This window comes from Vidua macroura, chromosome 21, assembly GCF_024509145.1.
Source record: "Vidua macroura isolate BioBank_ID:100142 chromosome 21, ASM2450914v1, whole genome shotgun sequence".
Lineage (NCBI taxonomy): Eukaryota > Metazoa > Chordata > Aves > Passeriformes > Viduidae > Vidua > Vidua macroura.
In genome coordinates this window covers 2,871,853-3,009,272 of record NC_071591.1, presented here as the reverse complement: position 1 = coordinate 3,009,272, position 137,420 = coordinate 2,871,853, and the positions used below count along the sequence as shown (strand labels likewise).

Below are 137,420 nucleotides of genomic sequence, written 5' to 3'. Positions count from 1 at the left end.
GCATTGACCTGAGGCCGTGGAGAAGGCTTCCAAAATTGAGTGATAGAACTGGGACTGTGGGTGTGGAGTTTGAATAGAAGTGTGTAATATCCACAGGGTGGAAAACTCAGAGTTGAAGATTTTAGAATATAGTAATATATATAAAACAAGATGGAGCTTTTAGGGCAGAGGGTAGTCTTTGTTTTTCACCTTCTTCTTCATGGCTTAGGGGGGTATTGTGTAATTACATACCAGACCAGTGTGAACTCTGGTTCCACACACTTTAAAGAGCATTTCCTGCTCCAGCACAGCCCAACACGAGGCTGAGCCATCCCTCTTCCCATCCCAGGAGAAGATGGGTTTAGCAGGAATGCTGTGGGGAAGGACAAGGGATGGGTGTGCTCTGGGTCAGGCACCTGCTCTTCCCCACCTTTGGCAATGGTCTCACTTTTAACTGGAGAAATTTATGCTGGATGCTCTTTTCCTCAGCTTCATTTGCATTTCAGGGCAGAGCTGCAGATATTTGTGGTGGTTCCAAGGCAGCACATTTGGAGCAGGGTCTGGAGAAGCTCCACGGTGGAGAGAGGCACGTGTGAACCTCTGGCACAGCACTTCATCCTGGCAAAGCACTGGGGACAGGCAGAGCTTTTCCAGGACACACATGAGGTGCCTGGAGGTGCAGGAAAGTCCTGCCAGGGGCTCAGGGAAGCTGAATCCCAAATCCTGGCAGCCCTGCTGTGGGTCTGTTCCACACTGGGCACAGCGGTGGGACACAGAAGGGCAGTAATTTACTCAAGGATATAAAATACAACTGGATCAGGGGATTGATCTGTGCTGGATGAACATTCCTGGGGGGCTGCTCCTCCTCCACACCCAAAGGCAGATCCAGAACCCTGTGCCATGAGCTGCCAGGGCTTGTTCCCAAGGCCAGGCAGGCAAGATCATCCCAAAGACCCCACACACCACAAGGACTATTCCTGTCATTTTCAGGAGCAAACACACACACACAATTTACCATCTGGCCTGGAATTCTTTATGCTCTGAGCTCAATGCAAATCAGCCCAGCTCCACTAATTGCTGGGATGTTAATGATGCTCACACCAAGGCAGGGCTGGCTGAGCAGGGCAGTGCCAGCTCTGCACCACGCTGTCCTGCAGCCTGCCAGATGCCACGGCCCCACAGACCTGCTCCCTGCCTTTGCCAGGCAGGATTCACATGCCTTGGGATGCTCACAGAGCCTGAAGTGCAAAGGTGAAAACGAAAAGAGCTGGGAAAGGAAAAAAGAATGGAGATGTAAAGCAGGAATTGAGCCCTGCAGATAAGCTGACCTATAAATGCCTCGGAGTGGAGAGGGTAGGTACTGAGAGACCAGTGCTGGGGGAGTGCTCTCTGCAGCAGATGGGCTGAAATCCTCATCAGCAGATGCAGACAGGGAAAATATGGGAGTCAGTGCAGAGAAAAAGCTGCTGCCTGTGCAGGGAGGCTGCACAATCAGCATCAGGATCAGGCAGGATGCACCCTGACCCTCGTGCCCAGCACCTGCAGGGCTGGTGCTGCCTCTAATAGTCACAGACAGCACCCCACAGCCCCCAGGACCAGCCAGTCCTTCCTCCTGCTGCTCCAGGAGTCTCTGGTTTTCCTTCAAGCAGCTCCAAATGACCTCTCCACTGCCAATCTGTGGAGCTGTGGCCAAGCAGCAGAAGGGAGCCCAGTCCGGGAACCCAAACCCAAAGGATCCCCGTGGCTGGTGAGCAGGAAGAGGCTCAGAGCAGATGGAAGGTGCCTCGTGTGCCTATGCTGGCTCAGGGCTCTCTAGAACCTGTGGATCCTCCAGGTTCCTCTCTAGAAACCTCCCCCTCTTCTTCATTTTGCTCTTTCACAACCAGAGATTTCTCTTCCCATCACTGGGAACAGGAGAGGAGGAATTGCAGGGCACTCTGCCAGACCCGTTTATTCCGTGTCCCCATGGAAAAGGCAGTGGTTGTTTCCATACCCTGGGAGGATCACACAGGCAGGGTGAGGATTGCCAAAAAGGGCCCTGTGGGGAGCCCAGGTTGTCCTGAGACCTCTCCTTGCTCCAGATTTGAGCTTGGAGCGGAGGGAATCCCACAGGGCAGGGCTGGGGGCTGCCGGGGGTGGATCAGGGGCAGTGCAGAGGGAGCTGTGACCTTGCCGTGGGCTCCAGGCAAATTGTCCCTAAAGGATTTCTTGGTTCCTTTAATTAGGCTGCTCAGGTTCATTATTTCAAGAGCGCTGTTACCAGGTTGAAAAAAAGCAAACTGAGTGGTCAAGGAGGTGGTTCTGGGCAGTGTGGGCAGGGCTGGAAGGGGCACAGAGGCTGGGGTGGCAGCAGGGATGAGGAAAACCTGATCCAGATCCCAGGATCTGCTCAGCTTCACAGGAGCTGGCCTCTCACTGGTCTCCTGGTCCCCCAGGGCTCATCCCTGCAGCCCAGGAGGGTGGCACCAGCCAGGCTCCACCAAACCCCAGCCAGGTCCGTGCAGGAATGATCCCAGGAAGAGCTCTGGGCTGGCACCAAGCTGGTGCCCAGCTCTGGTGAGCCCTGCCCAGCCCGGGGCTGTACAAGTGGCTCTAAATTTCCCATTCTGCTCTTCCCTTCCTTTTATTATTCCTAATTCATCAGCAGTGGCAGGAAATCCTTGAGGAGTTTACCACAGATCCCCTTCGAGGACAAGGCAAGGCCAGCGAGCTCTGGCACTGCCCTGGTGTTTGCCCAGCCCTGATTTACACCTTCCCTGAGAGCACAGAGCACAGAGCAGGGCCAGGCTCGTGCTGCTGACCACTGCAGCATTTCCCCCCTTGCCCTGAACCCTGTCCTATTTTGGAGCTAACAAATCCTCCCAGCAGCCTGCCAGCTCCTTCTGCTCAACCCCAAAGAGTGGCAAGGGAGGAGGGAAAAAAAAATAAACAGAACAGGGGGGGAAAAAACCCAAAACAACCCTGGCATCACCATGGCAACCTGCTCTATCCTGGAGCTGCAAACCCTGAAATTCCCACTCCCCATTTTTCCCTTGCAGTGGATCAGGCAGGGATGACAGTTGGCACCACTCTGTGTTGTGTCAGATGGAGTTGTGCTTCAAAGCAGGTTGGTTTGGTACATCCTCCCTCAGGGAGGCTGGATCAGGTCTCTGCAGGAGCCTCCAGGGGTGTCTGTGTGCTTTGGGGCAGCAGGACCATTCCTGGGGCAGGGAGTGCCCTGCCAAGCCTTGTGCCAGCTGGGCTGTGCCCCTTTGGCCCCAGTTCTCCTCCCCAGCGGGTGCTGCTGCAAAAAGGTTTTGCTTTCTGCCCCATCCCCCCTTGCCATGCTCCTCATTACCCCCGCTCTTGTCCAAGGACAGACCCCTCCAGCTCCATGGGCTGCTTGTCCTTCCCACACCCACTCAGCCCGGGGCTGGAGGTGCAGGGATGATCCCAAAACCCTGCAAAACCTCCCAGCCAGCACAGCAGGGACTTGTGAGCCTCGTGAAATCCTGTGTGGGGCTGGAGCTGCCCCACTGCTGTCCCAGTGCCCTTGAGCTCCAGCAGAGGGGACAGGGCAGGCAGGGATTGCTGCAGGAATGGGCTCTCCAAAGGGCATTCAGCCCTCATTTTGTCTCATTTATTGCTTATTACTGGCCCTGCTGTGCTGGGAAAAGCAGCCAGAGGTGTAAAGGAGTTGGCTGTGCCCTCTGGCAGAGCGCTGGGATGCTGCATTGCTCCACAACATCCCAGGCTGGGAGCAGGAGTGGGGCTGGCTCATCCCAAAGGAATCTCAAAGGATGAGTGATCCCAGAGGATCCTCACCCTCAGAAGCTTCCCCCTCATGCAGACCCTCACTCAGGGCCACTCATTCGGGCACTGCCAGCACCCTGACCCATCTTTCATCCCCACAGGAGGAGATGTTGCTCTGGGAGCCCAGCAGATGGGCCCGAGCAGAGAGAAAATTGCTTTTGCTTTATAGCTCAGGCAGCAGCGCTTTATTTCTCCATTTATATCCCACCCCCATCATCTGCAAAGCCATTCCCCTATCTGGCAGCACAAAGGCAGGCAAGTGTCACCAGCTGGCCCCTGGTGTGCCCACGGCCAGCTGCCCACCCCGGCTGCCCCGCCGAGCCCGGGATTTGGGGTCAATGGAGCCGGATCCCGATCTGCATTTAGGGAAAGGAGATGCCAGGCGTGCCCTGCTCCTCCAGCAGCCTGGCACGGGCTGCTTGTGCTGCAGGTTTGATGAGCCCTCCTGGGCAGGGGCACAGATGCTGCAGTTGGCTCTTGGTGCCCCTCCAAGGCAGGTGGGTGTGGAAAACGTGTCTGGAGCCATGCAGGGGATTTAATTGCTGGTTTAAGTGAGGGCAGAGCCTCTGTGCCCCCTGGTCTGCAACCAAGGTGTTGGAAAAAGCCCCAAAATGAGCTGGGTTTGCAGCATTGCAGGGGGCTGGGACACGCTGTGGAAAACCTGGCAAAGGGCAGCACTGAGGAGAGAAATATTTCATTATTTTCTCCTGGGAGTTGTCTGGTCCGACATCTCATGAGTTAAAACTCTTCAGTAATGCCCAGGTGGGGCAACACCCTCTCCCTGAAGCTGCTGCTTCCATCGGGCCTCAGCACCTCTGGATAAATCAGGCCACAGCTGGAAACTCCCAGTTTGGCTTCCAGGTTTGTAAACTGCCAGTTTGACTTCTTCCACAGAAGAAGTCTTCCCTGCTAATCCTGCAGGTCAGAATTAGCTCCCAGTCCCCTTCTGCATGGAATAGTTGAGCTGTCCTTTGCCAGCAGGGAAACTGAGGCACGGGCTGGACCTTCCCCTCTTGTGAACGACACCACAGAGCAGCCCCTTCCCATCTGTTCCCCCTCCTGTGGAAAGCAGAGGCTCCAACCCATCCCACCCTGCCCCAGCAGCCACCACATCTCCCTCAGGATTTGCTTAATGAAGATTAAAGAAGTGCTGCTGCCAATATGTCAGTCATAAAATCACTGAAAATAATACAAGGAACAAAGCACCGTGGCTATCAGCCCGAGTGGAAGTCTCAATTAGCAAATATATCAATCACTGATGACATCTTAAGTAGCATTTGCGGGGAGAGCATTACAGAAATGATCTGCAGTTACAGCGCTGCTGGGAGCAGAACTTCCTGGGAAGTGGGGCTGCATTCAGGGTGATGCCTTGGGAAGGCTGAGCTAGAAGAGAGGCTGGGCAGAGCTAAAGAATAAAGCAGGGATTTATTCAAAGGCCTCACTGGATCCACCTTGGGCAGCACAAGAGCCCAGCCAGGGCTGCACCCAAAATGGTCACAAAATGCTCGACCGCTCACGGGGGCTCTCACTGTGATCAGTTCTGCTCCATTTGCATATTGGAGTTAATTGGAGTTAATTGTCCAGTTACAGCTTTAGGTTATGAAGTCCCGTCTTTCTTGTTTTTCTCTCTCCAGCCCATGTTGTTTGTGCTCTTGGGCCTGAGATTTGGATCATTTGTCCTTGGTGCCCAGCTGGAGCAGGAATTGTTTTGTCTCCCTGCTCTGTGCACAGAGCTCACCATCCCCTCATGTGAAGCCCAGACCCACACACTAAAGCAGCACAGAATGTGAAAAATAGAAAAGCTCAACCCTGAAGCATCAAGGGAAGCACCATCCAGGCTCCCAGGGGATATTTGTGGGTGTCTGTGACCCCAAGAATCATTGAGACCTTTTCACTCTGTACAGCTCCCTGAAGGGTGCTTGCAGTCAGGTGGGGTTGGGCTCTTTCTCCAGGCAGCACTGACAGAACCAGAGGTCACAGGCTCAAGCTGTACCAAGGGAAATAGAGGTTGGATATTAGGAAGAAGATTTTTATGAAAAGAGTGATAAAGCTCTGGAATGGCTGCCCCGGGAGGTGGTGGAGCCACCATCCCTGGGTGTGTTTAAAACAGAATGGATGTGGCACTGGGTGCCAGGGTTTAGTTGAGGTGTTGGGGCTGGGCTGGACTCGATCTTGAAGGTCTCTTCCAACCCGGTGATTCTGTGTGAATTGCTGTGTTCAGATTTGCCAGGACAGAGCCGTGGAGGATGCCCAGACTGCCGTGGCACAGCTCCACGGAAAAGGAACATCTGCTCCTGCCTGGGGCTGGGCTGGTGCTGCAGCCTGGGCTGGGGACAGCACAGCTGGGTCACCCACCAGGGTCTGGCTGTGCAAAGCCTCCAAAAAGCCACGTGGACAGGTCCCATCTGGGAGTCAGAGCCCTGTGGCACTGACAGCAAGGAGGGGATAATGGTGCAGCAATCCTGGCCAGCATCACCCCACTGGTGACCACCAGCTGGCCGTGCCCAGGCCACTGGGGACGGAGCCAGAGCTGATTTACAAGGCCCAGGATAAAGAGGGATTGGGAAAGGTGCTGGAACATGCACGGGGATGAATATTACTGGATTATTATTATGAATATTACTGGATTACAGCAGCTTACAGGCTCCAGCAAACCCCGCTGGGCAGCACAGAGGTGAAGGCACAGGAGGAGCAAAGTCACTGCCAGAGCTCCTCCAGCCCTGGGATGTGCTTCTGTACACACACACCCACCCCCAAAACAGCAGCCACAAGAAAAAAAACAGCAAAAACCCCACTGCTTGTTTGTTTTATAGGTGTAGGATTGATGTCACCCCATTAAGGTGGCATTACTGAGCTGACAGCACCTCTGCAGCCTGCCCAGGCTCCCAAAAAGTCCCTCAACACTTATAAAAGGGATTTCTTGCTCCCACCTGCATCCCTGCATCCCACAAACTCCCCAAAAACACAGGGCTCCCATCCCACGTCGCTGCTGGGGCTGATTTGATTTCCAGGCCTGAGGAGCACTTGTCTTGTTCGGGCTGGTGAATAATTTATAATTTGCTTATGAGCAAAGGCAATGGGGAGTGTGGGGAAGGGGAGGGAGAATAAATATATATTTATAAAATATGGAAAAAGCTAAAAAAAAAAATCATAATAATGCCCAAACCAGCCCTGTAAACTGTTCCTTTGATCTAATCCAGAATAAATTATACATAATGGAGCTGGATGGGTTTGCTTGCCGCCAGCATGAATAAAAAACCAGAAAGCAAGAGAGCAAGCCAAATCATCTGAGCTAATAACAATGTGCTCGCTGTAGATGCTTCATCTGGGATTATTTTGCAGCAGCCAGGAAAGACTTCCATGGAAAAGAAAGTAATTTTTTAACTGGGAGGTGCTGTGCAGGCAATGAGCTGTGGTAATGCTCCAGGATGCCTGGAGCAGCCAAGGAGATTTTTCTTTCTCATTCCCTGGTTTCTTCCACTAAGGGATCTGGAGTCACCAGATCTTTCAAATTTTGCTACAGGCCATGGGGCAGATGATTGTTCCAAACTTCCAAACCCATATTTTTATTTACAAAGCAGATACACAGGAAAGTGCTGAGAACTCCAGATTATTTTCCCAATGCCATCACCTGTCCTCCTCTTCCCCCTCTCTCATGGAAGTGGAGTGAGGCAGCTCCTCAGGGCTGCTCTGTCCCGTAGAGCTCAGCTGCTGGCTCCAGGATGCAGATCCAGCAGGAAACACAATCTATAAAGAATCCCCAGCCAGCTCGGGAGCCAATTCCCCTCCAGAGGCTCATGGAAAATCACTCCTGTCCTAGTTTAGGGCAAAATTTGGGAGAAGACTTCCAGAAGGAGCCCCCAGAGAGGGGGGCTCCTCAGAGAGAAATGGAAAAAAAACTGTTTATTTAACAAGCAAAACACTCCCCAATACAAAAAAACAACACCAGATGACAAAACCCTTTCACCGTTCTGAAGAGATGACAAATTCAGAAAGTCTCTCCTGGGAGTGGTTGCCCAGCTATCAGTCTCTGGCACTGGGGATGGCTGCTGCAGGTCACAGAATGCAGACTCAGGTCACAAAATGCAGACTCTCGGTGTTTCTTGATGTTTCCCACGTCCAGGTCCAGAGCAGGTTCAGATGATATTCAGGAAAGGAAAAGGGAAGGGAAAAAGAAACAGTCCAGGGTAAAAATTGGACTGCCTAGCTAAACTAGCTAATAAGCAAAAGCAAAAGCAAAAGCAAAAGCAAGCCAAGCCAGCCAAGCCTCTCCTAGACACAGCGCATGGGGGGAGGTGAGCAGCCTGATAACAAGACAAAACAATCCTTCACTTTCAGAGTCAGTCCTGAAGGCACAGAACATAATATCAGGCATAAACAGAACACACGATTTGGGATACAAGTCAAACAGAGATTTTTGGAGTTAAGTTAACAAAATGAATTAAGCATTTATAATTTAGCTTGTAGAGGTATGTGTTGAATTTTAAACTTTTACTTAAGAAACCTCTGCCTGGTACAAAGGGCATAAGAAAATGCAAATTTCTGAAGCTTCCTGCATAAAGAACAATACCAGAAGAGGCAAAGAGCCTGGATAAAGAAGCTCCTCTGTCTCCAAGCCTATCAAGACTGACAGACGAACTCAGATAAGCACCAAAGGACCAAAAGCGCAGAGAGGAAAAGTTCAGAAGTTCAGCCATGAGGAAGACCAAAATCTTCAGCCTCAGGAGACCCCCGAGAGACCCCCGTGTGACCACCACAGCAAACCATGAGTGCCCAGAAGGGCGTGGACTTACTTAGCATGAGAGGCGAGGACAGGCGGGGCCAGGGATTGAATACACATGGAAAAGTTGTGTAATGTATTGCAGATGGAACATCTTTGGGAATAAAGGTGAGGGTCAGACTGAGGCTCGGGGCACAAGTTTTGGAGAGTTATCTCACCTGTGTTGGGCACTGACAATACAGATCCACTTCATAACTACCCCAGGGTGTGGAGTTTATTTATTTATTCCGCGTATCGCTTCACAAGCACCATACCGTCACCCTAGGACAACTCCCATTCACAAGTCCTGCTGCACGCCTGCACTGACTTCCTCAGGATGAGGAAGGTATTGACCCAATAGCCAATACTCCAAAAACAAAACGATTCCCTCAGGCCTTGGCTTCAGCATCCAATTAAAATTCCTGCCAGATCTCCCAGGCCTTTGGAAGGTGCAATTCCAGAGGCAGGGAATGAGCCGGGTGCTGCTGTGGCACAGCCAGGTCAGCCACTGAGCACAAATGACTCCTCAAATTTACAGTTTTGTCATGAAATAAGAGACAGATGGCCAAGGGAATGAGTTTGGGAAGAAGAAAAGGTCCCTGAAGGTCTGAACTTGGGCCTCTTCCAGCAGGGCCAAGGCCGAGGCCTTTAAGGCCCAGCAGAGCCTCTAGAAGAAATCATCCTGCTCTGCTTTATTTGGGAGGAAAAAGCTTTTTGTTTTTTTTTTTTTTCCTTTCTGTTTCTCGAACAGTTTTCCTTTTGGCTGGTTATTTTGGGAGCAGGGAGAATTGCATCATCTCCTGGACGGCCCCATTGCTGTGGGGACAAGCTCAGGTTCACTCCCTGCTCTGGAGCTCCCCGCGAGCTCCTCTCCCCTGATCACCTTTCAGAAAATTCACACCCATGCCAAAACGCGACAAAAGCGGGGGTGAGCAGGATGTTTGGAATGTTTGGCTGTGAAGTGGTGCTGCACATCAACACTCCCTCACATCTGCACGAGGGGAATGTGCTGCTTCACAGCTCCTTTGGCTGTGACCCCCTTTTTCACCGTTCCAAACAGTCTGTTTGTTTGTTTGTTCACAGTTCTGTGGGAAATCCACCTGGAGGGAATTGTCTTCCCTCCTCCTATCCCAGATCCAGCGAGGCTGAGTCAGATCTGTCAGAGGAGAAATGGGAGTCACTGCCTCCATCTCTGGCTCTCCGCAGCATCCAGAGGGCAGGAATGCTCAGCTTCTCCCTAAAAGTGCTCCACCACTCAGGAGGGGAAAAAAACATTTGGAATGATGCTTAATTCCTCTCTGTACCTTGTTCAGAGGTGCAGCTGAAGGGGTCTGAGCTATTCTCATCATTTTATAGTGGGCAGCCAGGGTGTGAGGGGGGTTTGGAGCTCATGGCTTATGGAAGAGGAGCGATGTAGGAAAAATGAGTAGCAACAATGCAGGGATAATAGCTTTAAACTGCCAGAGGGCAGGGTTAGGTGGGATGCTGGGAAAAAATCCTTCCCTGTGAGGGTGGGGAGGGTGTCCAGAGAAGCTGTAGCTGCCCCTGGATGTATCCAAGGTTGAACAAAGCTTGGAACACCCTGGGATGGTGGAAGGTGACCCTGCCCGTGACAGGAGGTGGCACTGGATTGATTTAAATCCCTCCCAACACAGCCCAACCCATGGTCTGTAACAAGCTTTGTCCCATCACCACACCACAGTCTCAGAGAAGGTTCCAGATCAAAGGAAGGAAGGAGCAGATCAAAGCAGTGCCCCAAACCTTCGTGGGTATGACCCATGAAGGGCTGGCTGTGCTCTAGGACCTGTTTGCCCAGCTAAAACACCCACATGTGCCTTGGGCCCACCCAGGGAATTTCCACTCCCTTCAGGTTGAGGGGTCCTGCTCTCCAGCCAGAGATGTGTCACTAATTGGTAGCCAAGAGTGCTCAAAGGAAACCTCAGCTCTGAAGTCAGGGCTGGAGGAAAAAAAAAACTCCCCTGGACGGAGCGGAGCAGAGCTGCAGCGGCTCGGAGATCAATCACAATTATAAAAGCAGTTAGAAGGAGAGGGCTGCTCAGAGAGGTCACTTCAGGGTGCTCTTATTAGGGAAGTCTATTAGGGAAAAGGCTGATAATGGATGGGAGGCTGCCACACGGGCTAATTATAAACATCACACATGGCCCAGGCTCGGCACTCCCTGCTGGGGCCTCGCTTTGCTCCAGACTCCAGCTCCTTGCTGGAGGGGCCACATTTTCCTGGAGAAGCTGCAGATATTCCTGCAGCATCCGTGGGTCGAGTTGTGCCCATCCTTTGCCATGTACCAGCTAATCAGCAGGAGATTGGCTTCCAAAATAGTGAGGGGTGAGAGCTTCTCACTGCTCGTGGTGTGGCCTCAAGCACAACCAGCCCCTCCTGGATTCATTTAGCCACATTTGGGCTTTTGCTTTCTTTAAAGCTCTGCCTTTGCTTTTTGACTTTGTAACAGCCTTGGTTTGGATTAAAATGCAGTTTTCAGCAAATTCCTTGATCTATTGGAAAAATGTGCCCCCAGCACCAGCTCTGCTCCTTTGTGCCCTCACAGCCCTCCATGCCCATGCAGCACTGAGTTGGCTCCAGCCTGGAGAAGCAGGATGGATCAAGAGCTTTGGCTGAGTTCTTCACACGAGGAAGCCCCAGGGTGAAGCTGAGCTGGTTGCAGAGATCAGTTTAACTCACACACTCTCCTCAGAGTGGAGAGCACGGGGCAGAAATGATTTCTAGGCTGAATTTTTGCCTTATCATGAGCTGCACTTGCTCTGTGTGCCTGGCACGGGCTCAGCACGGGAACGGCACGGGAGCCACAGCCCGGGTTCCTGAGGACAAGGAATTGCATAACTCCCACCCCAGCCGGGGCTGGATCAGCTCCCCAGCTGGAATAAATCAAGAGAGATCCATCGAGGTCAATCCTGGCCAATTGTATCCACTTAATCTTCTCTCAGGAAGCACCACTCAATCGATGTGCAGAGCTCCTGCCTCCTCCAGGGCCACTCAGAACCTCTTCCCAAAAGTACTGGAATGGAAACCCCTCCTGCAGTGGCTCCTCTCTGAGTGCCTGAGCCACAGCCCAGCTGGGGCAGAGCCAAGCTGCCCCAAAAAACACATCTGGGATGGGCACGCAGTGGGAAACTGAGCTAGCTGCCCTGAAAAGCATCAGTGTGCTCCAGAGGGACACAGGATTTATTTTCCATTTTATTTGCCTGAAATGGCTGGGGGCTGGGGTGGAAAGAGTGGACATCTGGGAAGGAGGGTTCTTGATAATTCATATTCCAGGATGGTCCTGCTCCCAGCCCCAGCAGGGTTCTCATATTTAATTAAAAATTGTAAAATATTTATCTCTGTTAAGTGCTCTCCCTCCTCAGCCCCTCTCCCCATTTGAGAGCGAGGGGGATGGAGCAGGGCAGGGATATTTGTGTGGATCCTTCACAAAAAGTGAAATAATCAACAAATTGGAAGTTTAAGGCTGGGTTATTTTTTCCTGGGGATGTTTCCACACCCATACCTGCTACAGCAACTCCCAGATTTACAGCAAAGCACAAAACAAAGTGGTGGGGAGTGTCGGGGTGTCCCTGGGGAAGAGGGGTGACCACAGGCACTGCTCCCCACCCCTGTTCCCTGCCATCAGCCCCCATCCTGCTTCCACCAGAGGCTGGCCCCGCTGCTTTGATGGAGACATCTTTCAAAGAATCCTAACCAGCTTTGTTAGATGTTTTATTCAGTTTTTATAAATGTTCCTTGCTCTAAAAGAGTAAATGAGGAGTTTGGGGCCGTGCCAAGGGGTCTCTTTTCTGTTTCTCTTGGCAGTAAATCAGCTTTCAAATTATGATTGCCACAATATTCAAATGCGGGCCTCTCTCCCTTTTATCTCCCCTTCCCCTCTCCTCTTCCTTCTGCTGATTGTCCCTCTTTTAAATGCAGATCAGCCCCGGCCTTCCCCATCACTGCCTCCCAGTTTTGGGGAGGTGACACTTGGATTTTCACATCCTGTGGAGGATAGAGGGGTCATTCTTCCTGTCCTTGCTTTCCCCATTCCAGGGCAGGATCTGGTGCAGAGAAAAGGCAAAGAAGGAGCAGATAAAGGGCCTGGAACATCAGCTCGTGTGCTTGGCTCCACACACCTGCCCGAGCTGCTGCAGAACAGAGTTCACAGCAACAGGAGAGGAAAAAGCCAGGTGGCACGGCCGGGAAAGAAGTGTTAAATCCCAGGGGCTGGAATTGCAGTAGGCGAGGATCTGACAGCAATCCTGGGGCTAAATCACAGCAAAAAGAGCCAAGGTTGCTGTGAGGAGCATTTTTAGATGATTCACCAGGGGCTGGGGGTCACATTCCCAGGGGACATCAATTGACGTGGTGGCATTAAATCCCAGGCAGCTCGTCACGCCCCGGAGCGCTGACCCGCTCACCCCCCAGCTCCCAGCCTTTATTAAACCCAGCTCCCAGCCTTTATTAAACCCAGCCTCGGGAGATGTGGCTGGCATGAAAAAGCACTGGAGATTTGCATGTATAAAATTCCCTGAAACAAATGGCTTTGGTGGGGCAAAAGTTCATGTCAGAACGGCCCAGGGGCGGCTCGGGGAAGGTTTCAGCACTGTCAGCACTGTGCTCTGGTGTTCCCTGGAACGAGGCAGGAGCAGAGCTGGGCTGGTGGCAATGGGAACAGCCTCTTCTGGGAGCCCAGGCTGCTGGGTGCCAGCTGGGCTAGCAGGATTTGCAGTGGGGCTCACACCAAAGGGAGCAAAGGGGGGTTTCCACCTGCCTTGGCCCTTTGGGGCTGCAAAAGGCTTTGGTGACCACTCCAAGTGGCCATTCCTGGCCTGTCAGCCTTGGGGGGCATCCAGAGAACCCTTCCTCAGGCTGATTCCAGCCCAGCTCCTTCTGGAGCTGGTGGGATTTAGAGTTTGTGCAGCAGGATCAGAGCGAGCTCCCAGCTCCTGGAAATAACTCCTCCAGCAGCACTCCATCAATCGCAGCCCCTGCACAGCCAATTGCTCTTTGTGTTTCTTCCCAGTGCACTGCAGCACATGTACATACACAGAAAAACACAAACAGGGATAAATTACCTTCCAGGCAAAGCCTGAGGACTTCGAAATTGCTGAAAAATCAAAGCACATTCCAGGGGGGAAATGCAGTAAATTGGAGAGGGGAAAATGCACAGAGAGGCTTTTAATAAAAGCAGAGCCAGAGAGGGAGCTCAGAGCCCTTTCAAGATGTTCATGAAGTGAGTGCCAGCACAGCCCTGGGGGGCACAGGGGAGTTAAAGCCCCCAACCATTTTCCAGATGGATGTGGATGTCAAAGCCAGCTGAAATCACCCATCCCATGGAGGGACAGCATTTGGGGTGCCCTCCTGGGGTGCTGGAGAAGCAGAGATTTCCCAGCTCCACTGTTCTCTGAGCAAGGCAGGAGTCAGCACTGAATGTAGCTGAGCAAGCCAAGGATGGCTCTTCCAGGTGAAGGAACAGCAAAAAAGGTGTTTTCTAAATGAAAAATATAAATCTGAAGTGCAACCTCAGCCTTCTCCACTTCAGAGTGATGAGGTTTTAGTGTTGGGAGCTGGAAGACAACCAGCAAGTGATGGAGAGGAGGAGGCTCGGGCTGAATTCCCTGTTGGGAACACGGAGCCCTTCCTGCTGCCCTGACGTCAGGACTGGGATCAATACCCCCAACCCTGCAGCCAGGGTGGCTGGAAAACACTTGCTTTAGTTATTCACAGCCAGCAGCACGACAGCCAGCCCAGATTAAAGACCTGCAGTCTCCCAGGGCTGTTGTGGGAGCCTCGGGAAGGGCCCTGGTGGCTTTGTCCCTGCCCACCCTGACAGGGTCACCAGCACAGGGACCTGCCCGGGGCCACCACGGCTGTCACAGGAGTGTGACTGTTTTCACTCCAGACCCAGCCTCATGCTGCATTCCCCAGCCAGCCACAATATTTTCCTGTGATTTTAGCCAAGTTGGAGCTGGGATGGAGATCGATGCGTGGAATGGAATATGCTGAGATATATTCTGAATATGTTGCCGGGAGCGTTTCATGGCGGGAAGGCAGCGATGACTCCAGCAGTGCTTTTCCCCAGCCTCAATCTTGGCACACTTTGGCTTTTCCTCCCAAGGACCCATTAGTCACTGCCCTGAATATAAACCAGCCCAGGCAGCCAGATCCTTCAGTCTTGCAAAGATCCCCCACATTGTAATTCCAAAATAACACCACACTCCTTTAATGATCAATAGCAATTACTAAGTCATTTATATCCAATAAAGGCTCCAGCAGGAGGTCTGGGTGATATATTACTGTATAAATTCACACTATGAAGCAGATTAACAAAGCATTATGAAAAGCAAGCTTATTATTTGCATGAACATGAGGCTCAAGAGCTAATTGAAGCAATCCAGCAAAATGTCAATGACTCCTTTTGTATATGAAATATTCATTAAAGGCGAGCACTTATTCGTGAGCGATTGTTTATTTATACCTTTTCATTTGCATTCTGCTATAAAACTGGCTGCCTTTCCATTAGGCCACAGCCAGCATCACTTGCCTTGGGAATGGCTGGGACTTGGAAATTGCCTCCTGTCTGCAGAGAGCAGTGGGGGATTTCTCTTAGGCAGTGGATGCATCCCATGGATCAGGGCTGATGGGGAGGGAAGGGGAGCAGCTGCAGAAGTGAGGAACGTCCTCGTGCTTCCTCATCCTCCCTCTGCTCTCCTCCCTGGTGCTCTGGAATGGAGGTGCCTTTGGAGGAGCCTCATTTGGATACTCCAAGTCTTTACAGCGAGACCTGGGGGAATTGCCAGTCTTGTGATGCATTTTTCCTGGGCATTAATTTGATATGCTCATATTTATTTTATTATGCTTTTATTTCTGTGTTTTACATTTATTAATGCTAACAAGCAGCATTTTCCCTGCTGTGGGGTGAGGGACCCCTGTGCTCCCTCCAGACCCTCTCTGAGCACAGCCCACAGGGATGGATCCACAGGTTTCCCTGAATTTATGTCCATGGAAGACGCTGTGGGTGACACCAAGAGGTGTCACCCCTCTCCTGGCACCTCCCCATGGGGTGAGCCCGAGGCTGGCAGGGCACAGCCCTGAAAAGGAGCCATTCCCATTCCCTCTCCCCAAACCCACTGGAAATTACTGGAAATTACTGGAAATGGGTTTGGTTTCCATTGCTCTTGGCATCGTGTCCAAACACCGGGGCAGCAAGCAGTGATGGGGGTGCACAGGGACAGCAAAGATCCCACAGATCCATAGGGAAAAGCATCCCAAAAAAAGGGGAGAACTTGAGCCCCTCATGCCCCTGCCCCAAGGAGGAAGCACAGTGGGATCCCGAGGCTCTGGGCACCCTTTGCCTGCTGCCTTCTCCAATTTAAGCCCCAAATGAAGTTTTTCCCAGCCCATCCATTTGCCAGGACAGCTCCTGGGCTACAAATCAATGCAACACTGCATCTTATTTGCTCTGCAGCCAGCTGAGCAAAACAATGTAGCACCAACAGAGACATGAACCTCCCTCATTTGTCTTCCACTAGAAAAATTTCAAGGCTGGAGCTTTTTTTCTGTCTCTCTGGAAGCACTGTCAGGAGGGTGACGTGTTAGGAATGGCTGGATGGGGGCTCAGGATTTGTTTTCTCGGTGATTTCCTCAGTCTAAATTGCAGCTTTACTCACACACGTCCCCAGGTGCCAGAGACAAATGTTTGACCAACAGCTTAGGGCGGGATGTGAGGATCAATCTTGGATCCTGCTCCGAGGGAGGCTGCAGGGGAGATGGGATTGTAATTACCCTGAGGGGAAACGCCTCTGAAAGACCCCATGGGTGAGGATTGGCTCTTGGGACTCGGGATTTGCTCCTCCACAGCACTGGAAGGTGCAGGGATGAATTTCCCTGGGGAATAAGGCTCATTCCCTGCCCCTGAGCAGAGTTCTCCCTCTCCCTGCTGTACCTCTGCCCAAAATCCCACGGGACAATCCCTTCCCGACAGCACCTTTTGGGGATTGCAGCCACAGGCATTTCTTGGAGTATTTTGCTGTTCCCCTGAGCTCTGTTCCCATGGAGGGGTTGCCCAGACCCCATCCCACCACTCAGCCAGCCGCAGAATCAATCAGCCTCTTAGCTGAGCCTTCCCAAAGCTCTCAGCACTCAACCAGAGCAGTGAAACCCCCAAAGAAGCCCATCGGGGACCCCAGAGTCCTCACAGGTGGGAGCAGAGCCTCCATTTGCAGGAAACACCAAACACAGCAACCCCCACTCCTCCATCCTGCCCCTCACAGCCGCTGCTGTTGATGCTGCCACTTTCCCAGCAGAGATTTCCAGCAGCAGTGGCTTCACTGCACTTCTGGGAGCCCCCAGCGAGCTCTCTGCAGAAGTGGAGCTCATCAGGGTGATGGAAAAATCCCTGTTCCTGCTGTGGGAGCCAAGCCCTGAGCAGCAGCCAGCAGCAGGATGCTCGGGATGAGCCTGAGAGGATGCAGGGGATGAGCAGCAGCCAGGGAAAGCGTGGGCTGAGCCAGCCCAAGGATGGCCAGGATGCACAAACAGGAGGATCTGGGGCACCACGCTGTCCCCTGCACCACCAACTCATCTCAGCCCCGAGCCCTGGAAGCTCCCGATGCTGTGGGAAGGGAAGGATGTGAGAGCTGTCGGAGCACCGGGAAAGCGCTGACAAAGCGCGCTGGCTGCGCCCTTAATGGCTTTTAAATCACGGAGGTTCAACAGGGAAAAAAAAACAACCCCTAGTGTTTACTCACACTTGCGCAGCTTCTTATTTGCGTATAATTGCTTCCTGTCACAACATTCCATCCAGAGCCTCTTAATCCCGGCGATCAGAGGAGCCCTGCGCAGGGAATGCCAGGAATAAATCCTGGGATGCCTCAGGAGCGTCCCGGGATGTTCCTGTGGCACAGCAGGGAGCGACAGGGACATCCCAGCACCTTCATTAGGGAGAGGAACAGGGGCAAAAAAAAAAAAAAAAAAAAAAAAAAAAAAAAAAAAAAAAAAAAGAGGCAGGTGAAAACATGGGTTTCCCTTGGGATTTGGATGGGTATTTATCAATCCCGGGAATGCTGGGACACTCAGTGCCAGCACTGAGCACAGCTCCCTCCTGCCACAGCCCTTTTTTATCCCTTTAACACACAAACCCCTGTCGCCTGTCTTCCAGAGCAAATGAAAAGACCCCAGTAATGGCAGAATGGTCTGGGAGAAAGAATCCCTCGCCAGAGCTGGCTTTGGGGTGGGACATGGATGGCACGGGGTGGCTCAGGGGATCCAGGGTGTCCCCACAGCCCCAGGTGCCCGGGGACAGCAGGAAGGAAGCGCTGGCACTCCCTGTGCCTGCCCTACTTTCCTGCTCATCCGATGATGCACTCACGATGCATTTTTTAAAAACCTCCGTCTGTCTGGAGGATTTAACTCCAGAGACACTTTCTGAGGACGATGCTAAGGATGTTGGAAAACATGATTTCCAGGGAGGGCTGAGAACCAGCTGAAACCAGCCCTCCATGGATCTCTGGAGCTCTTAATTAGACAAGAATTAACACCCTGGGAAACATTTGATTCCTAACAAGGGCACAGCTCCCTTTCACTGGGATTAGCATCCCTTGGACTCCTCAAGCTTTACATCATCCTCCAGTACACAGATTTGCTTCCCCACTTGTCCTGGCATCACCTGCCCGTGCAAAAAGTCCCTCCCCATCTTTTTTAATCAGCTTTTTGTAAGTTCTGAAAGGCCCCAATGCGGTTTTTAGAGCATTTCTTGAGTCAAGCTTTGAAGGCGTGAGGTTCTCTGCGTGTCGTCTCTTCCAGCATTCCTCCAGTGCAGGGGAGGCTCCTCATTCCCCAGGCTCCAGCATTTCTCCTGACAGGCCACCGGATATGCAAGAGACCATGAAATTTTAACGGAGTTCTGCGTTTTCCACGGCACGCTCCGCTTCGGCAGAGCAGGAGCAGGGCACGCTGGATGGGCTGAGGAGACACAAAAACGGGAGCAGATTTCAGCTGCCATGCTAGAGGAGGTTGAGACAAGCTAATTAAGCTCTAAGGGGGGGGGAAAAAGCCCTATATTTTTGTTTTATTCTACTTTATTTTCCCCCTCCCCAGTCCCACGCTCTCCCCTCACAGACGTCATTGCGGGTGAGCACATGTGTCGGCTCCGATGATTTATTCAGGAGCCACAGCAGCTCTGCCTTCCACTCCAGCGAGCAAAAATTTCAATATTTCATATGGAAATCTCCAGCTCTCTGTCCCTATTTCTGCCTAAAGCTGCTGCTCCTCTCTGGGGTGCAGAGATGGGGTGGGCGCAGAGCTCTGCTGCTGCTCCAAAGTTTTTCCTGAGTTTTCTGGATGCTCTTGAGTCTCTTCCTCTATTCAGCAGTGTGGCAGAGCATGTGACAAACCTGGGGTGGCATCGTGTCCCCTGCCAGTGCCACCAGCCCTCGTTCATCCACGAGCCTGGAATTCACCAGGATTTACCTGTTAATGACCATTTTGTTCAGTCCCTGGGTAAAGGAATTCCTTCCTGGAGAATGAGGAGTTCCTGCCTGGAATTTCCAAGATTTACCTGTTAATGACCATTTTGTTCAGTCCCTGGGTAAAGGAATTCCTTCCTGGAGAATGAGGAGTTCCCACCTGGAATTCACCAGGATTTACCTATTAATGAGCCTTTTGTTCAGTGCTTGGGTAGAGAAATTCCTTCCTGAAGAATGAGGAGGTCCTGCCTGGAATTTCCAAGATTTACCTGTTAATGACCCTTTTATTCAGTCCTTGGGAAGAGAAATTCCTTCCTGGAGCTCTAAGGGCCCTTTCCAGAGCAGGTGCAAGGGACAAGGTTTTGTCTTTTCCTGCAAGGATTTGCTTTGCGCCTGGAAAACCACGCCTGGGATTTGGGGGATGCCAAAAGTTCTGCACTCCCAGAGCTTCCAGAGTGAGTGCCCCAGCCTGGCTGGCACCTGGGACACCGAGGTGTCACCACCAGTGACATTTTTCTGGGCTGGTTTTGGGATTGAAAACTGCTCCGAGGAACAAGGCAGAGCAGCACGTCCAGCCTGATTCCTCCTAGGGAGAGGGTAAGAGTGTTAATTAATATTATTCTCCATTCAATTAATATCATTCTCCATCAATGGCTTTAATCAGCCTAGCAGAAACACTTGGCAGCAGTGCTGCATTTCCAGGGATGAGCTAAATCCACCCAAACTTTGGGAGGAGAAATGGGATGGAGAGGTCAAGGCGTGCTGGGATGAGCTGGTTTCTGCCCTAAAAACCAGCACAGAACCCAGCCCTGCTGCTGCTGCTGGTGCAGATGGAGCAGAGGGGCTGAGGCATCTCCCTTCTTAGGCTGAAATTTGAGGACTTTCTAATTTTGAGCTCTGCAATGCTTAGAAAATAAATAAATCTCCTTTCCAAGCCCACCCCAAATCCTACCTTGCTCCAGCTTTTGAGCTGCTTGGCACTTTTTAAACTTTTTGAAGCCAAATTTGGGGTTTTGCTGGAATGAGGGATGTCAATCAGCTGGATCAGAGCAGGAGGTTCATCCTACTGCTGTTATCTCATGGAATATCTCAGGGATAAGGGGGAGCAGCACGTGCAGGGGGTGAGGATGCTCTGGCAGCTGATTCCTGCTCTGCACTCCCATCCCACTGCATCCCACAGCATCCATATGGAACAGGGCCCACGGAGAGGGAGATGAGAGCCACCAGAAAGTGATGGTTCAATTGGAGAGAATAAAGGAAACAACCGAGATGATAAATTCATTCCAAGAGCGGGGGGAAATTCATGTCTTTTATTGCTCTCCCAACAAAAACATGAAACACAAACAAATCAAAGGGCTGGAAGTGCTTCCAGTCTGCGACATGACCTGACTGAACAAGAGGCTTTAATGTGGAGGGAGCTCCCAGGAGGATTAAACTGCTGATAATAAATTATTGAGAAATATTAGGTGGCGAATGGGCCCGACGCCAGATTGATTCACAGCGACATCCACAAGGAACAAATGGAAAAATGCAAAAAAAAAAAACCCTCAGAGCAAAGCAAAGCTGAGAGTTTGAGCTGAGAAAAACAGAGTAAAAGCATCTCCCAAAGGCTGTTTTGGGCTGCAGAAGGGATCTGGGAGAGGTTTGTGTCCACATGGAGGATCTGCAAATCCACCAATTTTCCTCTGGATTCTCAATTTGGCTGGAAAACTTCTTGGGTGCCAGTGGTGCCTTGCACATCCTGGAGGCAGGAATATCCTGGGATTGACCCTGCCTGCTGGAATGAAGGGAACAAAGGAGCCAGACACAGCCATTAAAGGCAGCTCAATGGCTTTAATTTCTTTTTTTTTTTCTGTTAATGCTATTAATCACCATAGGCACACATCAGGAGCCTGCTGCATATTTAAACTGGGCCAGGAGCCAGTGATTTCTCCTATGCAATTTCCTAATGTTAATAATGTTTCCATTAACCATATTCAGGGAATCTGCCATTTTTTGTCCTCTTCTGGCCCCTACTTTTTACTTTTAATTATGACCCAGTGTCAGCTATTGAATAGGTCGTCGCATTTGAAGCATCTGCAAAGATTTCTTTTTAATAATGCAATTTCTTGGCTGTAATAGCCCTATAACAGGAGTAATTAATGAACCACAGCGTGCTCTCAGAGGCTGCCCGTCCATCCGCAGCAAAATTTGCTGGTGGAAAAGGTGCCTCAAACCAGGAGAGAGCCAGGAAAAATCCAGCAGGGACTGCTGCTACCCCCTTCTGCAGAAGAGCAGAGCTGGGGGCCACTGGAGCTTCCTGCAGCTGCAAAGGAGGCGTCTGAGGCCACTTCCACAGCCCCCAAATACTCCAAAAAATCAAATGTCAAGGAAAAGTGGTGGCAGGAAAAGTTCAGGAAGTGACTCCTCAGAGCAGGATTTATCCCTTCTGCTGTGAGCTCCTGGCAGCTCATTGCACTGATGGGACACAAGGAGTTCCACCTGCCTCTGTGCTGCTGAGAAAAATATCCAGGAAAACAAGAAAGGTGCAAAGGTCTGCGGAGTTGGAGGGTGTGGGGGTTTGGGAGATGGGGCTGGGATGTGCCAGCATCGAATTCCCTGTGGGATCAGCCCTCCTTCCTCCCTTTCTCTCCCACCATGTGAGCCAGCTCCTCAGAGCAGCTGAGGTCTGAGCAGAGGAGACGATCAGCTTGTGTGGGAGAAGAAATAAAATGTCCCAAGAGGCTGGTTTGGGTTCACAGCTCTCCCTGGCGTTGATAACACAATCCCAGCCTGAGTTCCCGCTGGAGATTTTGCCCACGGAGCTGCAGGAGCAGCTTTGGGGGGTGACAACCCCTGGGGAGTCAGCCAAGGCTCCTGTTGTCATTGCCACCAAAGCCACCAGCCAGGGGGACACCAGCACACCTGAGCTGCTGCTTCCCCCAGCTCTGAGCCCACAGTGGTGCCTGGAAATGCTGCCAGCCCCCATCCCACTGATGGGTGGGAAAATTCTGATAAAACATGGTGAAAAACCTGATAAAACACATCAGCTGTGGGGGACAGGCCAGGGGAGAGGCAGAGCATCCCACTGGGTGCCACATCCCACCGGTCCCTGCATCCCACCATCCCCAGCACCCAGCCCCCTCCCGTGGGGCTGATGGAACATGACAGCAAACACAAAATTAGGCTTTGGGGAGCTAAACGGGGCTTTTGCAGCAAAGAGCCATGAATCAGCCTCCTTGTTGGGAGCTATTAGTGTCTGCCTTGCCCTACTTTCCCCTGCTCCGTGCAGAATTCCATGGCTGGATGTGTGTTACTAAACCAAAAAGGACATTTATAAACGAGGAACCATGCAGTCCTCCTGCCTGGCCTAAAAAGGAGCTGGGTTTGCAGGGCTGAGGTGTTTAATAAAATCCATCCCAGCCTCCTTGTCCTTCCCCCTCTGTCCCCTGAGCCACAGCCCCGTCCCCAGCAGGGCCAGGGCTCCTCTTGGTGAGGAATTGGGATGAGCCAAGCAATTAGCTCCAGCAGTGCCTCGGAGATGCCAGCGCTCTGCTGCTGCCCCAATGCACTTATCTAATAAATGTTTGCAGGAATTTGATGTCACCAGCAGCAGTGACAGCGTGGGGACAGCTGGAGAGGTGCTGCAGGAAGCTGCTGCCTCTCCCAGTGCCACACTGGGGACAGGGGGAAAAGTCTGCCCTGCCAGGGAGGATGGAGAGGCTGATTCGGGGTGGCACAGGGGACATGCCATTTATCCCATTCCATCCCATGGTATCCCATTTAGCCAAAACACAGGAAAAGGCTCAGGCGCTCGCTTCCTTCTAGAAAGCAAAATTCCAAGGGGAAATGTTGGACAATAAGATAAAAAATGCCCACATGGCACGGTGCCCACAGAGCTGCCCACACCCCCCAGGGCCCTCCTTCACCCTGGCAGCACCCAAAGCACAGAATGAGGAGAGGAGGGGGAAAAAATCCCACCCTCACCCAGCATCTGCCTCTGCTCGTGGCTAAAAAGGGAGTGGGAAGGGAAATGAAGAGAGCCCTGAGAAGCTTGAAAGGTAATTAAGGTAAAACTCGTTAATATTTCAAGGCAGAGCTGTGCCTATTACAGCAAAAGGCCTGGCTGGAGCTGGGGAAGTGACGGGAAGAGCTTGTCTCATTGCATAACGGCACTTTATGGGATCAAAGCAATAAAACTTAAGCAACCTGCTGAAAACCCTGGCAGGGTGAGGGGGGAAAAGGCTCTGGAAAAGCCTGGGAGAGCAGAAAAATAAAAATGCTTCCAGTTCTTGTTAGAAGTGAATGATCATGGAGAAAAATTCCCTGCAATCCTCTCAGGACTTCACGAAGTCTCCTGGCCTGGGATGGTTTTGGGGGCCACGGGGAAGGAGCTCAGCCCTGGAGGGTGCAGGGGGTGGGCAGAGCCATGGGAACAGCCCAGTGGCTCCTTGAGACCCTCTGAGCATCCCCCCTGGGTGAGGATGGGGCAGCACAGCCCTGAGCAGGGTTGGAGGACCTGGGCTGAGCACCAGCCTTGGAGGGGCTCAGGTATTGATCAGGGTTGGAGGGGCTGGGCTGATTATTTGGGTTGGAGGAACTCGGTTAATTAGCGAGGTTGGAGGGGCTCAAGTTAATAATCGGGGTTGGAGGGGTTCAATTAATTGTCAGGATTGGAGAAGCTCAGCTAATTATCTCTCGCAGCCATTGTTATTCCGGCGGAGCTCTCCGGAGAGGCTCCATCTCCGGTTCCATCGCCAGGAGGGCAGGGAAAATGGGCCTTTTTCTACTGCTTGAAAGTTTTCCAGGCACGAGGCGATTGCTGCTCTAAAACCCTCAGGAGGGGAGGTGGCAGCAGGTCCTGGGGGTCCCCAGTCCCTGTCTGAGCCCACCCTGTCCCTCCCCAGGGGTGGCCCACCCTTTGAGGGAAGCAGGAAATCCCAGCACAGCTCAGTGCCTTGGGCTTCCCGGGATCACTGCTGGACCTGGGGGCAGCAGAAGGTCCCACAGAAGAGTTGGGGCTGGAAACAGAGCCTGGAACCTCCAGGGATGTGGAAGTTCCCAAAGATCCATCAGCTCCTTGGGTGTGGGCTGTGCTCCAGTATCGGATATGGGGATGTGAGAGCAGGGACCTGGCAAGGTGAGGAGCGGATTCCAGCACTCCAGTGCTCTACTCCCAGTAATTCACATCCCACATTTGCCAGGAGCACGGCAGCAAATGTTTGCCTCTTTTGCAAACAAACCAAATAATCAGGAACGCCCCAAATTTCCCAGCTCTGTGCCAGGTCCTGCTGCAGATGGGCAGGGGCTGAGGGATGCCCACACCCGCCCTGGCACAGCCACGCCATGTGCAGAGCTGCCAATTCCCAGCACACCGAGATTTATTGATGCCACAGATCCCCACTCCCGTCCTCTGCGGTTTCTCGGAGTGGAATGATTCCCAAATTAAATTGCAGCATTTTTCCCACTCCCTTGAATACACAAGGCAAGGGAAAGAACAGAGTTGCAGTGGAGGAATTACAGGATGGGGAGTTTATTTGTGTTTATTTGTGCTTTAAAACATGGAGCTGGGCTCTTCCTGCTCAGGAAAGCAGCACAGAGCTGTGAGGAAAGAAATCTGGGAGGAAACCAACAACCAAATCCCCTTGGAAGGGGCTGTGGACAAGAGAACTTCTCAAGGAGCTTTGAGGAATGGAAAGAAATTTAAAATACATTGAAAAGCTACAACACAGCCTTAAGGGCTGGCAAAAGGGAGCATGAAGGAATTGAAGGAACAAGCAGCAATCCAGGAGGGGAAGCCCTTTCAGGATCTCCTTTCTAAGAGGGTGAAGGATCCAACTTTTTTGGCCTTGCCAAAAGCAGGAAGCTCATTTTCCTGCTGCGCTGGAGATGACACCCGGAATATTCTACTTGGATCCCTCCAGCCTCTGCAAAAACCAATTTCCCTCACGCCAGCAAAACTGTGTTTTATTAACAGCAATTTGAGCTCTCTGATAAATCCCAGCCAGGCATAATTCCTCGGAAAATGGCATGTCTGCATGGTTACTACCTCCCTGCTCCTTGCTTGGAACCATTTAGGACAATACCCACTTGACAGAGTGTATTAGGCAGGATATTCTGGGATGTGCCACAGCTGCTGGTGTTAAACCCTCTGGGGCTGCTCCTTTCCTGGGCAATGGTCCCGAGCAGCAGGAGCAGCCAAGAGGATTCTCATCCATCCATCCATCCATCCATCCATCCATCCATCCATCCCTCCATCATCCATCCATCATCCATCATCCATCCATCATCCATCCATCATCCATCCATCATCCATCCATCCATCCATCCATCCATCCATCCATCCATCCATCCCTCCATCATCCATCATCCATCCATCATCCATCCATCCATCCATCCATCCATCCATCCATCATCCATCCATCCATCCATCCATCCATCCATCCATCCGTCCGTCCATCCATCCATCATCCATCCATCCATCCATCCATCCATCATCCATCCATCCATCCATCATCCATCCATCATCCATCCATCCATCCATCCATCCATCCATCCCTCATCCATCCATCCATCCATCCATCCATCCATCATCCATCCATCCATCCATCCATCCATCATCCATCCATCCATCCATCCATCCATCCATCCATCATCCATCCATCCATCCATCCATCCATCATCCATCCATCCATCCATCCACCCATCCATCCATCCATCCATCCCTCCATCCCTCCATCATCCATCCATCATCCATCATCCATCCAACATCCATCCATCCATCATCCATCCATCCATCCATCCATCCATCCATCCATCATCCATCCATCCATCCATCCATCCATCCATCCATCCATCATCCATCCATCCATCCATCCATCCATCCATCCATCCATCATCCATCCATCCATCATCCATCCATCCATCCATCCATCCATCCATCCATCCATCCCGGGTGGCACCGCCTTGTTTATAGGATGGACACTGCTCCTGCTGCCCCTCAGTGCCCACATCTGAGGAGAATGGAGAAAAATCTCAGCTGAGTTTAGCAGTGAGAGGTGGGAACTGCGTGGAATCACGGAATCATGGTTTGGGTTGGAAGGGACCTTAAAATTCATCTCATCCCACCCCTGCCATGGGCAGGGACAGCTTCCACTGGCCCAGCTTGTCCAGCCTGGCCAGGGACACTTCCAGGGATTCAGGGGCTGCCACAGCTGTGCCAGGCCCTTCCCACCCTCCCAGCCAGGAATTCCTTCCCAATCCAAACCCACCCCGCAGCAGCCCAAGCATCAGGCAGGCTGGGGATGTGCAAAAAGCTCCTGGCTCACCCCAAGGGTGCTCCAGGTGCAAGAAAACTGAGGCTGCTGCAGAAGTGAAGATTTCCTCTTGCTCCTTTGCAAGCTGGAAGTTCAGGGCAGGAGAACACAGCCGGGGCAGGACTCCCATTCCTACTCCAGAGAGTAGGACCGAGAGTTTCTCCTGCCCTTCCTGGGATGGATGTGAGCCCTTGGATGAATCCAGGCTCATGGGATGGGTGTGAGAATCCAGGCTCATGGGATGGGTGTGAGAATCCAGGCTCATGGGATGGGTGTGAGAATCCAGGCTCATGGGATGGGGGGCTCCTGCTGCTGCCCAGCCCCTCCCCAGGCACGGCAGCACTGCCAGCACGCAGCAGCAGCGCCCGTAGATCTTTTTTTAATTTGAAGAACGAGCAGTTTCCAGGAACTGCTCCAAAGTTAGAAACAATATGATGCTGCTGGTGAATAAGTCATGAGGGCTGGAGCCTAAATCTACATATTTATGTGCACACTCCCTCATGCAGGGGGATGATTTCTATAATTTATACAAGTGAGAACACTCCCTGGGCTGTGCCCCACAAAAGCCAAGCTGCCACCCCAAAGTCCTGCTGGAGGCTGGCACTGACCACCCCCCAGCCTCCACCCACTGCCCAGGTGGCTTTTGGGACACACAATCCTGCCCTCAAATCCATGTTTCCCACCTCCCAGTGCTGCCAAAGCCACCAACAGGATCTCTCCTATTAGAGAAACTGAAAATATTGCCAGTCAGTGATATCTCAGAGCAGGGAAGTCAGCAGAGATCTATTTTCATACACTTTCCATATCAACACTTATTAATTTTTTTTTCCTCCTTTTTTCGCTTTTTTAATTATTGAAAGTTTCTGCTTCAAGAAGCTTCCCCATTCTCGGGGGGTGGGAAAATTATATTTAAATAGGCCTTTTGCTAATCTCTGCCTTTTAATGTGCGCAGTTATCCTTGGGAAAGCTGGATCCCAGAAACATCAGAAAGTCTCGTGTGCCTCCAGGGTCTGCCTGCCACCTCCCCACTACGAGAGCAAGCGAACCTAATTAAATTGTAAAATTGCAACCGGCACTTTTCCTTTATTTCTCCCTTTTTTCACTCAGCGCTCGGCTGTGCCTTTAATTACCACCTTCAATTATGTGTCACTTCAAGGCCCAAGTCCCACTTTTGAAAACCCTTTTTTGCTTCAGTCAAGGGGGAAAAAAAGCCTGTGGAAAACACAGATGGCTCAGGTGTGGAAGCTCAGGCTGCAGCTTGACTTTAATCTGTGCTTAAACGCTTTGCAAGGCTCAGAGCAGCTCTGTGCCTCAGTTTCCCCAGCCAGCCATCTGCCCCTGGGGCTGGCTTGGTCCTTTTCTTTAGGATGGCATCATCACTGCCCTGCCAGGACATGGGCAGACCCTCTCAGTGCCCTGCAGGGACCTGCAGCAGCACAAGGTTGGGGCACACAGAGCCCCAAGCCCCTCCTGCTGGGGAAGGAGATCCTCCCAATGCCCCCAGATGCTTTTCCCCTTCCCCAGGACCCCCCTGCGAAGGAGTTTAAAGCTTTTTCCTGAGGAAAGGCTTCCCGAGAGGCAGCTCCCCGGGCAGGAGAGGTCTCACCCCGATCACAGAAACACCGAGGGCTCAGCTGGAGATCAAACGCCTTCGCTGGCCGCGTTCAAAGGCGGCCGGGGCAGCGCTAAGAGCCGGGGCTGCCTCTCCCAGCACGCAGCCTCCTCCTCTCCTTCCTTCTGAAGCGCCTCCGGCCTTTCATGTCTCCGGCTCTGCCCCCTCCCTGGCCAGGAAAATCCAGAAATGGAATTAAAACCGCTCTGAGACGCTCGTGCTGGTGAGGCAGAGCTGCCTGTCCCTGCACGGAGGAGGAGATGGGCAAAAGGGGTGGCTCTCACCGCTCCCCTCCATGGGATGCCGAGCAGCAAAGCGTTCAGGGACCATCCCAAGGGAATTCCCACACTGGGGAGGTGCAGAAGCTCCTGGGTGAGGTGTGACTGTCCCCTGTGCTGGCAGAGGGGTGAGCACAGGCACTGCCTGCAGGGAATCTGCTCCTGAAGTCTCCTGGGCTCCCTCTCAGCTCCAGCCCGAGTGGGAGATGGGCTCTCCATCCCAAACACCTCCCTGTGCTTCCTCTGGAAAGCTCAACCCTCCCTGCCTAACGCCCTGGTTTGGGCACTGCAGGTGGGCAGGTTCCACCTGCTCTGTCTCTTTCTGTGAGATCTGGGGAAAAAAAAAAGAAGGAAAAAACTTGTGCAAGGAGCAGAGAGGGAAAGGAAGGGTTTCCTGGGAATGAGTCCTTCGTGGCAAAAGAGGAACTACAAGGATTAGCACAGACACGAAAATCAGGAGTCAGAAGAAATTAAAAGAGCTTGGATCACCTCTTAGGCCCAGAGGAAGCCCTGATAATGGTCTGGGTGTTCATTAAAGAGATATAATTAGGACTCTGAAGCCACTGATGAGCCACTGCACATCCCCAGCACCACAGGGTCCACAAGGGCAGCTCCTGCTCCCCTCTCCTCTGGCAGGCACAGGGCAAATCCCTGCACATCCCAAATCCTGCAAGGGCCCGCCCAGCCCCTCAAAAACAGAGGAGGTTTAGGTGGGATATTGTGGAAAAATCCTTCTCTGTGAGGTGGGAAAGCCCCAGCACAAGTGCCCAGAGGAGCTGTGGCTGCCCCTGCATCCCTGGCAGTGCCCAAGGCCAGGCTGGATGGGGCTTGGAGCAACCTGGGCCAGTGGAAGGGGTCCCTGCCCATGGCAGGGGTGGCACTGGATGGGTTTTAAAGTCCCTTCCAACCCAAACCCTTCCACGATTCCATGATTAACCCTGAGGGCAGCCCAGCCCTGCCAGGAGCAGATAACACATGGCAGAAACAATTGCTCACCCCCAGCTCGATGTGACCCTCGGGCAGCCAAAAACAGGCCCCACAAAGATGGGATGAATTGTTTGCACACACAGTGAAGACCCTTGGGTGAGCTTGAACCCAACAGGGTGTTGTGATGCCTGATTAATTTATGTCCAGAAGCACTTTGAGGGCATCAGATGAAAGACAGTATTATAGGATTGCACAGAGATCCTTTATCCCACAAGCTGGAAGTGGGAACAGCCCCAGCCACGCTCCCACTTTAAAGGGCACGGGCAATTAGCACAGAGCCCACTGATGAATAGCAGCTATTTTATTTTTTCTTGTTCTGGAAATGGTGCTGCATCTTCTGCTGATGACACATTGTCCTGGCACAAGAGGATGGGGAGGAGGAGAAGCTCCTGGTGAAAAACAGGGAGCTAATTATTCCCTCCTAAAAGCCTGCAGCGAGTTTGGACCCAAATCCCCTTTTCCCTGCAATGCCCCTGGGAGAGTTTTCCTCTGCTCCAACCCCACTGAGCCGATTTAGGGTGCCTGGGGCTCTCCCAACACTGCAGTTGTTTGAGGAGGGATAAAAGGATTAATCAAAAGGCGAGGGGAGGTTTGAGGAGTTCTGCCTCACCAGGCTGGGCAGCCCGAGGGAGCCAGGATCTCATCCCACCCCACAGAGTGCCAGGGTGCCCTGAGCTCCCCTGTCCCTCACTGCTCCACTGAGAGCCCCATGCCCATCTCCTCCTTTGGGGTTTTGGAGCAGGGAGCTATTTTGGGTACCCTGGGACAGTGGGCGCCACCACTCAGGAGATCTCAGTGAATGGCCAGAAATCAGGATTTTCCTGCTGGGATAGGAAAATGGGTTAGAAATCAGTCCCAGCCCCAGGTGCTGAGTTCTTTCTTCTCTGTCTCCTTCCTCAAGCCAGTGAGGGCAGGATTAAGCCCTTTCACATTCCACTTCATGGCTGTAGATTTACAATTACAACCTGCAGGATGAATTCCTTCACAGTCACCCTCAGAAAAGCCCCTAGAGAACAAAACACACCCCACACCAGTCCAAAGCATGCACAGCCCCCCTTGCTGTGCTTGGAGGGGTCAGCAGCACCCTCCTGTGGGGGGGAACAAAGAGTTTGAGTCCAGGGGAGCTGCCCAGGGACACGGACAGGGACAGGAGGCACCGAGGGGTGGGAGCTGCTCAGGTTTCCCTGCTGTTCCTCTGCTGCGCTGGTGGCAGGCTTTGTTTAACTGCAGAGATAATTTGTAGGTATGAAACCCGTCCTGGTGGGCGTTCGTTTTTGTTGGCTGTTTGTGTGAACAGGCTGAGTTCCTCCTCCCAGGCTGATGCTTCCCAGCTGCCGAGACACCACAGGGAAGGCGCCCACCCAGCTGGGAACACCCCTGCCCTGCAGAGCCCACCGAGGCACAGGCAGCTCAGGGATGTTTCCTCCTGCTCCCCCTCTGCCAGCAGGAGAAGTTCCCCCGAGGGCACCGCTTGCTGGTGCCCACTTTTGTTTGTAGGATGGGGGATTTGGCTGCTTGAAGCCCCCCAGCACCCCACAGCGTGGGTTCCTGAGTGGGGAGGTGTTGTGGATGCAGTTGCCATGGAAAATTAGAACCCCCGTCAGGATGCAGAGGGAGCTAATGAAATAATTAACAAGTAGCAAAAACAAAAGAGGAGGATCGTGGTGAGGCTGCTGCTCTGCTGTCCGAGCTGTGGAGGAAAACTGACCCTGAAAGCAAAGAGATGGAAAAAGCAGGGAAATAAAGCCCACCTAAATCCCAGCTGGGGCTGGGATTGTCTGAGTTTTGTTTTGCTTTCTGTCCAAAAAGCAGAAAAGACAACTCCAGGACACAGAAAGCAAGAGCACAGCTCCCTTGTGACCCAGCTTACAGGGCAGGAGGTGAGGGACAGGCAGCACTTGCTCCTCCAGGATGGGCCCACAGGATGGAGAGTCCTTGTGGCTCCACAGGACCTTCAGCCATAGGGATAGGGCATCTGAAAACTGGGGGGGGGACACTGGGAGGGGAGCACTGCATTACTCTGACACACTGTCACAGCAGGACGAGTTTTTAGAAATTACAAACATCCCCATGGCAAAAAGGCACCCACAGGAACACCAAGTGCCTCTGTGGTGTCTCAGAGCCAGCCTTGAGCAGGGCTCTGGCTGGACACCCCATTCCCCTGCCAGCTCCTTCCCACCCTGCCACGAAGCACAGCACCAGATATATCTCTGCACCAATTTATGCAGCACGGCAAGGCGCTCCCTCCATCTCCCCGAGACACCAGTTGGCAGATCTGTGCTGTGAATGTCACGGCAGTCTTTCATAACAACTTCTCCCACCATCCCATCAAGCGCGGGGAGACGGGAGAACCATCTGCCGGGAGCTGAGCGCATCCCTCCCTCGCCAGAGAAACCCTGACACCCTTCCCCGGGCCCACTCAGCCTCTCCCGGGGTGGAACAGCCACACTTGACTCTGCCAAGTCTCTCCTTGGGGGACAAACAGGTCCTTTTTGTCCCCTGCTGTGTCTGCAGCGATGTGCTTGGGGTGGCCAGCTGTTAAAGCAGCTCCTTGATGGGTGTTTTCAGCCCTAAGATCATCTGGCAGGGAAAAGCATCAATAGGATTGTCTCTGTGCACAAGACTCCCTCCCTAAAACAAGGAGAGGCAGCACTTGGAGCCTCAGGGAGGAAAGACAATCTGATTTTCTCAGCAGGAGAGTGTCACTCCCCAGGGGACAGAGGTCTGGTCTCTGCCCAGAGCCAGCCTCTGAGCCAGGGGAGCCACAGCCGGCAGTGCCAGGCAGAGCTGGATCACCTGCAGAGCATCCCAGCCCCTGGGGCCACCTGGGGCTGCTCCTCCAGCCCGTGTCACCTCCCAGGTCATGTCCCCAGGGAGGGAGGGAAGGGTCTGAAGCAGCAGCAACCAAAGGTTTATCCCAGCTCAGGAGCAGCGAGAGGAACAGGGCATCTGAATCCGCAGCTGTTGATAGGAGGAAAACCAGTTTCCTGATGCTTTTCAAAGCTGATTCAAAAGTGTTTCTTGAAGAAAACACTTGAACAGGAGCAGGGATCTTTGCAGGAGCACTGGGCATCGCTGGGGTGGCAAAGCAGCAGCAGCAAGGCAGTTTATACCTGTGTTTGCACAGGGGGTGTGGAGAGCCAGGGCTAGAGTGGCAATTAGTGCAGGAGAGAAAAATCTCAGGGCACTCCAACACAATTTTGTTGACGCTGTTGTGCTCAGTGTGAGCTGGGAAAGGCCAGTGTGGTCCTTGCCCCTGAGGGGCGAACGGTTTCAGCACTTGGATAATGAGAAAAAGTGTTTTCTGAGGGAAAAGAAGTGAAATGCTTTTTCTCTCGTGAGGCACTTGCTTTCTTTAAGCTGTGTGCAACACTTTTCACAATTAAAATACCCCCATAACGTCACACAGATCTTTTTGATGCTTGCTCTTTGATTTGGATCAATGAAAATGTCCTGGGAGCTTATGGCAACAGCCTCACTCAGCATTTTCTCCACTTGAAAGAAACCCAAGAGGAAAAAACATTTGTGGCTCTGCAAGAAGAAGGATTTTCCAAAAGGGCTATTCCACACCGTGGAAAAAAGGAGAGTGATAACAACCTCACTCCTGAGTTTTCTTCAAGGCTGATTTGCATAACTAACACTAAAATTAGTTGTTGTTCTAACCTTTAGGGTGTATTGCAAAGGGAACCTGGTGAGAGCAGAGCTTTGTCCAAGCCAAGCTGGGTCCCCCCAGGGATGTCCCCAGGTCCCCAATATGCAGCCACAGGTCCCTGGCAGAACCAGGACTGACTTCATGCCTTGAGATGCCCAACCCTGAACACAGCCAGAGCCTGGCATGCCCAGGCACTCCCACAGTGCCCAGAGCAATGAGAAGAACCCGTTAGATTTGGATTTGCCTTGAAAACACACTCAGATCAAACCTTATGGGATTAGCACTGAAACACGAGCGCTGCCGGAACAGGGAGCTGCCACCTCCAAGCCCTCCTGGCTTTCCAGCCAGGTTCTCTTTGGAATGTGCCCATCTCCCAGCTGCAGAAATTGTGCTCAGGAGTGAATAATTACGAAAAGGGACTTTGGAGCCAAAGCAAAAAAGAAAATAACTCAACCCCAGCTCCCAAACCTGCGAAGCCGGAGCCGCGCTCACGCTCCAGCACACTCGGCTACACGAGGATTTAAATTTTTGTTCCCCCCCCCCCCAACAAAATGTCAAAAATGTACTTAATGAGAAGTTCTTCTGTTACAAATGAAGCAGTAATCTGTCAGAAGGGAAAATCTGCTGTAAAGTTAGAGCTCATCCCTTGACTCCGTGCCAGCACCAGCGCAGCCTGGCGGGCGACGGGACCGGAGTGCCACCTACAGCGGTCAGGGGGAACTGAGCCATCCCAAAGCCTGCTGCCCTCGGGTTTGGGGCTGCTTGGTGAAAAACAGCCTCATGCTGCAGCTGGAGGGGTGGTGGGAATCGTGGCAGGGGTGCAGGGCAGGTCATCAGCAAATTAATCAGCTCTCTAACGAAAATAAGAGTTGCTTTTGCAACTCGTGATCGCGATGGAGACTTCCAGAAACTCGTGTTGTGGGGTGTGGAGAGTCCCTCGTGTGGCTGCTTCATGAGGAAGAGTCAGGGCACAGGGCTCTGGTCCTGCTTCCATGGGCAGCACACGGCAAAACCCACCCTGGCACCGTGAGGAGGGGATCCAGTCAGAGCCGTGCTAAGGCAGCTCCCAGAAAGATCTGCGGGAGAACATATGGTGTGTTTTTAAATGCACCCATAACATTTATTTAAAATACAGGCTCTAAAGCTGTATTTGCCAGCAAAGCTTAATGGGAGGAAAGCTTGCTTTATGCTGGAATGGCTGCTATTGTTTCACTCAAATCATTAGGCTCGTATTTATTTGGGTTTAGGCTAAACAAGTGGGGAGTATTGCAGGCAGAGCTGCCTAGGATTCCCCTGCCTGCAGGATCCCAAATCCAAGCTGCCCGGCTCAGTGATGTCCTCCTGGCTCAGGGGGGCTGCCAAACCCAGCCGAGCTCACTCAGCCCTGACGCAATGCCTAAGCCAGAAATGTCCCTCTGCAGCGAGGAGATGGCTCCGACAGGGAGCCGGTCCTGGAGGACAGGAGCATCCCAGCGTGTGCCCTCCTGGCTGCCATGGTGGGGGCGGAGAGGCTCAGCTGCAGTGGGAGCCGAGGTTCTGTGTGTTCTCTGTGTACCCGAGCCTGCCCGCTGTCCTGCCCAGCCCCGCGGCTCTCTCAGCCGCATCCCTCCCGTCCTGGGGATGAGTCAGGGCACGGCAGGCGGGCGGGGGCTCGAACAGAAGACCACGGTGGCATTTCGGCTCCTCCGGCCGGCCCGGTGTGGTCGGAAGCAGGCGGATTGCCGCAAGGCACGGGGGCACCCCCGGGATCTGTCCCCTCTCCTCCGCCTTCCTGTGCGCTCTGCCAGCATCTCCCGCGGGCACTGCCAGGACGTGCTCTGCCAAGGACGGGGAGGCCAGGAATAGCAGGAGACGGATTTCTCATCCCCTCAGTGCCACGGTGCCCACGGCTGGCACCGCGCTGCTGCTCCACAGGTAGCTGGCGCAGAGCCTCGGGCAGGTGACACGTGGCGAGCTGTGTCCCTCAGCTTTGTCCCGTCCTGCCAAGACGCTGGGAAGGGGCCAGGGGGAGAGCCCAGGGCTGGCTGCACCCCCAGTTCTGCCGCAGGGTCGGGGTCTGGCTGCACGCGGTGCCTCGGTGGTGCCCAAAGGCAGCTGCACCATCTAGAGGAGAAACGGGCCCCGAGCAGAGCCCACAGCCAGCAGGCACAGGGGCTGCAGGAAAAGGGTAACCAGGGCAGCCTGGTCATGAGTGAGCTGCAAATCCTTCACGGAGGCGCTGTGTGAGTGATTTCAGGGTCTCATGAGTGAGCCCAGATGGCCCATCTATCCCAGAGAATGGGAACAGGGGGATAGGATTCATAGATCCTGCCTCTGCCTGCTTTGCATGCTACTGATCTCTGCTGCCTGCAAGGAACAGGGCAAAGGAGAGGGGAAAAAAGAAATTAAAAATCCCCAGCCTGCAGTCAGGCTGACACACACCCCCAAGCTGGGAATCAGCAGCCCTGAAAGCAATTTTGTCGCTCAGCTGGACCTGTATTACTGCTCTCCCTCTGAACAGAGGTGCCAGTGACACTCATGAATTACCACAACAGAGATTCGAGGGGGTGAGGAAAAGCCCCCCCCCCCTCCTTTCCCACCCTGTGTTCCAGCTCCCCCTTCCCCACGATGCTGAGGCCAAGCCACTGCCCAGCATCCAAACAAGTGGCAGATTTCTGATCCCTTGTGCTGGGGATGTCTCCAGACAGAGATTTTGGGGACCAAACCCTCAGGGCCATACCCACAGGTATCCAAAGGAAAAGGAGGCTGCACTCCATGGGGGTGGCTGTGCTGGCAGCACCCACCAGTCACGGAAGGCCCAGCTCCCTGGAGCTGGGGAGTGCCCTGTGCCACCCACCAGCTCGCCCACCTCCTGCCCTGTGGCAGCTGGATGAGCCCATGTGGATTTGCGAGGCGTGTGAGGGCCTCACCCTCCCCTGCAGCCTCCTGCAGCACAAGGGGATGTGGGAGCTTCATTCCCACTGATTCCACGTTTTCTATTTTCTATTTGCACCACTCAGGCCCCTGCCGGCTGTGCAAGTCACAAGGGAGCGTTGATCACATCCCAAACACAACCACTAACACGTCTCAGCTCTCAATCTGCCTCGTTTGCTGACACCGTTTTCTCCTCCTCCTCCTCCCACCAGCTCCTCACAGCCGGTTCCTTCCTCCCAGCACGTAGGGCTCAAGCTGCTCCGGCTCTCCCGTCCCACGCAGGCACACACAGCCCGAGGTGCTGCCCCCGCACCTTCCCTGCCCTGCCCGCGGCTTTCCTGAGCCCCAGCCAAGCAGGGAAACCTGGCTAAGGGTGAGATCCAGCCCTCACCCTGCACAGTGTGGGATGCAGTGAGGAGAGGGAAAAATAAAAAAGCACTTCAGGTAATGGGAATGGGCTTTTTCCCCCCCTCTGATTCTTCCTGTCCAGTTGGGCAGTGACAAGGATTTGTGTGCTGGTGAGCCACATTTTGGGTGAAGGTTTGTAGCCCCACACTGTCTTCTCAGCATCTCAGTGGCCTGAGGGGTGCTGGAAGGATCAGAGAGGGTTTGGATCATCCTCCAAGGAGCCCAGACCACTGCCAGAGGATTCAAGATGAGGATGAGAAAACACTTTAAAAGGACCATCAATGCCAGCAGCACAAGCCCCATCCAGGAGAAAGCACACCATGTTTTTCTTAATGCTTACTAGGACAGGATTTGATGCCCTGTTCTGTCTCCAAAGCTCTTATGGATCTGTTGTACTCCAGGCATTTGCAGTGCCCAGTCAACATTTCTCCATCACTAACAGCTCTGCAGGATGGGAGGGTGAATCTGACACTGCACTCAGTCCAAAATTCCCATCACTGGCCATATGTCACGGCCCTAAAAGGACACGTGGAGTGGGAGCAGCTGCACCTTGCATGAAGCTGGGCTGCTCCTGCCCTCCACCTCTCCGGGCTGTGGCACTGGGAGGTGCCTTTGGCCCACTGGGAGAGCAGAATGAAGACTGGGGGAAAAGAAATACCTCAAATAACTCAAATAACTATCAGCCTGCTCTCCAAGCACTGCTCCAACCAGCCTGAACTGCTCCTGGGAGTTCCCCTCACCCTGCAGAGCAGCGGGGAGGTTTTGGCTGTGCACAGCTGCTCTGCTGAGGGCGATTCACTCTGTGCTGCTTTGCTGGAGGAGAAGCCAAGTCAAAGCATTGCACAAACCCCCAGCTCAGCGTGTTTTGTCAGTCTGATGAAAATTCAAAACAGCGGTGATCTCTGGCTTGATCCAAAACTTATTTAAGGAAGCGTTTTAAGCACTGAACCAAACAGGAGCTGTTTGCAAATCCTTGATCAAAGCCACTTGTGCAAAGAGCACTTGGCAACTGCAAAGGCGTCGCTGGATGAGGCTGTGCACCCTGGCCCTGGTGGGACTGGACAGGCAGCATCCCATGGTGGCTCCGTGGGCTCAGCCTGCTCCTCAGGGACCTCGGGGACAACTCATCTCCATCGTGCTGCACTTCAGACAGAGACTTTGAACCCCTGCCAGCTGCCCTGTTGTGAATTCACCGCAGAGAGGTTTCACTTGTTTGTAGTTAGGAGAGTCCAAGGATGCTAAAAATAGAGCACTCCTTGAAGGTGATCTGAAAAGCTGAAGATGCCTCTTAAAAACACCAGTTTAGAGCTAATGGGGGCTGGGACAGTGCTCAGGATGGCCCTGCTGGGAATCAGGAGTTGCTCCACAGAAGGAATCCAGCAGCCTTTGCCTCAGAGGGGGCTGCAGGGATGCTCCTGGGCGAGCAGCAGGTCAGGAAAAGCACTCTGTAAATGCAGGACCTGGTAATTGCAGGTGGACAAGTCCATGGCTGTGCTGGGATTCCTCAGCAGAGAGTCAGAGAAGCAGTAATGAGGGCAGCTGGAGCATGTTGTGTTTTCTTTCCCTCTCCCTGCTCCATTAAAGTTCTCAGCAACTGCAGCACAAAGTCAAAGCAGTTTCCTTTTGAAATATAAAGTGATTGCAGCATCTCTGTTTCACTCTGGCTTTTCTTCATGTAGCAGGGCAGGTGTCTATCCCAAGGTACATCTTTGATCCTGCCCTTTAAATAAACCATTTTAAGGCTCACAGACCCCTTTTCATCACCAGCCACCTCGGCTCATGGCACCAAATGCCTGTGTTTATTTCCTGCCTCGTGGCTGGAATCAAAGTGTTGCTCTGGGAAACTGCACATAGTTCATTAAAAAGTAAAAAAAAAAAAAAAAAAAAAAAAAAAAAAAAAAAAAAAAAAAAAAGCCTGACTTTCTGTCCCTGAATTAATCCCCACATGTTCAGCCACGCTCCCAAGCCCTGAGGTGGAGGAGGAAATATCCGAGCACTCGTGGTGCTGGCAGGGCTTGGTGCTGAGCATCAGCACTCAGTTCCAAGTGCTCTTCCCAAAAGGATGATGGACAAGGTGGGAAGAGTTGGTCACTGCTCTGACAATGCCCCAGTGACCCCACAGAGACAAGAGCAGCACGAGGAGCTGTTGCAATAGGAAGAGCTGACCCCAGGAATGCAGTGAGAGGTGGCCTAAAACACAAACAGAACCCAGCAGGTTTGGGGCAGGAGCTGCTGCCTGTGGATGCTCGTTCTGCAGCCCAGGGAGGAGCAGTGGCTCTGGAGGAATCCCAGCTGGTAAAACCTGGGACAAAACCAGCACAGAATCCCCGTTTGGTGTCCCAGTGAGCACCACAGCACCCAGTTTGCTCTTTTTGGGTAGGACCCACAGGCGAGAGAGCATCCCAGAAAAGCTCTGGCTTCTCATATTCTCCTCGAAATCCCAGGAACTGGAGACAGAGCTGATAAGAGTCTGACACCTAATGGGCACAAGCAGAATTGTGACAAGCACAGGAGCCGGCTGGAAGTGTCCTTGAGGGAATACTGACAGCATTTCCCCCCAGCAAAGCCCGCGGAGATGGACAGAAAGGAGGGATTTGTGTAAAGAAAACTCTTAAAAGCCCACACGGCCCATGTCCAGGATTGTAAACATGAAATATTTATCATTTAACCTAGATGGGAATGAGTCATACAAAACCCATTAAAAGGTTCCAGGTACAGAATTTGAGAGAGAGGATGCCATTTCTTTTGATATTTTAGAGGTCTCTGCCACATGGTAGCAAGGAAAGGTCAGGGCTACAGTTAAAAATCTTGGCACTAAGTTGTGTTTTCCACTTTGTGTTCTTACGCCAGATAAACTTGGAATCAACAAGGAAAAGGGACATCTTCCAAAGCAATGAGCTGTGCCCCACAGAGACCTTCAGCTGCACTTTGTATAGTGGTCAGTGATGAATGGGAAGCCCACCAGGTTTGAGTCAAAAAAGTTAAATGCATTCTGTAACCTGCCTCTGTACTAGAATTACACTTTAATTTGCTTCATGGAGTCGGTTGGTTTCTTTCCTTTAAAAAATCTGTCAACCAAAGGTGATTTATAGCAACAATGTCCTCCATGGCAAGACAAAGCACAGCTTCCAGGACTGAGCTCCACCAAAAACTGCCCTTGAACCTCCTCCTGCCTCAGGTGCTGCTTCCCTGGACAGCATCCAGCCCTGCTAAAAGGAAGTTCAGACCATCTCTGTTCCATTCAGAGGGTAAACAGAAATGTTCAATACCCAGCGCTGCTTCCTGGCAGCTTTCACAGGCATCTCTCTTCCCTTTTTTTTTTTTTTTTTTCCTAAATTAGATCTTTCTATTATAACTTCAAGGCCTCATGAGTCTCCTTGGCATTTATTAAATAACAACTAAAGTCTTCAATTTGCCATGTTACTACATGATCCAGTTGTTCTCCATCTAATAAATCATCTGAGATCAGACTGAAGGAGCTGAACAGGGCAGGGAGATGTTGGAGCAGGGCCAGCACTGAGTGTCCTGAGGTTCAGTGCAGCCATGTGAAAAATGGACCCTAAACACTGAGGGTGAGGGAAAATCAGATTGGGCTCCATCCACCCCCTTTCTCCGCTGCTTTCCCCCCAAAAAACTCAGTGGTCACAGCAGGATTGTGCTGTTGTAAATCAGTTTTGCCCCAAAACCCAAGGAGGTGCTCAAGGAATGCAAAACTGCCCCCAACAGAGGAAAGGGTTTGTGGAATCCGAGGTTATCAACTTCCCTCCTGTCCTAGATGTGCCCTCAGCCAGCATCAGTTGTGACCCATATTCCCAAAAAACAGCAGACGTGGCTGGTGTTTTAACAAAGCTGCATGTAGGAATATTAATTGGCCCCGAAGCCACAGGTTACCCGATAACAAAATCTGCCCAGTGAGTCCTTTTATTCCTGCTAATTTGGTTTTAATCTTGTCCTTTCTCTTGCTGGGGAAAAAAAATAACAAAAGCCATTGCCTGAGCTCTGATTTCAGGCTCTGAGGTACCCAGAGGCACCTGTAATGAGCACCCATCCCTGCAAACAGGAGCAGCAGATCCGGAGGTCGGGGGAGATGTTTCATTTTGGAAATGTGAGCGTTCCCCTGCCATTCCAGCCATTCTAACGAGAGGTCCAATTAGTGCTCCTGACTTTGTCATCTGTCCAGCACGGATGGGGGACCACTGCTCTCATTTCTGCCAAGATCAGGGATCAGGAAGACAAATCACCCCTAATAGCACCTCTGCTCTTCTTTCAAGTAAAAGTGGCACACAGAGCCACAAATGCCACCTCGGCTGGGGACAGCAGAGCTCTCCAGCAGCAGCAGCCTCCCCCCTCCCCAGCAACTGCATGTGCACAAAAACATTTATCAGGCTTCTGGCCACAGCTTTGACTTTAATTTTATTTTAAAAGTGCATTCACATGTAAATTGACTTGGCCCGGGAGGATACATGAATACAAGAGCCCTTTCTTCCCTCTGCCGCAGCATTAGGGAGGAATATGGTGAGCGAAGCAAAGTTTCCTCACCTCCAGGCTGCAATTCTGCAGTGAAGGAAAAGCAAGTCCATTGTTTCCTCCTGCACACAGATGCTGGCTGTGCTGTTTTCAGCAGTCTCGTTCAAGCGAGCCAGATCAGAACATAAAAGCATGTTACATATCCCAGGGACAAGAACACACAGGCAAATGTCTTATCGGCTCTGTTTTATCTGTTGTAAGAGCAAGAGATAAATTAATACGAGTTTGTAACTGTGTCTGATGGTTTGAGACATGGTCCTGCCCCACATTCCCAGGGTCAGACCTGGTTTAGTAGTAGAGGATTCCTGGTGAGGAAAAAATTAAAATGTGAAGCTGGAGATAAGGAAAGGGCACAGAAATACAGGTGCTCCCAAAACAAGAATCTCTGGGATAAAAGCAGGTGGAAATCTGTTCCTCACCATATGTCAGCCCCATATCTTGTGATGTGTTGCCACAGAGTGAGCACAAAAAGAGTGCAACACCCTCAGTCACCCCGTTTCCAGCCTGGGACCCTCCTTAGCTGCTGTTCCCCACTTGCCATCACGCAGCCTGAGCTTTCCCCTGTGATTTTGACGACACCCAGCCAAAAGATGCCGATTTCCTCTGCAGCATCACACGTGTTCCAGCCCCACGGGGAAACAAAACACACTGACAAAGTGAAAACGGGCAGCACTTGGGGTTGAGGCACCGGGGTTTTGTTTGCCAGACACAAGGAATGGAAATGCTTGTGCAGATTTATAGACTGAGAGCCGTGTGACTCACTCTGTGTGTTTTAGGAAGGAGCAGGTTGAAACGGGTGTCCCGCAAGGAAGCATCCCACAGCTTGGTTCTGCTCTGGAAGCACAGGGATGATAGCACAGGGTTGGCAGTGTATCCTCGGGGAAAACCCGCTTGCCAACAAAACAGGGATGAATTAGAGCACTAAAACTTTGCTGTTTCGCTATGTGAAACCTCCATCAACGCAACAGCTCCAGGAGCCCCAGCACCGACCGCTGCAGCGGCTGAAAGCAGAGGCCCTGGCTCTCTGCACCTCAGTTCTCGTTCTGCACCCCAAACTTTGCACCTGGGACAGCCAAGTGTTGCATCCTGCCGATATTTTGAGTTTCCCCCCAGTCTGGCGCCCCGAAGGGAGCGGATGGATGATCCCCCGCTCTGCGCATAGTTCCGAGACAAGAGCCGAATACAATCGCGTTCTTTCCGCTGCCGTTTTCCCGGTCCGCGCCGGGACCGCGGTTTGGAGCCCGGCCCTGGCCGCGGGGCTGCTGCAGGAAGCCGCGGTGCCCCTTCCCCCGGCGGCCCTTCCGTTACGATCGTTACCGGGCTCCGGGCTCCCGCCGCCCTCCCTCCGCTCCGCGCCGGCTCTCGGGGCCAGCGGCCGCCGCTGCCTTTGTGCCCCGGCCCGGTGCGGTCCCTCCCCGCCTCCCCGCCGGAGCCCTGCGGCGCATGCCTCCCGCTCCCCGGGGGCAGGGAAGGAAGCGCCGCCCGCCCCTGCACCAGCGCGGCGGGCAGCGGCGGAGCGGAGCCCGGCGGAGCCGACAGCCCGGCCCGGGCGCCGCCGACCCCCGTCGCCGCTGTCGGCCTCCTCTCGGCAGGTGAGCGGCGGGCGGGGGGCGCGGCCGGGCCCCGCCGCGCCGGCGGCCGAGGGAGGCCGGGGCCCGGGTCCGGGGCGGCGGAAGGCGGGAAGGGGGAGCCATGGCGGCGCGGGCAGGGCCCGGCCGGCCGCGGGCAGTGGGCGCGGCGCCCCGCGGGGGTCCCGCGGGCGGCGGCTGCAGGCGGCCCGCGAGGGTGGGGGACCCGTCGCAGCTCCTCCGGGGTGCCCCCCGAGCTGGGGGTACCCTCGTGTCCCCTCACGCAGCCTCTGTGGGTGCCCCCCGGGTTAGTAGCGTTTCATGTCCCCTCACGCATCCTCTGTGGGTGCCCCCCGGGTTGGTGGCGCTTCACACATCCGCTGTAGGTATCCCCTGAGTTAGTGTCCCCTCATGTCCCCTTACACAGTCTCTGTGGGTACCCCCTGTGTGGGAGTCCCTTAATGTCCCCTCATGCAGCTCCTGTGGGTGTCCCCTCATTTCCCCTCACAGAGTTACACAGGGTACCCCCCCCCCCTCCTTCTGGTGTGTCCCCTCATTTCCCCTCAGATCCTGTCTGGGTGACACTGACCCCGGTGGGTGTCCCCTCATGTCCCCTCACACCCTCAGTGCGTGTCCCCTCATGTCCTCTCACACCCTCAGTGGGTGTCCCCTCATGTCTCCTCATGTCCCCTCACACCCTCAGCGGGTGTCCCCTCATGTCCCCTCATGTCCCCTCACACCCTCAGCAGGTGTCCCCTCATGTCCTCTCACACCCTCAGTGGGTGTCCCCTCATGTCCCCTCATGTCCCCTCATGTCCCCTCACACCCTCAGCAGGTGTCCCCTCATGTCCCCTCACACCCTTTGTGAATATCCCCCAGGTGAGTGTCCCCTCACGTCCTCCCTCAGGCAGCACCCAGGTGTCCCCTCACGGTCTCCATGTGTGCCCAGACACAAAAATTCACCCCAATCCCTTATAATTCACATGCAGGACCCCCAGTCCAAGTGTGGGATAGTGAAGGCGCCTGCCCCTTCCCTGAAAACCGTGGAAATAGGTTAATAGGAAAAACGTTGGGATTTTATTTCTTAATGAAGCTGGGAGCTAAAGTGTGTTAATTGCGTTGCTGCAAGGTAATGAGGTATCCTGATTTCTGTCTTTTTGATCCTTAGCTGCTTATTACGAGGAAAAATGTTTTTAATTTATATTTGCCCAAGCGAAGAGTGATGAAGAATTGTCTTCCCTGGTTGTCTGTTACCTTACTCTCAGTAAATAAATACAAGTTTTAAAGAGTTTAGAGTCACGAATCCTTTAAAATATTTAATACCACTGTTTAATTTGAAACCAGAACTAGAGAATAATTGACAAGTGCAAGGTTAGGGAGGTTTCAGAGGGAAAATTGTGTCCCTGTACGTTGGCAGAGTCCAGTGCCACTGCAGTTGGGACTCACTGTGTTTGTGTGGAACCTGGGCTTGAAGAATCCAGCTGCAGTAGTTTTTGGGAATTACTGTCACCCTTGACCCTACCAAATGATGCTGCAGGTGAAGCCTTCAACCCTCATGGGACCGTGTGGAGGTGATGAACTCTTTGGGGTGTTAACTGGAGTTTTGTGGGTGGCTTTTTCCACTCTTGCACAAACCAAAGCTTCGTTCTGTCTGCGGTTTCTACTGGAACACAAAGAATAGTTCCTAATCTTCATCCTGCTTTTATGCACTCCCCCCAATCTGTGTTTGCCAAGAGCTTTTATCCTGCAGAGAGGCCGGATGACTGATGTCTCGGGGTTATTGCTGTAGAGTGTGTTTCAGGAAGAAATGAGTTCCCTTTCCTTCTCTCTCAGCTGCCCCAAGCCCCTCAGCGCTGTGTGTTTAATGCTAAGTCAGATCTAGCAAAAGCTGGGATATTGTGTGGGTACTCTGCTCTCTGAGGAGCAGTTGGTTTATGTCCCACCATCCCAGATGATGCTCCAGATTTCTCCACATCCACGCATCCTGCACCATGTGGACACAGCCAGTGCTGCTTTCCTTGGAAAACTGGAAAGCTGAGCTGCATGATCCTTAAAAAGGGCAGTTATGCCAAGGGAAACAACAAGCGGAGTATTTTGCTGAGCTCTCCACTCCCACTATGAAAGAATTCCTTAAAATTGTTCATTCTCTCCTACCACAAAGTTTTCTGCAAAAGTATTCAGACAACCTCAGTGCAAAGGGGATTGCACACACCAGTGCACTGAATCCCATCACAGTGGGTCTTTGTGGGCAGTGCATCATTATTTAGGAGCACCTGCAAAAAGGACTGGAAAGCACAGGAAGAGTTTCAGAAGTGAATTACCTGAACTGGGTTATGATTTTGCCAGAAAATACTACAAACCACAAATGATGAGCGCTCTGGCTTATCCCCAGTGGCAGTAGTGACTGATTTACCTGTTCAAGTGATGTTGAGGAGTAATTCCTGTGATTATCTGGCACAGTAGTTCTGAGTGTTAATAATTTACAGTTTATGTTACCAGGATTATTACATGGAATTTCTAGAAGGCACACGCTTAATAAATATTTTCCTTTTTTAATTTGTTTTAGGATGGAGGAGAGACCGGTCTGAAAATCTGTTCCATCGTGGACTTTGCTGTGGTCTGCTAGAATGTTCCTTATGGATGCTCCTCCTCTGGTAGCTCTTCAGACAAAATGGGAGTCCTTTGGACCAGCAAGGAATTGTAGATACCCCGTTTGCTTCCCTGAATCCGACAGCAACGTCACCAGAACCTCCGTGAGCGCCAAAGTTCAGATGATCATAAACAACCTGCAAAGCCAAGAGCCTGCCCTGGGTATGAACAATGAGTGTGGCTGTGTTATGCAGAAAAAACAGAAGGGAGGAAAAGGCACCAGTACCAGAGTCACATCCAGCACCACGCTGCTGCAGAAGCATCCTCAGTACACCCAGTGTGGGTGCCCTGAGGATTCTGATGGCAGCAAAGTGGAAAGGAATGTAGAGTTTGGGACTCTGCTGCTCGATTCTGACAGCGACGATTCTGTGGACCGAGGTATTGAGGAAGCCATCCAAGAGTACTTGAAAACAAAAAGCAAAAGTGCCCAGTCGTTGCCAAGGAATGCAGAGCGTTCTGAGAATGTGAGCAGAGACAAAAGGTTTAAGAGAGAGTTCTCCCAGAACAAAGTGGCGAGTAACCTCCTCCCTGTGAAATTTAAAGCCGAGATGCTCTCTGAAGAGTACCTGTCTGACCACCTGGGAATTGGGAAAAGGCTTCAGCCTGCTTCCCCTCAGAGCATCAGCAGCGATGACTCCTTTGAACAGAGCATACAAGCTGAAATAGTGCAGTTCTTGAATGAGAAGAAGCAGCAAGAAATTAGCAAATGTGATACCGAGGAGGATAAAAAAGATTCCCGTGTGAGATCTGTCCTGAAATGCAACAAAGAAGCAACAAACAGAACAAGCTGTGGTGCTATAAAGCAAGGTTGTAATGCACTGCTCCTGAGACACCATCCCAAGCTGCAGAAATCCAGTGCCCAGTCCAAGTGCTTGCAGTCAAAAATCCAAGCAGAGCCCAGTGATTTCAGCCAGGTGAACCGAGCATATCTAGAAGTGGCCACTGCCAGCCAGCCTTGGCTCGTGGAGCAGAATGAGGGAAGTGGAGCTCATCACTGGGAGCCAAGGGAAGCACTCAGCAAGGAGAGCATGCACACATCTGACTCGAGCAGTGATGATGGCATTGAAGAAGCCATTCAGCTTTACCAGCTGGAGAAAATCAGGAAGGAGGCAGGTCATGCAGCAAACTGTGTCCCTTTGCAGAGGGAACCATTTGATCCAAAGGGTATGGCAGACATTTCTGCCAGCCTGACAATTAGCTCCACAAAAAGTGCCTCACCGGAAATCCATAAAAACCCTATAAGCAACAAGAGAAAAGAAGTTAATTCCAAGTCAACGGGATTAGAAAGCACCAGCAATGACTTTAATAAGCTGTTTAAACCACTGAAAAAAGCCAGACATTTTGCACTTCCAGAAAACAAGATTACTGCTTGTGAGCTCACATTGCAGGCCTCTTGCAGAGCAGACACATCTGCAGAACTCATGTGTGCAGAAGCTATCCTGGATATTTCCAAAACAATCATGCCATCCCAAATGGGAAGTGACAACAAATCCCTCACTGCAGACTCCTTCTTTTCTCCCCAGCTTCTCTCGTCCTCCCGTTGTGAAAGTGACAGCAGCCTTGTGGACAGTGATGACAGCATAGAGCAGGAAATCAGGGCTTTTTTGGCTCTGAAAGCACAGTCAGAAAACCTTGGAACAAAACCTCCCAGCCTGTCACGCTCCATCCAGATGCCTTTGCCTTCTGATCCAAACAGCCTCACCGAGACCCTTGAGCCTGCTCTGCCCAAAACACTGAAATTATCCCTGAGTCAGAAAAGGAGACTTAAAAGGGAAGGCAGAACGGCAAAACAAGGAGGGTCAAAACTACCTGAACAGCTGGAGACAGGACTTTTCCAGCCAGGTAACTATTCCAAATTCCCAGGGCTCCCAGAGGAGCATGCCCTGAGCAACCCCCCAGAACTCCGGGATGCACAGAGTAACAAAGAGCCGAGGCAGCAGCAGCTGATGTCTCCCAAATTGTCTGACTCTGATGGCAGCAGATGTGTGGCCTTGGACTCTGCAAACCCTTCTCTGCAGGTTCAGAGTAGCACAAGAAAACCTATAAAAAACCCCATCCAAACCCCAGAGAGGGAGGGGTCAGGTGATGAGAGCAGCTCTCTGGACAGCGATGAGGATCTGGATTCTGCTATCAAGGACCTGTTACGGTCTAAAAGGAAGTTAAAGAAGAAATCCAAGGACCAGAAAGCTCAGTGCAAGAAGAAAGTCAGATTCAGTGAGACAGAAACTCAGCTGCTGGATGAGTTCAGTGGCCTCCAGCAAAATGAGTGGAAATGTAAAAATCCCTCACTGCTAAAAAGCTGCCTCTCAAAACCTAGGAAAGCTGTGAGGGAGAATGCAGTCAGGAACCCTCCAGACAACATCAAACTTCCCAATGACAAGCCAGAAACCGTGAAAAACCAGGAGTTTAACTTACAGCTTAAAAAAGGCAATAAACCTAAACCAGTTTCAAACCAGCGGGGGGCTAAAAATAGAAAATGTGCTTTCCCAGCTGTGTCAGACGCCAGTGACAGCAGCTCAGTGGACAGCGATGACAGCATCGAGCAGGAAATCAGGAGATTTTTGGCAGAAAAGGCTAAAGACTCTGCAAGCAATTCAGAGATGCAAAAAGGTGATGCAAGTCTGGACCTACTTAGAGCGACCAAACAAACTGGTAATAAAGGAAAAGCAAAGCAGCAGCCGGTGGAAAACGAGATCAGCCTCGTGCTGGGTCAGAGTAAAAAGGCTGAGGTAGCTCAGCAAACTGAGGAGGTGAAGAACTCTCAGAGAACAGAAGGGAAAAGTGCAATGTTAGCTGGCAGTGGAAAATGTGCTTCCTCTGCAGAGAATGTTCCTACTACTGGTCAGTCAAAAGCTAAGCAAGGACTGGGGGGGGTCAGAGGTGGTGCTGCTGAGGAGTTACCTGGGAATGCAACAGGTAAAAGGAATGTCCATAACACAGAGCCCCCAAAACCCGGCAGAAGTGAAGGGTGTAAAGTGAGAAAAGTCATGAATGCAAAGCCCAGATCTAAAAGGAAGAATACCTTCCAACTAAAAATCTCAAGTAAATTTATTGCAGGTCTGAAATACGCCCGGGACAGGAAGAAATCGATGCTTTTGAACAAAAAGCAGAAAGCAGAGTGTTTGCTCAGGCAGAGCAGTGCCTTGGGAATGGAGGCAGCTTCCCAGGACACAGATGTACTTAACCCCTTGCCAAAAGGCAAATTTAGTGGGGAAATTACACCAGCAATAAAAGAAACCAGTTCTTCTCAGAAACTCATTGTGGGAGGGGTGAGTCCCCATGTAGCAGAAACCTGTGCAGGAGCTGAGTGTCTCCAAGAGGCAGCTGAGGGTTGCAGGAAGGCTGAGGCTCCAGGGGATCAGTCCCACTCCTGCCTTCCCTCACAGGAACAGAGTGTGGCAGCAGGAAAAGCTGATAAGGTTTGCAGAGGAACCTCCAGAGCTGAGAACACCCAGATGTGGATCAAGGAAGGAGATATCCACCGAGACAACTGGGCTGACTCCACTGCAGATCCCCCACACCCTGAGTGCAGTGTGGGAAAAGCAGATAAAGTCAGCAGAGAGCCAGCTCAGCAGAGTGCTCAGGTGGACAGTAAGGGAGGGAATAACCAGCTGGACAAGAGGCCAGATCCCAGTTTAGCTTGCCCAAGACAGGAATTCAATGTGACAGCAGCAGCAGTGCATAATAGTGGAGGAGCATGTGCAGATAACAGTGTGCAGACGTGCATTAAGGAAGAAAAAGTTGACAGGCAGGGAGAAGTTCAGGTATCCAGCTCCAAAATGGAAGGAAAAATACCTGTCCTGCAGAACAGGGAAGCTGCTAGTGAAGTACACCAAGGGCAGGAATTTTTAACCAAAACCTGTGCAAAATTTACTGACCTACCTGCAGGGGACTGCCCAGGTTCCCTCTTGGAAAAAAAGGTTTCAAATATGTAAGTATTTTTTTTTTTTTTACACTAGCAGTCTTTTTATAAAATAACTGTGATTGTAATTACTTTGATAAAGCTTGAGACAGGAAAGGAGAGGCAGTGGGAGATGCTGATACCTGTATATCACACACACACTAATGTGAAAATAATTCTATTTAACAGGATATCACAGATAGGCATTCATAGCTTTTGTAGAATTTTGTAAATTATTTAAAGTGCTCTAAGGAAATATTTTTTATAATGATTTTTAGGGCTTGCATTCCTACAGGATGCTGTAGTTATTGTAGATAAGATATTGGCTAATCACACTTTAAATTATGAGGCCTCTAATTGTCTCTCAAAGGGAAACCTGTTTGCGCACAGAATTTATTTGGGAACCTGTTAAGAGATCCTAGGAAAGCCCAGCCTTGGATAGCAATGCAGATGGTCTGACACTGGCCACATCCGAGCTGCCTCAGGACAATCCTGTGGGCTGGGTTTTGCTGGAGCTCAGTTTTCCCACCCTGAGGACTGTGGGATGAGGTCCCTGAGCTGAACTCGGCTGTGGGTGTGGAGATCCAGCCTGGAAGATACAAATGCAAATTCAGGTAAATCAAATGGACGGCTCTGTCTGCACCTCCTGTGCAGAGTGATCTCAGCACCTGCTCAGATTCCTTTTTCATACCCAGAACCTCCTGCTAGCAGATGATTCCAAGCACAATTGCAGTCCAAGACAAGTGAAGGAGTGTGTCTGTTCAGACAACATGATTTTTCTGGATTTCCCTGCATTTCCCTGGATTTCTGTACTGTTGGGCCTGTAGGGCTCAGACAATTCCACGTTATTCTCAGCTCTCTCATTTTGATGCCGTGTAGTTACCCAGACATGGCTTTTGGTTTCCTGAATGAACTTCCTGGACCTGAGTGCCCTTAACTTTCCTTTTTCAGAAGTGGTTTTTAAAATGTTACATTTCTGTGAACTTTTCACTGACAATTTTGGTGCAATAAAGCAAAGCTGAGTTTGCTGTAGGAAGTCACAACACAAACGGATTTTTTCAGCCACGGATATTTTCAGCACTGTTCTTTCTTCAGGCTCTTTCTCTGCCTCCGTTTCCAGCAGCCAGAATAAAGCAATTTTTCACTACTATCTTTTTATTTGTACTGACTTTCAACGGGATTGAAGTAGCACATTCACATCACACACACAAAGAAGTGCCCCCACACTGGTTTCGCTGCAAATTCAAAATGTGTAAATTGGAGCTGTTGGCTCTTCCATTTTCATTTTTGTGTTGTGAAGTCCTTGGAGGAGTTTGTTCTCACATCTTGTCCCTGTGAATTGATCTGATAGTCTCTTTGTCTGCTCTTCTGCAGAACTTCTCAGCCAAACCACCACTTAGCATCACTCTGTTTCTCAGTCACTTCAGGAGTCTTCCTCCAGGCTGGCCTTAAATTTGCAAAATGGAGCAAAAGCAGCCAAGACTGGATCCAGAATCCCGTGGTGTCCCTGGTGTGATGCAGAATGTGGGCAAAATACGGTGTAGCATAGAGTAGTAACTGTGGCATGTAGAGAAATAAACATCCTTGGTGTGTTCATGCTGTCGTGCAGCTACGTTTGAAACATGTTCCTAGTGCTCACTTGGCATTTCTGACTGTCCAGCCACCTTTTTGTAGCCCTGGGGTTGGTTGGCCAGGTTGTTTAAAGGTCAATGTGTTAACTCATCTCCATTTTGTGGTAGGATTCCTTGGAAAAGTGTTTTTTCCTTAGCTCAGTGCCTGCACTCCCTCTTCACAGGTTTATCTTTTGCTCTGCCTTGATTCCGTTGCAGGATTTGAGCCTTTTGTTTGGAATAGGTCAATAGGCTGGTATTTTACACTAGAAGTTTTCCAAGTACCTTGCTTTAAAAGGATTAAAGTGTATACCTAATTTTCCTAGAGATGTTGGAAGGACTCTGTACTGTTTGTATAAAAAGCTGAATGTTTCTTCTCAAAAGTTTTCAGTAAATCCGCATTAAGACTTCAAAGGTGTCTCGTGCCCCTGTTGCTGTGTCTGTGTCCTCAGTACCACTCGTGACCTGATCCACTCCCAGTTAAAATGCAATTCCAGTTACCTTGTGCTTTAAATAAAACCTGATTTCAAACAGCACTTTTTTATTTTAATTGATGAACTTGATTTGTATATAGGAACTGGTGTACATTGCTGAGTTTCTAATGTTTAATAAATGGGGTTCTGCCCATGGACCGTGCAACTGGAGTGTTCCTATGGTTTGTGTCATCATCTTGAGTGAGTAATGATTTCTGTGTTCCCTCTTCTTCCCTCCTGACTGAGGATGTCATTAATTCTTTGTAACAAAAAATGAAGGAGGAGAATTTGCAAAGGGGTGGCTTTGGGAGGTGAGAATGGTGCTTGTGGTAGCAGAACCCCAAGAGTTTTCTTTCCTGGTGTTTGTGGTCAGGAAGTGGAATCTTTGCTTGTGTGATTGAACATGTGTCAAGGAGCATCTCTGGAATTGAACAGCCAGGGCTCCAGTGGCAGTGTCCTCATCCTGGCCCAGTTCTCATCACTTGTTCAGAAAAGAGAAGTCTGGTGGTTTGCAGCAGTAAGAAATCCCTCTTACACATCACTAAAGGCTGAGCGATAAAAAAGATTATCTTGAGTGGCAATTCCCACACGTGGTACCAAGGCTGGGACTGCAGCACAAATGTCTCAAGGCTGAATCTTCATAAAAGCAGTTCCAAAAGCAGATTTTCTTTGCTGCTCATAGTGCCCATGAGAGCCCCAGGGAGGGCACAGAGTGGGCACAGAGTGCACTCCAGTGCCAGCTCTGGGGAGTGTCCAGAAAATGCCTTTTCTCATTTCTCCCACCCTCCTGAGACACCAATTAATTATAATTATTGCAGTAGATACAAGGAACCACAAACCCAGCTCTTCTAAACCTTGTGAAGTTTTTTTAATGAGTGCTGGTTCATATTTTTTAAAATGCACAATGCTAATTTTACTTTCTAGTCAGAACACAAAACCTGTTAATTTAGATATTAAGTGCTTAAACCACTTGGTGCTTTTTATTATGGCTCTGGTGAGTTACAGATCCTGGCTGCAGTACCACAGCTGTCAGGTAAATCTGAAAAGAAGTTTATTGCTTCATTTTTTTACCCCAGTGACTGTTTTTGGGTGCTTTGGGAACAATCTCCAAGGATCCTCAAGGGGCAGCAAGGATTCCCTTAATTTTTTATTCCCAGTTCTTTGCTATTTTAGGAACACGTGTTTTGACAGGTAGCTGCTCTTTATACAAGGCAGGAACACACCACCCCTGCCCCCATTTCTTTTATTAATTGAGAAGCTTTTTAATTTTTCATCCCTTCACTTGGTGATAGTTCAGCCTCACATAATTTTATCTGCAAATGCGAAAATCTTCCTTTCAAAAGACAGAGTAGAAAGAGATTGTTTCAGGTAGATCCTGTGTGGTAAAAATGAGTCATTTTTTGGATGATATTTTGAATTTGTACAGGTGTTTTCTTTTAGAAAAATTTTATTTGGTGTAACCTCTGAACATTTAGATACACTGCATGCCAAACTCTTCAAAGGAACTGGTTTCAAGAATAAAATTAAAAGGGAAGAAATTGAGGCAAGAAAGAAGAGGTGGGTGTTTTCAGATGGAGTGGGAAAGTATGTGACAGAATCCACTCTGTTAGTATCTTTAAGAGGCAGCCTTATCCCTAAATTATACCACCTGCAGAAAATCTGTGGATAAAAATTTATGTAACATTGTCACAACTATTTCTATTGATTCAGCACTTTGTTATTTTCTCATTGCAGGAGAAGAAAGGGAGGTTCTAAAGAAGCTCCAGATATTGTCTAGAGTCTGATACGAGGATCACAGCAAATGGAAGAGGGTTGCTTGTTTATTTTCAGATGTTAGATCTTTGAAACGTTAACTTTTCAGGCCCATTTCCGCTCAGTTTACTTACCTGTTCCAATTTATTATTTTTGGTGTGTTTGCAGCACAGGGGGATCTACCCAGCTCTTACCACGTGCCACAAACAGGGAATGTTTCTGACATGTGAAGAGTATCAGTTGCAGTGGTGTTTGGACGTAATGTTCCGCTCATTATTTACATTTTTAGCAAACAGTTTGAATATTATTATGCTCATTTTTAATGTTCTGTTACACCTGTAAGGTGGCACTGTTTCTTATCCATAAACAGGCAGAGCAGTTTCTCTTAAAAACTCATTTTTAAGCCAAAAATGTTCAGGTGTTCTTTCAGTGCAGTCACTGGCCAACTGATGCAGTTTCTTTCCCTGTACCTACAGTTGTTCCAATTAAACTTAAAAAAAAAATCTACTTTTTGATTACTTGTCATTATTTGAATAATTTCTTAAAACTTTGTAGTTTGGAGAGAGAAGAAATGTGAACTTTCTACAAGAAATCCAAAGAGTTAATGAATACCTCTGGAAAACTTGCAGTTTGATTATTCATTAAATAGTAGAGAGGCAGTTTAGATCTTAATTTTTAATGACGTGTAGTACATAAGGCAAGAGTGTAAAGGATCATTAGTGACAGAGAAGGGGATAAGGGGATAAAAACAGAATTTATGTTGTCCTAGTATTTATGTGCTGCTGCACATGAGCTACCTGACACTTAACCACATTAAATCTTCAGCCTATTATTACTCCTAATAACGTTCCCTCTGTAATCTAGTGGGTCCATTTAGTATCAAGAAAGAGCGGCTGGCTGCGGGCGTTTCTCCCAAGGCAGACAAAAGCCGGCTAGAGGGGCTGGTCCCTGCAGTGCGAGGGGCCGCTGGGGTTGTAGCTGGGGTGGAAGTCCAGGTGCTCGTAGGCGGTGATGAAGGTGTCGGGGCCGGTGCAGTGGCTCTTCTCCAGGGACGTGTTCAGGCCGTCGTTCCTGCACATGCCAATCCTGCCCAGATGATCCGAAAACTTGTGCGAGAGGATGTGGAAGGAGCTCTGCGGGGGCGAGAAAGGGTACGGGGCGGGGGTAGGGGTAGGGATGTTTTAAATGCCAGCACGGACAGCACCTGCAAAACTTGCGGAGATGGATACGGATCAGGGCAGCGTCTCCATCCGCCCGGGGTGCTCGTACCGGCAGCTCGTGCACCGTGGGGGCCCTGCTGCCGTAGGTCTGGTTGGCGGTCCTGAAGCGGGGGTGAGCCGGCGGCTGCCTGCGGGGGGAGAGCACAGGTAGCGCGGGGAGCGGCGAGCGGCGAGCGGGGCGCTACCGGGACAGCGCTCACCCGTAGCCGCGGTAGAAGGTGAGCTCCTCGAAGCGGCGGGGCACCCCCGAGCTGGGCTGGGCCATGGCCGGGCCGGGCCGGGCCGCGGGGACGGAGCGTTACCCGGCGACCAGAGGCGGAGGGCGGGGAGCGACCGCAACCGCCCCGAGGGAGCGCCGCGCCCCGCCCCGCCCGCAGGAAGCGGAAAGCGCCGCTGACCTTCCCTCCTCCTCCTCCTCCTCCTCCTCCTCCGTCTCCTCCGTCTCCGTCGTCTCCGTCTCCTCCGTGCCCTGCGGGCTCGGAGCATGGCGGTGCTGCGGCTCCTGCGGGCAGGTGAGCGGCGGGGCCCGGCCCGGTCCGGAGCGCCCCGGCCCGCCCGTGTGACCCGCGTGTTTCTGTCCCGCAGCAGCGCCGCGGCTCTACAGCACCGTCCCGGTCCCGGCCACGGCCCCGGCAGGCAGCCGGCCCCGCGGTGAGTGCTGCCGTGCACCCCGGCCCTTGAGCGATGCCCGTGCGGTGTCACCTTGCAGCATCGGGGGTCTCTCTGCAGTGCCGGCTTGTCCCCCCTAAATCAAGGGAGTGTTTGTTTCCTCTCTCTCAGCTGACGATGACAAGCTGCTGACCGAGCCTCTCAGCCACCCCGACTTCTTCAGCGTGAAGGAGCTCTTCACCCTGAAAGATCTCTTTGATGCTCGGGTGCACCTGGGCCACAAAAAGGGATGTCGGCACAGGTGAGTGATGCTTTTCGTGATCCAGTGCTTGTGGACATCGGGAATGCTTCCCCAGGCCACAGCTGCTGGATTGCTCTGAGCCTGGAACTGCCCACACAGGGCAGGGTACGGGGATCCCCCCAGTGTGGGCAGTGGGAGGGTGTGACACTGGGTACGAGGGCTCTCTGCAGGGAACACCTCTGCTGTCAGCCAGGAGCAGGAGCGTGGGAGGGTTCCTGTGGGGCCCCCACATCCCGAAACGCTCGATGCCTGCACACCCCATCCCCGTGTCCTCCCCCCCTGTGCCGCCCTCCCGCTGCCCCCGCAGGTTCATGGAGCCCTACATCTTCGGCTGCCGCCTGGATCAGGACATCATCGACCTGGATCAGACCATGCAGCACCTGCAGCTGGCCCTCAACTTCACGGCCCACGTGGCCTACCGCGGGGGCATCATCCTGTTCGTCACCCGCCGGCGCCAGTTCTGCCACCTGGTCGAGAGCACGGCGCGGGCGTGCGGGGAGTACGCGCACACCCGCTACTGGCAGGGCGGGCTCCTCACCAACGCCCGCATCCAGTTCGGCCCCGGCGTGCGCCTGCCCGACCTCCTCGTCTTCCTCAGCACCCTCAACAACGTCTTCGAGCCGCACGTGGCCATCCGCGACGCGGCCAAGATGAACATCCCCACGGTTGGGGTGGTGGACACGAACTGCAACCCGTGTTTGATCACCTACCCCGTTCCCGGCAATGACGACAGCCCCGCGGCCGTGGAGCTCTACTGCAAGCTCTTCAGGATGACCATCATCCGTGCCAAGGACAAGAGGCGGCAGAGCGAGGCCATCGAGGAGCTGCGGAGAAAAGCCGAGGGCAATTAGAGCCCCGGGGATGGGCTCGGTGCCTCTGCTCCAGTTCCGCGGGACTGGCTCTGCATCCAGCGCCGGCACAGCTGGGGAGGGGACCCCAGTCCTGTGCACGGTGACCCCACAGCGGTCACAGCCCCCGAGGGGCTCTAGCTCCAAAAGATTGTCCAGAGCAATGCAAGGGAAAAGGGAGCCGGGCCAGCCCCTGCTCCTGTCCTTGAGTGTGTCACTGTTGCAGTCTCACCTGAAACTGCTTCTATCTTGTGTCTGTTCTTAGCAAATAAAGGGATTTATCCCCCTGATCCTTCTGGTGGAATGGGATGGGGAGTCTGGCCAGGGCAGTCACAGCAATGGGAGGGAAAGGATGTCCCCAAGCTGGGGACATTTCAGGGTGGCTGATGCAGGGTGAGAGTGTCCCCACTTTGTCCCAGGATACACTGGGAGCCCAACCTTTGCCACCATGGCAGGTGGGGGACTCCAGGAGCAGCTGAGAAAAGGGATATGCGTTCCTTAGTAGCCTCGTGTCTCTGTGGGAGGCCCTAGAGCAGTCCTGGGCAGGGTTTTGTGTCCCATCCCCTGTCCCATCCCGTGTCCTGTCCCATGTCCCCTGTCCCATTTCCCATCCCATGTCCCCCGTCCTGTCCCCCATCCTGTGTCCCCCATCCCATGTCCCTTCCCCTCTCCCCTGTCCCATCCCGTGTCCCCTGTCCCATCCCCCATCCCATCCCCTGTCCCGTGTCCCATGTCCTATCCGTGTCCCCTCCCGTGTCCCCTTGTCCCCTCCCGTGTTCCATCCTCTGTCCTGTGTCCCCTGTCCCATCCCGTGTCCCATCCCCTGTCCCGTGTCTCCTGTCCTGTCCCGTGTCCCCTTCCGTGTCCCATCCCCTGTCCCGTGTCCCCTGTCCCCTCCCGTGTCCCATCCCCTGTCCCGTGTCCCTGTCCCCTCCCGTGTCCTCTGTCCCGTGTCCCATCCCCTGTCCCTGTCCCCTGTCCCCTCCCGTGTCCTCTGTCCCGTGTCCCATCCCCTGTCCCTGTCCCCTGTCCCCTCCCGTGTCCTCTGTCCCGTGTCCCATCCCCTGTCCCGTGTCCCTGTCCCCTCCCATGTCCCTGTCCCCTCCCGTGTCCTCTGTCCCGTGTCCCCTGTCCCCTGTCCCGTGTCCCATCCCCTGTCCCGTGTCCCATCCCCTGTCCCCTCCCGTGTCCCCCGTTCGATCCCTGCCCTCTGCCGGCTCTGGGTCCTCCCGCCTGGCAGGGGACGCTCGCGGGCGGAAGAGCGGCGCGCACGCGCGCACCCGTTCCCGCACTATATAAGCGGGAGGTGGAGGCAGCCCCCTCCTTTCGGCGGGCGCGGGGCGGCGGGAGCGGAGCTCCGGCGGGGCCTCACCGGGACCGGCAGCGCGACCGGGACCGGCCTCGGCCTCTCCCGGCGGGGCCAGCGGGAAGCCCTGCGTCCCTCAGGCGCAGGAAACCGGTGCTGGTTGTGGCGGCGCCAGAGCTGCGCCTCCCCCCGCCATGTTGTGGCGAGGCTCCCTGAGGGCCGGTGCCGCTCCCCGCCGGGCCCGGCGCGGAGCGGCTGCGGCGGGAGGACGCGAGCGAGGTGAGGCCGGGGAGCGGCCCTTCCCCCTCAGCCCCGCGGCCGGGCCCGGCCCCGAGCGGCCCCGGGAGCTGCCACGTGCGCTGCAAACCCCGCAAATCACGGGAATATCTATATATGTAACCGATACATTAATATGGTATTAATAATGTGGCCGTATATTGTGAACCGAACATATTTTAAAGTATATAATTTATGTAGCTGTAATATAAAGCATACGCAGATGTGTATTTTTTTTTAATATGCTCTACTGAAAAAGGGAAGAAAATGTAGGGCTTTCAGGTTTTCAGGAGAATGTTTTCAAAGATTTCAGTAGTTAACATGAATCTTCAGTGGGTATCTTTCTTTTAACTGTTGTAATTATCTGGTTTTCTGTTAAATGGTGTGTTTCACAAAAAGAAAAGGTTGTTAGGCGATTATTAACAGCATTTTCCCTTTGTTTTTCTTTCTTCAGCCTGGCAGTGGACCAAAAAAATGAAGTGACCAGGATGGTGTGACTTCAGAAATGAAGGGTGATCCTTCAGAAAAAGGCTGCCCAAGCAAGCTTCAGCCTCCTTTCTAACTGTAAGTGCAGTGTTACGTGTGGTATCTCCACGTGCTGCAAATTCTGTGTAGCACTGCTTTTAAATAGGTGATAAAATCTTCTTTTCAATACAACAGAATCGTGGAATGGTTTGGATTGGAAGGAGCTCCTTCCACTCTCCAGTGCTGCTCAGAGCTGCATCCAGCCTGGCCTTGAACACTTCCAGGGATGGACATGCACCCAGAATTGAGCTTTTTTTCCGTGTTTTGGGGTTATTAGTTCCCCCCAGGCTGCCACTGGCGTTGCAGAGATGGCTGCTGTGGCATCTCTGTGTCAAAGAGTGGCAAGAGAGACCCAGGCTATGTTCTACGCTCGATTGTTCTGCACCCCGTGAGCACTCAGAGTGATTGATAGCCTGACATCCCTAATGAGCCTGGAAGGAGACTGGGGAACACCTCTGAGCTGCTTGGAATGTGAGGTCTGGATGTTGCAGAGGGGGAGGTTCTGTTCTCTGCAGCACGTGGCTCTCTGGTCCTGTGGGTGCCACTTGTGTTACAGAAGAATAAGTGGAAGGGATCTGTAAAACCACGTGGCAACGCTGGGAGTTGATCCTGTCAGAAAATAAGAATATTTCTGTGTATTGTAAATGCAGGTGAACCTGGTGGGAAGAAATGATGTCTGACTTTAGTTCAGAGGCTTGAATGATTTCTTTATCATAACTATACTATAATACATTAATATACTATTTAAAGGAGATATTAAAACTACAAACCTACTTCTTCTAACTACTATAACTAAACAACTTGTGCCCCTCTCTGAGAGTGCAGCCACAGGTGGGTTGGATTGGCCACCAGGCTCAAACCATCCTCACCAGAATCCAACCAAGCAATCACCCCAGGTAAACAATTCTCCAAACACGTCCCACATGGGACAAACAAGGAGCAGAAATAGAAATTGTTTTCTCTTTCTTTCTTCTGTGCTCCTCTGTGAAAAAATCCTGAGAGAGAGAAGAACGTGCCTGCCACAGCTGTGCTGTTCATTTATTCCTTTTAAATTCCTGCTGCCAGTGAAGTTACCTGTGTAACCAACCTTTGGGGTGTGGCTAAAGGCTGTCCATGTATTTTCCCCCCTTTTCCAGAGGCAGCTCTGAGCTGAGGCAGACCTGGAGGAGCCCAGCCCGGGTGAGCTGCAGTGCTGGGAGATGCCAGCCCCAGCCCGGGTGAGCTGCAGTGCTGGGAGATGCCAGCCCCAGCCCGGGTGAGCTGCAGTGCTGGGAGATGCCAGCCCCTGCCCAGGTGAGCTGCAGTGCTGGGAGATGCCAGCCCCAGCCCAGGTGAGCTGCAGTGCTGGGAGATGCCAGCCCCAGCCCGGGTGAGCTGCAGTGCTGGGAGATGCCAGCCCCAGCCCGGGTGAGCTGCAGTGCTGGCAGCTGCCAGCCCCTGCCCCAGCTCCGTGTTGCAGGCGTGGCTGCAGTGCCACGGCTGTGTCTTTTGGTGGCAGACAGGAACAGGCGAGGTCTTCCCTGGTGCTCTGAGCCCTGTGAGCTCTCAGGATTGCTCAACAACCTGACACGTGCTGTTCTTTTCCTGCTCTCTTGCCTTTCATGGGGAATGGTGGAGGGTGGACACTGTCCTTCGGTCCTTCTCTTCATCAGGGACACCTCCTGCTATCCCAGCTTGCTCCAAGCCCTGTGCAGGTGTCCCTGTATCCAATGGGTGCTGTGTGGCACTGTCCCTTCTTGAGGGACACCAGAAACCGAGCAAGGGCAGCTCTGGGCACCAGAGATTGTGATCCTGAGCTTTGCAGTGAGTAACTGGCACTGCCAAATGGGAAACCTCATTAAATGGCCATTACAGGGCCAAAGGGGCCTCAGTGGTGCAAAGAGAACCCTTTAATTGGCAGCAGTCACTGGCTTTGCAAAAAAGAATGTTAATAAGGTTGTGGGGATGTGGTTATGCTTGAGGATGTGGCTCTTTCATTTAAATTTCTTGACTTCTTTTAACCCTGCAATCCGTGTTTGGGGTTTTTCATCAGGCTTTCCTCACACCCGGGCTCCTGCGTGGGCACTGAGTGCTAATGAGTGTCTCTTTAGAACTTCCCCGTGTGAGGCACAGCAGAACCATGAACGTTTTCCTGATGGCATTTACTGGAACTGCCCTTCCCCAAGCAGCACTCCTGGGCCGTGGATATTGCTTTACTGAAGGAAAAACTGGCTCTCAGCTGTGGAAAACGTGAATGTTTTGCATGAAAGTGGTTTAGAGAGAAATTAAAAATCTCTCTGCACATAGCTCAGCCCTTCATCATCAAGGACTGGTTTATGTCATGGCTTTAAAGCTGGAAACAGCCCAGATTTTGTTCTCTGCACTATTAATAGCTTGGCTCTGCACTGAGGTTGGCAAACTCACCTTGGAATTATAGGGAGTGATGGAATAACCCAGAGCAGCCTCCAGCTATCCTGCTCTTAAATTACCCCTTTCAGAAATTCCCCCAGCCAGATATTTTTCCAAAACCCTTCTGATGTCACGCCAGAGAGCTTCTCCTAAATTTGTGCCATGTCCTTCTGGACTGAAGGAAATCCCTGTCTAAAAGTTTCCTTGTGAGCCCTGATAACAGCCTTAAAAATGTGGTTTCATTTTCTATTTCATCTTTATTTCCTCTGGGATGTGAAAAATCTTGGGACAATCCGAAGACAATGAGGGCAGCAGAGTCTGGATGGCAGGGCTTAATTAGCTCATTAGTACTGACTTCATTGCTCCCTTTTCTTGCCTGTTTTTCAACTTTCCTGACATCCTGGGCCTTATTTTTTTATTTGCAGATAATGCCTTGAGCTGCAGAATGTCTGACAAATGTGGCAACTGAGAACTGGCTGGCAGCATCCACGTCTGATGGTTTGGAGATTCCTAAAACTTGATCATCTGTGTTTTCTCTACATAGTTAAGAAGGATTTAAATTAAAATAAAAAAAAAAAAAAACCTAAATAAAGATGCCACCTACAAGACTGAAAGGATTATGCTGTGTGTTTGTAGCACCCCAACTAATACTATTTTTTAACCATTCTAAGGATGCAAGACTTTGTGGATATGAGAAGTTAGGATTGTTTTAAAGCAATTTAAAGGTTTTACCTCCATCCCCTTGGGCACAAAGGGGATCCAGTGAGATCAGACTGTCAGTCTTGGGAGTGTCCTGGGGTTTTTTTTCCATCTCCTGTGGGGAATCTGGAGGAATCTGAGTGTAAAACAGCTTTGCCTTGACTCACTTCTCTCCTGTATCCTGGTGTGGTTTGTAAACTGTGAAAAGCACTTTGTGCTTTCTATTAGTGATGAGCAGAATCCCTGGGAGTGTGCAGGGCCACGGGGGCGTGCATTAATGGAACAGTTGTTGTCACAAGTGTCTTTATTTCAATTAAACTCAGGGCCAGGTCTCTCAGCTACAGGGGCCACCTCTTCATAAACATTTAGAGAGGTTCTCATGTTTTCCTCCACTTCTCCAGGTGCTTTAACACTGCTTTGAGGGGAGGGAGCAGCAGGGATTCAGTGGGAGTAAACAATGGAGGGAAGGATGAAAATGGCTTTTTTGCCGCCCTGAGGAGGGGGTGTTGGCAGGGGCTTGGATTCCTTTGCTAGTGGCAGGAGGAGATGGATTTGTCAGGGGAGCTGTTGCCATGGGGATGCAGGACAAGGGATGAGGAGCCTGGAGTTCCTGAATTCCAGCGAATTCCAGCCCTGCCTGTCCCTCCCCTGCAGCTGCACACGGGACCTCGGCAGTGCCCATACCCCATCCAGGCTGAGGAATCCTTCAAACACAGAATCCCTGGGGAGTGCTCACCTTTTCCATGGATAAATCACATTTCAGAGGCCACTCCTCAGCAGGGAGTGAGCTCTGCTGGCTCTGCTGGATATGGAGCACCTCTGACACCAAAATATGTGTGATGAGGATCCTAAAGAACCAACAGAAGGAAAATCCTGATCTTTCTCCCCAAAGGGCTCCTAAATTTGTAGCTCTGGTGCTGCAGTGTCAGTGCATTTTTATTTTGTGATTGCACATCAGCTGCACGCTCACTTCCCTAAGGAGTTGCTGGCAGGAGAAGCAGCACGTGCTCCAGCAGCAGGAATATGGCTGTGCTGGGAACAGAGCAACCTTGGGGGAGTTTATCCAGCTCTTCCTCCCTGCCCAGAGCTGTAAGATTGCTATAATTGAGCATTTCAAGGAAACGACCATAGTTGGAGCCCTGGGAGCGCAGACACAGCCAAAAAAAGAAATGTCTGGAGACCTGCTAAAAGCTTTGCCTGGAAATTCATTTTAATAATGAGAGAAGCACTGGATTATTCTGGTATTAACCTTCAACCTCTGCAGGGCAAGCCCAGCTTAGTTTTTTGGCGAATTAAACGGAGGGGTTGGCTTATCCCTGCTCGGAGTGTGGTGGGCAGTGACACCCGAGCACACGAAGGCGTCACAACGGTTCGTGTTTAGCCCTTTGCCTTTAAGCCATCCTTGGCCTCGGCCGCTTCCAGAGCGGACACGTGAGGGAATGGCTTGTGCTGCCAATTCCAGACTGGGGGCAGGAGCAGCTGGGGGGAGCCTCTCACAATTCACGGCATCACCGGCAGGGTCAGGCACTTAAAAACGGAACCAAAGAACTGAAACGATTCTCCACGGTGCAACAGACAGCTGATCTGCTTCCTGCGTGACAGCTGGAGCTGATGGCAGATGACTCAGACACTTAAGGAGAGACTTTGAAAGGGGAAATCTACCTTTTCCTCCTTTTTAGATCACAAACAAGCTGGTACTTAACAGGCTGCTGTTTGGCTATTGATGGACGGGTGTGATTCACGTAAAAGCTGTTTATTTACATCAGAGCCGTTCCTCAAAAGGAGATGTGACAAGTACAGCATGAATGATTCATTCCCATCGCTTCGCTCTGCTTTCCTGCTCATCAAGGAGGAGTTTGATGCATCCAGCTGGGCTCTGCTTCCTGATCCCTTTCCGTGTTATCTTCCTCCCCCAAGCCTGCTCAGCCCAGCTCCGTGTCCCAGCTCCGCTCCTGCCGACCCATCCCTGATCCTGCTGGGTGGTGCAAGTCATGATGCTTGGTTTTCCATGAAGGAGAAGGGGCTGCAGCTCTGCTGAACTCCCTGGGCAGGGTGTTTTTCCTGGGGGGGAGAGGATGGAGAAACAGGCCTTCAGCCCTTGGACCTCACTCCAAGCTCACAGATCGGAAACTCCAGGGCCGTGCTTCCCCCGTTAGGAATATTTGGTGTTGGAAATCTTCTTCCAGAGCAAGGTCTTGAGGTTGTTGAGCACGAGGGAGTGGTGCACTTCCATCTGGCTGGCCAGGCCACTGAGGGTCATGCAAGTTCGGAGCTGCTTCTGCAGCTCTTCCTTCAGCTCCAGGGGAGCTCCGTAGAGCAGATAGTCCTGCAGCAGCCCGCACACCTTGGCCAGGTTGGGCTGCACCACGTCACTCTTGCACTGCTTCAGGAGCTTGTCGCACGTGGCCGTGCAGTCCCGCCCGTAGGTGCAGTCCCCGTTCTGCTCACAGTGCCGGCCCTTGAGGAAGCCTCTGATTGTCATCTCCGTCGCCACCTTGCGCAGGTTGACCATTTTGAAGTCGTACTTGTCGTTGTAGCCCACGTTCCTGAGGCTGCTCTCGCAGATGTAGAAGTTCCCGTAGGTCCCGTGGAAGATTTCCTCCACGAACTCCAGCAGGCCGATGGCGATCTTGGCGCGCCGCGGCCAGGCCGGCGCAAACCACTGGTGGATGAGCTGGTGGGCGACGGAAGGCAGCAGGGACTGCAGGAAAGGGGGGACATCCACCCCGTAGAGGGACGTGTGGGGGATCTTCTCGGTGACATAAAGGTCCCCGCAGTGCCCCAGCAGCTTGGCCGTGTGCTCCTTCTCATGCAAGGAGAACATGAGGAGGAACTCGTTGAGCTGAAGCAGCGCCCAGATGGATTTGGCCTCTGCCAGGGACACCTTCCCGTCACGGTTCACGTCTGCCATGGTGATGATCCGGCTCACCAAGGCAGGAAGAGATGGCTGATCCCCCAGCTTGGACTGCAAACAGGACAAGAAGTGGCATCAGACCCTCACGGCTCCCCATGTTTGGGTGTCACATCACAAAACAGAACCGGGGGAGCAAAGATCTGAGCTGGGGAGAGGAGGAAATGGTGACGCTCCAGAAAATCCAGTGCTACACCATGCGTGGGCAGATCCAGCTCCAGCAGAGTTTTACCAGCCTCAGCGCTGCTCTAGAGCCTCCTGCCAGAGCTGCTACCCCACCACTGCTGCAGAAGCCCCAACAGGGGTAACTACCAGGGGTAACTACCAAATCAGCCCTGCCCAGCACAGATGCCACCCACAGCCGTGGCACAGCCACCTCCAGGGATGCTGCTACTGAAATCTCACAGATAAGAACTCATTTCCTCCACTAAACCAGTGCATGGCACCAGCACCCAGCACTGGGTGGGGGGCACGGGCAGGAGGAGCTCTCGTTCAAAGGGAAGGACAAACACACTTGGTGTTTCTGACTCACAGGAGCCATCCCAGGCCTGTGGGATCCCACAGGGCCCTGCACCGACCTTCAGGAAGTTGAGCAGCATTTCCTTGAACTCGTCCATGGAGGTTCCCCGTGTGGGTTTGTCGAAGAGCACCACGTCCCTCCTGGGCACAGAGTCCGGGCGGCTGTCGGCCCTCAGGGCTTCCCCGATGCCACATTTGATGATCACCTCCCTGTCCCTCCAGAGCCCTCTGTAAACCTGGAGCACAGGGAGGGGGAGAGAGCTGGGTTCTGGTTTGGGATGGGCAGAGGGGGAGATGTGCAGGGTTTGGTGCTGGTGCCCAGCCCTGGCATGGCTGGGGGCACAGACCTACCTGCTGGCTGGGGGAGGAGGAGAGGCAGTGCTGGAACAGGAGGCCGCGCTCCTCACACAGGTCCTTACACGTGGAGCCAGAAATGATCCCTTTCTTGTACTGGTCACACTGGGGAGAGCAAGGAGAGAGAGGAGCTCAGCAGGGACAGATTTCTACTGGCCCTTAGGGATGGCTCAGTGCCATGGGTGTGGTGGGGCTGGGCTGGCAGGGACCCCTGTGCTGCAGGAGGGATCTCAGGGATTTGTTCCTGGCTGCTGCTGCTGCTGCAAATCCAGGGGCCTGGGAGAACTTCCTGGGCTGGAGGAGAGGGTAGCATGGAGTTGGGTGAGGATGCACAGGCTGAGGCAGCTCAGGAGAGCAGCAGTCCCTGCTGTGAGCCAGGCTGGCCCCAGTCCCAGGGGTGGCAGGGATGGGGACAGACAGTAGCTCTGATCCGTGGCCAGGCTGGAGCTGGAGACATCCCTGGGCAGGAGAGGCTGCAGCTCTGCAGCTCCTCAGCGAGGGCATGGCAGCCTCAGGGCTGCAAGCTGGAGCTGCAGACATTCACTGCATCTTTTCCCTTTTTTTTAATGCTGTGGATGAGAATTAACCCTTGGACCTGCTCACAGGGGACACGGCCAGACACGGTGCCTGGAAGCCCCAGCTCCGAGCAGGAATTAGCGCCCAAGACCCCGCGGTCGGAGTCAGGCAGAAAATCAAATTAAACGATCGTCGCTGTTGTTATGGCAATTCCTGCCTCCCTTCTCTGCTGAGGGATTGATCAACGAGGCTTGTTCTGACACAGCCCAGCTCCCCCTCCCCGCCTGGGCTGGGCTGAGACCCTCTCCTATGGCAGGGGCACACACAGCACTCTTGGGGCACCCTACACGGGGAGCACGGAACGTGAACCACACTGCAAACCCCCAAACAGGCAAAACAGGCTGCCACACGGAGCTCTGCTGCTTTCTTTCCTTAGGGCTCCTCAGCAGTCACAGACAGGTGCCATGGACTGAGTGCTCCCTTTTTCCTCCTGCTCTGCAGAGCCCAGAGGGGACTGGTGTAATGCTGTCCCTGCCCACAGATCCTGCTCCCTGCCCTGACATTCCAGCTTCATCTGCACAGACGTGGATCTGCCCACGTCTGCCCTGGCTGCTTCCCTCTGACATCTCATGGAATTGTTTCACTGTCACCCTGGCAGGGTAAGGTCACCCCTCCTGCTCCGAGCTCCGTGCCGTGTCAGGGACAGCACCAGGGCAGCAGCTGCCAGGAGGGGTTTGGGAGGATGGAAATGGGGCTCCCACAGCCCCACCCAGCCCAGCACCCCGAACAGGAGCCACGGGGCTGTGCTGCCACTCACGATGATCATCCGGCAGACGTGGCCGCGGCACAGCTCCGAGTAGGACGAGTAGTGCATGTAGGCCACCCAGCTGCCCACGAAGATGCCCAGCCAGACCACCAGCAGGTACTTCACCTTGATGCCCGGGAGGCGGCCCTGCAAGGGAAAGGAAATGCTTTTGAAACCCTTTCTGAAGGGCAGGGCTTTGCCCAGGGCAGCAGCAGCTGGCCAAGGACAGCTTCTGCCACGCAGACCGACCTGAGCGCTGGGGAAACCTTCAGCCTTTTTTATATATATATATTCATCAGTCTCTTATGCAACTCCTGCTGCAAGTAGGTCAGTTAAAATTCCCTAAAAGCAGGGGGATTACCAGGCTGGGCTGCAAGGAGCTGGGTGCTGTGCATCCCTGGGAGCTGTGGTCACATCCTCCCGCTCTCCTGCCCTGTGCAAGCCTGGGGTACCCCAGTGGGGCTGCAAGAGCTCTGCTCCTGTTTGGGGGGACCCCTCTCAGCAGAACCCCCCCTTTACAAAGCTCCACGGGCAGGGGAAGCTCCCAACAGCAGTTCCCGTGTGGGAGTGGGTGAGTGACAAACCTGGGAGCTCATGGGTGATGCTCTGTGCAAACGACTCGGAGGCTCTCAGCAGGATTTTGTTTGCTGGCTTTGTTCCTTCCCCCCTGACCCTGGCACAGCAGCACTGCTGCCATCTGGCCTCCTGCAAGACAGGCTGCTCACCTGGCTCGTGTAACGGAGCAGATCCCGGCAGTTCCAAAGGGCAGGGAATGAATCCTTGCACTAAACAAACCCTTCCATCCCATTTCTATAGGTAATTCTACAGAACCCTTGGCTTTTGACCACCTCCAAACCCTCCTCACGACCTGCTGCTGGGATAGGGCTGGATCTGAGTGGGTGCAGCACCTTTAAAACCTGCCAGGGATCCTCGCTTGGGTCTTGTAGCCCAAAAGCACTCCCCACCTCCAAAATGCTCCTCCTCAGCCCCTTTCCAGGAGCTGTCAGGGCTCTGGGAGCCGCAGGAATGGGCAGTGAGGGTGAGAGCAGGCAGGTCTGCCTCCAGATCGTGACATTTCTCCTGTTAATTGGAAACCCTAAAGTGTGAAGAGGGCCAGGGTGCCCAGTTTGCCTGTGAAGCAATGGCACTGCTAATTAACGTGAAATTAAATTAAAGGGAAGCCAAGCACAGCCAGGACTTGGCAAAGACAAAGCGTGGGGTGGCTGCTCCTGTGAGCTGAGAACCAGCTCATGGCCCTGAAGTCAGACACACTGAGACCCTGAGATCCCCCAGCACAGCAGCCCCCCAAAACTGCCCAGGGGCCCCCTGCCCTCAGCAAAGGGGCTCTTCCAGGGACTTCCTGCTAGAGATACGTCTTGGAGAACCCTGGAATAGCCAAAATGTCACTTTTTGCTTATTCTGACTTAGAATCCATCATGTTCCTGTGGGAGAAGCAGGTCAGGACTGTGGCCTGAGCATGGCATGGGGAGCTCTGGCTTCATCATCCCCAAAACAGTGGAAAGAAACCTGGGAGTGGGGGATGCATTTCAATGAGAGGTTCCCCTGAGCTTTGCTTAGATTTTGGATTTTGAGGGTTCCTCCAGCACCTCAGTCTCAAGGCACAGGGGTGTCTCTCCCCACTGCCTTCCCTGCACTGAAGGGTGTTGCCCTGTGAGACTTGCTGTGTTTAGTTTTAGAGTGACTCGAGGATATGAAAGTGACTTTGGGCTGGGGCTGACTTCAAAGGCAAAATGGATGCAGCATCAACAAAATCCTGCTCCAACTCTGTGGCTCCCCTGGGAACACGGGGGTTGTTTCACAGCACTCCCAGCTGTGCACCCACCTCCTGCCAGCACCCTCTGCCCACCGGGTATCCCCTCATCCCCTCCGGGATAACCCCTCTGCTCCAGGATCTTTGCCATAGTCAGGCTCTCTCATCCCACGGCTGCAGAGAAAAACCCATTCCAGCATCCTTGACATCCCTGGCCCCAGCATCCCTGGAGATCTGAGGGAGGTGCCCGGCCCCTCGGAAGCTCAGAGATGGGAAGAGGAGGGAAAATAAAGAAAGAGAAGGAAGGAGCCATCCCTGCCCTGCTGCATCGGCGGCTTCACCCAGCGCTGCGGGCTGCCGCCTGGGCTGCCCCGGTGCTCCCAGGCTCCGGCACGGAGGAGCGCGGCGCGGGTTATGCAACCGCAGCGGCCCCGGTACCGCTCCAGACCCCCGCGGTGCCGGTGCCCGGCCCCCAGCTCCTTGCACCGGCGTCGGGGGAACCGAGGCGGAGCGTCCCTTTGTGCACGGCCGGTGCCAGGATGCGGAGACGGGCATCCCCGAGCCCGCACCCCCATCCCAGCGCATCCCCGAGCCCGCACCCCCATCCCAGCGCATCCCCCCATCCCAGCGCATCCCCGAGCCCGCACCCCCCATCCCAGCGCATTCCCCCCGGCCCGGCGCATCCCCGAGCCCGCATCCTCCATCCCGGCGCATCCTCCCTCTGCCGGTACCTGCAGGCCCTTGGAGAAGGGGCAGAAGAGCACCAGATGCACCAGCCGCCGGATCCTCCGCATGCTGCGGGCGCCCCGCGGCCGCGGGCCTCAGGCTCCGGGGGGCATGGCTGGGGCGGCCGCGGCCCCCGCACCGCCGCCGGGGCCGGGGCGGGCCGGGGTCCCGGGGAAGGGGGGCCCAGCCGCGCCGCTCGCTCCGCCGCAGCGCCCGGCCCGGCCCGCGGGGCTCGGCGGCTCCGCCCGGCGCGGGGCGGTGCGGGAGGTGGGGGCGGCGCTCGCAGCTCCGCCGCAGCCCGGGGAGCCGGGGGGCTGCTGCCCGGCACGGCCCCGCTGGGTCAAGGCCGGTCCAGCGCTCCGCACCTGGGCATCCCACCCCAGGGTCTCATGCCACAGCCTGGGGGTTCCGTCCACCCGCGCATCCCGCTTGAGGATCTCATCCCCATGCCCATCCCACCGCACAGGGGCTCTCCAAGCCCTGGTTGATGATCCTGGCAGAGCAGGGAGGGGTCTGTGGAGATGCTGATCCCACCTGGCCCCCAGCACTCACAGCAGCTCCAGGTTTATTCAAAGCCATTTTGGGTGGCAGACGGCCAGACTGCCTCCTTGTTACCCATAGCAGGTAACCTGCGAGCACAGCTCGGGGGCTGCAGCCCCTCGGGCCTCAGCCCTGCCATCACTGCCGCTCCTTCCCCTCCTTGCTGTGTCTTTTCCCCACCCCGAAGCCCAGCAGCAGCACTGGCTGGTCCTCCCTGTGTGCACTGCGGCCAGGCAGGGAAACCTCATGGCAAGACTTTGTGTCCAATAGGCCAGAGACAGCCCCATCAGGGGGATCCTGTGTGCACAGGCAAGTTAGAGCAAGGGGGACAGAGAGCAAATAATATGATGGGAAATGATGTGGGAGACCGAGTCACGAGGGCATTGTTAAGATAATTCCTTGCCTGCTATCAGCAAATCTTCAGATTATCCGTTTGCCCCCTTTTCATGGCTCAGGTTGCTCCTTCCTTTTGAATTTGGCTTAAAATGACCTTTGAAAACAAGCTGGTCACTACGAGCCCAGATCCCTGCTCAGTGAGCGCCAAGCACTGAGTAATCAGGGCCTAATGAGCAAAAGCCTTTGCCAGACTAATCCAAATAATGGTGATGAATAAGGAGCATCACACAAAACTGCCTGAAACCTCCCAAATCCTGCAGCGTGTTCGCTGCCTGCTTTTAACTCCAAGGAGGTCCCTGCTGCTCCAGTGCTGTGCCCTGACCTCTGTGTGGGCTGGGCTGACATTGCCCACAGCGGTGATGGGGACAATGAACGTCACCTCGGCCACCAACAGCCCCCATCCAGGCAGGTTTTACCATCCCACTGAAGCCAGGATGGTTCTCTGGCAGGTTCTTATTTTTAATGTTAATTAAGACAGTAAAAAAGAAGAGCCTCTGAGATTTATTTTTGATGGTGGGGTTGATAATTTGGGATGCAGCAGGGACAGGAAGGTGCATTGCTGAATGCATTCCACGCTCCCTGCTCACCCTGCTCCTGCAGCTCCTTCTGACTTGAACTCTGATTTTGGAGGCCAAGAGTGGGGGAAGAATTCTCCATGGAGATGGGAAATGACACACCTGGGCAGGGATGAGGGTGGCTTGAAATCCACAGAACTCTGCTGTGGGGCTCTGCAAAATTCAGGGGTGGATTGTCCAGCGAATCTAATTAGGAATGAGAAGACCATCCCAAGCTGTAATATGCCAAGTAATTAAGTGATTAGTATTGATTGTTAGGATGCCTAATGAGCAGTTATCACTGAATGATTAATTAATCCAATCATAAGAGTAATAAAAATTCTGCAGGTGTGATGATACCCAACGCACAAGGGAAGCGAGATCCCTCCTCGTGGTGCCAATGTCCGGTTTCTATCCCAGACACCTGGCACCAGGGATGCACTGCCTGGGCTGCTGCCCCTGTGCAAGGCATCTCTCCCCTCCCCAAAATTCCCCTGGCACTGCCAGGATGGGCTCCAGCATCAGGCAGGCACCCAGAGCTGTGTAGCTCAAAGGTGGGGAAAATGCTCCCGCAGGCGCTGTCAGCCTCCAGAAGGTGCCGGGATCAGCCAATGCTCAGCTCCTCCCTGGGAATTCTTTCACTCCCTGCCTTGATTAAGTCGCTTCGGTTTCTCCTGGTCAAAGCCCTGCTAATCCCAGCTAAGCCCGCAGTGTGCCGCACGCTGGCCTCTGATCACTTCCCTGCCAGGCGGTGGCTCTGCGGGCACGTCCCCAAGAGCATCGTGCCCTCGGGACATGGCAGCTCGCGGGGCAGCCACAGCCCTGCAGCGGTCATTTGCTGGCCCACAATATTTACCTGACTAAATGATAAGGAGTAAATGATCTCCAGCCAGAGCTAACAGCAGTGCAGAGCAGCCCTGACTCGTGAGCAGGGACCTCCAGCCACCCATCCCCTCGTCCCCTCCAGAGCACCCTGAGCTGCCCATCTTCCTCTGGGTGGGATGTCAGAGTCGGGTGACAGCTGGGGACAGCCCAATGCCATCACTGGCAGTGCCCAGAGCTGCTGGTCAGCAGGGGGGTGCAGGACCTCAAACCAAAATAGGGGCACATGCTCACCCCCCTTTCCTCTGCCATCAGCATCAGCCCCATGGCCACAAACCAGAGGGATTTCTGCCCCGGGCGGGCTGCGATGGCACCCGGCATTCCCGGGCAGCGCCGCAGCTCCGGAGATGATGGATCCAGGCTTTAATGCTCTTTTCTGTGCATCTCTGGAGGATTTGAGGCTGATCGCCCGCGCTTCCTGCGTGGCATCCACAGCTGGCTCCGCACAGCCCGTCAGCTGCCTCTGCTGCCTGCCGGGCCTGCCGGGCTCAGCGCAGCGGTTATAATTAGAAATGCTAATCAGCTCTTGTGTTTCTGGCTTGACAGCCCTGCCACCCCCAGCACAATCTTCCCTCCAATCTGTCCTGTGCTCGCCCCCTCCGCTTCCTCTCCAAATCCCTGCTACTTGTAATTAAGCACTACGAAGTTACGGGGGGTTGAATGGGGGTGCTGGGGCTCGTTGGATGCTTTGGGTCAAGATTGCAACCCCCACAGAGCTCCTGGCTTGCTGGGAACTGTTTGGGGGTCTCACCCTTCATTCACCACCATCACCTTGGGCTGGGGACACTTCAGGGATGTCCCTGGCCCTGAACTATGAGGTGGAAGAGCGGGAAGCTCAAGGGCTCTGCAGGCAGTGCTGGGGTTAAAGGCAAAGGGTGGTGGCTGTGGCTGGGAGCCCTGCGGTGCTGGCTCTGGAAGGGGAGCTTCTCTCATTGGGATTTCCATCATGTGCCAACCGTGGGCGCTTCCCAGCCAAGGAGGAAAGGGAGCTTGCAAAGGAGCTCGGAGAAGGGGGCTGAGCAAGCAGATCCCTGCACTGGCTGAGATTATGGAGTTATTCTTCATCAGGTCGTGCTCTGGGAGGCACAGCCCAGGGGATTCCTCCCTCACCAGTGCTCATGGACAGCCCCTGCCAGCCCCCAGCCACCCCACACGAGGGCCAGGGCACGGCTTGCACCCTGGGCATTTGGCTCCCAAAGTCAGGCTTGGCCAAGGAGACATTCCTTGGAGCAGGCATGGGGCTCAGCTGGCCTCAGAAGAGACAGAGATGCACAGGTGGGATGAGCAGCTCTGGACACAGTTTTTAAGTCAACATTCATCTTCCAGGAGCTCCCTGTGTATCAGTTTCAGTGAGGAGAGAGGCTGCAGTTTGGAGGGTTGATGTGCAGAAGGTTTTCAAGAAGGCAGTGGCTCTGTGAGCAAAGGAAAACCCCCCCTCACCTCCTCTGTCCCATGCTTCACCTGGGACACCCCTGCTCACTGCAGCATCACCCAGTGTGTGAATCAACAAAGGGCTCTCCCTCCTCAGCACAATTTCTCCCTGGAGAAAGGGTAATAAGAAAAACAAGGAGGAATCACAAAGAGAGCATGGGAGGGACAGGGCACGGTGGCTTCAATGACGATGCACTTGTGAAAAGGCACCAGCAGCACAAGCAACTGACTGGGAAAGCTCTGGGGGAGAAGTCAGATTGGATTTGTCATGACTAATTGACTCCCTCCAGCACTGTAGTCCAGCCTTCACGCATGGCATGAGCAGGGTCCCAAGCATCCAGGAACTAATGAGGGTCTGACCCTGTCTGCTCAGCCACTTGAGTTTTGCCAGTGCAGACAGCTGGCTTAAGAGGCCCTTTTATCCTTTACAGATCAGATCAATTTGGATAGTTATAATCTAGTCCTGGTGAAAGCTCAGAGCAGACTTTATTGCCCAACCAGCTCAAGGAGAAAAAAAGCAAGCAAGAGGGAGAGGTCATGCTGAACTATTGATTGTGCTGCTTCCAGATTGGCCTCGGCAGAGAGCTCACCTGGGACAGTTTGCCTCTATCTCCTGCTAATGCCGCTCCATTGATCTTCTGTGACAGGCGGCAACTACAAGATTTTTTGAGGTCAGAGTCATTAAGAGGCATTAATCAATAACAGAGGAAACCGAGAGAGAGCAACTGTTTGTTTCATGCAGACATATTCCCCGTGTGGATTTTAGCCCACTGAGGTGTGCATGGCTTATTTCCAGGGAGGAAAAGAATTCACTTTGTGGTGACTCTGGCACCTGGAGGAGCCAGTTGCAACACAGTGGTAGCTCCAGCAGGGCTCTGCAATGAGAGGGCAGCACCTGGGGAGTTTGTGGTATCCAATTCCAGGTACCTTACCATCCTACCCAGCAATTGCCCAGACACTCTGTTCCCACACAGGCACCCCTGGAAGAGATGGGTACTGATTTCACACGCCCAAAGACCTGGGTGCTGGTTTCACCCAGTTGTGCTTCTACTAAACAAAGCTGCTGCCTGGCCGTGGTGCAGCCAATCCCAGCAGCCTGTTTCGGGATCCAGCCCTGTGTGAGCTCAGCCCCAGCCCAGATTCATTCCTGTGGCAAGACTGGAGTTGTTCACAAGAAAAACGGTCTTTGTGCTGAAAGCACCCCGGGCTGCTCCGCTCCCTCCCACCCTGCCCAATGGTGTCAGTACATTTCCACTGCTCCATGGTGGTAACACACCTTTTTCCTTCTCCAGCAGCTCCTGTGCTCAGCCCCAGCAAGTGTCTGTGCAGGTGCTGGAGCCCATTTTCCCTTGGAGAGGCAGAGAAGGGGGCAGGAGACCTGCTCAGAGGAGCAAGGAGGATGGGATCATCTTCAAAGGTGGTGGTTCTGGCACCAGCAGAGCAACCAGTGGCCTCGGGGTGATCTGGGGCTGGGGAGGTGCTGCCGCTGCCCATGGCTGAGCTCAGCTCCAGAAACAGCCCCGTGACGCACACCAGTGGCACACCTGGACTTCACCCAAAGGCCCTTTAGTCCTGCTGGGTGCCACAGAGCTGGCACACCATGCGGCACAGTGCTGCCAGGTCTGGCAACCCAGGAACACCACACTCAGCCTGGGGAGAGAGCATGGCTCAGCAAACAGGGCCTGCACCAGAAGGTGCCGTGGGATGCTGCAGAGTAAGGGAAATGTCCTTTGGGAGGCAGGGATGGAGATCAGCATCCCTCTCTGGGCACACCTTGCCTCAACTCCCAGAGCCCCAGTGTCCCACTTTGCAGTGGTCAGTACTGCAGATCCCCAGGGAAACAGGATCTTCCTCGTTCCTGTAATTACAGCCACACAGCCGCAGCACTGGGATCAAGGGCTGCAGGAGAGGAGGGGATGAGATTGCTGGCTCCGGTTGCACAGGTGGGGCACACACAGCCCATAAACACCTGGCAGTCCAACCCTGGAGACACACCCAGAGCTCAGCACCACCAGCTGAATCCAGACCAGGTGTGCCTTGTTATGGGAATCCAGGCCAGGTGGACTCTTTATGGGAATCCAACCCACGTGGACTCCTCATAGGACTCCAGCCTAGGTGGACTCCTCATGGGAATCCAGCTCAGGTGTGCCTCGTTATGGGAATCCAGACCAGGTGGGACACATTATGCTGATGATGAGCAGGGGCTCCCTGATCTGAGAACCTCTGACATGAGAGATGCAACAAACCTCTCTCCAGTCCCAGGTTGTCCACCAAGAGAAGCCCTTGGCTCGCAGCTCTGCCTTCCCTGCTCAGTCCATCAGTCTCCAGGTCAACCACCCAGTCCCTTCCACCAGCACAAAATCCTCAGAAACAATTTAATTTCCTTTATTTACACATGACATTTGGGAGAAAGCCTAATCATATTGCAACTTAGAAAAAAAAAAAGTGATTCCAATTTTACATCCTTGTGCCTGAAAGAGCTCGAGAGCCAGACAAAATGTCCTGTACTGGGCACACCCTCATTTACGAGCATAGTGCAGAGACCATGAGGTGCAGGGGGATTTCCAGCCTGTGGTTTCAAATGTAAATGCAATAGTAAGATCTGGAAGTCGTGTGCTTTTGCTACCTCCTGTTTTTGGCAAAGTCTACCAGGAGCAAAAGAATAAAAGCCAGTGCTGGGGGGCTTGGTGGTGCTGCAATCCTTGCATGATGCGCACTGGCTCTGCAAACACCAATCTTCAGCCTCACTGATAGCCCTGGCACCCTGTGGGGTGCTGGTGTGGCATTCCTCTGTGGATCAGCATCCTGCCTTGTGTCTTGCATGGATTTAAATCTACACCTGGCTGGTGTGAACATCCCAGCAGATTATGTCTTACTTTTCCAATAGAGTTACTCATAGGTGAGTAAAGGTTACAGGAAGGAAGGAAGGTTCAGATTATTTAATAGCCTTTTAAAACACATTTCTCTCTCAATTGCATGTTCCCAGAGTCAAAGTCCTTTGGGCTCTTTGCCTTTCCAGAGGCCAGTGGAGGCTGTGCCTGCCGGGCCGTTTAACAATCTCATGCTTCTGGTTCTTGTGCGAGGCTCTGTTGTGAGCAGGGAACTGCAGCGCTCACGTTGAAACCACGCTGAGTCACCAGCCGGTTCCTCCCCAGTGTTTACTCTGTTGTCACCAGAGCGCTGACGTGTGATTACCGAGGAGCCCAGCAACCACAGGGAGTGTGGCCATGGAGCAACAGGAGCCAGCGTGGAGGCTGAGGGTCAGGCTGAAGCTCTGCCCCTGTGACTGTGGGCTCACCGTGAGCTTCCCTGGTGCCCACACAAGGAGCAGCAGGAAAATTTCACCTCCCGTGTGCCCTTTTAGGCGACAGGGAAATGAGATTCACCCACATGCTTTGCAAAAACTGCTCTTAGCACCATCCTCACCAAGCAGACTCTGGTGTTCCCAACCAGGGCAAACCTCTTCTGTGTCTTTGCCAGGGCAACACTTCCAGGAAAATTGATGCCAGCCAGTGATGTCAGCCCTTGGGGCAACCTTGCTTATGGATGCAAACAAGGTCCAGGTTCCCAGCCTGCAGCCCTGCCCGTGTGGGAGTGTTACACAGGGTAAACACATCAGTGCTGTGATGCTGGACTGTCCTGTGTACCCTGAGCTACGCAGAGGTGACACACAGTGACACCAGGCTCTGACACATCTCCCAAAGTCAGCCGCTAATTCAGACAGGTGAAGAGGGAAGAGGATAGATCAGTGCATGCATGGATGGACAGGCTGAGAGAGGTCTGGAAGGAGTTCTGGCAGATGTGCGGATCACCTCACTGTCCCCAAGCCCCTGGCAATGGAGGCTGCTGTGCAGCACCCAGCACGAGGTGCCAAGGACTTTGCACAGCCCACGGCTTCGTGCTGTCAGCCCTTCCTGTGAGGGCTCCCAGCCTCACACATGCGTGCCACGAAAAGGCCACGAATGAGGATGTTTGGCTGGTTGCTGCCTCCTCCCCCCCACTTTAATGTCACCAAACCCAGCTGCTGCTTTCAACACACAGCCCTTGGCAGGAGGCAAAGGGAAGCAGGCCGATGGGTAGAGCTGCCAGAGGCGCTGTGGGAAGCCAAGAGCAGAGGCAGGGCGAGGCAGCATGAGTGAGATTCTCCACAAATCCAGCCTTCCTTCGGCACAGCCGGCATCTCCAGAGGGTCCTGCCGAGCACCCACCCAGCCCCAAGCCTCCTGCTGCTCTACAACCTGCTCAGCCAGGAGATGGACACATCCCTCCTTCCTTCCTACTCCTCCAAGTGCTTTCCCTCTCTTCCCTTCTCCGTATGTGGGAGATGTTCTCCCTGGCTCTGTTTCTTTTCCAGTCAGAAGCTAGTCATCCACAGGGAGGTCACATGTTGTTGCCAAGGGAAGCAATAAATTTAGGCAAATAAAAGATAAAAGCACACAGCCAGATTATTGTAAGACAAGGGTAATGCTTTGAGCTTCATGGCTCTTCATGGACCCAGGCACAGAAATCCCACCAGCAGTGATGCTGTGTGGACCCTTCTGCTTGGCACGTGATGTGTTCTTGCTCCTGCCAAGGATTCTGGGCTCTGCTCAGCTACACTACCTGCAGGGTACCCTTCTACCACATTTAAATAATCCAGTCAGTAGTTTAAATACGCAAAACACACTACACAATCTAGCAAACCGAGATTTTTTGAGAATTTGGAACTGCTTCATCCTGGCTGCTGCAGCTTGGGAGGACAGGGATGGGGTCACCCTTGCCTCTACCCCAAAATGGTCATGTCTCAGGGTGATGAGGTGATCCTTGTGTTGCACAGCAGGCAGCGGCTCTCAGGCCTTTTCCATCAGGCAGTTTGTTATGAAAATGTTAACGCACAGGCTGTCGTCATCTGGCAGCACCACCGCCTGCCTTATGAAATAACTCAGTGTGACAGCTCTGCTTGCTCGCAGGCAGGCCCATGTCTGGCTTCTAATCTGGCATCAGAAAGCGCTCCCCTTCCTTGAGCTGCAGACTAATACTAAATGTTTCATTTGCATTACTCCAGATAACGCTCTGGAGAGCGTGGGGAGAAGGGGATGGCAGCCAAGCTCCTCCACGAACCCACACGTGGAGCATTGCACCAACCCCGCCACACCGGATCTGTTCACTCCGCTTGCCGCCGGCACCGCGGCCCTGCCGGAATTTAGATTTCATTCCCAACGTCAGCCAGCGTTTATGAGCTCCGCGGATCGGCCCGCACGACGCCCCAGTGACAGATCACCAGGGACTTTCTTCCCGTGGCATCAAAAGCGAAAAGTCACGAGGATAACACAGAATTGCTCCGGGCCCAGCGTCTGCTCAGCTGCAAAGGTCTCGGTGACTTCCCAGGCATATGTTGGCTGGCATGGAACTGGAGCAAGGCTCCCTGAACAGCCCACAGGACGCAGGCAGCAGGGATTAAGCTAATGCTGTGTGGAGATGCTAATACAATAAGGGTTCTTTGATGCATTAGCTGGAATCATGAGACCAGCTCTGAGATGTCATTGCCTGGCAGCCGTAGGGAGTGCCAGCCGGGAGCTCTCGGTAGAGAAGGAGCCTGTCTCCTGCTGCCAGCCCCAAAGCTGCTGTGGGGTAGGGAAAGTGCAGTGAGCCCTCCCTTTTCTGGTGAGAGCTTGTTTGGGAACAGCACGCAACCTCTGTTGGTGAATCCAAGGACAGCTGAGGGAACAACGGTTATTTTAACAGGGCTAACACTTCTCCTTGATTTTTCCAGAAGCTGCAAAGCTGTGGATGCCAAGGGGATGCTCAGAACCACAGGGTCACATCTTACCCCAGTGGAGTCTCCGTGGAGACTTGTAGGACTTGGGTTTTGCTATAAAAAGTGTTGCAAAACCAGATGAGGTCAATGACAATGGTTTGTGTCGGTTCCAGCAGACACTTTCATCTCCCGTATCAGCTTTGTAACCCACAGAGCTGCAGGGCCTGATCCTATCCTAACCCCAGCGCCAGCAGGGAAAGCTCCATCCTGCTCAGCACATTTGTGTCACTGGAAAACCAGCATCAAGCACCAGCGGAAGAGGTGGGCGAGGGTCCATGAGTGTTCCCAAACCTCACACAGTGCCCTGAGGGACACAAGCTCCCTCACAGCATGGAGGAGGACCCAAAGCCTTTCCATGGCATCTCACAGGCAGGGAAAACCCCCCACATGGCACCATGAAGGTCCCAAAGGCCCACAGGGCTCCATGGGGGGATCAAACGTCCACAGGGCTTCATGAGGGGACCAAACCCCCCACAGGGTTCCATGAAGGGATAAAATGTCCAGAGGGCTCCATGAAGGTGCCAGACCTCCACATAGCACCATGAGGGGACCAAACCCCTCACAGGGCTTCATAAGGGGACAAAATGTCCCCAGGAATCCATGGTGGTCTCAAAACTCCACATGGTTCCATGAAGGTCCCAAACTTCCACAAGCCTCGATGCAAGGACCAAACCCCCACCAGGGCTCCCTGAGGGGACCAAACCCCCCACAGGGCTTTATAAAGGGACAAAACGCCCCCAGGAATCCATGGTGGGGATGGGGCGGGGGGGGTCTCAAAACTCCACATGGTTCCACGAGGGTCCCAAACTTCCACAGCCCTCGATGCGGGGACCAAACCCCCACAGTGCTCCGTGAGGGGACCAAACCCCCACAGTACGCCGTGAGGGGACCAAAGCCCCACACTGCTCCATGAGGGGACCAAAGCCCCATAAGGGGTCCGTGAGGGGACCAAACCCCCACAGTGCTCCATGAAGGGACAAAATCCCCATAAGGGTCCGTGAGGGGACCAAACCCCCACAGTGCTCCATGAAGGGACAAAATCCCCATAAGGGTCCGTGAGAGGACCAAAGCCCCACGCTGCTCCATGAGGGGACCAAAGCCCCATAAGGGTCCCAAAGCCCCACAGGGGTCCGTGAGGAAACCAACCGCCCTTCTCCCCTCGCCATGGCCACCGCGGCCCGCCCAGCAGCCTGAGGAATGCCCGCTCCACAGCGAACATTCCCCGCTCGCCCGTCCCGCCCCGCCGAGGGAGCGGCGGGGCGGGCCGGGCCGCCCACATAAGGCGGGCTCAGCACGGCCTGCCCGGGGAGGAGGTAGCGGTGGCGGCTGATCCGGGTGGAGCCGTCATGGAGATGGGGTGGCTGCTATGGGGCACGGCCGTGCTGCTGCTGCTCCACGTCCTCATGGAGCTCAGCCCCACCGTCAACTTCGCGCTGCGCATCGGCTTCTACTGCGTGCTGTGCCTGGTGGTCTCGGCGCTGGCGGCCGTAGCCTGCCTGCTGGTCAACGGCGGCCGCACCGTCAAGAACATGAGGTGAGGGGGGAACGGGCGCTGGGGACAGCGGTGTCACCCCCCCGCCGCTGCCCGGAGCCCCTGGGGTGGTGGCGGCCTCTGTCACATCGGTGTCAGCGCAGCCCCGGGGGTCCCCTCTTGGCTCAGAGGTGGCTGTCCTGGCAGAGCCCTCGGCAAGGCACGTTTGGGGATGAAGCGCCTGGAAGGTGGCGGTGGTGGCTCTTTTAGGGAAAGCTGCATGAGAGCAGTGTTTGTTGAGAGTGGCAGAGCACTGGAGCAGGCTGTCCGGGGAGTGTGAGGAATCTACCTGTCTGGAGACATTCCAAACACACCTGTGTCACTGGGTGACCCTGCCGTGGCAGATGGAGCTGATCTCTAGAAGGTTCCTTTTGCTTCTAATAGTTGGGTGGTTGTGTTTGGGGTGTTTCCTACCCCAGGAGCAGAGGCTGGCAGGCTGTGTGCCATGTGCTGCCAGGGCACAGCTCTCCTGCAGCTGCTGTCCTGCGCTGTGTCCCCTGACAGGACACCTGTGGCAAGGGCTGCTGTCATCCAGCACCTCCTCTCCATGCCAAGGTACATTCTAAGGGCAGAGCTGGCACTTCTGCTGGCAGCACAGGACAGCTCATTTCCTGGTTTTGCTCTCCCCTAGGCAGCTTTTTACCTCTGCTGAGCATGTCATATGGATGCAGGGGAAAGCAGAGCCTTAACATCCTTTAGGGTTAAAGGTTGGCAGCATCTGAGCAGGTGGAGCTGGACTTTGCTTTGCAGTGTGGCTTTCACACGTAGCACTCAGGGCGGAGGGAGCGGGCACAGGGCACTGATGTGCTGCCTTGAGGGCTGTGCCCTGCTGGTCCCAGCTGGTGCCATGGCCCCAGGCAGTCTGCTCTGCCACTTCCAGCCTGGCTCTCTCTCCAGCTTTGGTCGCCTTTGCTCACTCAGGAGCAGCTTTCCAATGCTCAGCCAGCTCTGCAGCTGGGAGAATTTATTATGTCAGTGATGGAGACACTATCCTTTTATTTCCCCCCAAAATAAACCCTCTAAATTTTCTGTAAACTTCAAGGAATTATTTGGGAACAAGAACTTGCATTGGATAACTCCTCATGCTGAAACCCAGGGCTGAATTTTGGCCAGAACCACCCTTTTCCTGTAACTTAAGCCTGTTGTTTTCTTGTAGTGGCACTGGCTGAAGATCCTGGTGATGTATCCCAGCCCCTGGGAGGTCCATGGCTGAGGTGGTCCAGTGAATTCCTTATTTCTCCAACATCCCAGGCTGCTTATTCCAGCTTCGGAAAGGGGGCTGGAGCAGAGCATGTGCTGGTGGACAGACAGAGATAATGGTGTTGTTGCCTGGTGCAGAACACCCCGTTCTTGCAGTGCTGCTGGCTCCAGTGTCAAGCTGGTGTGATTTGGAAGAGGTTACCCGGGCTGTCTGATAGAGATAGAACTGTTTATCTGTGGTAAAACATCTTGCACGAGCTTCCAATCTGGTAAGCAGATTTCAGTAGTCCTTGAAAATCAGAGTATCCTAAACAAGCCTCTGTGACTGGCTGTGGAGCAGAGCACGTGAATCTGGGGGCTGCTGGCTTTCATACTCAGACTGTTAGGGATCCACTGAAAAGTCCCATTCCCTGTCATTTTTGTGCTCCTTGTGTCTGGCAATAAGTGCACTGGTTTTACAGCTCTCTGCAGCTGTGGCTGCACCACGTCTGGGTCGTTGATTCTGGCAGAGAAGCCGCTTGTGTGGTCGGAGGGGACTCAGATCCATCCTTTAACCCTGTGCGTGACGTGGCCAGCCCAGCAGGTCACCCCTGCTCTTTGCCTGCTCTGAGCTCTGCCCCTTTGCCTCTTTCAGTGGCTCACGCCACATCTTGTGCAAGGAAAGTCTGTCCCCGGGCTGGCAGGAGGAAGCTGGATGGTTGCTCTTGAGTAATGTGTAACCAGCCTCTCCCAGCAGCCACTGAGCTCTGTGACTTCCAGAGCGGTGACCTCTTTTTCGGTTGGCAGTCAGAAGGGAGGAGAAGTGTGATTTAGGTCACCCTGGTGGCCTGGCATCTCCCATGACCTCTCTGGTTCGTGTCACCCTGCCTCTTCTCACCTGTAACCCCATCTCTTCACCTGGACTGCACCCCTGTGACCTTGGAGTGGGCTGTGGAGCTCGGGAGCTCTGTATTCCTGTGTCCTTTCCCTGGCTGTGGCTCTTTGCAGCAAGTTGAAATGAGGACTGATAGCAGTGTCACCTCGGGGCATTGGCCTGGCCTGAACTCCAGTGTCACAGCCAGCTCGGGTGGTCTGCATGGGAGGACACCCCACAGAGATGTGAATGCTGCTGTGGGTAGGAGCAAGCTGAGGGAAGTGCTGTGGCTCAAGAGTTTATGGAGACTTTTGGAGAGCAGCAGCTGGGAGCTGCTGCCAGGCCAGGATGAGATGTTGTCCAGGTGCTCACCTCCCACCTGAGTGACAAGGATGCTTCCCAGCAGGATGATGCTGCACAGTTCCCAAGCTGGACCCTGTGGTGGGGACAAAGCTGGCTGTTCCTCAATCTCCTGCTACAGGAAGGAAAGCTCCATCCCCTGGCTGCCTGGCCCTGAGGCAGGACATCCAGGTGCTTGCTGGAGGTCAGGTCAGCTGGAATCAGCTCTAGGGGAGAGCAGAGCCACGCTGGTGGCTGTTCCTGGGAGCCTTGTTCACGTGCAGGCTCCTCTGCCACCTGTCCTGGTAAATGGCTGTTCCCTTGCCCAAAATAGCCCCTGTGTTCTGCCAACTTCTGCCCGTGTCCTTTGGCCTAGCTGGAAAGTCCCCAAGTCCCCAGGTCAGGGGGTGGCATAGATGGGCCCTGCTTCCGTGGGCTGACAAGGGCATGGAAATGTGCTCCAGTGCTGGCATGGCTGAGTGGAGCTGCTGGAGTGTCCCAGCTGGGAAAAGCTGGGAGCTCTGTCAGACCTGTAGATCCACTGGGGAAGGGCAAAAGCTTGAGCATGGGCTTGCTTGGGGGCACCCATCCTCTGCCAAGCCACGTGGGGAGCATCCTGTATGCTGCCTGCATCCTTGCCTTGTGCAGGGAAGTGTTTCTCACTTTCATTCCCCTCCTTCCTTGGGCACCCCAGGTTTGTTTATGTCACTGAGCACCATCTTCCAGCACTGCAAGGAGCAGACCTGGCAGAGCCTTCCTTGGGTGTCGGGTGTGCTGGGGAGTGGCAGCTCCTGGGAGAATTATTTGAACAACTTGTGGGGCCCTGCTGCTTGCAGGAGGAAGAGCCTGGTAGCACCAGAGCAGCCCAGAACCGTGGCACTGAACAGAGCAAAAGAACAGCACTCCTGGAGCACGTGGGACCGTGCAGGGCAGACACCTGGGTGGAGCACAGCACAAATAAGACTGGAGGTTCTCTGTCCTACAGCTCTTCTTGTCTCCTTCCACCCCCACTGGGTACAGCAGCCCCTGCCCTCTCTGCTCTACTGCTGACTGCATTTTTTCTTCTGCAGAATCATCAAAGCTTTTGTCAGGACCTTCAAGTATTTCTTCGGCCTGAGGTTTGAGGTGAAAGGACTGGAGAACTTCAAGGTGGAGGGCCCTGCTCTCATTGTGTCCAACCATCAGAGCGTCCTCGACATGATGGGTGAGGAGCTGGTGGGAGGGAGCAGAACATTTCTCCTGCTCTCCATTGGGAGAAGTCCTGCTTCTACCTCCTGGACAAGCAGCCCCGGTGCTGGTTGTGGGAAGGGTCTCCTGTCACTCTGAGCAATCCCACACCTGTGCAGCACCCCAGGTTCTGCTGTCCTTGAGGTGCTGGCCCAGCACATGTGCCAGTGGCCCTGCTGGACTCCCTGGGGCTGGGGAATCAGCTGCCTCTGGGGGTGTCCTGCTGTCACCTGCAGCCACCCTGCCCTACTAATTCTGCCGTGTGCCAAGCCTCCTGCTCTCAGAAGCCAGGAGAGAAGCCAGCCTGTCCCTGGTGCCCCTGTCCTTGTCCTGTCCTTGTCCCAGGGGTGACTGCTGGGTCTTGCCCTCTGCCATCCCATTAGGGCTGATGGAGGTCCTGCCCGACAACTGTGTCCAGGTGGGCAAGAAGGAGCTGATGTACATGGGCAGCGTGGGGCTCATCATGTACCTTGGTGGCGTCATCTTCATCAACAGGAAGAGCACCAGCAGTGCCAAGATGGTGATGTCAGAGGTGGCCAAGACTATGGTGGCTGAGAATGTGAGTGTCACTGTGGAGCTGGGTGGGGTGGCATGGGGGCATTGTGGCACTCCTGGTGCTGGCTCAGCTTGGCAGAGCTGGCTGGTGTCTCCCACCACTGCAAGTGGATTTCTGGAGCAGAGCCTTGTCTCTCCATGTGCAGATGAAGGTGTGGATATATCCAGAGGGCACAAGGAACTGCACTGGGGATTTGCTGCCATTCAAGAAAGGAGCATTTCACCTCGCTGTCCAGGCACAGGTAACAGTGCTTGGCCCTTGCATGGGAACCCTGAGTGCTTTTGCAGTGGCACTGCACACTGATCATGCAGTATGTGGTTCGTTTGCTCTCAGATGAGCTGTGTTCCCAGGTAACACCTACTCAGGTAAACCACTGGTGTCAGAAGTGCTGCCCTGCAGCAGCCAAGAGCCTTTTCCATCCCCTCTGGGAATGAGCTGACCCTGGGCATGAGTGGCTGTAGACAGTGGAGAATTGCCCTGTCCTCTCTCCTGCCTGCCTCAGTCCTGCTGTCCCCTCTGGAGGGAGGAGTGTGAGGGACAGGCACCCTTGATCCCTATCTCCAGGCTTTCCTGGCAGCATGGCAGGGCAATGCCTGTGCCCAAGGGTTTCTGGGGTCATGGCTGCAGCCCAGAGCTCGCTCCTGGCAGGGAGCCCAGTGAGTTCTTTCCTGGGGAAGCCCAAAGCTGTTGATTCAGTTCTCAATCCCCCAGGTTGCAGTAGTGTAGAGATGATTCAGGATTGTTAATTCTTGTGCTTTAGAGCAACATCTGGGCTTGCTCTGTGTGAAAATAGCTGCTGCCTCCCTGGCAGCCATATGGCAGTTCTTGGTATGTCTTTTCTCTCCAAAATGACAGCATCCACGAGCAGTTAGTGGGGGAGCAGGCAAACAGCTTCAGCCAGCCAGAGCTGTCTCAGGAGCAGGGTGTTTGCCTGGGCACAGTGCTGGGGCAGTGTGCCAGAGACTGGGATGACTTGTAAGCCTCAGGGGAAACTCGTTTCCCCAGGAGAGGCGTTACAGCAGGGATTTTGGGAAAGAGATGCCAGCTCTCTCACTGGGTTCATTTGGCCAAGCCCAGGGCGTAGGCTCTGCGATACCATCCTCATTCCTGCCTGGGTGATGCAGCCAAGGCAGAGCCTGGCAGCTGCTGGGAGGAAAGGATGACAAGGAACTGGTCCCCGCCTCTGCTACACCCCCCTGAGTCACCGACTGTAGATCCTGGCTGTGTTATCAGCACTGGAACAACAGCTCTGCCTGCCCTCCTGGCCCTGTGTCTGTCTGAAGCTGCCCCGGGAGCAATTGATAACTGGTGACTCCTTTTCTTAGAAACTGAAAGCAGAGCAGCCACCCTGCCCCAGACACGTGCCTGTACAGCAGGCAAGGCCTTTCAGAACAGCTAGCCTGCAGTGTTTGATTGCAGGACAGAAAATACCTGGGGTTTGAAGCCTCACTTGGGTCGAGGAGCCCTAAAAGCCAGTGCAGAGCAGAGGCTGGAGTGGAACTTGGCCCTGGTTTCTTGAGTATCCCTGTGCCTTGAGTTTTTCGGGAGTGGTTTTGATTCCATTTGACTGCTGATTGTTCCAGCCTTTGGAAGTGGGTGTTGTTTGTGGGGCTGTGTGTGCCCTGTGTGTCTGAGAGCCAGGCCAGGTCAGCTTTGCTGTGTGGGATTTGCTGCCTGTGTCCGGCCTGCCCTGAGCTGCTGAAGTGCCAGTAACTCCTCTTTTTCTTCCCTTCCCCAAGGTCCCGGTGATCCCTGTGGTGTATTCCTCCTTCACCTCCTTCTATAACCCAAAGACAAAGCTGTTTACATCAGGTAACAAAGAGTCACTTGGAGACAGGGTTGCTGTTGTCCTGTGTGGAGATCTGGCTCACAAGGGTGTGGGAGGGAAGCAGAGCTGGGGTGAACAGGAGGAGCCCTGCTGGGAGATGTTTGGAGGCAGTTCAAAGCACTTGGCACCAGAGCCTGGGCTGGGTTAGCTCAGGAAGGGCTGTAATTAAATACATTGAGGGATGTTTTCATTAAAAATTGGTTACCACCTCCTGCTCTGGGCAGGCTCTGGCTGGGATGGCAGTTTGGGTCACAGGGGGATTATTCTGGGTGGCACAGCTGTTGGAGCTGGGATCTAACTCTGCCTGTGCTCCAGGGGTGGATGCCTGAAGCCCTGGAAGGGGTTGAGGGCTGTGCTGGGGCTGTCCAAGGTGGGGAACAGGGTAGGGAACAGAGCCCCTGTGGTGTGTGGGTTTCTCACAGGCTCCTCTCTCGTCCCCAGGTAAAATCAAGGTTGAGGTTCTGCCTCCAATAGAGACCAAAGGGCTGACGTCAGACGATGTCACCGACCTCTCTGACAGATGCTTCAGCACCATGAGGGAGACCCTCTTCAGGCTGTCAGGCCATCCAGGCCAGGCAAAGGACTCATCCTAGAGGCTTCTCCAGTGGTGTCACCGTGTGGTGGTGGCTAAAGGGACCTGTCCGTTCTTGCCAAATACTGAAGGATTTTCTTCTCCTCTGCAGTGATTTCTAACTCTTGGGAGCACCACAGACTGGCACACACAGGGTGTCAAGCCAGCACTAAGGTTCCCCTCTGAGTGGATTTCTCTTATGGGTTCATTTTCTCACTTTGAAATATCTCCTTTTTCTGAATTTCTCAGGCATCAAACTTGTGCTACCAAAGGGCTCAATGACTAGAGAGGGGAGTTCCCCCAGCTCTTGCAGCTAGCTTGGGGTGACAGCAAAAACCTGCCTGGAGCCTGAGCTCTGCCTCATGTGACTGTCCCTGCACCTGTGCTCCTGCAGGCTCAGCTCGCGAGGTGGCCCTGTGATGTCCCAGGTGGAAACCACCAGGCAGCAGTTTGTATCAGCACAACCTTGATGCTCAAACAGGGCTGAGAACTGGCTGAAAATCCAGATTTTGGCTTTTCAGCAGTGCCAGGAGTGTGGTGTCCTCCCTGGACAACCCAGAGCACTCCCACCCACCAGTGGGACACACAGGCCTGTCCCCTTGAGATGCCCTTGTGTCACAACAGCATCACGTTGGGAAACTGCTGCCAGCTCCCCGCCGTGGTGGTGGCTCAGCCTGGTCACATCCCTGCAATGCCTCTTATGGAGGCAAAGGGCTCTGTCGTGCTCGTTTTGTCACTTGTCATGGTCAGCACTGGCCGAAAGATGGTGCCTGTCCCGCGTCTCTGCTGATCTGCGGGGCGGAGCTGCTGCTCTCCGAGGCCTGTGAAACCCCTGCAGAGCCACAGGGTGGGTGAGCTGCAGCTGGAACGGGGCTGGGAAGGCTTGGAAGGCTTGAGCTCCCCCTTTGGGGGGCATAAACCCCTTTCCCAGTCAGATAAAAGGGGTTCCTCTGTGCCTTGGGGTGATGGACCAACAGAGCTCCTGGATCCCTCACCAGGAGCTGTGGAATGTTGATGCCCTTGGAGGCTGGGTCAGGTCCATGGTTCCTGTAGCTTTAGCTCTTCTGTTCATGGCACAGGGGACCTTGGGATAAGCCAGCTGGGGCTACTCAGGTAAGCAGCACACGCAGCTCCTACAGCCTGCATTGGTGGAGTTGTGTTTATCTGGCATTTTGGGGCTAAAGGCTCAGCTGGGAAAGGCAGGGAGCTCCATGGAAGGAGCCCTTGGGCTGAGCTGGTGCTGCCAGGGGCTTCCTCAGAGGGGCCTTACAGTACATACTCAGGGGATGGGAAAGGTCAGGGTGGGAGGATGGGAACCAAACCAGCACTTTCTGAGAGTGGCAGATAAAGGGCTGTCATGGAGGGTCAACCCAGGAGGGCCCTGGGAGGGCTCCTGGGAAGGGGAACCATGTCTGACTCCTCCTGAGAGGAGGGAGCAGTGCCTCTATGTGCAGTTGTCTGCTGTTCGCTTTTAATTGGTCTGAGAACGTTGTGTGCTTTACAAAAAATCAACAACAACAACAAAAAAGAAATTATACCTTCGGTTATTTAAATAAAGGAGCCTCCTTGTCTTGTGTGGGTGCTGAGGGAGGAGGATGTGGGGTGCTGAGCCCTTGCAGGGGGTGGGTTTGGTGATGGAGGGGCAGAGGAGGTCCTTGTCCCCACCCTGTGCCCCCCAGGCAGGAGGGCTGTGCTTCACCCAGCCTCACTGGTGAGGCACCATCCCAACTCCAGGGGTCCTGGAGAGCAGAACAGGAGCTGCAGGGATGGGCACCCACTCCTGTACCCGGCTCTGCAGTACCAGGGCACCTGTCCCCTGCTGTGACACCTGGCTTGGGGCTGCAGGGACTTGTCCCCCCCTTCTCCCTGTGACAGTAAGCACAGGGAGCGTGGGGAAGCAGCTGCCCTGCCTGGGCCAGGTCTGTGCTCCACAGCCAGGCCGCTGCTCCCTGGGAGCTGTTATCCCAGGATGATGCTGAGGAGAAGCCAGGGGAAGCGAAACACCCCCCAGGACACACACAGCCAGTCTGGCACAGCCAGCCACTCATGGCACGAGGTAAGGCATTTATTTGCTGCCTCTCCAGCAGGGGGAGGGCTCAGAGTCCAGTTTGGAAGGAACTGCATGACCTTTGGTGAGGTGAGCTGGAAGAGAGAGCGATGGAGATGCTGATGGGAGCCCAGCCTTCTCCTGCCACCCTGTGCCTTCCTATGGTGGTGTGGCTTCATCCCCAGCCTGGGGCTGGAGAGGGAGATAAGAGCTGTGGATGCACTCGGCTAGCTCCAGGTCCCCAGGCACTCTGCTAGAGTTCATTCTTGCAGGAACCTGGGAAGATCAGGAAAAAAAAAAACAAAACATAAATTCAGCCAGATAAATTCAGTCATTAGCCTGGCTTTGGTTTGTGACTTTCCCAGGCAGAATGAGACTGATCTGAACCTCTGGGAATGTCACCCACACTTGCTGCTTTCCTTTTGGCAAACAACCCAGGCTGGCTTCATCCCCCCACACTTGGGAGTGTCACTGTCACCTCCCTGGCATGTCACAGTCCTTGTATGGGCCCTGTGCACAATGTCCCCAAATCCAGTGACAGTGACAGTCTGTGCTGGATCAGGGGCCAAAATCGTTATGGCTTACAGAGCTCTGACCTGGTGCCTCTGCTGGTGGTTTGAAGAAGAGAAAAGTTGTTTTGGTCATTGCACACATCCCCACTGAGCAGTTAATTGGGGAGTGCAGTTGTAGGATAGCATTCAGTTGGGAAATGCTCCACCAGGCACAGAACAGGGATGGCTGAGTAACTCCACAGGATGCCCTGCGAGCCCCAGAGCTTGCTGGGGTATGACAGGACAGCTTTGTGTCCTACAGGGACCATGAAAAGAGACAAAAAACAGGTTTTGCTTGCTGAGACAGACTTGGCAGAAATTAATTTCAGGACTTTGGAGTCATCCCTTGGAATGAATCCATGTTACCTTGTGATACTGCTCACATTCCTCTGTGCTGTCACTAATAATATGTGCAGGGCACTACTAGAAAACTCAGCCTGCTGGAACCCTCAGTGCTTATGGTAATTACCCCTTTCTGAGATGATTTTTAAGTGTCTATTTGCAGCTACTTTGTTTTCAGACAAGTTCTTTGAATTCTTTTTCTCTCTCAGCCATTACTGCAAGCACTGAACTGGGACTGAATATGCCCTGAACCAGTTCCTCCTGAGTCTTTCCAAGACTCAGCAAGCTGCTGTTGCACACCCCAGCCATGCCTAGTTTCTGGAATTATTTAATGGGAAAATGAGCTGCAAAGAGCTGCCTATCAAAATAAAAGAGTTCAGCTGGTTGTGTTCTGCCTGGAGTCCAGGTGAGCACCACAGGGACACGAGGGGATGCTGTCCCTCTGCGTGGTGGGGACACCAGGCAGGACCCCCCACCTCCAGCCATTTCACACATGACAGCTCTCACTGGGGTCCCTTCCTCAGTTTGCTACTTCGGAGACCCTCTCTGGTGCCCTTACTGATCTGTAAACTTCCAAAAGAAATGCCTAAAACTTCCCAGGCTCATAAATCTGCCAACTTCTGCACGCTCCCTAAACCTCCCTGACTGACTTTTTGGACTGTTAATTTCCTAAGAGCTGGGGGTTCTTTCCTAAGGACTGAGTTATCAGGAAGGGACTGCAGTTGTGAGGTGCTGCCTGCCACAGGTGCCCCACTGCTCCCAGTGCCTCCTCAGCTCTGCCCCACAGCCACGTTTCCATGTGCCAATCGTACAGTTTTTGGCTGCTAAAAGTGCAGCCATAGAAACAGCTTTAGAATGAAGCTAATGGGCTGTTTGTGTTCATCCTTTATTAATTACAGGCTGCTGAGCTTGAGGCAGATCCAGATTAGCAGTGGCATATGTGTTACTGATCTCGCTGGCCCACATCTGCTCCCCGTGGCCAGCATGGCTGGAGGGAGATCCTTCCCCACTGCTTTTTCCAGGCACTTACAGGTCTCCAGCCGCTCCTCCAGGAAAGAGATCTGCTCGCTCAGGGAGTCGATCCTGTCCAGCTGCTGGAGGGAGTGGGACAGGCGGCTGATGGGGTCTGCACCGACATCCTCTGGTGGCATCAGGTTGTGGAAGGGGGCCAGCACCAGCTGGAGCTTCTGCAGGGAGAAAAGGAGCCATGAGTGCATCCCCCCCCGGCCAGCAGGACCACCCGGGGGGACGCAGCACCCACCAGGGAGGGCTCAAGGGGCTGTGGGTGTGTTCAAAGGGCTGGAAAAGCCGTGGCGTGGGCGCTGCTGGCGGCTGCGGGGAGCACAGCTGGGATTGCTGCTGGGATGTTAAAAATAGAGCCAGGGAGGGGGGAAACCCTGGCTGCAAACAGCCCCGGGTGGGAGCTGGCTGAGCAGGAACGGGGCAGGGACATGTGCTGCAACTCGCCTCCTCCAGCGCTTCCACTCTGCTCCTCAGGTCCTTCATTTCTTCCTTCATTTCACTGGAGGGACCTGAAAAAGTGATCGAGGGAATGTCAGTGAGTAAAAGCCCACTGCCGAGGTGAGGTGGAAGCTGCTGGGGAGAAAGACATGGCTGCAGGGCTCTGGCCAAGCTCTGCTGCTTTCCCCCTCGCCCAGGATGGGGATTATCCCCCAGAGCATCAGCTGGACCTTCTGGCATCTAGTCCAGCTGCTAAAGGCACAGGCTGCTCCTGCTGCTGCAGCACCTGCAACAAAGTGGGGAGGGTTTCATGCAGTGGAGCGATACTTGAAGGACAAAAGATCTGGTGGATCCTGGCCTTTTGTGGCCGTGTTGCCAAAAAACACCCAGCTCTGCCCTGTGCTGTGGTGGGCACAAGGGATTGTCCCTGCCGAGGGCCCTGCACAGGGGTAGAGGCAGGTGGGGCACGTGCAGGCCGTCCCAGTTGTTTGCTGCGTGATGCCCGTGCTGGCCACAGCGCATTATTACTCACGGTACGAGTTTGAAGTGTCACAGCGCGTACCAAAAGTAATAATGGGCCGTCACCAGCGGCGCCCGCCGCTCCTCGTGGCTCCGGACCTGCCCTGCAGGAACGAGGATGATGAGGGAGAGAACAGACACATCCCAGACACCTCCAGCCACAGCCAGGCCCTGTCACCCTCACAGACAGATTTGTGCTCAGGAGAAGTGGTTTGAGTGGAAGAAGCGCTCCTGGGTCAGTGAGAATAAAGCAGAGGGGCTCTGGCTGTTGTCCCCTCTCCCATCTCCTGCCACTCCTGCGATGCTGAGTGTTCCCTCAGCTCTCACTGCAGGCCCCCAGCAGCTGGGGCTCAGTGTGGGGACAGGATACCTGCTTGGCTGGAGGTGTCTGGCGCAGGCGCTGGCACCAGGGGCTGGCAGCCCTTGTCATCGGCAGCAAGGCTGAAGCCGTCCTGGCAGGCGCAGTGGAAGCTCCCGGCTGTGTTGATGCAGAGCTGGCTGCACCCGTGGCTCTGGCTGGCACATTCATCCACGTCTGGAACACAGGAACAGCATGGGGGCACAGGGTGAGGGGCACAGGTGGCTTAGGCACAGGGGGGATGCCATGGAACCCCAGTGAGTGCCCCCCAAGTGAGCTGGTGTTTGGGCCGGGCACAGCTCTGCGTGTCTCAGCACCACCAGTGCCTGGGACAGCCCTGGCTAAACCTGGGCTAAGCTGGAGCGGGTCTGGCCTCCTCCCCTCCTCCTGCTCCCCCCACAGCACAGCCAGAAGGAGAAGCTGTGGTCAGAAATGTCCCAGCTCTGGCCAGGCGGGCGCAGGCAGTGCTCGGCTCTCATCCCAGATTTACGGCCGGGGTTTTGGTTCCAGCCAGCTGTGGCGAGGAGCTATCAGCCTTTCAAGTGTGTACAAAACCCAGTAACCTCTCCTCACACGGGGGAGTTATTAAAGCTGTTCCCACAAAGCAGAAAGAGCTGAAGCTCTTCCCACGCCCGGGCAAATCTGTTTTAGGCAGTGGGAAAATCCTTTCCCCTGGAGCCGGAGCTGTCAGCAACGGGCTCAGCCCTGCCTGGCCCAGCATGGGTCAATGCCACACGCTCCTCCTCTGCCTTACGGGAGGCTAGAAAGCTGGGAAAAGCTGGGAAATGCCGTGGCAGGGGTTTGCAGCACTGGTGTGCACCACACTGCCTGATTTCTCCATGCTGTGAGGAGCACCGGGCTGTTCCTGTGCTGGAGAGGAGCCTGGACATCACCAGGCTTCTCCTCCACCCCCAGACATTTTTGGTTTATGGATTTTTAGTCTCTGCAGTAAAAGGGCATTTTAGTTTACAGCAAGAGTTTACAAAGCCTGGGAGGGATGATCACGAACACACGATCCCAGGCCGGGCCCACAAGGGCTCTGTGCTGCAGAGAGGCTCACAGCTCTGCTCCCACTGACCCAGCTCAGAGCAGCAGGCAGAGAAAATGGGGATGCCAGAGCTGCACAGGAGGGAGCACTGAGGCAGCCAAAGGGAAGCCAGGCCTCCCCTCGGAGCCACACTTCCCATCATTTCCCTGAGCAGGTGTTCCTGTGTGTGCACAGGGACACAATCAGACATGGCCCAAGGTCTGATAAGGGATAAGGTCTGATAAGGGATAAGGTCTGAGAAGGTCCCTGTCCCCCCTGAGGGGTTGGTGTAAGGCAAAGGACACCCAGAGCCCCATGGCAGCTGGCATGCTCCCAGGAGAAGCTCTCCCAGCAGCAGCAGCAGCGGGGCAGGTACGACACAGGGAGCAGGGACAGGGGGGACATGGCCAGTACCTGTCTGGCAGGCTCGCCCCGTCCAGCCGGGGGGGCAGGAGCATCTCCCGGGGAAGGCGCAGCTCCCGCCGTTCTGGCACGGCTCCCAGCAGAGAGCTGTGAGAGGAACAGTGGCACGGCATCACCCGGCAGCTCTGGGGCTCCCCAGCTCCCTCCCGCCCACCCTGCATGTGTGCACGCCCCAAAACACACCAGCACCACACAGCAGGGCTGAGCTGCCCAGAGGGAACAGGACTTAGGGTGGGGGGAAGGAAGAGGAGCTGGAAAGAAGCTGAGGGGTCTGCAGGCAGCAAAGATGGGAAGGAGGAGGGCAACAGGCAGCAGCAGCCCCCAGTGCCATGCTCTGAGCTCACTGAGAACAGACTGGCTGCTGCTGTGGTTTGTATTTTTTGCCTCCCGAAAGCGTTTCTCAACCATTTCTGCTGATTTAGATGGGAAGGACTTGTTTTATTTATCCTCTGGTAACTATAAAGGTAATAAGTGATCCCAAAGGAGGAAGGCCCAAGAGGCAGCAGAGAAAAGCTGGGAATTAATCACATATTGAACCGCATTTGACTGTGATGCTGAAAATTTAATTCAGGGAGAATGCACCTGACAGGCAGAGGGCTGGTAAATGAGAGATGTGGTCCCGGGGCCCCCTCCAGGGACACGAGGGGTCTGGGGACAGGCAGTGGCACCGGGGTGACCCAGCAGCTCCTTACCTCTGTTACAGCCGAGCGTGTGCCCGTTTGCTCTGCTCCAGCCAGGACAGCACGAGCCCGTGGGCTGGGGCAGCTGCCTGTACCTCTGCCTGTAGGCAACCCTGTAGATGGTCCTGCAAGGCAAGGATGGGCTGAGCCGGGCGCCCCAAACCCGCGTCCTGCTGCCACAGCAGCTCAGGGCGCTGCCAGGCGCTGGGATCCCCATCCCCGTGGGTCGAGCAGGATCTCTGCTGCCCGTGGCACAGGCAGGTGGGCTCACCTGTAGGTGCTGCAGAGGCGGTGGCCCTGGCAGGTGGTGAGGTAGGGCTGGTACACGGGCTGCACGTGGGACTCGGCGTGGGCGCTCAGGCGGCTCGGCGGCCCCGCGGCTGAGCACACCCTGCGGCTGGGCACAGAGGGCTCGGTCAGTCCCGCAGCCAGGACACGGCCTGAGCTCCCCTCTCTGCACTGGGCTAGTGGACAGCAGTGGCTGGTTGCCCCAGTGACCTGGGAAGCCACTTCAAGCTGTTTTGGGTCAGTGACACAACTCTGGAGCACTGTGAGCGGCGCGGGCGCTTCCTCCCCCGTCCCGTGGGAGCAGTTGGGACCCAGATTTTAGGGATGATTTACTCATTGCATTCATTTTCTTCCTTCCCCTAAAATCACTCACTTTCTGGGTGGATTTTTCCTTTCTGAGACTTTTGCATTCCTGAAACGGATACCCCTGTGGTCACCAAGAAATTAATGATTTCACAGGAAGGGTCAAGCTCACCGCAAAAAAATTAGAGGTTGGATAAAAAGCACTCCCCAGCCTTCTAAGATAAGTGTTGTCCAGTAAAAAACTTTCCCAAGGTTAACAGCCAAAGTGGTCTTGGTTAAACATCCTTTTTTTCCAACAATTTCCAGCCCAAGCAGGTCAGTCCCACTGAGGAACCCATCTACTTGTGTCAGCCTCCCAGTTCAATTAGAAACTAAAATAAAAAGTCTGGGAATTAGCATGGACATCAGATGGTTTCCATTAACTCCAGAAAACTCCTCTCAGCCTCATGATTTATGTTATAGAAGATGCAATTTTTAAATGGCAATTGTTTGCTTTGTAAAATTCAGAACAAAGTTTTAGCTGCAGCCTGTGCGTGTGAGCGAGGAATTCAGCTGTGGTTTCAGTCCTGGACAGAATGTGAAAGGTTTGACGCTGGAGGAGCATTTCAGTGTAAAAACAAACTTTGTAGAAAATGTGAGCTGTGTCTGGGGGAGGGTTTTGAGCTCCAGCTCCTCTCGGCTGGGGAAGAAACTGGGGCACTGAGCTCTGGACTTCCTCAGACCCAGCAGGAGCTGAGCTGTGCCTGCCCAGGCTGTGCTGGGATCCAGGGAGTTCTCCCAGACCCATTTCCCAGAAAGGGAAGGGGAATTGCTGGAGCTGCCACTGCTGGGCTGGCAGGACCATGGGCCCCAGCAGCATCCTGGGGGCACAAAGCACAGCCCGGGGCTTTCCACACCTGTGTCCCTGGCTGTCCATCAGAGCTGGGAGCTGTGTTCTCCTCTGATGGGAGCTGCATCCTTCAGTGACAGCGTCTTCACAAGGCTTGATTTGCGTGCTAGCAGGATTTCACACGTATTTTAATGAAGGATGTGCTTGAAAGAGACTGTAATAATTCCTGAACAGCTCAGAGCCTGATGAGCTTTTGACTCTCCTGGATAAAAAGCCCAGAGCGCCTTTGTGTCCCTGCATGGAGTTCAACAGAGCTGAGACATTTCCTCTGAGAGATGTTTTAGCTTCAGTGAGAAAGCAAACAACCAGCAACGGGCTGCTGAGCCCTGGGAGAGCTTTTTCCACCTCCTCACCAGCCCAGAGAGCCACACAGGGCTGTCCCCCCCCAGAGAGGATGTGCCTCACCCTGATGGGTGGAGAACACACCTGAGAGGTGCAGACAAAACTGGGCCTTACCCTGCCTGGGCAAATCCCTCCATGCTGGTGGTGCTGAGGATGAGGAGGAGTCCCCAGAGGAGGCAGCTGAGGCTCCACATGTCCCGTCCCTCCTGCAGCACTGGGTCCTGCTCTTCCGTGGGATGTGCTGGCTCCTACTGCATGGCTCGTCCTTCAGTGGGGATCCCTGCAAGCAGGAGAGCAGCACTGTGAGTGAGGGAGGACATTTCAGGAGAAAATCCTTCACTGAAAGAGCGATTGGGCGCTGGAATGGTCTGCCCAGGGAGGCAGCAGAGTCACCGTCCCTGTGTTTAAAAAAAGACTGGACGTGGCACTCAGTGCCATGGTTTAGTAGATAAGGAGGTGTTATCCTTATCAAAGGACTCCAAGGACTTGATCTCAAAGGTCTTTTCCAACCTAGGTCATTCTGTGGTTCTATGAGGTGTCCCTGCCCAGCTGGTGACACCGACAGAGCCGTGGGGACAAACCCCTGGCAAGGTGGGAGCTGCTCCAGGCACAAACCCACCTTGCCCCGCTCATCTCATCAGCGTGGCACAATGTTAATTCAGGAATTATCCTTGATTTACCCCGGGGGATGCCTGGAGATGCTCTCAGGGCACCAGGAGCTGTGCAGTTGTGTGTTGAGGGGCAGGGAAGGGACGTGTTTTGCCTCCAACTCACAGCCAGTTCCAGGCAGTGAGGGCAAAACAATGGCCTGTCATTTCTTAATGCACACAACATTGTAAAGCTGTGTTTTCCCACCACATTAAACACTGAAATCTGATCTTCTCCTCTTTAAAATACAAACTCGTGACAGAGAAAAGTGCTGTAAGGGCCATATGTACCATCTGCAGAGTTGGCTCTGAGGCACTAACTGAGAGGTTTTGGTTTTCTAGCAGAGGACAAATACAAAACAAGGCTGAAGAGGGTCAGTAACAATTTCCAATTGAAACAATATCTCATTTAAACAAACCACTTGGCCTCCGGATGGCAGCAGCTGAAGGAGGAAGAAATAAAGAAACCCACCTTAAATATGCACCAATTAAAGAAAGAACCTTCTGCTTAAACTTTCTGAAAGGGGAGGCTACACAAAGAACCTTCTAAGACTGCAGATATGGTGATCTGCAAATCAACTTTCTAAAATCCCCACATGCTGTAGGGCAGGATTGGACTGGAAAATTGAAGTTTGAGCCCCACATTCCACTGGGAAATCCCAACTCTGAGACAGGTTGTTACAAATAACCATGGCAAATCTGCAGACCCTGCAGGTCCCCAAGCCCTTCTCCAAGGCACTCAGGATCGTCCTTTCCTTGGTGCAGGAGAAGAATCTGAGGCAGGGAGAAATGGAGATTCACATCTGGAGGGAGACCAGCCTGGTGCCTTCCTTCCCCTTAATATCAAATGTCAAATATCAAATATCCCAGCAGATTTCCATGCAAGCCCAGCCCTGAGCATGGAAGGAGGATTTTGGTGCTATAAAGCTTGTAGTCCTCCATTCTTCTTCAAACACAGCAATTCGTTTAATTTCCTAATGAAGAATGTATGGTACCTCCATCATCAGGAAAGCAAATCTTGCTTGTCCTGCAGGATTTTTAAAAATAGTGAAGGAGTTTTCCCTCTCCCCAGTCCTCCTGGAGACATTCCAAGGACACTGGTGCACAGACACACACCAACTCCCCTTTGCTCTGTCAGCCAGCTTTTCCCAGGGCTATACTGGGACACAAAACTTCCCTACAATCCCAGATCCCGGGTTCTCAGTGCTGCTCCTCAAGTCTGGAAGTCAAACTCTGCCAACCGTCTCCATCCTCCCACAGGATTCCCGTGGCTGCCATGGGAGCTTTCCTTGTGGGGAAGGCAAGAAACACGGGGCATGAGCCTAAAATACAGAGTTTGTTTTTTCACTTTGAACTGGAGCAGCACTGCCCTACCTCGAGGATCCCTCTGGGCCATAAAATTATGGTTGCTGTGTTCCAGAGAAAGCTGTAAAAGTAGAAAATACGATAGTCTAGACTTGTCTTTTCTATGGGTTTACAAAAATCAACCTCTTTAAAGCTGCTGAAGATCCTCCAACCTGTTGCCACCATCTATCCCATGCTTTTTTAAAGCACCGAACTTAAGGAAGAAAAAAATTATGCTCAAGAAAAAATAAATACTTTTTTTTCCTCTGCCTTTTAAGCCTCTCAGATGAAGAGGTGAAGCCCCGTGGTCTGACAAGTGAAATTATGTCTTAGGGGTCAGCCAACCTTCCTTGGCTGACCACGTGCTCCTGCAAGTCTGGGGGTCCTTGTCCCACCAGCCAGAACCATTCCCAAAATTCTCCTAAATTCCCAAAATTCTGCTCTTGCCTCACCTGCCACAGCAAGCGAGGGGACACACAACCCACGGCAGAGGTGAGCAGCACTTTGTCCAGCTCTGCCCACAGAACCATGACTAAAACTCCAGCTGATGGCAGCAGGAGGAATCGTGCTCTGGCTGCAGAAGGAAGGAAAAAATCCAGCTCCTGGCGAGGATGCGATGGATCTCCCGGGAGCACCACGGCTGCACTCCTCCAGACAGCCCGGCCTGGTTCTGTAGGTGAAACCGCGGCTCCAAACCTGGCCTGTGCCCTCAGAGCCAAACCCTGCCCGAGCGGGTCAGCGCCAGCCGCAGGGGATGGATTCTCCCTCGCAGACACCTCCAGCTGCTCCCCGCGCGGGCTGGGATGCGGTGCCGCGGGATGGAGCGGGACACGGGCATGGTGACACCGCCGAGGGGGCTGTGCCACTGTCCGGCGGGGCACGGGGACACGGGGACAGCGTCACCATGCAGAGAGCCGGTACCGCCGGGGGCTGCGGGGCTGCGGATGTCCCGGGCGGCTGCAGGTTCTGCAGAGACCCGGGTACCGCGGGGGCTGAGGGGACGCGGGTGTCCCGGGGGGTGTAGGCACACGGGTGTCCCGGGGGGTGTAGGCACACGGGTGTCCCGGGGGGTTGTAGGGACACGGATGTCCCCGGGAGGCCGTAGGGACACGGGTGTCCCGTGGGGAGGCGGGGACGCGGATGTCCCGGGGATGCTCCCGCGGCCGCAGCAGCCCGAGCCCTGAGCCCTCCCGCCGGCCCAGGCCCCCTCCGGCCGCCCCCCGCGCTGCGGTACCGAGCCCCGCTCCGCCGGCACCCCCGTCCCCCGCCCGTCCCCGCCGGGGATGCGGCCGTGCCCCTCCCCGGCCGTGCCGAGCTCCGGGCGGCGCCCGCCGGGACTCACCGGTGCCGGTGGCGGAGCCGCGGAGTCGCCGCCGCGCCGCGGCCCCCCGCGCATTTCCTCCCCCGGCCCGAGCCGGTCCCTCCGCCCCGGCCCAATGAGCTCCCGGCGGGGAGGAAAGCGGAGCCTCCCGGCCGGGGGGAAGCGCCGGGGCCCGGGGATCTCCGCTTGCCCCCGCCCCGCCGGCCCCCGCCGGCCGCCACCTGCCCCCGGCTCCCCGGGACGCGTGCGGGGACAGGGCAGCACCGGCGGAGCCGCGGGGAGTCCTGCGGGGACAGCGCGGGAGCCCCCAGACGCCCCGGTGAGGGCTGAGGGGACACGCTGCTGGAGTGTCCCAAATGTTGTCGCTGATGGGGACAGGATTGCGGGGGGCTCCTGCCCTGGGTGGATGGGGAGCCTTACCTGTGAGCCCAGGGCAGGAGGAGCCCCCGGCCCCACGGGGGACACGCGGTCTCTGGGCCCCCCCCCAAGGGCCCAGCCCGGCTGGGTGGGCAGGGATTAACAGCGAGACATCGCGGCTCAGCCCCGGCCCCTCGCCCAGGGCTGTTCGGAGTCCCCGCGGGGATGCTCCATCACCAGCGCGGTGGCCAGGGCAAATTGAATTCTCTTTACTAAAAATGTCTGTCCTGGTCCGCACTCCCCACCACGAGCAGAGCGGATTTGAGGAGGAGACATCACCTCTCCCTGGGTTAGAGACCTGCTCCAGACCCTCCCGCCGTGCCCGTTAATCCCCCTGAGCTCCTTCCAAAGTCCTGCAGGAGCCGGTGATCAACCGCCAGGTTTCCCGAAAATCATAAAGGATGCTTAGAGAATTCCTTGGAAGCCCCCCAGCTGCAGAGGGACCCTCCGGGGTGACACCCAGGGCTCAGCCCCGGCTGCCCAACACCTGCCCCGGGACAGCTCGGGCAGGCCGAGCCCAGCTGCCTACAGACTTCTCCTCTTAAATGCCCAGTTATTTATCAAAGCGGCTCGGTTTGTGCCAAATTGCCACTTGTTTTGTCTACATTTTTGTCTGGAAAATTAGAGCACAGAGGGTTATTGTTTCTCAAATGACTTAGGCGCCTGCCCATGCACAGAGCCATTCTTAAAGATAGCAGGGATCTGATGTGCAAATGAATGGCAGGATACAGCCCCCTGGGAATATTTGTTCCCATTAAGCCCTGTAAATTTTTTGAAAGCGTGTAAGCATTTAAAGGAAATATTTACCAGTTCAACAATAATGGCTCCAAGAGAACAACTGAGATCACTGGCCCATCCCCTCTATTTCCTCAGGGATATGCTGGGGCTGCTGATGGAACTGGAACTGCCTCGGGCCGTGCTGCACCCTCCGGGGAAGCTGATGGGTGCTTGGGGCTCTCCGTGTAAAAGGAGCTTTGGTGGGATCCTCCCTGAGAGGGGAACAGAGGGGAATCCTCTCTGGAAGTGCTGGTGGAGATGGAGATCCCTCCCAGCAGCAGGGAAAGGTTTGCTGGTGCTGGTGGAAGTGCAGCTCGGTGTTGTAAAGCAGCTCACACGGGTTTGTTCACCCTCTGGAGCCATCCTACCTCTGGGGAATGATTTCAGCTCCCTTAATTTCATCAGCACAGGCAACTTCTCCCAGGAGCCTTGGAAGCACAGTAATTATCTTGTTATGCAGAGAGCATTATTGAGTTTTTTCTGGTGTATGGGGGAGATGAACAGAGCCTGAATTATTGTCTAATAATTGCAAAATGCGTGTGGAAGCCAGAGCTTCTCTGTGTGGCCATACTGAAAACACGGGATCTCATTTTGCAGCTGAGACAACTCACCTCATCCACGGTGCCCCATCAGGTGTCCTGAGCAGGGATCCTTTGTTTAAGGAGCATCTTGGTTTCTTTCTGTGAGGACAGAAAAAGCCCAGTGTTACACTCCCCTTGTCAGACAGCCAGCAGTGACCCAGCCCTCACCCACGATGGACCTGGTGCTCCCTGGACACTCCCAAAGATCCCTGCAGGGTGGTGGCCACAGAGCCCCTGTGGCACTGAGCTCACACCGCTGCTGTGCCAGAGCGGCACAGACACTGTCACACCCGTGGCAGGGCACGAGGAAACCCATCCCCATCCCAGAGAGGGTGTTTTAGGAGCATCCCATGGCCCTGATCCTCCTTCACCTTGCTGTGATCCCAGTGGGAATCCAGGCAGAGCCACGGTGCCTTTGCACCTTTTAGGGCTGAGCAGGCCGGGGGATGAGCAGGGGCTGATGAGCAGAAGGGATTTGCTGAGCAGGATCCATCCCCTCCAGCAGCTTTGCCAGTGCTCAAGGCTGGCATTTTTCAAGAACCCAGGAGAATAGGAGTGCACGTGGCACACTCTCCCAGCTCACCTCCCTGATTTGTGATCCCATCACTCTCTTTTACCATTACAATCTCTTTCACCATTACACTCTCTTTCACCATTACACTCTACCATTTACCCTCATTTAAGGACAAGCAATCCCTCACTGCCCAGGAAACTTTTGCATGAATCCCTGGGATTCCAAGTGCAAATTTGATGGTGAGGAAGAGGATGGACTCGTCCTTCAGCTCCTCACAGGACACCACCACACAGCACAGGACCGAGCACGCTCCTTCCAGGGACCCCACTGGAGCCTTCTCAGCCACAGGCAGCCACTCCCTAAGTGCGCTGAGCATTTTTAAATTCTGCCAGCATTTTAACTGCAGAAAGTTTCCTTTCCAGTTGCATTTATTGGGTCAAATTTTTGCTCGAGCAAGTGCCCGTGTCAGCTGCTAAAGAGCTGCACACAGCCCATTAAAAGAGCATTTAATCCTCTGCTCTCAGGGAGGGTTCTGTGTCTTCTGTGCTAATATTCATTATGCTGGGAGGGAAATCCCCCAGGACGAGGCCTGGCAAAGCTCCCTTGGAAGCAGAGGAGTTATGCCAGTTCAGAGTGGGGGAAAATCAGATCTCTTGGCACTGTTAATGTCAGTGTGATGAGCTCCTGACAAAGGCAGCAGGGGATTTTGGCTCCTGCCTGAATCCAAAGTCCTCCCTTGCCCCATGTTTTACATTTTTCCCCCACAGCTTTCTCCCTTGCACACCAGCAGTGTACTCCCACGACATCTAATATTAATGCTTGTCTCCAGGCCAGCAAAGAAATGTTTCTGCCCAGCCTCCCTCTTGGATTCAGCAATGTCAAAACCTCCTTGTCTCCCACTGGTTTTACCACCAGCGTGAGCTGGGAGGGACGGCGAGTGCTGGCCCCGAGCAGATCCCAGGCTGAGCACCAGGCTGGCTGTGCAGGTGAGATTTTCACCCACCTCCCAATTTCCTAGAGCCTGCCAAGCCCACTGCACCTGCCTGGGCACCCAACATCCCCCTGAGAGCATCTGTGGGGGATTGAGGGCTGGAGCTGAGGGCTGGAAGCTCTTCCCTGTTTGGTAGGAGAGCCTGGGGGGTGGGAGGTATCTGGGGCATGAAGAAGGAAGGATTAACAGTGGAGAATTGAAGTCCCACATCAGGAACCTGCTCTTTAGAGAGGAGCCCCTCACAGAAAATGGGACGTGCCCAGGCACACGAGCTCTCCCCAAGCTGGAGTGCTGGAGTGACAGATGGATGGGGACACAGGCAGGAGGGTGACACACATACAGATGCAAAAACCTTTCAGCCCCCACAAGCCGTGGCTGACCCCATACCTGCGGTGCACAATGGGCTCTCACTGGTCTCCATGGGGGTCTGGCACAGAACTGGAGGCACTTGCTAAAGCAAAAGGGAATTTTTGGTGCTTCTCAAAAATAGAAAAAGGAGGAATGGCGCTTTTTTGGCTGTTCTAGGACAAACTCTTCTGCTCAGGACTTCATGAGGCTGTTTGTAAACTTTACACTTCAGTTTAAGCTTTGGAGCAGCCCCTGCTCTGCAGGGCTCTGTGAGGAAAATGACCTCCCACTATTCTGTTCTGGCCCATATTGTTCTCAGCTGCGTCAGCTGCACACCAGCTATCTCAGTGGAAATCTAGAGGAGTCCACTGATGGCAGTGGGATAAAACCAGGCCAAACCAAGAAAAGAGCTTGACCCATAACTCTCACTCTTGTTGCCACCAGTGGCTCAGGACTCTGCATATTAAAACTGAGACCTGAGCCCCACAAAGCGATTTTTCTTTTTTTTTTTTGGCCTGAGTAAGGATTCACAAGCATTAGTTGTCTCAGGACCAGTGTGTTATAACTTAAAGTGCCCATGGAGACATCCAGCAGCTGAGCTGGAGCTGTGCAAAAACAAATGCAGGAACAGGGCACCATCCCATAGCCGGCTTTATTTTCCCTCATGTGCACACTTTAATTTTTATTTACATTTAGAGGACACAGCAATGGCTGCAGTGTAAAAAGTGGGAAATTATTCATCCCACCCAAGAATAAACTGAATTTTGTGGCTTTCTATAAAATTTCCCTGGCAAAACCTGGCAGCGGTCCCCTGCCCCACTTTCCCAGTGAATCAGCACATGGGAGGTGTGGTGGGATAGCTGGGAGCTGCAGGATGGCTCAGCCCCTTCACCATCCCAGGGAACAGCTCAGCAGAGAGCCTTCCACACAAGAAATTCTTGCTCTGATTATCTTTCCCTTGCAGGGGAAAGTTTCCAGCTGCAGGAACCTGCCCTAGGTTGTGGGCAGGACAGGGATCCCGGCGCTCACTTTGGGAGAGAGGAAAGAACAGTTCTGATCCCCACTTTTCATTCCAGAGACACTTTTGTTTCCCTGCCTGGTCTGGGACCTCTTCCCCAGTGTTTCTCCCAGCCCTCCTGCTGCTGCTGGGACGGTGGGGAGGGCTCGTTGACCCCAATTTGCTGCAGTTTGTAAATCTGCCTCCCCGGGGCCAGCCCCACCTGCAGCAGCAGAGCCTGGGAAAAGGCTCGAATGAGCCTCCGGACCGGATTCAATTTCTCGTCCTTACCTCCAGGGAAACTTGGGAGAGCTGGTAGTGGAACAGCAGAGAGGGGGAGTAGCTCCATCAGCAGATCCCAGGGAAGAGCAGTGAGAATCTGCCGGGGCAGATCCGTGTTTCCCACTGCTGCCCAGAGGTGAGGTGGATTTTTGAGGATGCTCCAGCTCCAGCCACAACGGCCTTCCACATCCTCCCAAGCACTGCCAGACCTTCCCAATCCAGCTTGAAATTAATTTAATCACTGGCAAAGCCTTGTTGTTTCTTTCTGCGTTTGATTTTCTGCTCAGGGGGTTGGTTCCATGAATGCTGGACCCTGGGAAAAAATATGCTGGGTTATTTCTACCAAGAGCCCTTCATTAGCATGGTTCTGCTCCATATTCCTGCACAGCCAGACAGTGCCTGGGTATCCCAGCTGTTCCTTTATCCCAAAATACCCCGGGTGCCTCACTGGAATCCTCCTGCCTGCACCGTGCAATGTCACGGATGAGGACAGCAGGACCCACAGGTAGCTGCAGACAGCATGAAAACCACCCAGCTCCGTGGTCATAAATCTGGGAGGCTTTGCTGAGCTCCTGGTGTGCACACCCAGCATGATCCAGGCTCGGCTGTTAGTCAGGACAAGCCTTGGTGGGAGAGCCAGGACAGTCCCTGCCCACATCCCTGTCCTGCCCCACATCCCACCCGGGTCTGGGGTGAATTCAGCAGCACACAGAGGAGAGCAGAGGGCAGGGGGCAGAGCGGGGAGGATGGACAGCCTGGTGATGTACCAGAGGTATGCAGAGAGCAGGCAGAGGGAAAAGGGAGGGAGTTACAGAAAGAAGAGATTAGCTAAGAATTCCCAGCTATCTCACAGGAATTTGTGCAAGTGTTTGCAGCCTCTACACGCACAGGAGGTAAAATCTACCCACTGGCTTCTCCTCCCCGTGAAAACAGCCTGAATGCCAGCGGGGTGACTTAAAAATAACAGTGCTGGAGGCTGGGCTGTGCTCAGAGCAAAGCCGTGCTCAGCACGTGGCTGACAGCAGATCCAGCCTCGCCGGGAGGAGGTGGAGGCTGCCTCACACACCTGTGTGCTCCAAGGGATGCTTTGCACACCTGTGTGCTCCAAGGGATGCTTTGCACACCTGCTCACTCCGTGCTGCGTGTTCAACCGTCCCCCAAGGCTCCCAGCATCACGAGCAGGGCCAAAACCCACTCAGAGCTCACAGGGACGCGCTCCCGCTGCCCGCAGTGCCAGCTCCCCATCCCATCCCATCCCATCCCATCCCATCCCATCCCATCCCATCCCATCCCATCCCATCCCATCCCATCCACCCCTGCTGTGGCTCTGTGGTACCTTGGGTGCCCCCCGTCCCCCGCCGTGCTCCCGGGTGGCTCCCGGTGGCCATTCCTGCCCAGCCACGCCGGGTCCAGCGGCCTCGGGCACCATCCCGGTGGTCCCGGTGGTCCCGGTGTCCCCGGCATGGCCGGCTGCGCACAGGCAGGAGGTGGCTGCTGAGGTGGAAGGGCGGCTTTTTATGCTTTTCTTCCTGTATAAATCAGGCCGGGGATGGACAATCCCAGACAGGACTTCCTGTGTGTGTTGTGAGCTGATAACGGGCGCCGCGAGGAGAACAAACACGGCCGCCCCGAGGGGGAGAGGGGCCACGGGGCGGGACCCCCACGCCGAGCCCACCGCGGCGAGGAGGCAGCCACGAGTCCCTGGGGACACGGGCAGGGACAGAACTGCTGGCCCAGGCTCCCTCCTGAGCCTCACACCAGGCCTGAGATGGGTGGGACCCATCCCGCCCCACTGGGGCACATTTTGGCAGCTCCCACTCCTATTCCCCCTCAAAGGGGGACACTGGGGACCCCCACGTCACCAGGGACCTGTGCCAAGCATGTCAGGGTTGGTGGCCACCTCCTTAAGAGGGGCCATGTCAATGCTGACCGCCATTGGAGCACCTTCTGGGGTATTTGCAGCCCCCCGAAATTTGGGGTACAAGGCTGTGCTGAGGTTATTGTCACCCTGTCACACTGTGCTGGGTTGGGAAAGAGAGAGGCGCGTGGTTTGGGCCACTAAACCTGCAGGACATCACCTGACAAAGGTGTTCTCTTCAGGGCCAGGCAGCAGAGAAGTGTGGAAACAACTGCCCTAATGCCCTCCCTAATTTTCAAGCCCATTCAGGTGCAAAACTGATTGTATTCCAAATTTAATCTGTGTGAGCGTGTGTGTGTGACCTCAGTTCTGGGCAACCAAAGGGGGAACAATACAGTTTGTAAGGGGATTTTGGAACTTCAATCCAGGCTAAAAATCAGAGGCGTTTTGGAGCGTGAGGACTGTGGCAGTGGCAATTATTTCTCGACTCTCCAGACCTGTGGGTTCTGCTCCTGTCCCAGCAGAGTGCCTGGCATGGATTTAGGGCCACGTGCCACCTGGGGTCCCCTGTGTCCCCAGCTCGTGCCGGCAGCTCCTGCGCAGGCTCACGGGGAGCACGGAATTTCTCCCACCCTGATTCAGCAGAGCAGTGCTCCGGGCAAATCCCCCAGGAGCTGCAAAATATTCCTGTGTTTATTTATATAAATGCACGGCTAAAGAAAGCCCCCTCTTGTTTTCCTTGGCAGAAAGGGTTTTAGAGGCTGCCCATCACCCTCCCCAGCACCAGGTGATTGTGTGCCCCATGTGTGAGTGCTGCCAGTGTGCAGCATTCCCAGCTGAGGGAATTTTTGGGAGCACAGCTGTCCCCGAGGCAAAAATGAGTGCCCGGGTGCTCAAATTAACGGCAGGGAGGCTCAGTCTCCCTCTTTTCCTCTCAGTGATGGGTTTTAAGCAGCAGCCCCCCGTGGAAAGGCTCAGGGGTCACATGGATGGCTTGTGCCACGTGTGGGATGAGGGATCTCAGATCCAGGGCTGAGACCTCTCCCCACCATCAGCGCACACAGGCTCAGCCCTGCAATGCTGAACACCTCCAGAACTCTCCCTAAAACTCTCCAGCCCAATTTTATCACCTGCAAGCAGCCCTACCTGGCACTGTGCCATCTGTCCCGGGGTGAATGCAGGTCACAGGGCACCACGGGGACATCATCACCCACCCCTCCGAGCACACCCGGAGCGCAGGAGTGAAATGGGATGTGTGGAAAACCCTTCCTGTTTACCCAGGGTTTGGAGCCCTGAGCAGTGGCTGCTGCAGTCAGCAGGAGCCACAAGAATGGAGGGGTTTAAATCTGGAATTGGGACGCTTCATCTTGTCCTCCCAGGGACGTCGGTGCTGGGGGGAAAACCTGGGAGGCAGCCAAGGCTCAGTTATGGTGTGAGGGAGGGAAGGAGGGAGCCAGAGGGGGGTTGGGGCCACACACCTGGCCATGCCAGCTGTGCCCACACCTCTGCCTGCACCTCCTGTTGTCTCCAAATCCTCCTGCTGGCATCTCCAGTGCCCTGGCAGCTCCCAGCCCACCCCAAGGTGACCTCCTGTGCAGCCCACAGGGGCAGGGGGTAGTGGGACCCCCCCGAGCAGAACAGCCACTCTCCTTGTGCAGGTCTCTCGTTCCTCCTGGAAGTCTCCACTTCTGCAATAAAGACATTTCCCCAAGTCTCTGACACCCGTAAGGCCTCCTCTCCAAGTAGCTGCTCATTAACACCAGAAGCTAATTGCTAGCAAATTATTAATTAGAAATTTGACATCACATTGCACAAGGAGCTGGTCCTACTCCCATTTTCCAGCTGGGGGTACAGGTGTGGGTGCTTCAGCCGTGTCTTGGCACAGCTCTGGTGGCACCCAGAGGGGGCAGTTCCTGTAGGACCAGGGTGGGCAGCCCCTGTGCAGGTGGGCAGAGTGACCCACACAACCTTTGCAATGCCCCAGCTGCACTCTGAGGGCTCAGCCACCCCTCTTCCCTGACACACAGCTCAAGGGAAGCCTGGGAAGAGAAGGGGACAAAGTCAGGGAGCAGAGATTTACTAATCTGCAAGTCTTGAACACGGGCAGCAAAGGCTGGGGGAGAAACTCCCCTGCTCTGCAGCGCTGGGAGCCCAGGGTAGCCAGGGTGGGGACACGGCCGTGTCCCACTGCTGTGACTGCAGGGAGCACGCAGGGGAAGAGCCCCGAGCCTGCCTTGGCCCAGCCAGCGTGGTGAAGGGCTCTGTTATCTGCCTCTGGTGGGAGATAAGCTGTCAGGGCTGTCCTGGGGGAGCTTGTATGGCTCCCAGACACTGCCCTGGCTGCAGAGAGCATTGAGGCACTCAGAGCACATTTGAGCAAGGCCCTGTCTTGGAGGAAGCTGTGTGCAGTGGAAGGACACACAGGATGGATCGGCTCTGCCCTGCAGGGGTGCAGTGTCTGCTCTCCCGAGCACGTTCCCTCAGCCTGTAAAACTGCACGGAGTCTCCTCTTGCAAATCCCTGGGGAGGAAAACTATCGCAGACCAAAAAAGGGTGCCTGGGCTTAGTGCTGGGCTGGGAATCCTGCCCATTCCCCCCAAATTCCCCGAGGTATGAGGTGATGTGGTCCTTGCACACCCCTGGTGTCTGCCTTGCAGCCAGCTCCCACCACCAGAGAAAGATGGGAAAACGTTTTCCACTGCAAAAATTACACTCAATTAATCCAGCTGCCCCTTTCTTGCACCAGAAACACCCCTGTGGATGCATTAACAATCATTAATTGATTTTTGCTGTTATTTGACAGCAGAGTCCAAATGCTAAATGCAGAGCCTTGCTTTCAGCAAGGATCCAAAACACACATTTTGAATTCTCTGCCAAAAGTAACACCAAATTATGGATCAGGTAAGGACTCCCACAGACCTGCCATTTATTTTATGGAATCTCAGACTGATTTGCATTGGAAAGGAACTTAAAACTCATCCCATTCCACCCCTACCATGGGCAGGGACACCTTCCACTGTTCCAGGCTGCTCCAAGCCCTGTCCAGCCTGGCCTTGGGCACTTCCAGGGATCCAGGGGCAGCCCCAGCTGCTCTGGGCACCCTGTGCCAGGGTGTGCCCACCCTCACAGGGAAGAATTTCTCCCTAATACCTAATAAAAATCTAAGTTTCTTCAGTTTAAAGCGATGCCTCCTTATCCTATCACTCCATGTCCTTGGAAAGGTGATTTCTGGGCTATTCCATCCTCAGCAGAGTCCTGAAGGCTGAGCCCTCCTCTTCCTCTTCCCCGCCTGCAGCCAACCATCTCTTTCCCAGCAACTCTTGCTGGTCACCGCAGGCGACAAAAACTGACATTTTAAATCTTCCCAGTCGCGGAACAAAACACCTGCAACTGGTTACAAAGTTTTGCACCTCGGCAAAACTCCGTGCGTGGGAAAAACGCACTCCAGGGGCTGGTTCTGATGTGGTTGTGTGGGACAAAGTCCAGAGCAGGTCTCCATGGAGAAGACCTGAAGAACGGACAGGACGTCACACTTAATGGTGCTGCAGAGAAATGATCCAGCCAAATAACCCCCAGCTGAATAGAGCTCCACGGCCTTTTTATAAAATTAATAATGCGTGTGAGAGATAAGTGTCTCCCATTAGTGGATTTAATACCTTGGCTTGAAAGTCCTGCCCAGGAAACTTCCATGGCTTTTCTGCTGACTTCGCTGGATTTCAGCAGCGTAAGAGAGAAGTGGAATTCAGCCTAAAAGTCAGACAGCGAATGCAGAAGTCAGGACTTAGGAAAAAGATTTAAAAAAAAAAAAAAAGAACTGTTGATGTTTCTCCTCTCTGACACGTCGCAGTCTGTCAAAATGGCCACTGCCTTTATTTTGTTTAATCACTTATCTCCATGGAGGGAAGAGGAAATTCCCAAGAACGCACGGTCGTTAAAAATATTAGCCAGGGCCTGCTGATTATTTTTGGTAGCTAAAAACTTCCTGGCTGAGGGGTCTGGGTTTGCATTGGACTCCAGTAAATGTTTTAGGATAACTTTCATAAATACCCATTATACTCAAACCAGTGGGCAGTTTACAATTCAGCTGGGAAGGGCGGGGACATGTTTCTCTTTCTTTTGTTCTGCCTGGCCGCATGCTAAAGTGCATAGATCCACACTGAATTAGCATTTAGCTATTTTCTTGTATCCTTAAATAAAGGACCAGTTCACACAGTCAGAAATCTCTGTTTCCTTTTGGGCAGGAAAGAGGAAGTGAATGCGAGGGGCAGATTTGGAGTTTGCTTGCAAGAACAATTGAACTCCCATCCAGAGGGGAAGGGGATCTGCGTCAAGAGGAATTCACATTTTTTTTCTCTCTCTCTCTTTTTTTTTTTTTTTTCCTCCCTCCCCCCCCCCCCCCCCCGCCCCATTACTCTGGAAGGGAAGAGAAAAATGACCTTTAGTTTAAAAGCCTGAAAGAATAAAGGTCTGAGCCCTTCAGAGCTGCCTGCACAAATATAGCCCTAAAGGCATTTTCCCACTCGCGCCGTCCTTCAGCGACTGCGGACGCGGCTCCGGCTGCTCCCCTCGTCTTATCCCAGGTGAAGGGCGGCACCCAAACCTGTCAGCAGTTCCTGCCCACCAGGGACAGGCCCTGGGTGTTTCTGACAAATATCTGCCGTTTTTCTCCCTGTCCCTCCCCAGCGCTGCCCGTGCTGGTGGGGTGGATGAGACTTGGTGGGTGGGATTTAGAGCACCCCCTTGCCTTGCTCCCCCAAAATCTTATTTATAGATGTGTGTGCAAGCAGGCAGGGCGTTGATTCAAGCTGTTGTGTGGCCAGCACCTCACACTGGCCCCATTTGGGTCCTTTTCCTGTACACCACACACCCTCTCCCAGCTTCTCTGCGCAGGGGATGTGCTCTGAGCTCTCAGGGGCTTGACTAAGTGTCAAACCATTATCTGTGTGGCCTCACCTCCATGGTCTCACCCAAACCATTTCAGTCCTCAGCACCACTCTCCATTTAGTGAGCCTTAAATATCCACAGAGTATTTTTCTCTGTATTTCCTCCCCCCACCGCCGCCATGCAAGCCAGATTTCCAAAACAAGCTTCCAAGGAAGCCCCAGAGCTGGAGAACAGAGAGGTTGAACCTTGTTAGGATGCTTGAGCATCTCCAAGGGCATTAAGGAGTTCAGGACGAAGGCGAGTGCCACAGCCCGGGGTGCCCCGTGGTTCCCAGCTCTTGCCAGAGCAATCCTGGGAAAAGAGGGACTCGTCACCCTTCCCTCCTCTCCACACATCAGCCAGAGCTGTTCCAAACCCCAGGCACAAACCTGCCTGAGGGGTTCCTGCCCCAAAGCAGAGCCGGGCCAGCCGCTCCCATCCCGCATCCTGCGGAGCATCGCTTCCCCAGGCCTGCTCCCCTGCAGGCACTGACCCGGGCCCCGAGGGAGCACGGGGGATCCAGCTCCACTCTGGCTTCCCACACGCTCACAAAAGCTGCTGGGAGCAGTTTTCCTCCCATCCAAGGAAAATATTTGCTGTGAGCGTGGAGCTGTGGCTGGGCAGCGTCAGCAGCAAATGTCAGCGAGCGCCGGCAGGAGAGAAACTCGTGAGGCAAAATGGCCACATTTCTCCTGGCAGGAGCTGCTCTGTGATCACTGCAGGAAGGATGGACGTGCCCTAATGGTTAAATGGATCATTTTGTGCTCTCTCATCGCCTCTCTCCTGGTTTTATCTCAGCCCAAGGGCTCAGGGAGCTGGTGACCCTCCTGACAGCACATCACGGACACCTCCCAGCTGAGCTGGGCTGAAATCACCTCTCAGTGCTAAAGCTGTGGGTCTCCAAACACATTTTGGCAGGTTTCCACTTTTCTTCTCCGGGGCTGTCCATCCTCAGGGAGTGCAGCTGCAGGGATGCCCCCAGCAGCACCGGGAGGCACAAACCAGAGCCAAGAGAAACCCAGAGGGACAAACACAACCGGTCCCAAAGCAGCCAGGCATCACCTCTGCTAAGGTCAGATGTCTGCAGAGCCTGGCACGAGGCAAAGGTGCATCTGGGAATGCTGGGATGACTCAGTCCATGAGGAAATGGTGTCACCTCCAGCCCTGTGCAGCAGCTCCGCTCCCTTGCTCTGTTTCCAGCTCCACACACGGTTTTACCCTTTACTACCAAAACTTCCTGACCAAACCCCACCCCAGCTGAAGCTTGAGTGAGGTTTCAGGTCCTACTTGTGGGTCTGTTCCATCGAGGGAGCCCAGCTGGGAGCCCATCCCCACGTCCAGCCTGGGATGGGAACAGGACAGCAGCGGGAGAAAGGGAGGATTCCCACTGAACACGTGGGAATTTGCCAGCCCCATGGATTTCTGATCTTATTCCTCCCACTGGAAGGGAGGATCCCACTGAACACGTGGGAATTTGCCAGCCCCATGGATTTCTGATCTTATTATTCCTGCTCCTCTCGAGCTCCCAGCATGGAGCGTGCATGGCCTGCACCTCCTACCTTGGTGCACAAAGGTAATTCATTAACCTGCAGGAATGAGGAGCCTCAACTTTCCCCCAGTGCCTGTGACAGCAGCAGCTCCCCGTGGTGCTGCCAGGGTGGGGACAGTCCCCTGGGGTGGGGACAGGCAGGACATGTGTACCCAGCTGCTCAGGAGTGCACCCTCCCAGCAGGAGCTGCAGAGCAGCAAGGGGGAGGCACCAAGTCCAGGAGAGCCCAGCTGGGCGTGTGGGGCTGGCTGCAGGAGGGGGTTTGTTCCCCTCATGGGAAGGTCAGGTTTAGCAGGGTCACAGCACTGATTTGGGGATTCCAAGCCAGACTTGGGGACCGGGCAGGTTCTTCCCAAGGTAGGGCAGATTGTGACAGGGTTCTGAGTGCTTGTGCAAGGCCAGGGACAGTGGCAGAGCTGGAACTGTGACCCCACAGCACCTGCAGGGCTGCCAAGTCCCCTGTGGGGCTGGAATAAGCTCACTGCCTCCCCAGCCCTTGATTTGCCCACCAGAAGCAGCAGAACCAGTTCCAAAAAGGGCTGAGCAGACACTGGGATTGCTGCCCCAAACACCACCTGAGTGCCCCAACAAAGAGGATAAACTTGTCTAGAAGAAACACTGGGAACGACCCAACTTTAATTTACAGCAAAAGAGCATTTTCCTTCTGCTCCTGGAGGCCCCAGGGCTCAGGGACGCTGCTGGAGGCTGTGCCAGCCCAGTGGGGAGCCTTCAGCTGTTTTATTCATAGAAATCCAGAGCAGCCCTGGAGCTGCTGCTTCCCTGGCAGCAGCCCAGAGAGGGTCTGTGCTCCGAGGAAACGGGCAGGGCAGCCCAGGGCCAGTGTCCCAGCAGGAGAGATAACATCTGGATCAGCCACGAGTGGAGCCAGGCCAGTGTCCCAGCAGGAGAGATAACATCTGGATCAGCCACGAGTGGAGCCATTGGAGCAGGACCCCGTCACGTGCCCAGTTCCTCCTGCTGCACACATGAGCAGTTCAGGTTGGATCATCTTATTTTCCATAAACACACCAGGTTTTTAATCCTGGATTTGCAGGACAGCACTGCTGGGATGGCGCTTTGAGCTCAAGTGTCAGCCTTAAACCTGGGCTTTGCTGAGATTAGTCCCAGGTACAAAGCCAGCAGCACTCAGCAGGGTCTATATGAGCACAAGAAGTGGTTGGATCAGGATTCCTGTGGCACACAGTGAGCGAAATCACTGGCCTGTTACTTCTGAATTCCTTTTATTTCCTCGCTCTGTTTAAATGTTGATTTATTTTTCTCTTGTAGGAAGCAGCTCAGAGATTGGTTGTGACATACCCCAGGTCACAAAAGCCTGTTTTCCAAAGGAAACATTTGTCATCTCACTCCCAGCTTTGATTTGCCTGTCCCTGCTCACTTGCCAGAGCTTGTTCTGCAACGTTAATAGGGAAGTTTCTTTGCACAGAGCCAAGTGTGCCCGAGTGATTTTGTTCAAGGGATGAAAAAAGCACATTCCCTTGGTGTTTGAGATGACATTTTATTTGGTGGGTGAGTTGGAGAGCTTGGTGGGCAGAGAGAAGAACCACCCTTGTCAGGAGCTCTTTCAAAAGCAAAAGAAACAAGAGCCCAGGAGAGATAAGAAAATGAGAGTTTGCAGAATCTGGGAAAGCCTCGTGCAGAGGGAGGGAGACAAAGCACGAGAATGCACTTTATTTGTGACAAGCTTTCCATCCTGGGCAGCCAAACAGGACATCCTGCCTCAGTTCTCCTTCCTCTCTTTAATTAGAGTTGCGTTCGGGACACTGCCATTAATGTCATCTCAGCATTTCCATGACAAAGCCCTGTTTTTGCTGGACTTTAGGAACTTGGCCCTAGAAAAGGCTGTTATTAGCGTAGAACTGTTCAGCACAGAGGCTGGAGCAGGTTTGCAGCCAGCTGCTGTGACATTTCCATGGCAGGGAGCTGCCACCAGCTCGGAGAGAGGCGTTTCCATGCAGGATGTGGGGGCAGTGAAGGAAATCAGAGCCCCTCTCTGGCCACAGAGGGATTAGGGGTGTTTGTGCTCCAGGAATGTCTCCATTTCAGGAATTGTGGCACCTCTCTGACATCTAAGAGTCACTGAAAACACACCACCCACATTTTCCAATCTGTGAGTCACTGTGGAAGCCTCTGTGGCTGCAAACAATTAAAGAAGAATCTGAAAAGAAAAGCGGATTCTCCAGCAGTGGCGTTTTCACTACCTGAGAACAGGGCCTGGCTACAGCCCCCCAAAAAGGAGCTCCCTGAAATCCCTGTCAGCTGGAAAACACCCATGTTTGAGAGAAGCTGAAATGCACCTCAAACACCAGGACAGCCTGGCAGAGCTCTGCTGATAAACCAGATTCCTGTTGTGCTTGTTGTGCTGTATAAATGCCTTCCTTTGGGTCTCCAGGGCAGGACCTGGGGTCTGTGCACAGCTCAGGAGAAATCCTCATTCCCATCCCACTGAGAGCCCTGTTACACCAGACTGTGCATCCCTGAGCAGGAGAAGCCAGAGCTCAGTCCAGCCAACTCCTCTGGGGCTGGTTTTGGCTTGAGAAGTGCTAAATATTATTAGCAAAAAAGAAAACCACTTTTTTTTTTTTTTTTTCCCCACAGTGGGAAAACTAGTAAAACCCAAAATATTAGTGAGATTCTTCCACTCCTAAAGGGAGGGCAAACAGATTCCTTTGTTCCTGCTGCAGTCCCAGGTGCAATGCTGGCATCCAGAGCAGGGCAGGCTCTGGAAGAAGCTGTAAAGCAACATTTCATCACAGGATACTCCAAAGCAGACAGGGTTAAGCCAAACATCCTTTTACTGCTCCTCTTTCACTTCCCATTTGAGAGGAGAACACACAATAGCCCTGCACCCTGAGCTAGGGCTGTGCTGGGGGATCCCCTCCCTGGGATGAAGGAGTGGAGTTGCATTTTCTCCTGGTTTCCTGCACGGCCAGGCTGCTGTGTCCCCTGCCCCGGGCTCCCACGAGGAATTCCCTGCCTTTCCCACCCGTGCTGCCACCCCACAGCTTTGCTGAGGAGCCAAATCTGAGAAATTACCTGATTCAAACAGGCTAACAGGGTGAGAAAATGGTGGAAAGGGGCTGTTTTGGGGCTCTCCAAGCTGTTTGGAGCTGTTTCCCCAGCTTCCCACCCTCTGGAACAAACTGGTTTGGGTAGAGGGCACTGATGCTCCGATGCCACCACATGGCAGAATCTCAGTGGCTTCGGGGCTTTGGCTGAGGAGATTCAGGATGTGCTGGCACAGGGTTCCTCAGCAGTGCCCCCCGATGCTGGGCACCCCCGGGGAGGGCTCGGGGCTCTGTCCCCCTGCCCTGGCCCGCAGCAGAGCAGGGCAGGGCAGGAAGGGAGCAGCGGAGATGAGGAGATGAGTGTTTCCTGCCCCTCCGCAGCCGCACACAACAGCGCTGTCACTCAGCGGCCCCCGCAAGTGCGGCTGCAAGATAACTCCAGACGCAGCCACCATCACTTCCCCCCTTTGTCCCTGGCTTTTTTCAGGCCTTCCTGAGCACAAACGTCCCATCTCCAAAGGAATGTCACCGGTGCTGGCCGCCCCCGGGGGATGCCGAGCGGCCACGCCGCCCGCGGACCCGTGGGGATGTGGGTGCTGCAGCACCCCGGGGTGCGGAGCAGCTGGCAGCCCTGAGCTGGGAGCTGCCACGGGAGGGCATGGAAGGCATCCTGACATGGAACTGAGCGGCCACACGCCCCGGTTTCCTGGCCTGAGTCACTCCCGAGTGCAGGAGGTGAAGGAGCTCACGGAAAACAACGCGCTCAGGAGCTCAGGGCAGCCCGAGAGCCAGCAGAGCAGTGTGCCACGCATTCCTCAGGCTCCTGGGATGGCACAACTCCCCTCCAGCCCCACTAGACGCTCCAGGAAGATGCTCACAGGACGTTTCATGGCTGTGACAGTCCCTGCTCCTTGCCTGTCCCTATGTGGTGCCCACTGAGCCAGCCCGGGGTAACGCCCCGGCACTGCTGGCACGAACCCCACAAGAACCCTTCTGATCTGAAAGCAGGGAGCACTTCCAGCCCTTCAATTAGGCTGTATTTTCCCCCCAGATTCCTTCCCAAAAGAGGGCTCTGGGTTTGGCTTTTCGGGTGCCCTCACCCCGCAGAGTTCACCCTGGGGCTCTGCTCGGCACAGACCCCTTCAGTGCACACAGCTGCAGAGAACCAGCCCCACAGGAGATGTTTGCACTCCCACAGCACTGTGGGGCTTGACAGGGGCAAGGGGGAGACGTGGCACCCCCAGAGAGGGCCCGTGGCCAGCACAGCACCAGCGTCCCCAAAAAGCCAAGGCTGGAATGCAGCGAGGCTGTTTCGTTATCTCCTCCCCTGCCTCTCAAGGACAAAATTATCTAACGGTTGTAGAAACACATTTTTCACCACGGGATTCTTCATTAGTGCTTGTTTCCTCCCCCAGCCGTTTCCTGGAAGCAGTTTGTGCTGCAGGAGCTGCACGAGTGCGTGAGGGAGCGCACACGTTCCTGCCACGCTCCGTGGGCCAGGGTTACACCTGGCCACGCTGCCACGCCACTGCCACCAGCATTCCCTGCCTGGAAACACAGGCAGGCAGCGACAGGGCAAGGGGGATGGTGTTAAACTGAAACAGGAGAGATTCAATCCAATATTAGGAAGAAATTCTTCCCCGGGAGGGCGGGGAGGCCTTGCACAGGGTGCTCAGAGAAGCTGGGGCTGCCCCTGGATCCCTGGGAATGTCCAAGGCCAGGCTGGATGGGGCTTGGAGACACCAGGGATAGTGGGAGGTGTCCCTGCCCATGGCAGGGGTGGAATGGATGATCTTGAAGACCCTTCCAACCCAAACCAGTCCGTGATTCTATAACTGTAAGCACCTTGCTGGTCCTGGTGTTCCCAGCCCAGACCGTCGTGGGTTCAGCAGGACATGGGTGGCCCATGGCTCCTGCTATAAAACCTCCTGCACGGCTGTTTGTGGATCCACCATAAATATTTGCTCCTGGCCGCAGCTTTCCCAGGAAAGACTTCAATCCACGAGCGATTCCACCCCGAGCCAGCTCTTCCCTGGCTGTTTACTTTTGGAGTTCCTCTGAGTTAAACACGGCTTTATTTCTGGAACAACTGGAATGCCACATCCATCATCTCCATCGATTACAACAAACCAATTACTGATCGTGCAGCAACCAAACAACAAAGAACCATCATGTAACGAAAAGAAAAAAATAAAATAAAAAAATCATCAGCCACCAAACTGCAGCCCCAGGGAGGGAGGGAGCTGGCAGGGGGAGGAAAAGGATATGGTGCTTCTGGGAGCCGCGGCCGTTTGAAGGCTGCGAAGGGAAGCAGGCCAGAGGGTTATCCAATCTCTCGGAGCAGACATTTCCGCCTGGCACGCCCCAGCAGCGCCGTCCCTGGGTCATTAATCAATCACCCATCCCGCCCGCTGCGGCTGCCCCGCGGAGGAAACGGGAGCCGGGGCCGGCAGCGGGGCGCGGGTGCCCCCCGTGCCCGTGTGGGCACTGGGGAGGGGGCAGCTCACAAGCAGGACGTCCTGCACGGCCCTTTCCAGCTCACCTGCACCTGGCAAAAGAAGCTGCAGTGCCCATGGCCCAGCACAAGCTGCTGCTGTCCCCTCCAGAGCTCGTCCCTCTGCCAGCTGTCCCTTCCCCCTTCCCAGCTGTGGCAGCAGCTCTCTGGCCCGCAGGGAACAGCGGAGAACTTCCCCAGGCATCGTTCTGGGGAAGGCTGTGAGAAGATCAGAGAAAACAATTCTTATCTTAACTTGCTGCACCTGGTATTGCGGAATGTGTTGTGGAGATTTGTTTGTCAAAGGGTGGTTTCTTAATTAGCCACTGGTGATGGTGTTTGGACTGGAGGACCAATTAGGTCCACCTGGATCGTAACTGTCTATAAAAGAGCAATGGGTTTCTTAATAAAGATTATTATTGATTAACCTTCTGTGAACCATGGAGTCAATGCTGATTATTACCCGGCCAGGGGCCCGTTCCAAGGACACCCAGCTGCCTCTGTGTGTTTGTAGAAATCCCGAGCTTTCCAAGGGCTCCCAGGCTCTCCAGGACGCTCTTTCAGCCCCAAACCATGCAAGCAGCGTTGTTTCCCCGGGAACACGGTTTACACTTGGCATTTTTGGCAGGTGATTTTGAGCAGATTTTGGCAGAGGTTTGAGCACAGGTAACACGGGCTGTCCTGCTGGATCCAGCCACCTCACCCATTCCCTGGTGGCACCCACAGTGGCCTGACCCCCGTGGGGATGGGTGCAGGGATGCCAGGGGCGTTGGCACACCTCGTGTCCTTGCAAAGACAGCCTGGCTAAAGCAGGAGGGACAGGGACACCCAGCGTGTGGTGATGCAACCACCGCCGGCCCCACACCTCCCTGGGACTGCTAAATGACACAAATCCCCGCCACCAGCGCTTCCTGTTTTCCTGCTACAGCGGCTCACGCTTCCCCGCAGTCCTTGACCCCTGGGACTGAGCTAGAGAGGATGTGAAATCCCTCTCCTGCAGCCCGAGGCTGGGCTTGGGGCTGCCCCTGGAGCCCTGAGCCCGCGGCTGCTCCGTCTGTCTGTCTGTCTGTCTGTCTCTGTGTGTGTTTGCAGACACAGTGGTCGCACGGTGCCTCCCGGGCTGCCAGCAGCCTCGGGGGACAGGGTCTGATAGCTCGGCGGGGGAAAGCAGAGCCACAGGAGAAAGCAAAGCCCACCAAAGCTGAGTCTTTGGTTACAAACCTTTTTCCCCCCCCTCTCTGAGCAAGGGAATACAGAATACAGTTGTTTTCTCACTTGCACTTCCCCCAGATTTCAGGTTGATCAAAGCTCAAGGGTTTTGCTTTCCCTGCACAGCTGGAAAGAAATTCTCAAAATGCCTTCCTGGCGCATGTTCCCTCGTGGCACAGGCTGGGCTAACCAAAGTGTCAAGCAGGGGAAGGTGGGGTCTCTGTGGGAGCAGAAACTGTGCAGACCACCATGGACACACGTTCAAGGAAATGGCCCAGCCAGGGCCATTGTTGCCTTTCAGGGAGTCACCACCTCTCATCCCTGCTGGGAAATTCCAACGTTTCGCGATTTCAAAGCGTAAAGTAAACGTTGATCAAGCCAGGATGATGGGTGTTTCACTCTGCTTTTCTTGGGGTGACATGGTACTTCAGTTCTGGTTTTGTTTCGTTTTTTCTGTTGTGGGAGTTCTTCCCTCCACAAACAATCCCAGGTCTCCCCCAGCAGCTTCACCACAGGAAACTCCAGGCACAGACATGATTGCAGTGGGGACAAGAAACATGAGCAGGGCTTTGGGGAGGGGGGAAGGACAAGGGCAGTGGGCACCAGTTGGGCCAGTATCAGGCAGAGCCAACATTTGCCATCTTTCTTGCCAAAAGGAGCTGTGATAACCATTTATTTTGAGGCTTTGCTAGTGGAGATCTCCTCATCTACCACTGCTAGGCCAGACCACCCAGCAGCACCTCGGGGACACCATCAAAAAGCTCCGCAAAAGGGCTCAGCTCCCAGAAAACAGGCGCGAGGACACGGTGCCACACAACTGCTCATCCCCCTTGGCCACACATGGGCCAGGTCAGGGAGCTCATCCCAGCCCTGCTCCCACCGTGCAATCACAGCCAGATCAAGTGTCCCCCTCCCAGCTCAGGGCTCCAGTTACAACACACTTAATCCTGGAGCCAGTTTGACACGGCAGCTCCGGGGCTGGCTGCGTGACCCACTTGTGAGGCAGCGAGGCCCCGCTGAGCTCAGAAATGTTAAATACATTGTAATTGGACCCCCCGGTGCCTCCACTTTCCTTCCGATGGAGAGGCCCTGCTAAGTGAATTTTCCAGAGCGTTCCCGGCGTGGCAGCCCCGGAGAGCAGCTGATTCCCAGCCCAGCAGGGACACACTGGGATCTTCCCCACCTGTGGGGTGGCCTGGGCTGGCCACATCAACGGCAAAGCGAAGGAAACCCGATCCACCCGTTCCTGGTTTATCCCAGAAGGAAACGGGAGTGGGGCTAGATAAGGAGTGAGCTCCCTGGGGAAGGCAGCTGTGCACTCCCTGATCCAACTTTTGCTCTTTGCTGCGCCTTTAATGTCAAATCTTGCCCATGATGCTGCCAGCAGGCAGAGCCTGGAGAAGGGATGTGGCATCCCAGCCTCCAGTGACACCCAGCTCTGCCCTGCTGCAGTCAGCTGGCTGCTGTCACCTGTCCCTGCTCCTCGTCCATCCTGGGGCACTGGGGACAGCATCAAACTGGGAACAAATCAGCCCTGATGTGCTGGAGGGGCAGCACGGACACTTGTCCCCACTGTCACCTCCCTCTTTGCTATTGCCAGGTGAGACTGGAGGCTCCTTGGGGCAGGGCTGTCTCCGTGGCCACGGGGCAATGCTCCCAGGTGCTATTTTGATGTAAAAAGCAGCATTTCCCCCAGCTTTAAAACACTTTTCCTCCCTTCAATGCAGGTGAGTGCTCCTCTCGCAGCTGCTGTCCTCTCCAGAGGGAATTTGAAGGCCATGGTCACAAAATCAGCAAACTGGGGCAAAAAACTCTGCCAGACACACAGGCAAAGGAAACAGATGCGAGGCAGCATCTCCTGTGACAGCCTCACTTTGCTACCAAACACTCCAAAACCTTGTGAGGACAAACCCAGCAGGAGTGTGAAACTTCTTCTCCGCCCCTTGGGGACTTTAAAAAAAAAAGCCACTTTGTTCTCCTGGAGTTTCCAGACTCACAGGTCACAGCCAGGGGAGAAAGTGCCAGACAGAAGCTGCTCCCTGGGGTGTTGGGGCACAGAAAGTCCGGTGGGCAATGGGGAGCACCCACATGGGAGGCAGGCAAGCTGCAATCCTGTTCCCACGGCTGTTGTGGGCTAGACCTCAGATTTGATCCTAGGAAGAGTTTTGCTGCTCGCAGAAATCCTTGACATGGCACACAGAGGCGTTCCAGGCAGGGAGATGCTCTCCCTTTGAAGTGAAAGCCCTGGGAAAGGCAGGAATGCCTCCAAAAGCACTTAATTAATCCAACTTGTCACATTAACGACATCAAACCACAGCAACTGCAGCAGAGCCTGGGCCTCATCTCACACCCAGCAAGCCAAGAGGGCTCTGCAGAGCCCACTCAGAGCACAGCCCGAGCCCCCCGAGTGTTCTCTGCTGTCCTGCACCCTCCAGCTGGGAGCTTTTGAAAACAGTGTTGGGTTATTAATTTATTTAATAACAGAGCCACTAGGGTTGGAAAGCCCTGAAGGATCATGGCTAACCCAGCCCCAACCTGTTCACCGTGTCCCAAACATCCCACACACCTTCTGGACCCTTCCCAAGCTGCCTGTCCCCCCCTGGACACCACCCTAGTGCAGCAGGGAGATCCCAACCCTTTGGATGCCCACCATGTGGGGCTCAGCCCTGTCCCAGGAGCCACTGGCAGTGACAACCAAACCTTGCCACGGCAGTCTGAAGCCTCCCCACCTCAAGCTGCTCCTTCAGCACATTCAGGCCCCTCATCATATCTTTAAACCCCCCACACCGTCCTCTTTCTGCCTCAAAAACCAAACAAAGGCAGTGGCCGTCCCGTCTCTTGTCCCTCTTCCATTTTCCTCCCGTGGATTCAGCCGTGCCCACTGCTTGTGAAAAGCCCCCCTCAGTGTTTCTGTGCCCGTGGGGGTGTGTGTGCCCTTTCCCAGGCCGGGATGAGGATGTCTGTCATGGTGACTGTCCCCACGGCCCCACTGGGCTCAGGGTGGCTGTCCCTGAGCGGGGCTGAGCCCCCCTGTCCTGGCACCCCAGCCCCCAGCCTCTCACGGCCTTCCCCCAGCGCCTGACCCCAGGTGATAACCTTGGGAAGCTCCCTCTGACCTGGAGGAGCTGGGAAAGGGGAAAGATGTTGACTTTTAACCTCCTGCTGTGCTTCATCCTCTCCTAAATGGGCTGAGCTCCCCTCCTGCTGCTCCTCTCCACCCTGAGCCCATCCATCTCCCTGCTGCCACAGCCAGAGGCCCCCAGGTCTTCCCACGAGGAAGGAGCTTCCCTTCCAGCCTCAAACTCACCTGGAGCCACAGTTCCCTGCTGTCCCTTCACCCTCACCCCAGGGCAGCTGGACCCCAGCAGCAGCTCCCAGGCCAGCCTCAGGGAGACCTGAGGGGCAGAGAAATTTTGACAGGGCTGCTCAGTGCCCAGATTTTGGCTGAAAGTCACCGAGTGAGCCAGAGCTGACCCCGTCCCCTCCCAGCCTGGCTGAAAGGAGCCCCAGAGCCCGGCAGGACCTGGCGATAAACCCGGGGCTTTGATGTGGAGGGGAAAGGGCGAAAGGGAGACATCCCATGCAAGCCCTTATCTCCCTGTCCTTCTGTGCCTGCTGTGAACGAGAGGTGTGGGAAACCCTTCCCCAGAGGCATCCCTGGAAGGCAAGGCAGCCCTGGAGGGGCTGGGCAGAGCCTGGCTACCCCGAGAGCCTCGGATGTGAGGATGTGACAGCCAGAGCCACCCGCCTGTCGCTGCAGGCCGGGCAGAGCTCAGTCACAGAGCTGGGACAGCAGGCTGAGCACAGGAGCGACGCTGTGTCCTGTCCCTCTGCCTCCTTCTGCCCTCCTCTGGCGTCCCTGGGAGGTTTTCCTTGCATCTTCCTCATCGGCTGCTCCGGCTAAATCCCGTTTGGAGGCAGAGCTGTAAGGAAGCCGCCAGCGTGGCAGGGAAAATTATCATTATTGGTTATTAATTCCCTGCTCCAAAGACAGCCCAGCCCTGAGCCTGCCAGGGCTGGCACTCCTCGGGAGTTGTGCAAAAGGGTTTCGGACCAAATATAGACCACGAGGCGAGGAGGAGGAGGAGGAGGAAGCAAAGCCAAGAGTCGGGAAGGGGAGAAACACGCGAGTGGTTCCTTGGGAGGAGCAGGAGCTGCCTGTCCCTGCTTAGGAAGGGGAAGCACACCCCACTGTGGCTGCTCCTGCACTCGGAAAGGCATCCACGATCTCCCTGAGGGAAATCTCCCATCTCCAGCCCCCCCCGGTGCCTTCTCCCAGGGGGTGACCAGGATTTTCCAGCCGGGAAAGCCCAAGGAGAGGGAATGCTGGGGCTGGAGGCTGCACCTCGCACGGCACCGCTGTCCAAAGGGAGAGGCAGCGGGGGGAAAGGGACAGCTGCTGCTGGGAGGTTTCCTCTCCTTCACCCCTGTCTGCTTCGGAGAGGTGAAAATTCTGGAAAGGGGGAGTGCTCTTGTGCAAAAAAAATCCGTGTATCCCTCTGCTGGATAGCACAGGCTCTCCAGGGAATGTCCCCACCTCGGGGGGACACACCACAACATCTGGGATGCAGCAGGGACAGCACTGGAGGGGCAGAGGCAGCATCATTATTACTATTATTATTATTATTGTTGTTATTATTATTATTATTATTGTTATTGTTATTATTTACATGGTTTTAAGCCTCAAAAACACGTTTCAGGAAACCTTTAGATGGGAAAATAGATAAAGCAAGGAGTAGCAGCAGCTCCAGGCGACAGGAAGGTGGAGTGGGAGAGCCACGCTAGCAAGAGCAGAGGTTTCTTTGGTTTCACAAATAAAACGTTCAAAGTTAGAAAACGTGTGAAGCTGTCTGCTGGCGTGGGTCAAACTGAGGCAGCAGCTTCACAGGGAAAGAGGAGGAAGAATGGATGCAATAAAAGCATTGAAATACTTTGCACCAAGGCTTGCCAGCAACAAGTTTAATTCCTGAGCTGCTAAATGTTTTTCATCTCATCATTGTCAGATATGAAACGTGCTTCTGGTGAGCAGCATTTTCCCTGAGAAATTGCTCCCAGCCTCAAAAGAAAGAGAAAAAGCCTTTAAAGGATATTGAACGCCCCCCAAGAAAGAAAGGAAGGTTTTAATTTCGTGTGGAACACAGCATTTGCACAATGAACCAGAAAAGGAAACATGGCAGAGATTCTCCCTTTGGGTCTGAGCCTGTCTGACTTTGCCCTTGTGGTTTTTGGTTCAGCTACAGAGCAGAAATCTCCGGTTCCCCCCCATTTCTCTCTCTGAGCCCTCAAGGACAGCCTTGCCACGGACACTGGCGTGGGAACTGCGCCTGGCAGTGCCCCTGGAGCTGCAGTGGGACGTGGCTCACCCCCTTTGGGTGCTGCTGGTTACAATGCCTCCCCAAATCTGGTTAAAATCCCTCCCCAAAGCTCTCAGCTCTCTTGCTCTTCCAGGCTCAGCCATGTGTTTCTGTTTACTCGCTGTGTGTGCCAGCAGAGCCTCGGCGTCCACACACATCATGTTTGCATATAAGCTGCAAATTTGAGTTTGATTTGGTGGGCTGGAGCCCCGGGGGCCTCTTGGATGCCTTTGAATCAGAGTTGCTGGGTCTGAAAGGTCTCCAGTGCGTGGGGATGTGTGGTCCAGGAGAGCTGCTCAGAGGGGGAGTGTGGGAAGAAGAGTGGGAGGGAAGAGAAAGGAAAAGGAGATGAAAAGGATGGGGATAATGGAGGAATTGCAGAGAGGAGAAGGATGGCACCCAGCAGCCAGCCAGTGCCCAGGGCTCAGCACACACAGCCCCATCTGCCCACATCCTGTCCCGAGGGATGTGCTGGGATCTCAGCATCCCCAGCCCCACAGCAAAACTCCCTCCCCTGAGGCAGCAGAGACAGAGACAGAGCCATCTCCGGCCAGCCAAGCCCCGCAGTGACCTCCTGGTCTGGTGTCCCTCTGTGGTCTGGGGGTGGTTTTGCAGAGCCCATCCCTGTCCCCCCCCGTGCTCCCCCCACGCCCGGGGGCCGCCGTGCCCTCGCATCCTCAGCACTCCCGTCTGAAACACCCAGCAGGAGGCTGGGAACGTTTGGCTGCTCTCCCAAGGAGATTTTCCTTCATAAAACACAAGGCAGGCGGGGGCTTTTCACAAGCAGTGGGCACGGCTGAATCCCTTTTCTCGGCAGCCAGCGGGAGGAAAATGGAAGAGGGACAAGAGACGGGACGGCCACTGCCTTTGTTTGGTTTTTGAGGCAGAAAGAGGATGGTGTGGGGGGTTTAAAGATATGATGAGGGGCCTGAATGTGCTGAAGGAGCAGCTTGAGGTGGGGAGACTTCAGACTGCCATGGCAAGGTTTGGTTGTCCCTGCCAGTGGCTCCTGGGACAGGGCTGAGCCCCACATGGTGGGCATCCAAAGGGTTGGGATCTCCCTGCTGCACTAGGGTGGTGTCCAGGGGGGAACAGGCAGCTTGGGAAGGGTCCAGAAGGTGAGTGGGATGTTTGGGACACGGTGAACAGGTTGGGGCTGGGTTAGCCATGATCCTTCAGGGCTTTCCAACCCTAGTGGCTCTGTTACTAAATAAATTAATAACCCAACACTGTTCTGCACTTCAGGGTTTATGCACTGCCTCACCCTGAAAGGGCGAGGAGAAGGAACCCCAGTCCTGCTCCTTCACCTGGCTCTGGCTTTGTCCCCCCAGCCCTGAGGAGCTGGGGATGGTGGGGACAGGGACAAGCACGGGGCCAAGGCCACCACTGCCCGTTGGGGAAGCCCATCCATGTGTCACTAGATGGCGGCTCCACCTCAGGAATGGCTGCAGGGGCACGCTGGGGGCCAGCCCGGGGTGTCCTGTCCCCCCGTGGGGGCCCAGCAGAGCCCTCCATGTCCCCATGCCACCTGTGTTCCCACAGGCACCACGGCCATGCAGGAGGGTTTTCCCTCTCTGCTCACTGCAGCCTCCCCTTACAGCACCATTCCTGCTGGGAGGGCCTCAAGTTGCACCAGAGGAGGTTTAGGTTGGATATTAGGAATAATTTCTTCACTGGACGTGGGATTCCCTCTATGCAGCTCCTTCCCACGGGGCTGCTCCTGAGCCACAGCTCAGCCTGACCGTGGCTGAGGTCAAAGAACTGTGTCCCTCTCGCTCCCCCTCAAGGAAACCCAGCTGGAGACGTGGAAAAGATCTCATCTCATGCCTAGACCACCCCGGGCTGAGGGTGTGAACCTCCCGTGGTGGTCTAAAACCCCCTGCAGCACAAGGGAGAAAGCCCTGGAGCCCCAGCCTGGGCAGACGCAGGCAGGGAGGGTGGAGGTGCATCCCACCGGGGCACAGTCCGGGATCATCATCCAGCAAAATCATCAGGGATTCCCTGGCAGGTACAAAAGCCTCAGAAATGGAAAGCAAACCCCTCTCCCAGCAGCACACATCGCCCAGCTCGTGTGCTGCCCTCAGCCGTGGTGCTCACACTCCCAGTATGGCCAGTTCCCTCCAGCGCCGGGGCCTGGCTCTGGACAGAGCTGCAGCTTTAAGGCACAGCCAGCCTGGAGCAGGTTCCTCTCCCCAGCCTCCAATGCCCTGCCAGAGTCAACTTAGCTGAGAGTAATTAGTGTGGTTATCAAGGGAAGAGGTGGATTAATGTGGGAAAGTCATTGATGAAGGCAGAGAAGGGCAGATGCTTTCCTGGAGTCCCCAATCAATACAGACCTTGGAGGATGAAGGAGGGCTTCAAAGAAAAGCATCAGTGAACAATTGAGTGCTTTTGGCTCCCGGACGGCTGCTCTGCCTGGAGCAAGGAGTGAAACACGGCCCAGGGCAGCCGCACACCCTGCCAATTATCCCTTCTTGTGCCCCGGGGGAGCCTCTGCCCACCGCGTGCCCGGGCAAGGGAGGAGGGTGATGCTGGTGGGGCGGGGTGGAGATGGGCACCGAGGATGTGGAGGTGGCCGTCAATCTGTGGAAATCCAAATTCCTGCCCCCTCTCGGCCCTCTGGGTCTGCCTCACACCTCCCCTTCTCGGCTCCCTGGGACAGCCACAGCCTTGAACGTGTCCCTGCAGGGCGGTGGGCGAGAGAAAACCGTCCTTGCTAGCCCAGGTCCTATCTCGGAGCCTGAGCAGCTTCCAGAAGCTCCGTGCCGTGCCCTGTGCCCCGTTCTGTGCCACACAGCGGTGCCAGCGGGCTGTGCTGCCCCGTCACCCTGTGCCCCTGGCCCTGCCAGCATCCACTCCCCCTGCTCCGTTTTGTTTTCATTGTGCAATGCAAAGAGAGAAAGTGAGTCAGGAAAAGCCGGGAGGAGCTGCTGGGAGGGGAGGGAGTGATGGAGCTGCGAGGCTGTGCTGCAGCCCCTCGGGGACATGCTCCGCTGACCAGTGACACCAGCCTGGTGGCCACCACGGCTCCCGGGTGCCACACCCCTGGGTGTGAGGCACACACGGACACGTCCCCGTCCCCAGAGCTGGTCCCCTCCAATGCAAAGCCTTGCTGTTCTCCAAGGTGCAGAGACGTGTTGTCATTGTTTCCGAGGAAACTGAGTCACGGAATGGGAAGCAGCTTGCCCAGAGCCAGCAGCCCTGGCAGTGCCAGCCAGCGGATGGGGGCTGAGCCGCGTGGGTGGCTCCTGGCACATGGGCCACTCCTTGCCAGGTCTGGCCACAGGCGGCCGGCGGAGCCGGTCCCCGTGCCCCAGATGACGGTCACAGGGAGCGTGGCTGAGGTTGAGAGGGGACAGCAGAGCTGTCCTTGTCCCCGGTGCCAGCAGGGCAGCGCTGCCCGTCCCCACCCAGGGCTCGCCGTGTCCCGGCTCCCTCCGTGCCGCCCGCCTGCAGCACCCAGCGCTTTACTCGAAAGCCAGGCGGGGCGGGACAGCTCTGCAGAGAGGGAGAAAAAAAACCAAAACAAATCGGAGCATGTTTTTTTTTTTTTGCACTCTCGGCCCAGCTCCCAGCCCCTCCTATGTCATTCCCGCTGGAATGTGTCTCTAAATTCCTCGCTGGCTCGCTGCGTGCTGCTGCCGGCTTTGCCTCTGATTGTTTGCAGCGATTGCGCTTTTCCCACACTCCGGATCATGGCTCGGGATCGCCGTGGCTCCGTGCCGGCTCCGCATCACCCCCAGCGCGATGTGCGAGCGCAGGCTGGGGCGAAGCGCAGCTCCGGGAGCCGCCGGGCGCTGCGTGACTCTGCCCTGAGTCACACCTGAGTCACCCGGGCCCCTCCGACCCCTTCAGCACCTGCAGCCCTGCGAGCTCAGCGGGCAGCAGCCTCCTGCCCCTCTGGCCCGGCCCGGGCACGGCTGCGGGGCTCCCTCGGGGCTGGGAGGTCGAGAGAAGCGCCTGCTGCCCTTTGGTGGGTTCCTCGTGGAATGGTTCCTGCGGCCTCCATCGCCGTTTCAGCACGGTCACAATTTTTTTTTTTGTGCCTCTTCCCCGCTGTGCAGGCTGCAAACTTTGGGATTTCTTCACTTTGGGAGCGGTTTCCCATCTGGGCTTTGCTCTGTGCAGCCCTTGGAGAGGCGGGTGGGTGGGTGTAGGGACATGTTTGTGTCCTGCTCTTTGTTTTTCCTGGCTGGGGCCGCATCTCCCTGCCCGGTGTCACTTCCCTGTTCCCTGTGCTCAGGGCAGCCGCCTTTTCCATCAGTCTGGAGGCTCTCAGGAGATCCCCAAGCTCCAGTGCTGGGACATCACAGCAGCAGGACGGCCCCAAAATTGGCTGAGACCAGCTGTGCTCACACAGATCCCGTGTCCACCCCAAGTCTGAACCACCTACTCTCAGCACCTGGCAGCCAGTTCTCCTTCCAACACCCCAAAACTCCCTTATCTGCCCCACAAACCGGGGAAGGAGCCCTAAGGAGAGGTGTTATCTCCTGCAGACACGCAGGAGGAGGTCAGGAAACACCTGGCAGTCCGTGGCCTGGCCTGACAGGCTGAGCCCAGCGTTCCAAAGCCCAGGCAAGCTCGGTTCACTCCCATTAATGGACTGTGTTTTACAGGGACTCCATAAAGCAGTTAATCCTTATCTGCAATTTATAAAAGGATAAACTGCACGTGATTAAAACCATATTGTGTAAGGCAGGCAGCTCCAACAGAGCGGCATCACAGCCCTGCGGCTCCTCTGAGGATCCAGCACACGATCCCAGGTCCCTCAGCCCCTCCTGGGACTTCCCAGGGGTCACCCACAGCCCTGAGCACCCTCCAGCTCCTGTCTCCCAGCTCTAATCTCAGGGCTCAGGACTCTGAGCATGAATAAACTCAGCTGTTATTTGCAAACAATTCACCCACAAGTACTCGACAAACAAAAACCTGTAATTAAGCAAATAAGGAGAACCTTCTTCCCCATTAAACAGCGCTGCAGACTGGCTTCTGTTTGAATTGTTTTATTGCAAAGGGTTTTAAATCACTCTTTTTATTTGAGATGAGGTAAAAGCTAAACATAAATTTTAAAAAATCAGGGGAAGGAGCTGGATGGGTGCCTGCCAGGGCTGTATCACTGCTTTTCCCATAGGAAACCCCCCTAAATCTGCTGAGAACGGGGCACCCACAGCATCGCCTCCTGCTCTGCTGCTATCACAAACCAAACACGGGGGAAGGTGAATGTAAACAGTTTCTCCAGCCCGATCAAATTAACACGGTTAAAGGTTGGCCCTAATTGCTCCTGGAGCAGGGGTGGCACAGCACATCATCCCCCAGCCCTGGGGGGACAAGGACTCCCATTCCCTCCACTCCCTGCCCCCCCCCAAAGCAGCGCTGCCTCCTGTGGACGAGGGGTGAGGCAGGATCCCAGGTGAGAGAAGCCCCCGGGGAGTGATTTCCCACCCTGCACCCTCAGTTTGGGGACAGGGAAGAGCCCCTGCAGACTCTCCCTGGAGCAGCTCCTCAGAGCAGCCTCTTGCCCCTCAGTTCTCCCACTCCTGACTCTTCTGTTTTTCCTTGGGCACCGTGATTCCTTCTGGCTCCTGGCCAGCCAGAGCCCCTCTCCTCCAGCCCCTGCTGCCATCCCGAACCACCAGAACTCCACATTCCCCTGCTGCTGGGCACGGACAGACTCACTGCATGTGCTGGCACGTGTGGCTCCAGCCCCGCGTCGCTGTCACCCCCGGGCAATCCTTATCGCGTTTTCCCAGTCGCTCCCTCCTTCCCCGCACAATGAAGGTCAGGGTGCAGAGGGACATTTGGCTTCTTGCCACCAAAACAGCCCGGTTCAGCTCGGTTTGGTTTAATTTTTTCCTTCTTCCTGCCCATCGAACCCCAGCTCCCCATAGCCAGGGCTGAGGTGGCTGACACGGCGTGAGGATGTTGGGATGGGGCAGCCCTGAGCCAGCTCTGGTGGAATCTCACTCACTTCCACTGGGGAGAGCTGGGAAATGACCAAACGGAAATCAATGGAATCAACAAGCATTTGCAGCTTTGCCTATTTTTTTTTTATTATTTTTTTTAGTGCTTAGAGGATTTTGTTTTTAAAAGCTCAATTTTTCCAAGGGTGGGAAAACCTACCCCAGAGCAAACCCGCTGGGATAGCCAAAGTGGGGGGAGCAAGAGAGTTCTGGTAATTTTGAAACAAAACTATCTTTTTCTGTCACAAAAACAAGTCCTAGGCTGGCCAAAGACAAATACTGTGAGTGTTCACTTTTAACACTTTCAGTGCCAGCCAGCTGTGCCTCCTCATTTTACAGCAGCCCCTCACCTTGCAGCACTCCCTGAAGGGGGGGTGCCAGGTTTTTGATTAATAAAATAACACATTTTAATGTTTGGCTTTGTGAGGAGAAGCTTCCTCTGGCCGTGTGGGTTCTGCAGAAGCCAAAGGAGCTTCCTCCTGCCCTCAGGGCCCCCTCTGCCACTCCAGCAGCCCTCCAACCCCCCCTCCCCATGCCCAGACTGCTCTGTCTGTGCAGTGAGGGGCCAAAGCCAGGCTCCTCTGACCCCGCGGTGGCGATCTCAGAGCTGTTTGCTGCCACCTTCGTGCACGTAGGTGGTGGAATACGAGGTCAGAGAGTCACTCTGGGTGTCACTGCTGGTGTCACCTCAGAGACTGCGTGGGGAGCTCAGCCTTGTTAAACAGCAGAGCACCCACACACGAGAAGCCACCCGAGTGATGAGTGCAGAGGAAACCAGGCAGGTTTTCTGCCTGGGCTCGGCTCTTGCTGGTGCTGCCCAATGCCCTGAGCCCCCTCTGAGCCCCAGCCCCAGCCATGCCAGCCCCACTCGGGCTCGGGGCAGCTCTGCCATCCCACCACGGTGCCCGTGGCTCTGCAGCTCTCTCAGGAATTGCTGCAGTGTGACACAAAGCTTTGCTGAGCTCTTTTTTCTCCCTGTTGATAAAAGAATGTTTCTGGCCATGCCCAGGGCCGGGTTCCCTGTGAAAAGGGGGATCTATCTGGCTGGCACTTGGCTTGACCTGAAGCTCCCAGGATGGAGTCACAAACTTCCTTGGAAACTGAGGGATGGGACATCTCCTTGGCCTGGGCATAGCCAGAGGAGCGCAGGGTCAGATTCTTGTGGCCCTGGTGACACTGACCACCATGCTGCCATCCCCAAAATGCTGGTGCCACGTGGCCCAGGCAGGGGACAGCTGCTGGCACACAGCGCTTGCCAGGGCTCAGAGGAGGGATCTCAGGAGCTGGTGTTGGAAGCCATGGGCACCTGGGGCTGGGGGGTGTGCAAGAAGCGTGGCTGGGTTTTCAAATCCATTGGTTCACGGAGGAGCCAGCAAGGGAGGGGCAAGGAGCAGCCTGCCTCGTAATTGTAATTGCGTTAATTACCCGGGCTGGCTCCGAGCAGGATCCCACACTGAGGCAGGTGCCTCATCCTGGCCACCATTCCCTCCTGTCCCCACCATCCCAGCAGAGCAGCCAGCCAGGCCTGGGCCATGCTGTGCTCCAAAGGTGGCTCCCAACCAGCGTCCCCATCCCCGTCACACATCTGGGGTCACATCTGGGGCCACCCTGAGCGCGCAGCTCTTGCCACACGATGACTTCAGGGTGAGCCGTGGGAGGCACACGCGCTGCTTCCTTGCAGGCTGTTGGGAGGGCAGGGCAGGGATCCCGGTGATGCTCAGGGCTGTCACCAGGGTCCCTGACTCCTGCCAATCCCTCAGGACGCCGCTGTGCTCTGCAGGAGCAGGCAGGGTGGTGCGTGTGGGATCTGCCCCCGGGGCTCTGCCTCAGCCCGTGTCCAAGTGACGCAATGGAAAGCAGCAAGCAGGAGCGTGCCTTGCCCCTACTTGCAGCTCTTCCAGCTCTAGGGCTCGATGCTGGAGATAAACGGCCTTGATGGGACGGCAGGACAAGTTCCAACACTGCTTCCCAGTGTCTGCTGCCAGCTTCAGAGCGTGAGAAAATACCAGGCAGGGAGGGAAGGATCAGCATCGCACGGATGTTTGAAGATGATTGATATTTTTATGGTGAAGTTGGGATTTTTGGGTTCCTCCATCCCCTCCACGTGGCAGGTTCCTGGGCTCGGGCTTGCACGCACGTGTTGGGCACTGTGCTGCCCACGGGCACCCAGGGACATGCCAAGGGCTGGGCTGCACCCCAGCTCCTCACCTGGGCACCCACAGCTGGGTGCAGGCACCCACTGAGGCCCTGCACAGCAGCCCTGTCCCTGTCCCTTCACAGCAGCGTCCCCCAGGCTGGTTAGGATGGACCCTCAAAACCAGTGAGCTTGAAAGTAAATCAAACAAAACACTAAAAGCACAAGTGCCCCATGAGTGTCCATCCATCTCCAAGGACAGGGATTCCCAGGAGTTGCCACCTCCCTGCCCATGGTGCAGCTGGCTCCAGGGACTGGCTGTAGGAGAGGGCTCTGGTTAAAGAAGCAGCAGAAAGAACTTGTTGCTTCTCAAGCAGGCAGTGAAAAACCCTCTCCCCTCAGCTCCCAAAGCTGTGGGGATCACAGGGTCTCACTCCCCACCTTGTTTTGGCTGTTTGCATTTACGGCAGCTCCAGCTCTGACTGAGGGAGTGAATTCTCCTCGCCAGCTGGGAAGGACCAGACTCTTCTCAAGATGTTCTAGGACATGGCCTCCCTCTCCTTCCACCAGTGCTCCCTTTGTAGCACTGGGAAGAAGGAAAGCAGTGCAGGGAGCACAGCTCTCTCCTAGCAGGCTGTGGGACATGTCTGGGCATAAACCATCTCCCATCTCCCGCTGCAGACGTGGAGCCACCGCGTGCTCCAGGGATGCTCCCTCCATGCAGGGGTCTGATGTGGGCAGGAGCTTCAGGACACGTCCCCAGGAGGGCCCTGTGCCCATCTGCATCCCGCTGGAGAGGGGAAACCACAGAAAGCAAGCTCAGCTCTCTGGGAAAGCTCCCTGCCTGCATCCCTTGGGGTCGAGCAGAGGAATTCAGCCTGATTATCATTAGAATAAAGGCCAAGGGAGCTCAGCTCACCCTGGCTCCCTGCTCTCAGGTTCCCACCGTGCATCCAGCTCAGGGACCTGCTCTGGGATGCAGCTGGGGGTCCTGCCTTGTGCAGGAGCTTGCTGTGGGGCAGGCAGGGCTGGTGTGAAACAGCAGGAGATGGGCCACACTTCCAGCAATCCCATTTTATCAGCTCCCAGGCCCTCCAAAATCAGCCACACTCCTGCTGCCTGTCACCTGCCTGATCATCAGCACATGAAATTCAGGAAGGGGGAGATGTTAAAAGGGCGCACTCCTGACCCTCCTGCAGCATCTCGTCAGTGCTTCCCCTAGGACGTGGGTCAGGAGCAGGTGAAGCTGACTGGAGGGAGTCTGCTCCTTCCCAGACCTACGTGCCTTCCCTAGGCGAGGCTGCAATTGCTAAAAGGGAGTTTTTTCCTGAATAAAGATGAGGCTTAGCCACAGAATTGAACTAAAAAGACATAATCTGCTTCAAAATGAGTGTCCAGAGCGGCTCATCCTGGCAAGGCACCCAGCAGTGCCCCCGGCAATCCTCCCGCACCACCTGTGGACGCTCCAGAAAAGAGGGAGACAAATCTACATGGGTAACTGGGTGTTCTATCAATTAATTTATGTCTGAGTGTGCAAAAACAACCACCACGCACCTTGGAAGCCGGGCACGGGCTTTTTTGCCTCGGGCGCTCTCAGTAAACGCCGCGTTTCCGACGGCACCCGGGGGTTTGCTCTCGCCTCCTTATCGGAGCCGGGACGCGTGTGGTTTTTTGATCCGGAATTGTGGCCCCGGGCGCTCCACCTGCCGGCTCCCCTCGGCCGCTCCCCGCGGAGGAGGAGGCTCCGCACCGTGGGATCCTCATCCTCCGGAGCAGCAGCCGGGGAAGCGGCTGTGCCCGGGCAGGTCCCCGCAGCAGGCAGAGCTTGGCTCCCGCAGGCGCTGGGATGTGCTGCTCCGTGGTCATGAGCTCACCCCAGCCACTCAGCCCAGCTCACTCCTCTCCTCGTTTCCCTTAAGGAATCCCGGCCCCTCTGTGCAGGTGTGGAGAGGAGTCTGAATTGGGGGGGTTCAAAGCCCAGTCCCTCACACTGCCCTCAAACACCTGCACGGCCACGCTTGAACCCCACTCTGGTCCCTCTCCAGCCCTTGGGCTGTTTCCTTGCAGGTCCAAAATGTTTCTGTGAGGATTATGATCCTGCAAAGACCTGCAGTGGGGCTGGAGCACAGCAAGTGTTTATATCCACCCTCTAAACCAGTGATTTTCAGGGAACTGATCTGCATGAACAGGATCGTATCAGCCTGTCCACATCCCTGTGTCAGTGATGCTGTTGGGGCTGGAGGGCTTGGAATGTCCCCCCTGTCCCTGTCACTGCTGCACTGGCCCAGGTTGGGGGCACCCATCAGGCAGCACCTGATATGGGCACATCTGGAAAGTCCCAACCAGCTGTGCCAGGACGAGCAGAGGGGACACTGAGAGCTGCCCTCATGGATTGCCCCTGCCCTGCTCCCTGAACAGAGCTCGATGCTGACCCAGCTGAAATGGGGCTGGGGCTGAGGTGCCAATGCCTCGGAACAAAAAGCTGGGAGTTTAATATTACACCAGGAAAACAACTGGCTGGAAAGCTGCCACTGGAAAGCTAAATAAACAAGGGACCAGCCCTGACAGGTCCAGCTCACAGCTCTGATGGCACAACCCTTCTTCCCCATGCCCTTTGAAAGGCAGGAGTGTGGACAGGGAGCATCCTCCCCCTGCCCACCCCAGTCAGGAACTGTGCCAGGCAGGCAGCTGCTGCACTGGCCAGGGACAGTGGCTTTTTCCCAGTCACTGGCCATGGCTCATCCTGGCAGAGCCACAACTCCTGTGGCCATTCCCTTGGCACTGCCCCTTTGCCCACCCCACATTCCCCATGCTGGACACTGCGAGCTGGGGAGTGGTACCTGGGAATGGTGATCCTTACCTGCCCTGACAGCACCAGGGAAGTCCAGGACGGGAGGAAATCTGGTCTCCAGAGCATGATTAACCCCTGGAAAGCAGAGGTGACAGAGTGGTGACTGACAGCTGCCAATCAACAAATGGCACAAAGCAGGAATGGCAATTTGGGTGCATCTGGCCTCCAGTGGGGGCCCAGGCCAAGCATCTGCCTGCCAGGCTACTGATAAAAAATGGTGTTTTCATAAAACTGAGATTTGGGGGGAGGGTGAGTGGGGGGTGACATTTCCAACAAAACTCTTCTCTAGTGCCGGAACAGCAATCATTTTTATCACTTTTTGGCAGCCAACCAGATTTACAACGGCCTTTCACTGAAGAAACAGAGCTTCTGTTTGTTTTCAGGGCATCCACATTCCCAGGGATTGACAGAAATGATTATTTTCCCCCCTTTTCTTCCAAATGTTGACACAAGAGTGAAACACTGCCTTTGCTGCCAGGCTGAGAAAGGGAAATGAGCTTGGCCAGAGGAGAGTCCAGGCCATGGCCCTGGGATGCTCCACCCAGCCAAGGTTGCTCTGAGCCCAGAGCAGCTGCTCTGGCCCCACTGTACCAGAATTCATCTCTTGGCCCCTGGGCCAGAGTTTGGGGGGGGATGAGCCACTGGGAGCTCATCTGACACGGTCCCCTCACCAAGGCTGAGTCCAGCTGTCCCACGGGCTGGCCAGACACATCCCTGCACATCTGCCTGTGTCTGTGTCTCCTTCTGCAAGAGCTGGGAGCTGCACCAGCCTCCCCATCTCCTGCCTGTGCTGGGTGTTTGCATCCCCTGGGATGGGGGAAGCAAATCCCCCTGGCCATCGGCTTCCCCTGCTCCTGCCAGTGCTGGGTGTGCAGATCCCAGAGCCATGCAAGGATAAATCTGTGGGTGCAGAGCTGATGGCTGGGCCCCATGGGACTGTGTGTTTGCATCTCCACTCTTGGGGATGGTGTTTGCAGACCCAGGCCGGAGCAGGGGGGAGCGAAGCCCCAGCACTTGGGAAGCTGGAGGCACCCTTCCTCTGGGAAACACCAGTGCCAGATTCCCAGGGAACTTGAAACAAAGCAAATCCAGTCCAAGACACGCATCTCCAAGCTCTGTAGCTGGAGGGCACCGGGGGAAGCTCAGGGGGGAACAGGCTGAGGGGAATCAAACCTCCTTTTTGCAGCCAAGTGCTGGTTTTCCCAAATCCTTTGCAGCACTTGCATCAGAGGCTGCAATTACCCAGGCTTGCCCTCTCTGTCTGCACAAGGCTGCCGTGCTGGGTGCTGCCCCACACTTTGAAGTGGCTCCTCACAGCAGGGTGAAGGTTCATTAAATCTTTGGGGATGAGCAGAGGGACCTCCAGCATCTCCTGGATGGTCAAAAGGGAAGAGCACCCCCCGAGCTCAGAGCTCAGCCTCCATCGCCATGGCCAAACACCTGAAAAGAACTTCTGTGGGATTTTTTCATGAGTAATGAGCACTTCTGTTCTCGCTGCCCAAACATGTATGTGTTTTCCCATGGGGATGCCCCTGGCTTCCTCTCCCCCCACTCCTCCACGTCTGTCCCAGGAGATTTCTTGTGTTATCTGTGTGATGTGTTAGAGTCACTTTTCCCTTTCCCTGCCATGGTGCTCGTCTTTAGGTATTTCCTCACCTGCCAGGTGGTGCAGCAAGGCCCTGGTGGGACCAGCAGGCTCGAGCTGAACTTCTGGGCTGGCACATCTGTCCCAGCCCCATGCCAAGGGAAAAGTGGCATCTCAGAAGGGCAGGAGAAGAGGCTCAGCCTCACCAGCACCTGACACAATTCTTGCTGCTCCTCTGCTCTGATATGGAGACCTTTCAGCCAGAGGGGCTGATGCAGCCTCCAGCCACTGCCAGACCATGGTGGGAAACACCTGCTCCTGCCACAGCTGTGCCTGGCAGGGCCATCCTGCCGTGCTCCTGCCCTGCTGCCAGGTGGGGACAGCAGCCCGGCGAGGGCTCAGCCCACACCCTGCAGCACTGGTGCTTCTGCATCCTGCTCCCGCTGCAAACGCTGCCCGGCGGCACGGCCGGGGCCAGCGAGCGCGCCGGCCGTGTCAGCAGATGGCAATGTTTCTGTGCTCTTATCTCTGCTGCTGGCTGCCGTTCAGCCCACGGCCCGCTACCAAACCCCAGCAGGACCCTCCCGTGGGCTCCAACCATCACCCATCCCAGAAAATCCCGAGCAGCAAGGCCCAGTGGTGCAAACGCCTCCAGCACTCTGCTTAGCAGGATCTCCCAGCCCTTCTCCTCTGCCCATGCCCTGGATGTGGTCATCTCATCCTCTCCATCGTGGTGTTGCTGTTTCTGCTCTCAGCCCCGGCCAGGAAGGGCAGAGGCACTGACAAAAATAGCCAACAAACTGTTCAATGAAGCTTTTTCAGACGCTTGGGTGTGGTGTGACTTTTGGGCAAGAGATCAGGGGTTGGCTTTTCCCATCCAGCATTGCTTTCCTGCACTGGCTTGGCTTGGCTCAGCTCGGCTTGGCTGC

General features: G+C 54.5%; 6 protein-coding genes, 1 long non-coding RNA gene and 2 other non-coding genes across 12 annotated transcripts; 6 read left to right on the top strand and 3 right to left on the bottom strand.

The window, feature by feature from the left end:
- The first annotated feature begins 40,567 nt into the window (after positions 1-40,567).
- PPP1R26 (protein phosphatase 1 regulatory subunit 26) lies at positions 40,568-53,130 on the top strand. 2 transcript variants are annotated; one of them, XM_053996327.1, is made up of 3 exons: positions 40,568-42,263; positions 44,806-48,819; positions 52,607-53,130. In XM_053996327.1, the coding sequence occupies exons 2-3, from the start codon at positions 44,867-44,869 to the stop codon at positions 52,647-52,649; spliced, it is 3,996 nt and encodes a 1,331-aa protein (XP_053852302.1). In that variant the 5' UTR covers positions 40,568-42,263; positions 44,806-44,866; the 3' UTR covers positions 52,650-53,130. The 2 variants fall into 2 exon arrangements, with proteins under 2 accessions (XP_053852302.1, XP_053852303.1); XM_053996328.1 differs by lacking the exon at positions 40,568-42,263 and adding an exon at positions 42,489-42,621.
- Positions 53,131-53,284: 154 nt separating this feature from the next.
- Positions 53,285-54,203, bottom strand: PIERCE1 (piercer of microtubule wall 1). The gene is made up of 3 exons (XM_053996331.1): positions 54,045-54,203; positions 53,894-53,972; positions 53,285-53,757 (listed from the first exon to the last, which is right to left on the bottom strand). Exons 1-3 carry the CDS (start codon positions 54,107-54,109, stop codon positions 53,557-53,559), a joined length of 345 nt encoding a protein of 114 aa, XP_053852306.1. The 5' UTR covers positions 54,110-54,203; the 3' UTR covers positions 53,285-53,556.
- An 80-nt stretch (positions 54,204-54,283) lies between these two features.
- Positions 54,284-55,892, top strand: MRPS2 (mitochondrial ribosomal protein S2). Of its 2 annotated transcripts, none has more exons than XM_053996330.1 (4): positions 54,284-54,356; positions 54,433-54,495; positions 54,625-54,754; positions 55,062-55,892. In XM_053996330.1, the coding sequence occupies exons 1-4, from the start codon at positions 54,329-54,331 to the stop codon at positions 55,603-55,605; spliced, it is 765 nt and encodes a 254-aa protein (XP_053852305.1). In that variant the 5' UTR covers positions 54,284-54,328; the 3' UTR covers positions 55,606-55,892. The 2 variants fall into 2 exon arrangements, with proteins under 2 accessions (XP_053852305.1, XP_053852304.1); XM_053996329.1 differs by having other exon boundaries at positions 54,430-54,495.
- A 1,052-nt stretch (positions 55,893-56,944) lies between these two features.
- Positions 56,945-60,711, top strand: LOC128817762 (uncharacterized). Its single transcript, XR_008440279.1, has 4 exons — positions 56,945-57,187; positions 57,639-57,748; positions 58,846-58,926; positions 60,523-60,711. It is a non-coding gene; the product is annotated as an uncharacterized LOC128817762 (long non-coding RNA).
- LOC128817894 (small nucleolar RNA SNORA17) lies at positions 57,997-58,130 on the top strand. The gene has a single exon (XR_008440325.1). It is a non-coding gene; the product is annotated as a small nucleolar RNA SNORA17 (small nucleolar RNA).
- LOC128817895 (small nucleolar RNA SNORA17) lies at positions 59,146-59,280 on the top strand. Its single transcript, XR_008440326.1, has one exon. It is a non-coding gene; the product is annotated as a small nucleolar RNA SNORA17 (small nucleolar RNA).
- Positions 60,712-61,981: 1,270 nt separating the features above from the next.
- Positions 61,982-68,552, bottom strand: DIPK1B (divergent protein kinase domain 1B). Of its 2 annotated transcripts, none has more exons than XM_053996563.1 (5): positions 68,404-68,552; positions 65,914-66,048; positions 64,578-64,685; positions 64,286-64,462; positions 61,982-63,761 (listed from the first exon to the last, which is right to left on the bottom strand). In XM_053996563.1, the coding sequence occupies exons 1-5, from the start codon at positions 68,464-68,466 to the stop codon at positions 62,949-62,951; spliced, it is 1,296 nt and encodes a 431-aa protein (XP_053852538.1). In that variant the 5' UTR covers positions 68,467-68,552; the 3' UTR covers positions 61,982-62,948. The 2 variants fall into 2 exon arrangements, with proteins under 2 accessions (XP_053852538.1, XP_053852539.1); XM_053996564.1 differs by lacking the exon at positions 68,404-68,552 and adding an exon at positions 66,486-66,865.
- A 10,026-nt stretch (positions 68,553-78,578) lies between these two features.
- On the top strand, positions 78,579-87,672 carry AGPAT2 (1-acylglycerol-3-phosphate O-acyltransferase 2). Its single transcript, XM_053996479.1, has 6 exons — positions 78,579-79,531; positions 82,991-83,124; positions 83,531-83,706; positions 83,849-83,944; positions 85,443-85,515; positions 85,973-87,672. The coding sequence occupies exons 1-6, from the start codon at positions 79,344-79,346 to the stop codon at positions 86,122-86,124; spliced, it is 819 nt and encodes a 272-aa protein (XP_053852454.1). The 5' UTR covers positions 78,579-79,343; the 3' UTR covers positions 86,125-87,672.
- Positions 87,673-88,149: 477 nt separating this feature from the next.
- On the bottom strand, positions 88,150-103,860 carry EGFL7 (EGF like domain multiple 7). Its single transcript, XM_053996478.1, has 10 exons — positions 103,561-103,860; positions 100,450-100,518; positions 95,447-95,612; positions 93,782-93,907; positions 93,523-93,635; positions 92,822-92,917; positions 91,393-91,557; positions 90,510-90,574; positions 90,073-90,229; positions 88,150-88,425 (listed from the first exon to the last, which is right to left on the bottom strand). The coding sequence occupies exons 3-10, from the start codon at positions 95,524-95,526 to the stop codon at positions 88,403-88,405; spliced, it is 825 nt and encodes a 274-aa protein (XP_053852453.1). The 5' UTR covers positions 95,527-95,612; positions 100,450-100,518; positions 103,561-103,860; the 3' UTR covers positions 88,150-88,402.
- Between the last annotated feature and the right edge of the window lie 33,560 nt (positions 103,861-137,420).

Bases quoted from the DNA above. Each gene is read 5' to 3' on its own strand.
- MRPS2 (XM_053996329.1), top strand. From the start codon at position 54,329: ATGGCGGTGCTGCGGCTCCTGCGGGCAG. The intron at 54,496-54,624 runs GTGAGTGCTGCC...CCTCTCTCTCAG, and splicing joins GGCAGGCAGCCGGCCCCGCG to CTGACGATGACAAGCTGCTG. The intron at 54,755-55,061 runs GTGAGTGATGCT...CTGCCCCCGCAG, and splicing joins AAAAAGGGATGTCGGCACAG to GTTCATGGAGCCCTACATCT.
- EGFL7 (XM_053996478.1), bottom strand. From the start codon at position 95,526: ATGTGGAGCCTCAGCTGCCTCCTCTGGGGACTCCTCCTCATCCTCAGC. The intron at 91,558-92,821 runs GTACTGGCCATG...CCTGTGTTCCAG, and splicing joins GGGGCGAGCCTGCCAGACAG to ACGTGGATGAATGTGCCAGC. The intron at 88,426-90,072 runs GTAAGTGCCTGG...TGATCTTCCCAG, and splicing joins GGAGGAGCGGCTGGAGACCT to GTTCCTGCAAGAATGAACTC.
- PIERCE1 (XM_053996331.1), bottom strand. From the start codon at position 54,109: ATGGCCCAGCCCAGCTCGGGGGTGCCCCGCCGCTTCGAGGAGCTCACC. The intron at 53,973-54,044 runs GTGAGCGCTGTC...CTCCCCCCGCAG, and splicing joins ACCTTCTACCGCGGCTACGG to GCAGCCGCCGGCTCACCCCC. The intron at 53,758-53,893 runs GTACGAGCACCC...TCGCCCCCGCAG, and splicing joins CCACGGTGCACGAGCTGCCG to AGCTCCTTCCACATCCTCTC.
- DIPK1B (XM_053996563.1), bottom strand. From the start codon at position 68,466: ATGCGGAGGATCCGGCGGCTGGTGCATCTGGTGCTCTTCTGCCCCTTC. The intron at 66,049-68,403 runs GTACCGGCAGAG...TTTCCCTTGCAG, and splicing joins CCTTCTCCAAGGGCCTGCAG to GGCCGCCTCCCGGGCATCAA. The intron at 64,463-64,577 runs GTAGGTCTGTGC...CCTGTGCTCCAG, and splicing joins CCTCCTCCCCCAGCCAGCAG to GTTTACAGAGGGCTCTGGAG.
- AGPAT2 (XM_053996479.1), top strand. From the start codon at position 79,344: ATGGAGATGGGGTGGCTGCTATGGGGCACGGCCGTGCTGCTGCTGCTC. The intron at 83,707-83,848 runs GTGAGTGTCACT...CTCCATGTGCAG, and splicing joins AGACTATGGTGGCTGAGAAT to ATGAAGGTGTGGATATATCC. The intron at 85,516-85,972 runs GTAACAAAGAGT...TCTCGTCCCCAG, and splicing joins GACAAAGCTGTTTACATCAG to GTAAAATCAAGGTTGAGGTT.
- PPP1R26 (XM_053996327.1), top strand. From the start codon at position 44,867: ATGTTCCTTATGGATGCTCCTCCTCTGGTAGCTCTTCAGACAAAATGG. The intron at 48,820-52,606 runs GTAAGTATTTTT...TTCTCATTGCAG, and splicing joins GAAAAAAAGGTTTCAAATAT to GAGAAGAAAGGGAGGTTCTA.